The sequence below is a fragment of the Myripristis murdjan genome, chromosome 8 (assembly GCF_902150065.1).
Source record: "Myripristis murdjan chromosome 8, fMyrMur1.1, whole genome shotgun sequence".
Classification (NCBI taxonomy): domain Eukaryota; kingdom Metazoa; phylum Chordata; class Actinopteri; order Holocentriformes; family Holocentridae; genus Myripristis; species Myripristis murdjan.
This window is the reverse complement of record NC_043987.1, coordinates 31632656-31751227: the sequence shown is the minus strand read 5'-3', so window position 1 is coordinate 31751227 and position 118572 is coordinate 31632656. Positions and strand designations below refer to the sequence as shown.

General features: G+C 42.4%; 6 protein-coding genes and 2 pseudogenes across 8 annotated transcripts; 2 read left to right on the top strand and 6 right to left on the bottom strand.

Annotated features, from left to right (window-relative positions):
* Positions 1–17137: 17137 nt before the first annotated feature.
* Positions 17138–31644, top strand: LOC115363834 (zinc finger protein 316). Of its 2 annotated transcripts, none has more exons than XM_030058158.1 (3): positions 17138–17422; positions 19023–19903; positions 29384–31644. In XM_030058158.1, the coding sequence occupies exons 2-3, from the start codon at positions 19418–19420 to the stop codon at positions 30548–30550; spliced, it is 1653 nt and encodes a 550-aa protein (XP_029914018.1). In that variant the 5' UTR covers positions 17138–17422; positions 19023–19417; the 3' UTR covers positions 30551–31644. The 2 variants fall into 2 exon arrangements, with proteins under 2 accessions (XP_029914018.1, XP_029914020.1); XM_030058160.1 differs by lacking the exon at positions 17138–17422 and adding an exon at positions 17883–18192.
* Positions 19010–57098, bottom strand: LOC115363835 (keratin, type I cytoskeletal 13-like). 2 transcript variants are annotated; one of them, XM_030058161.1, is made up of 13 exons: positions 56604–57098; positions 56312–56394; positions 55537–55693; positions 55118–55279; positions 54892–55017; positions 54637–54711; positions 54083–54231; positions 42205–42209; positions 39828–39956; positions 38004–38165; positions 36549–36674; positions 35333–35408; positions 19010–19030 (listed from the first exon to the last, which is right to left on the bottom strand). In XM_030058161.1, exons 1-12 carry the CDS (start codon positions 57045–57047, stop codon positions 35380–35382), a joined length of 1647 nt encoding a protein of 548 aa, XP_029914021.1. In that variant the 5' UTR covers positions 57048–57098; the 3' UTR covers positions 19010–19030; positions 35333–35379. The 2 variants fall into 2 exon arrangements, with proteins under 2 accessions (XP_029914021.1, XP_029914022.1); XM_030058162.1 differs by lacking the exons at positions 19010–19030; positions 35333–35408; positions 36549–36674; ... (1 more) ...; positions 39828–39956; positions 42205–42209 and adding an exon at positions 53126–53381 and having other exon boundaries at positions 56604–57097.
* Positions 57099–74190: 17092 nt separating this feature from the next.
* On the bottom strand, positions 74191–77361 carry LOC115363845 (keratin, type I cytoskeletal 13-like; annotated as a pseudogene).
* A 3544-nt stretch (positions 77362–80905) lies between these two features.
* LOC115363844 (keratin, type I cytoskeletal 13-like) lies at positions 80906–84412 on the top strand. Its single transcript, XM_030058168.1, has 6 exons — positions 80906–81319; positions 82102–82184; positions 83066–83222; positions 83418–83579; positions 83841–83966; positions 84188–84412. Exons 1-6 carry the CDS (start codon positions 80906–80908, stop codon positions 84410–84412), a joined length of 1167 nt encoding a protein of 388 aa, XP_029914028.1.
* A 4203-nt stretch (positions 84413–88615) lies between these two features.
* LOC115363841 (keratin, type I cytoskeletal 13-like) lies at positions 88616–92460 on the bottom strand. Its single transcript, XM_030058166.1, has 7 exons — positions 92047–92460; positions 91236–91318; positions 90199–90355; positions 89842–90003; positions 89437–89562; positions 89001–89221; positions 88616–88738 (listed from the first exon to the last, which is right to left on the bottom strand). Exons 1-7 carry the CDS (start codon positions 92458–92460, stop codon positions 88654–88656), a joined length of 1248 nt encoding a protein of 415 aa, XP_029914026.1. The 3' UTR covers positions 88616–88653.
* A 5395-nt stretch (positions 92461–97855) lies between these two features.
* On the bottom strand, positions 97856–100697 carry LOC115363843 (keratin, type I cytoskeletal 13-like). The gene is made up of 7 exons (XM_030058167.1): positions 100284–100697; positions 100027–100109; positions 99459–99615; positions 99102–99263; positions 98595–98720; positions 98259–98479; positions 97856–97995 (listed from the first exon to the last, which is right to left on the bottom strand). The coding sequence occupies exons 1-7, from the start codon at positions 100695–100697 to the stop codon at positions 97950–97952; spliced, it is 1209 nt and encodes a 402-aa protein (XP_029914027.1). The 3' UTR covers positions 97856–97949.
* A 3177-nt stretch (positions 100698–103874) lies between these two features.
* Positions 103875–106639, bottom strand: LOC115363839 (keratin, type I cytoskeletal 50 kDa-like; annotated as a pseudogene).
* Positions 106640–111592: 4953 nt separating this feature from the next.
* On the bottom strand, positions 111593–116180 carry LOC115363694 (keratin, type I cytoskeletal 13-like). The gene is made up of 8 exons (XM_030057972.1): positions 115767–116180; positions 114568–114650; positions 114037–114193; positions 113680–113841; positions 113450–113575; positions 113118–113338; positions 112781–112855; positions 111593–111653 (listed from the first exon to the last, which is right to left on the bottom strand). Exons 1-8 carry the CDS (start codon positions 116178–116180, stop codon positions 111593–111595), a joined length of 1299 nt encoding a protein of 432 aa, XP_029913832.1.
* Positions 116181–118572: the final 2392 nt, after the last annotated feature.

Here is a 118572-nt window from a genome sequence, read left to right as displayed (position 1 = left end):
TTTTTTACCTTTTGGCTGGTTATTTTGTGTTATTGGTTGGGCTATAAGTTGGCTATGGCTAACATTAGGGATAGTCTGCAGAGGATGAATGCAAGTCAAGTAAGAATCGCCTCGCTTTGCTGGGGGGAACAAAGTATGCATCTTGGACACGCTTGGCTAAATCCACATAATCCGTGATGCTAAAATTTGAATTGATTTCATGTCGCTTTCCTTTTTGGAAGACAGCGCGGCAGACATTTAAAAGTGAAAGACCGAATATTTCGTCATCAGAACTGGCCGGTGGTACGTCAGCTGTGTGGTGGTCGTGATGGCTCGGTTTGACTCGAGTGGGTCTTTCAGCGTTTTGTGGAATGAGCACAAAATGACGAACACGTTTTGTTGACGGCAATGAGAGTGTACGCGCTCGTGATGCGCACATGCGAGGTTTCAGCGCCATCTAGTGTCTCACTGGGGCAGCTCAGCCAGAGCTGACCGACACACATCGCCCGGCTCCTACTGGGCGTTTCATCTTACAACACAGAGATTATAATCCACCGCCATAAAAGAATTAAATGACAGTAGTTTGAGGTGCACATCATTTTCATGTTTGTCGTTTAAGACAAGTAAAGCGACTGTAGTCAAGGTTAAGATTAGGTTTAGGCAACTGAAACTTTGGCTCGGGTCAGCTTAAGGTTTTGGCTCTGGTTCAGTAAAGTCAAACTTTCCTCCCAGTAGAAAACTGGTTTGATCTCCATGCCCTCACTCTCCACCACACTGGTTTATTTGCAAAACTACTTTCTGTTTCTAGTCCTGGTTTAGGAGCGTATCAATGTTCCCTCAGCACAGTGTTCCCTAACCGTAACCTGACCTCTAACCCAAACTATACACAAGGCGGAGGCGATATCGGGCTTAAATTGGAGGGGAATTCATTTCTTAGGGATTGAGGGAACATTGGGCCGACTCCCTTGTGCTCCTCTGTGTAATCCTCTCATGATGAGGGGAAGAGAGTACATCTGGCATTTAAGACACTGTGCTCATTTCACGAAATTTCATGGGAATTTCATGAGTCTGGTTTGATTCGGTAGGTGGGGGGGGGGGGGTTTCTGTGAGAACAGCTAGACCAGGACAGGATGGAGGAAAAAAAAAAACGTCCTCGTCCATTAGCGAATCCCCTCGGCACCGACCCTTGGCTCGAGCCGAATCAAAAGCAGACAAAACCTCAGACAAAATTTCAGTTTTTGGATCGAGCGGCCGCTGAGATGCACCGCTCCGCTGGCTGGCGAGGATCCATGTTTCCGATTCCTGTAGTTTCATGTAATCGCTCGCTCCATCGCCCCTGTCAGAGGACTCAGCCGGTTTCTGTTTTTCGCTGACCTTCACAGCGTCGGCGTCCCTGGGGTCTCCGAGACCAGAAGAACCGAAGTCAGAGGAGGCGGGATCAAGGACGGCGAAAATGACATTGCACTCTGTCTGCTCTGACTGGTGGCAAGACAAGACAAGAAGTGGAGCAATATTACCCCGCCTATATACCTGTTTGTAGGGTTTTTTTTGTTTGTTTGTTTGTTTGCTTGTTGTTTTTTTTCCTGGATGTTTTTTTTTTGTTTTTGCCTTTCCAACATGTTGAGCAGAACCGAGGTAGCACCCTCCCTCCAGTTGTTGTTCACGTGGGTAACACTTCCTCATGACTGAATCGCTGTCAGACGTATGAAGGGAGGGGCCGCTCTGTTACAATAATCAGTGCTGATTGGAGGGTGGGGTGTGTGTTAGGGGTATTTCGGATGTTTTTTTTTTTTTGGGAGGGGGGGGGGGGTTTACACATGAGAACTGGGATGAGGCTTTGATGCAGACAAGCAAACGCTTCGCGACTCGTTGGCAAAATGCGTCGTACTGTTGTTTTACATGTGGAGCAGAGCGATTGAACAGACTGTTGGGGGTCACGCTTGACTACCTGCAGAAATATGGGCTGTCAGAGTCTGGACTCTGGATGTTTTATGTTTGTTTATTTGTTTGTTTGTTTGTTTGTTTGTTTGAAAGGGCCTATTTCACCCGGGCTCCGTTTTGTTATTGTAGCGTCTTCCATGATATTTCGATTGTGCCCTGTCTCTCTTTTTATAGATTTAGCTTGTTGCAAGACTACAAAAGCATGGACTCTGTAGCAAGCTAGCAAGCAATACTCAATGTGTGTGTGTGTGTGTGTGTGTGTGTGGGTATGTGGGTGGGTGGGTGTGTCTGTGATTCTTTATCATAGCCGCAATAATGTCACCAAATACAGGGGCAGGAGACGTTTCCCAAGGTGTTATGTTGGAAAGCTTGTTGTTCCGCATACCAGTAGCACCAGAGAATAAGGTGAAACCAGTTAAAGTAATATATGGAAGTTTCTTGAAGATTATGGGAACAGAGGCAGCACTGTTCAAGGAGCTGGGGGGGGTAGTTTGTCTGGAAAAGCTTTGGGGAGCCTCCGGTGGTCTGGCTGCACATGTGGCCGCAATTCTGATCATCCTGACCTGTTTAACTTTTTTTTTTTTTTTTTTTTTTTTTTAGGAAGTTAAACAGATCAGTTTTTTTTCCCCCCCCAGATTTTTTACACCCATGATATCACAGTTTGAATGGCTATGAGGCCTTAACATGTCAAAGTGTGGGAGAGTGTGCGCTGTCAGTCACAGTATCCCACCTCAGATGGATAAAACTTTTTTTTTTTTTTTTTTTTTTTTTCAAATTCAGAGAGTCTGAATCGGAAGAAATAGGTGCCCAAATTTCACTGTTGGATTTTTTGTTGTTGTTGTTGTTTCAGTTCCTTCAGTGCTTGGGAATGACCCTACCGTCTGTCTTGGAGGAATTCTGGGTAATGGAGTACCTATGAGTTTAATATCACACAGCACTGAACAAACTCGAAGTGTAGTACTGAGCCAAACAGTGAGTTTGAACGACGTGTGGAGCGGAGGAGGAGGAGGAGGCGTTTTGAAGTTCGAGCACCTGCTTGATGTGTGTGGATCCCTGTAACAGCGTTGGCCTTTAATGAAGAGAATCAATTTTTGTGTGTGTGTGTGTGTGTGTGTGCGTGTATGTTTTTCATTTAATTTTATTATTATTATTATTTTTATTATTATTATTATGACTTGTTTTTGTGCAGATCTGATGGTCTGGTTTCCCAAAAGAACCTGGAGGTGAGGTTGATCTTTGTGTCATGTGAACATACAGTTCGTGGACCTTTTTAAAGGCTCTGTCCACCCAAAAAAAGTGTTCGCCAAAACGAGCTTTGTTTGTTTTGGAAATGAAAAATAAAAAAGAAATGCTGACTTTTTTTCCCCGCGGTTGACAGCCATGTTTTTTAGCCGGACCCCCGTTGGCAGGAGGAAGGCCTGGAAACTTGAATGTCACTTACTGACTTACTGACTATTTTCAGAATGGGCCCACTGGAGCCTCCTGGTGGTGGTCACTAAGCATTGCGAGGGACGGGGTCCGGCAGGCACAGCTTTTGGGAGACCAGGCCACTTTGTTCAGATTATTATTATTACTATTTTTATCATGTGTGCTGCCTTTTCTTTGAGCTAACTCAACATTTCAGTCCTCTCACCTGGTCTGGGTCTCTCTCACCTTCTCATTTCCTCTCTGTTTTGTTTTCCAGATGCACATAGTGTTTCGATAAAGCAGCAATGCAAAAGCAGCATCTTGAGGTAATGTGCGTCTGTAGTTTTGCCTGCAGCAAAAAACGGGAATTTACAACCAGTGGAGAGGAAATAAAGCCCTTTCCTCCTAAACATCCATGTACAGGAGACAGTTTTAGTTCATATGCATCCAGTTGAAGGTAATAATATAATACAGAAAGAGTTACTGCACCACACAGAGTTAAATGCCTTGCCTGAGGGCATGTTGGCAGTCATTTCCTGTCACTTGTCGTAATTTGTCACTGCAGAATTGCCTCAAGATGTTTCTTGTGAATAACACGCTTTGCGCTTTACCTCCTTTTTCCCTCACATTTCGCTCTCCACCTCCTCAGACGAGTAGATTTCTCCAAGCTAGAAAGCAGAGGGAGACATGAAATGCCAAATGAAATGAAAGCTATGCCTTTTTTTTTTCCTTGTCAAAGTTCACTCGTCCTCTTGTTTAGATTTTGTTCCCCCATTGGTTTGTAATGGAGATTGCAGTGTTTCCTTTTTTTTCTTTTTTTTCTTTTTCTTTTTCTTTTTTTTTTTTTGCACGTTTTGAGCCTGATCACATCCCTGAGAGCAGTCGGCCCGTCAGCAGCAGATCGCTTTCTGTCTCGCTCTCATTTCGTCCTGAAGGGAAACTGAACGTCTGATAGAGGAATCCGTCGTTTCCTCTGCTGTATGCCGAAACCCTAACACTTCTAAAATATGATGTCCTCTGGTTAACCAAACAGACTGATAAACTGATAAACTTGTCCCATATTTTGTCTACTTTCCTGTCTTTCTGCTTTAAAATCCCCTTTAACGTGCGGAAAACTCGCTCCTGTTGGACCGTTTCAGTGCCACGGTGCTTTGGAACTGATGTCAGTGCTCTATCGGTAAAGTTCACTCAGTTTAGTCCTTAATATGAAATATTATTTGGAATGAATTCATATGCAGACGTTGGCATCGTAGAAATCCCAGCAATTACAAGCGAACAGAGCCGGTTATTTGAAAGCCATTCTTATGAATTATGAGTTATTGGCTCAAAAACTCAGCAGCCGTCACGGTAACGGTGGATTGAACCTTGTGAAACCCTCAGCTGTGTTATGTTTATGTTCACTGGGACATTTGATCAATGAAACCATCAGCGACTGTCAGTATTGATAAGGACGGAGGGACGTCTGTGACGGCTGATGGGCTGATCGGCTTTGACTGTGACAAGAAACCAATCAGATTGTCCCGAAATCGTGAGCCGGTTCTCTAAACCACCGAGCTGCAGACTGACCGAGGCTGCGTCACGTGGGCAGAGTTTCTGTCTCTTTCACGAAGAAAGTCATGCGGATAAATTACAAGACTTGACAGCCTCAAACCCTAAAGCCCCTTAAAGTTTTCTCCTCACCTTTCTGTGAAAGAGTGAAGGGGCAGAATACCGTTTCGGTGTAAAATTAAGTAAAATCTTGGAGATTAGAGTTTAAAAAATTTTGTCAAAGTTTTGAGAATAATCTCAAATATTAACAGTTTGACGATAAAGTCAGAATTTTAAGATAAAAGTCAAAGTAACCCTCCCTTTCAAAGGATCTGATGTGCTGTAATGTTTTGTTGTCGGTGTTGCCAAGCTCGCACGGCCTCACCTTTAAAAATCTACATTTAATTCATACCTGTGTGTGTGACCGTGACGGGCACCGCCGGGTTTAATTTGATAAGCGGCACTGTCAGCGTGCCGGCGGCCGGCGGCGTGGCGCTCAGATCTGAGGCTGGTGATCGCGGCGTGCTCCTCTGACTTCACCGTCGCAGCTGCTGCAGGCCTGGGAGCTGAGAGCCGCATTAAAGGGATCAGAGACACTCGATCACAGCGGAGGTTTGCCGCTTCGGCAGTGCAAAATCAATACAAACTCTTTGATTTTCACTTTTAATTGAATTTACACTTTGTTTGCTGTTCAGCTTCATTCTGCAGTTCCCTCCAGTAACTACTTAGAGGAATGTAAGCTCAAACCAAATCAGTTTTTAATGTGTTTCTATGGAGATCATGGACTTTATCGGCACACTCTCTTTAGTTTGTCATTATGATCAGTTCCTGTTTTTTTCTTTTTTTAATTTTTTCATGCCAGTAGAGCTCAGCAGATGAAGTGCTCTCTGTGGCCGCTGCAGCTCAGGCGATGAGAAAACCCCAGCCGAGGCGCAGCAGCAGCAGCAGCTCTTTTGAAACATGTTGAACTGTTTCCCACCTTGCAAACCTCCGGCTGCTGCTGACTCAGCTGTTCGGAGGTTTTTGGTGGATGTCCCGGCCCTGATTAAGTGCAGGCCCTTCTTGACATCGAGCACACGCCCTCCTCCTCCTCCTCCTCCTCCTCCCCCTCCCCCCTCCTCTGTGCACACGTTAGCACAGGACCGGTGTGGGGCTAACCTTGAGCAAACATCGCCCCGTAGTTGCCGCTGTCTGTATTTTTGCCATTTAGACTCCAAACTGGACGTCTGTACTCCTTTGCTGTTTTTTTTTTTCCTTCTCCCAATTCCCCAAAGGTGACTTGTGCTCTGTCTGCAATATTGGCTTTATCTTTCATGGCATTTTGGCTGCAGGGATGGAGGAGCTGAGGGAGGGATTGGATAACAGATAGCACTTATTATTGTCCTGTTGACCTTTACATATATATACATCGGATGCTCCTGTGGGTGTGGGATGCTCCAGCGTGCAATGTCAGCTGTTTCCATCGTGTTTCATAAAAGTCCTGGAACTTTTTCAAGGGCACCAGAAACTTCTAGCCAGTGATCCTTTTTCCTTTTTTTTTTTTTTTTTTTTTCCCCCCGACTTCCTTGAACAAAAGTTTTGTCTCTGAGCAATACTATCCAAATCTCTGCTTACCTGCTGGAGCTGTATTTGCTGTGTAGTATAATGTCGGTTCATTGAACAGCTTGGAAAAGGAGAAAGCCTCGGGGAGCGCAGGAGCCTGGCCTGTTTCATTTTGCGTAACTCTTTTTTTTACATAAAGGGTTCAGCGAGGACGCAGCAGGGCTGTATGGACAGCAGCAGATGAAGGTTCAGAGGCGCACACGCTTGGCTTTGGTTCACAAATGCACACCTACACTCAGCTCTGCAGAAACACCGAGTCGGAGCTGCTGCACTGTAGATATTTCTGTCAGACCACCGCCGGAGACGTGCAGGCTCAGTTACGGAATAAAAAGTCTGGGTGGGTTTGGCTTGGCCCATCATGCACCTGGGCATCCTTGGGGTAGACTGACTTATCTCACCAGAGTCTGATTTGTGTAACTGGTGACGTTCCACGTGCTTTGGGCCTCTGAACGCTGCCCTCTAGAGGAACTAACTAAAACCTGCAGTGTAGGAGGCTTTGCTCTGCCTAACATCTGAATTACCCAACCGCTTTTCTGCAAATGCCAAGTGTGAACACTTCTTTTTTTTTTTTTTTTTTTTTAAACACAAGTACTGTAGTGACTTTTTCTTTCACTCTGGTTTATTGCACTTTCCAGCCTTCTGTTAACTCTACCAGTCCACACATACCTCAGTTTTCTTGTAAAGTGTTTCAGGCGTGTTTTTCTTTTTCTCTCTCCACAAAATGGTTATTCTGTTCCACACAGACCTCGTTACCTCGGTAGATGTAAGGTATCGATACTGACTACATTACATGTAAAGTGTTATCCTGTTTTTTGTTGTTTTATCGTTAGAAAACAGATCTAGGCTTATATAAATGAAGCATCAAAGCCCAAAGGTAGCCTGATGTTACTGCTGTCGGGAAAAAAAAAAAAACAACAACATCTGCAAAAGTACAGTTTTTCAGGATTGAAAAAGGAATGCTTTTATTTTCTCGCTGAGTTTTTTTTTTTTTTTTTTTTAATTGTATAAGGTGGTATAACAGGGTTCAGCAATCTGAGGGTCAACAAAACTCACTCGACACATAAATGACCATGTGAGCTTTCATTTCCAAGACTGCAGTGAAGGTGGTTTCTCGGCGGCAGAGATTAAGCACTTAGGGCTATTGTCAGAGAAAAACCTCACACCTCTACAGGCAAAGTCACTCTTTTACTCTTTTCCCAAGGACGATACACTAACCAGGTGTTGACAAGATTAATGGGCATCTTTGGATTGACAGACCTTTGCAATGCCCTGAAAGAATGGATGATGACAAAAAAAGAGAATAAAGTATACTATTGGGATTATGAAGTTCTCCTCTGGCAATAGCAGCATTTTGTTAACAGGTCAAAAAGTCCTCCAGTTCTTGTTTACAAAGCCATAAAGCAGAGAAATGCATCTGGTTGAAAACATAAAAAAAAAAAAAAACATCTGGAACAAGTGTTGGATTAGTGTGCCATTATTACTGTATATCACTGTGGACAAAAAAAAAAAAAAAAAAAAAAAAAAGAGAGAGAGACTGTGGAAATTGTAATGGCATCGAAAACAAATCTAGTCACCGCTATCTGGATTATTATATGCTGACATTTTTTTTTTTTAACTTTTACTGTATGCAACAACAGAATTAAACACGGATTAATTAAAGGATGAAAGGGAATTCTGACTGAACTTTTAATTTACAGTTTTATTACAATTATCACTGAGCCAAAGCCACTTTGTAATTCTTACAAAGGAAATGAGAAGGTCCAGCGGGTGGGGAGTTTTTTTTTGTTCCAAGCACAGTGCAGGAAAGTGAGTTTGGAAAGCCAGAAATCTCAGCATGAGGCCAAATGATCGTTCAGTCACTGGTATTGATCAGTAGTCTTATTTATTGCTCGTCGAACAGGGTCATTTTACACTCTTGTGCATTCATCGTGATATTTTTAGTGTGTTGTCACTGTGTTGAACTTACCAGATGCATTTCTCTCCACACACATTTATTTTAAAAAAATAAAATAAAATAAAAAAAAATAGGACGTTCAAGATGGCAGTCAGCCATTGGTTGCAGGCGTTGAACTTGTGCGTTCAGTCAGGCGTCGTGCAGCAGCGTGCGTAAATATCACAGAGCACATTGCGATTCTTGTGATTTTTATTTGTTGGCAATTTCACGAAAAGTGGTTGTGTGGTTCCCCGTTTTGAGGAAATGTTAGTCCAAGCCTCTTTTTCAGAACTGCACAGGCTGGAGAAGGGAAATACAGGAGCCACCAGGAGTGTGTTGGCGGGGGCTTTCTACGTTTCAAAGGGAGCCAATAATAAGAGAAAGCCCTCCTGCTCCAGGTTTGTGGAGGGTTTGTGAACCTTCATGCCGAGGTTCCTCAGGGAACCTTCCCGGGTCCCTTTATGGTTGCAGTCTGAAGAACCCAGAAAGGTTCGTCAAAGCCTGAGAATATTACTGTCATGCAAAAGTGGGGATGAGGGGGATAAAAGGGACGTTTCACTGTTTTCAAAAGTTTGTTTTCTGTCTTTTTTTTTTTTTTTAATTAGTTTAAGTTTACTTTGAGAATCTGAACCATGTTTTTGTCACGGGGAAGTCCCGTTCAAATCCAGAACATCTTTTTATTTGTACTGCGTTTGCAACAGTTCGATCTGACTTGTCGTAGTTCATCTCAGTGTTTGGATTTAACGCAGTTCCTTGATGAAACACCAAGACAAACTTGCCTGAACTGAAAATTTAAGTGTGTGTTAAGGTCAAAGGTCAGGACTGTCTCCTCATGCAGCCGGTCCGTTCAGGAAACCAGAGAGCAAATTTCACACAGCCACATCTACCTGCCTGCCTGCCTGCCTGCGGGAGGTCAGTCAATGTGAACACTTCAAAAACTGACATGACCTTTGACCTTTTTATAACCAGTGTCATTTTGGAGTGAATATTCGCCAACTGGTCACATCTGAAAAGTTGCCAACATACTAAATATTCACTCCTCTCTGTTCCCGCAACTAAGACTGAGTAGTTTGGTCCCAGCTAGACTGTACTGGAGCCAGCAGGACAGTGATGGGACTCTGGGTGATAAGAGGAGCACCGTCTGAATGTTATTATGCCAAGTTACAGCTCTGTCTGCCATGATGATATGATGATGTAGGTGATTGATGATGATGTTTTTCTTACCTGTTTTAGTCGATGAGACCAGGTACTTTTTAGTGTTAAAAGTAAAATAAAACCAATAAATGTTGACAACGACCCGGCTGCCCCCTGCTGTTTTCTTGTAGCACACACATTTTAAACAATGTTTTTTTTAAAAAAAACAAACAAAAAAAAACACCCAACATCAAGTAGCACCTGCCACATTAGGCATACTAGGGTACTGTATGGAGAAAAAAAAAAAAAAAAAAAAATTTTGTTCAAATATATGAGGAAAAAAACCTTTGAAAAATATTCAAATTTAACTTCCTCATGCTTTTCTAAAGGCTCCACATGTGCTGCCCCCTGCTGGCCATGTCTCAGGCCTGCAGCTGATCCCCTCAGCAAATTCTACTTTGACATGGGATTCAGGAACGAGGAAATCCTGCTGGTTTTATCCCAGAATCACAAGATTGTTTTCTTCTGAATCGGCCCAAGTCACAGCAACGTCTCTTCAGAGTCCAAACTGGATTTGAGAGTAGAAGAAAAACTAGTTTTCCCCAGTTTTTTTCTTTTAAATTTGACTTTATAATCTCAGAATTTTCAACTTCTGTCACATAAATTTGTGTTTTTTCTCATAAATTCACAGCTCTATTTTTTTCCCACCCTTCAGTGGCCCTAGCATGCCATCATAATGCCCCAGTGAAATTATAAATACCATAATAAAGAATAAATTAAAGCGTGGACGCACACAACTAATTACCGTATAGCAGGGATGGGAATCGACATGGACTGCCCGGTATGAGACCAGCTACAACACTTCAATATGATATGTATTGGGATTCAGTATTTCAGTGTTATGCAACGGCCATGTCTCTTTAAAATAATGCTCTCATCCAACTAAACTCCATTCTTTTTGTTTTGTTTTGTTGTGGATTATAGATGTTCTTAACTTATCAAGAATATTTGTAATCCCTTCATTTCAAAGTGGATGAGTCAAACAAACGATGAAGGCTTCACAGACGGGACGCCGTGCTGATCTTTCAACCACTGACTGAATTAAATGAATTAAAAGGATCACTTGAACAAGCGTGATCCGGTTGATTCAAGAGATCCAAAATGAGTCGAGCTCTTCTTCTTCACCATCTGAAATGTGACTCCTGCCTTGACAAAATAGTTGCTGGTGTGAAAATACAAGTCATGGTTGAGCACTGGAGGCAGGGGCACCGCCAGGGATTTTGGGCCCCATGAAAAGAAATCTTATTGGGCCCTTGTATAGCCGGCCAATAGGCAAACCTTTTTATTTCAGGCCTTTCGAGGGCCCCCTCCCACATTGTGGCCCTGGGTAATCAGTCCCGCTTTTCCCCCCACTACGACGCCCCTGACTGGAGGCAGGAATCGCTTTATCATTTTAGTTATTCATCAAGTCAAAATCAAGTCTTACCCTTCTTCATTTATATCATAAAATTAATACTGTTTCGTGTGTGTGTGTGTGTGTGTGAGAATCTGGTCCATGGTGATAATCGCTGCAGCCCTATTTAACTCCCTTAAGCCCTTTATGCCAAAACGTGATACTTTGCAGGTGTAATTGCACATTTCTTAAAAAAATATTTTGCCATGAACATCAGGTAGCGTGTTTTTCCAGGATGGGTGGAGTGTGTAGAGTTTTGGAGGGAAGCCCTGCAGCTGTCGAGAGTCCCAGCCTGGAAAAAGGTGAAGTAACTCGGTCCTGTATTATGTAATATTGTCTTCATGACTTTATTCATTTATGTTTTTGCTTCCTGCCTCAGAAGCGGCTCAGTCTCACACGCAAACACACACCCGAGGCAGCAGTCTGGCCTCTGCAAGCAGCAGAAAACGTCCTCATGACTCCCCACGAGCTGCAGGGGGCGCTGCTCTGTCACTAACCCTGACCTTTGACCTCTGTGTGCCAAGAGGTCTTTTATGACCTTTACAGCACACTGAGGCTTAAAGTAACTAATAACATTAGTCACGTTACTGTAACTGAGTCAGTTTTTTGAGTTCTTGTACTTTTTGACTATTTTTCAAAGTTTTAAAATTAAAGTATTTGTCCTTTTTTTATATTAGCAAAAGAATAAAACAAAATTCAGCATACAGGAGATAGTAAACAAATAGAACAATAACAAAATTCATTATACAAGGAGTGACACGTAGGAACAAAAAAAGATAAGAGCCAAGAGTTATCAAATTATCAAAAATATTATAAATCACATAGACCTTATGTGCTTTAATAGCCTTTGTGGTAGAATTACAATTACAATTCACATTTGGCAGATAATTTTATCCAAAGCAACTTACATATGACATTTTTATACACCAACAAGCAAAGATCAATTCAGGAGAAAACAATGGCATCAAGTGCTGTTTTATTTAGACAGTAGTTTGACATAATGCTCATCATTCTTCAGAAAAATAACAAAACCAGGATTTATTATTGCTAAATTTAAATTTATGAATGAAGACTTTTGCCAAAAATATTATCAGATGAAAAAAAAAGTCAGGTTTTCATGGGTTATTGATGAAACCAAACACCACATTTTCCCAACATAACATAACATTTTCAAAAAATAAGATCAGAGATGAATCTGCAAATGTATTGCCAGAATGTCGTGGCATAAGAGCAGAGCCAGAATATGTAGGTGTTTCTGGATATTCATCACAGAAAGAGCAGTTTGTGTTTTGAATTTCTGCGTGTAGTGATTTACGGGGTGGTATTTATGAATAATTTAAAACGAAACCTCCTTAACTTCATTCACAATTCTGTATTCATGAGGAAGCATCCAGACTTTTTTTTTTTTTTTTTCCAGTAAAAACTATTGCAAATTCCCCTAGTAGCTACTGGGAAATTGTATGTAGATAAGAATTCCTCCTAATTAATCAATAACCCCTCATTAAACAACTCAGCAGCAAAATCTGATTCTGAACCCGTCTCTCAATAATTGTCCTTTTCCTGCACTGTGTTTTTGCTGCAGTATAGATAGATAGATATTTAACTAGATAGATGGATAGATTTACTTTATTGATCCCAAACTGGGAAATCCTCATGTGCCAGCAGCAGGTTGACCAGATGTTGCACAGGAAGAAATATATATTTTTAGAAAAATTAAACACAAGTAACAAAATAAGTGAAGTGGATTGATACAAAAATAAGAACAAAGAAAAGACAAACTTTTGCATACCCCATAAGAGTAAAAAAATATATACATATGCTAAAATATGTCTATATATAGACTGTTTGCCTTTGAAACTTTGTGTAGACATTATGTATGATGAAATATATCTGTAAAATATCTATAGAATATGTATATGGGTCATTTCATGGAAATTCAACAAGTGCCTCCTGACCCCCTCAGAATCGGCTGATTTTTTTTCCTACAATATATTTTGCACATTCAGTGAAGCCATGCAAAATTTTACATTCAAACCATGAATATTTTCTGAGTTACAGCTCCTCAAAGTTCATACGTGTAGATCAGGAGATCTGTTCAAAACTGCAACCAAGTCAGTTTTACATCCATCCTCAGTGTCACACTCCTAAACCAAAATCTGTTTTTTCTTCAACACGTTTTGTTCTTTAACCAAGTTTGAGCATCAATATCTTGGGAAAAATTAAAGTTTCAGCAGCAGAACTGCACCAGTTTAATGTCTGTGACTCAGGGGAACAGGAACAAGTGTTGGCATCCTGGGGGTGTCGTATGTTTTCTGATAATTCATCAGAGAAAACTGAACAAGTGCATTTTGGGAAAACTTTCTCGGGTCACGTCAGCGTGTGGGACAGGCGGCTGTTAAAACCAGCCCTGTGTTCCAATACTCATACTACCATACTATTTGGTAGGGGGGGAAAAGAATTAGCATGCATATTTCATACTAAACTACATACGTTGTAAGGACAGCTGCAGTACATACTAAAAGTAAAAAATGTAAGTATGCGATTTGGAACGCAGGGCAGCTCTGGCAGGTGAAAGCTCTGAGTTTCAGCCACATTTTGAGACTAGGCTCATGTTCCAGCCAGGATTCCTTCTGTGTCTAATTTATTTCCTAAAACAGGCGAACTTTGACTCATGAAATGTAAAATTGTAGATTCTATTAACTTTTGAAAGGAGTTACAACCGTAATAATGTTCAGTGAGAACCTGGTGTGTAAAGTTTTGACTCTGGAAAATATGAAAACATGAACATGAAAACAGCTCCCTGTCAGCTTCACATGCTCATGATGTGATGCACACTGTAGTAATTATTAATTAGTTATTATTCTTCTCTAATTAATTATTATATTACATATATAATGTAAGTACATTATACATGCATGCAACATGTACCTGTGTTGTTTGCAAGTTATTAGTAGTGTAGTGTAGTTTGCAATCACATATGGTGATATGAACCTTGAAAGTTTTCCCAAAATGCACTTTTTCCAGTTTTCTCTGATGAATTATCAGAAAAAAAAACAACAAAAAAACCAAAAAAACATCTGACATATGCAGGATGCCAAGGCTTCTTCTTGTTCCCCTGTGTCACAGACATTAAACTGCTCCAGTTTCGCTGTTGAAACTTTAATTTTTCCCAAAATACTGATGCTCAAAGTTGGTTACAGAAGAAATCGTGTTGAAGAAAAAACAGATTTTGTGTTTAGGAGTGTGACACTGAGGATGGATGTGAAACTGATTGTTTTGAACAGAACTCAAGTTCATTTTTCAGCCCTGAAAATTTCATGTGGCTATCCCAATTAGGAATAAAGATACGAGGCTGAAAAAAATGTTAGAAAAAATGACATGAATAAAAACATGTATGCACTTTGAGGATCTAACTCAAAAAATATTCATGGTTTGAATATAAAATTGTGCATGGCTTCACTGAATATGCAAAATATATTGTAGGGGGGAAAAACAGCCAATTATAAAGGGGTCAGGTGGGATTTTTTTCCCCCTGAATTGGTTGATTTTATATGAAATGACCCATATATAAAATAAATGTATGCCCATAATGAATCATTTTAATTTCCATGTGTCAGTCCCTTATTCCTGATGACTTGGATCAGCCTTATTACACTTTAACTCGGCTTGACTCGATTTTATTTGCATTTAAAAGCTTTCACTGGGACTTCCACCTGGCTCGCCAGATTGCAGACCTTTCCGGCAACATTTCCCATCATTCACTGCAGCACACCACGCGTACGCTGTAACATCAGCTGACATAAACAAAGGCAGCTGTCAGGCATAACGGAAAAACAGCCAGAGAGGTTGGTTCCTGTGTGAAATATGAATGGCGGTTCGCTGAGAAACTCTCCTCCGAGGGCCGTAAACTCCTCCGTGTTCAGTAGTAAAACTGTAACATAACTCAGCCGCTCCAACGAGCCCGGTCTGAGCGAGGCCCTGAGATCACTGAAAAGCAGTCAGATCTCATATTTGTATAAATGTGTGTGGATGTGGTTGTGATGCATTGGTTACGAGCATGCATGTGCCCTGTTTGGGTGAGTGTGTGTATCAATATCTATATCTACCTAGCTGTCTGTCTCCATATACACTCAGTGTCCACTTTATCAGCTCCACCTGCACAATCTAATCCAGTCCAATCCAGCTGTTGTGCCCTAAAGTTTCCACTCCTGCTGCCTATAATGCTCAGGTTCTCTTGTTGTCACGGTAACAGAGGTGTTCACTCACTTCTGTGTTTGGCATTGAGCTCATAGTTAGTGCTGCACTTTACTGACAGCTGTTTCCACTATTCTGTCCCTCCGCATGTAAATAAATACAGAGGACAAAAAATCAGAAACACCTCTCACTATAATGTAGTCCAGTAGCAGACCTCTGCAAACTACAACGTCAGTAACAAACAGAGAATTAAAGTGACACATTCTGCACAACGTCAACACAAACTGAACATGATAAACTTTGTTAAAAGGTGGGATTTATGGCAGAGCTGCTGAGCTGAACTGCATTAGACTGGACAGCTGGAGCTGAGGAAGTGACACTGAGTGTATCTCTCTCTCTCTCTCTTTATAAATATATATTTTAAAAAATATATATATATACAGAGAGAGAGCTATATAGCAATATCTAGATACATGTTTGTACTGTATTTACACATATACAGATAGATAGACAAAAAAGTCTTCAAAAAAGATCTTCAAAAGTCATCTTCAGTGGTTTAGTTTTGCCACCAGGTCTTTTCTCAGCAACTTTTTTGGCAACTCGACCCACAAAACTGCACATTAAGTGGCACCCTTTCACCCCGAGGTCTCGCTCTGCTGCCTGTTTCTGGTCATGTTTCCCACCTAAATACTCTTTAACACTGCCTTGTGTTTTGTACTGGGCTGTATGATCATAATAATAACAAGTGTTATGATAAACTTGCAGATGGTTTTAACTGTTAGTGCCATTTCTCTTACAGTCTAAGTAGCAGCAGCCACAGTATCGACAGCAGACTTGCACTGCAGCTGGTGACGGATGTCAAAAGCTGCATAATTGCTGTTTCACAGCTGACTGCACTGCCCCATTATCCTCAAACACGCCTATTCTCAGCCGTTATAGCCTAATTATCCTTAATTAATATGGTAGACTAGATATTTATTGTCTGCAGCTGAAGCTTTAAGTCAAGGATGATCAAAGTGTGAGAATGAGACTCTGGGTGGTGTTATAGTTTATTAACTAGTTCTCACTAATAGCCTTTAATGATAGACGAGAATTATAGATAGATAGATAGACAGACAGACATACATAGATGCCATTATATAGCCACAAGTGACTGATAAATTCAAATTATTTGTAGTACTGTTAATATTACAAACAATCAAGCGATATATTGAGTAACAATTATTGTATTATGCAGAAGCAGTGGTGGTAATTTATTTTTCCTTTTGGACAGATAGATACATAGACCTATAGCTTTTGTACATTTTATTTTCCTATCACTTCTATTGCTACTAATCATAAATAATGAGTATTATATTAGTATAGGCTACATGTTATTTGTTAGTTGTTATTATAAACAGTATTTTAAAGAGATTAATGATGATATTGTTTATATTCTAACACTGATTGTTGACGCCGCTCCTCCCGCTGCCACTCATGATAAAAGTAGATGATATATTAATATTGTTGTTATTATTAGCAGCTCTGTGACTGAGCTCCAGCAGGCTTTATGATAATAAACCGCTAAATTGCCACTTGACCGCAGTGCCCCGATGCCTCTCGCGTACATAATGACGCTCGGGCTCAGCGGGGGCGCGTGCTCTTTGACAATAAACACAGCCGCCGCTGATTTATTCTAACACCGGGCGCGTGTGAGGAATAAAAAAAAGAAACGCACCGAGAGGGGAAGGGGGGGCAGGAGGAGGAGGAGGAGGAGGAGGGGGGGGGGGGGGGGGGGGGGGGGTGATGTGATGCTACTACAACAATGTGACGAGCGCGTGCCTGCTCACTCAAGCAATGAATGCAACCCGATTCGATGATGCGCGCGCACCCGCCGCGCACACCGTCATTCGAAACCTGCCTGCCCACCTTCCGAGCGAGCCCGCCGAGCGAGCGAGCGAGCGAGCGCACGAGCGACCGACGGAAGTACCACAGCACGGGCAGGCAGGAACACCGAGGGGAGAGAGAGAGAGGAGAAAGGAGGGACGGAGGGAAGGAAGGAAGGAGGGAGGACGAAGCGGAATTAGTCAGTGATAGAGGGGAGGAGAGGAGGAGAGAGAGAGAGAGGGAGCGAGGAGGGGAAGAAGGGGAGAGAGAGAGGCGGCACGGTTGTTCTCCCGAGGTGGACGTGGCGGGTCCGGAGTTGGAAGTCACGGGCAGCTGAACTGTGGCAGCGGCGGCACCGAGGCAGCCATGAACCGGGAGAACCGCAGGTAACCGTCCGTGCTCTTAATTCAACCAGCTCGCTCGGCATACATGTTTTAATTTTCGCTCTTCTCCGCTGTCGCTTCACTCGGTTTCCTGCTTCTTTTTTTCCTCCAATTTCACCTCCTTTTTCTCTGACGGGCTGACTGAGAGTGAGCCGCCGCCGCCGCCGCACAGATTTCACAATTTGACACACTTTCTTTTGTCTGGGAGCCTCCTGTCAAAGCCCCCGCTGTGCCCAGCCAGCGTGCAAAATGCAAAAAAAAAAGTGAAGACAGAAGAGGCAGTGAACGCCACTCTCTGCCTCTTCTCTCTCTCTCTTCTCTCTCTCTCTCTCTTCTATCTTCTCCGCTCACTCTCACTTTCTTCTCCTCGCCGTGCACGCTGCTCGGCGCTAGCTGTGCGTTAGCTTCCGTGCTAGTTTAGCTAGCAAGCAGCAAAACGACGTTAGTGTGATAAACAAGATGGCCACTGGCTAGCCCAGCTAGCTCAGACATGGCACCTTGCCCTGTCTTTGTATACCAGAAAAGCGGGTGTAAATGCACATTTCCATGTCTGTCATCTCCGCTTTTCACTTTCGGCTCCAGATTCGCCGACACTAAAACTTCCCCGTGCATAATGCGAGCATCGGCTGTTATTCTTAAAAGGACAAGAGCCATCCTCTAACCCTATTTCAGCAGAAAAAAAATCACCGCCAGATTCTTGCAGTCAACTCGTAGTGAGTGCATGGTTTGCGTGGCGAGTTGAAGAGGCTACCTGGCTAGCTTCGAGTCGACAGGTAGGCACAGGGACTAACTTTGCACTTGCAGTGAGTTTTATGACGAGCGGCTGCTGCTTTTGTGATGCTTAACTTAACTTCGGCCTGCGCTTCATTTCAAAGTGCTCTTGTTGCAGGCAGAGTTGTAGTGCTTTGACGTTCCGCCTGCCAAGTGTGATACCAGCCTTCCTGCAAAACTTTTCGGTGTGTGCAGGCCACTGAACACCGCGGCAGCGAAATGGCAGTTTTCAAACTTGCATCAGTGAACTGCAGCGTGGATGCTTTTTTTTGTTTTGTTTTGTTTTTGTTTTTAGTTGCACCGCCTGTTGAGTTGATTTTGCTTTAAAAGCACAATCAAGCCTACAACATGTTGGAATAAGCATGGAATGTTTTTTTTTTAAGATCATGAATAAGCCTGCATCATATTCATCCCATTTTTTTTTGCAGTCATTTAGAAAATCCTTTACTTTTGGATGTATTATCCCACAGTTTTTGGCCTCATATCAACCAGCTTGTACATACACTCTGAAGCCCAAGTACTGTTACTGTGCCAGATTTGGTCTTGATTTTTTTTTTTTTTTAATGAAGAATTGATTTAACACCTGAGATAAAAGCTGACGGCGTGGTGCTATTACATTGTAACTACATCCGTAATAAAACGTAACTGGAGCTCCATGTCCCGGTGCTTACACATTTGTAATGTCATTTAGCTTCCTCACAGCATCAAATTTGTAAATCAGTAATAGAATACTTGCTGTGATTTAATTTTCTCTTTCCTCCCACTCCTCCTTTCATCTGTCCATTGATTTCTCTCTCTCTCTCTCTCTCTGTCTCTGTCTCTCCCCCTCCAGGCTGGTCACAGTCAGGTGTGGGTGGTGACACCGGCAGGACGTACCAGGGACCCGTAGTGTCTTGCTGTGTGACCTTGGAGGGGCCCCTCAGGTCTGCCAACAGCCCTCCACCCCCCCGCCCCCCTCCTCTCAGGACAGGTTGGTTCCTCTAACAGATACAGAGGAGGGAGCAGGAGGGAGGAACTGAGGAGTTGGAGGAGGAGGAGAAGGTGAACTCCCGTAACCAGAGCAGTAGATTAGGGAAGAGAGGGAGTTGAAAGTGGAAGTTGGAGGGAGAGAACAGCGTGAGGAGAGGGGGGAGTGGTAGACTGCTGAGACCTGAATAACTTGGGCACTACAGCGAGGCAGAATTAGATAAGCAGGAGGAGTAGGAGTGAAGAGACTTTTAACTCACCATGACAGAGTTGGAGACTGAGTGTCTGAGCCTCGGGCTGACGCACTCCATGCCGTCCGAGTGCGGCTCCCCTCCCACGCCTCTGGACCCCTCCCTGCAGGTCGACTGTGCCCCGGGGCCTGCCGGCGGCGCCCGCACGCCCACGCTGGCCCTCCTCTCCTCCGACTGCCCCACGCCCACCCTCAGCTCCCTGGCCGCGGAGATCGCCGAGCCGCTGGTCATGCTGCCGTGCGTCAAGAGCGAGCCGGAGGACTGCGATCTGGAGCCGATTCGCACGGTGGACCTGTCGGAGATCCAGCCGCTGTCCACCGCCGAGCTGGGCCAGGACCAGATCAAGATGGAGATCAGCGGCCTGGACTACATCAAGTCCGAGCACCACTGTCACCAAGGCAACCACCACCTCGGCCCGTTCCACCACACGGACGTCACGGAGCTGGACTACAAGTCCCACTACGAGCCCAGCCTGGTGTTTGACTACATCTCCCAGGTAAACTTGTGCAGTGTGGAGTTTTGGTTAGATTCTGAGAGAAGGTCTGCTGATCGATAAGTCAGTGACAGGAACTGGACTTTTTTTTTTTTTTTTTTTTTGCAGAAATTAAAGTTATCAGTGTTTTGATTTTTGTTTTGTTTTTCATTTTTGCCCTGCCTCCAAGGAGGTGGCGGTCTCTGCATCACCGTGTTGGTTGGGCGCTCAGTGAGGTTCAGTGCAGCAGACCCCAAAATCTGTGTGGTGGATCGCCATGAATTTTGGTGGCAACATTCATGTCACGTAGAAGATGAAAGAAAGATGATAAGTTTGGTGACCCCATGACATCCCTATAACGCCACCAGCAGGCCCAACAGGGCATCTGCATTCAAAGTAACAAAATCATATTTCTTTTTTTCAAACAAGGCCTTTTTATAATGTCCAAAAGAGAATAAAGAAAAGATGAAAAAAAAAGATGCATTAATAAACAGCACGTCTGCCGTGTAGAGCATTTATAAAGCTCATCACAAACTTGCAGTTTCTAATGTACATGAACGATTGGTTAGCTGTGTAATAAGTCCCAGGACAACCAAATCTTTGTTATGTACATGCAAAAACTGTAATAACTTTGTTAGAACAGTTTTAATTTAATTTTAAAGAAAGAAAATAAGTTTTGGGATTGATATCTGCATGTCAGGCTTTTAAATCACTGGGAAGGATCAGGAAAGTATCACCCGGGTTATGAAAACTTCCTCAAGGTAATCCTCAATGAACTTCCTGTGGTTACACTCGGACAAAAGTTTCTGCAAAGTTATTCTGCTTCTTGGAGTGCAGGTAACTTGTCGTTTTAGTTTTTCTAGTGGTGGCCCAGTGACGAGTGTGTGTCATTGCCAGTCTTGAAATTAAGAATTGATCAACCAAGAATTAATTCTGATAATTGATTAGTTGCTATAGTCATGCATCAAATAAAATTCTGATTATTTATTTATTTATTTTTTTTTCATTCATTTTTTGCTGGTTACAGCTTAGTAGATCTGCTTATTTTATTTATTTATTTAGTTAGTTATTTTAAAAAAAAAAAAAAAAAATTATTTAATTAATTTTTGTTGGCTCTATTTGTTCATCACTGTGTTCGCTATTCCCAGAGGGTCTTACCCCCAAATCTATTTGGTGGATTGCCATGAAATTTGGTGACAACATTCATTCATGAAACTTGTCAACTTTGAGCCCATGACTTTTCCTCTCGCATCATTAGCATGTCCAGCAGGGCATCTGTGTTTTTTTCTTTTTTTCCTGGTTTCTGGTCAGACCAAATAAGCAACTTTAAGCAATTTGTGCTCTACTAACATTTATGAAATTTTATAGACCATATGACTTATCGATTGAAGTTACTGAATAGTGATAAGAATAGTATTAAGAAAAGGTGAGAGCCCTGCAGCTGTTAGGAGGTTCATTTCCGTTGTAGGGCCGTTGGGCAAAGCACTGAGGAGCCCCTCCATTGGAACAAGTACACGTTCAGTATTTATGTCACTGACAGAAACCAGCAGAAACACATACCTGACTTCTGTGCTTTAATATTGGCTGCTCTAAAATAATCCCTGTTTTCTCCTCTCTGCTGGTTGGAAACCTGCCAGTTCCAGATTGTCCTGAGCCGACTGTAATTCCATAATTACGCCTCACACTTGTCATCCTGTAATTGCATGACCAGCAGCGCGTCTTTCCTCCAAGATGGTTATATGTAGTCGCATTTTTCTGCTTTCGTGTCAGGCCAGAGGACAGGCAGACACTTAACACGGATCTGCCAGCCGGTGAAACCTGTCGGTACAGCCGGTGCACGGGCTTTTAGGCGAAGTGGGTGAGGTGGTATTACTTACGGGGTAATTACCAGTGTGTTTGTTCTGATGCTCCTCTGAGAAACCAGCGCGTGTTCCCGTTTGACCAGAGGAGTCTTAGTGTAGCAGCACTCCTGGATACTGGGATTGAACCTGAGACAGTCCAGTAACGGGACAGTCCAGAGCTGGTCCCGACCGCCTTGGGGTCCTAGCTCCTTAAGGGCCCCTCCTACCTGAGCCGTGGAAACCATTTCCATTTGCATACCATCACACCTGTCACCCCAGTAAGCCCACTACAACCCCCCTCCTTTAAACCTGTTTGCTCCATCTGTCAGTCAAAGTACAAGTAGACCAGTACACAACAGTGTGAGGTACAAACAAACATCATGTATTGAATAGAATATTTTTATAGTATTTTATAGTATCTTGTAGCTTTGTTGTCTGGTAATTAGTCCAGTCCTCACAATATTAGATGCGTTATAGAGTGCAAACATAAGCCTATAAGCTATGGCTGCAGCTTTTTCTCAAACTAGTAAGATAAAACCTTTACAGCTGTGTGATTAGCTCCAGCACTACAACGTAAGCATAAGCCCATAGGCTATGGCTGCAGCTTTGTCCTAAAATAGTAAAATAAATGTATTCAGCTCCGTGATTAACCGTGGTTCCCATGAGAGGCGCGCTGTGTGCTTTTATTCTGGTGTCGCTGCAAGGCTCTGGAGGCTGCGCGCACCGTTCAGGAAAACCACCAGAATTTCCAGAATCACCCGTCCGAAGTCATTCTTACAACTTTTCAGCCATTCAAAAGCCTTTAGTTCATGCATGGGCATCTTATAAATATCTAATTAATGCGCATTGTTAATAATAAAAGTACACTCATTGTTATGGCCCAGTAAATATAAGATAGTGTGGCTAAGGCCAGTGTAAGAGGCTAGTGCTCTCTTGTCGTTTATTGCAGAGCCTATAGGCATACCTATTTTTTTCTTGCCTCTTCTGTTCTGTGAGCCTCTTCTCTTTTCATGTCCAGACAAATACTTTTTTTTTTTTTTTTTGTCAGACATTGTAAGAGTCTCTGACTGACCCTTTGATGAGTGACAATGCACACACACACTGTCACTGACACACACACACCGGCTCAAGCCCAGCGACCGGTCACTGCCAGTCGGAGGAAATACACAAAGTGACACGTGCAAAACTTCTGTCATAGTTGTTAATCTACCCATGTCAAAAAAAACAAACAAAAAACAAAAAAAACGTTTGTTCATCGTTACACTAATATTGTTTGCGTGAAGCAGCCAATTCGAGACAGTCATGTTGATTTTTAAAAAAAATAAAACGTGTGTGGGCCTCTGGTAGAGACATCTCAACTCAACACGCTGGAGCGATCAACAGGGCTCTGCATGAGGCAGTGCTTTGTGCAAACGAAAACAAAATCCAGAAAAGGAGCTGGTAACAAGTGAGCAGAGCAGATGCTGTGTAATGGAAAAGCGGCTCTCCTGACATTACGATGTGTACGTTTCTTCAAAAGCTGCAAGCGTTGCATTGCTTTCTTGAAAATATATTCAAGATTGTCAGTTAAACCAAGTTTTAAAAAAGCCCCTTTTTTATCTCTTCATCTCTTCTTGTCTGTACAGAATGGTCATTAACCAGAACTAGTGGAAAGGAGTTGAGTGGGTTGTTTTTGCTTCATTTACACATAAATCACGATCTTTGCACCATTTAATAAGCTCACCAATCTGGAGAAAACATGCACACTCACTCTCTGTGTCACTTTGCTGCAGCAGGCCGACCAATACCATATCACCGGCGTATTTATACAACTGGCAGGTAGAGTTCCTTATCTGCATTTCATTAGTATACAAAGAAAATAAAACCGATGAAAGCACACAACCTTGTGGTTCACCTGAATTCAGAACAGCTTTGTCAGAAGCGAGGCCACGGCGGGTCACTCTCTGCGGTCTGTCAGTCCAGCCTGACGTGCGAGAGGAAATTCCTCCCTCAGCAAATATGAAGACATCCGAGTTTGTCATGGAGATGCTTGAGATTTAAAACCAGATGACAAGTATAGATTAAGTGCAATGTTTGCCCTTGGCTCGTCGCTGTGCCTCAAAGCACAGCGGATAAATGCTGCCACAGGACGGAGTGAGTGTGAGCAGCTGCTTTGAGAAATATGGTGCCGAAAAAAAAAAGTGAAAATACATCTTCAGGTGCAGAGGTGCAACAAAATTATTTTCTGCAACCAAGACAGAAGATTGGTATTAGTAATCTTGACAGTGTCAGTAAAAAAAATCCAGATTATTATTTTATTAACATGCAGCTGCATCAGTGGGCATAAACAGAACGGCCACGTCCAGATAAATGCGCTGAACAGCTTCTATCACAGTTTATTATTTCTGTGTAAAGTTGGAAGGAAAGAAGTAAATCATATCATGACGGTCAGCTGGAATCAGGGATCCGATGGGATAAATCTGATTTATCCATAATATGTTACATGTTGTCATGTACATATTGATAAAACACAGTAAAAACAAAACAGGAGGAGAAAAACTGGCGTTTGTGCAGCCGAGGTTATAAAAACACATGACATTAATGAAAAGCATCCTGCCTCAAAGCAGATTACTTGCAGTGTTTCTGCGCCGTCTTCTCCAGCAGCAGCGATGTCAGCGTGCTGGAAATGAGATTTTCTCTTTTGTCGGGCAGCATCAGGTCAGAGGAGTGGAGGGGGATAAACGGAAAACCTCTTAAGTTAACAAATCACATTTTCAAAGGCCTCAGAAATAAAATGAAGTTTTTTCTTCTCTGTCAGATTCTGAGCAATTACAGGCTTTTGTTGCCTCTTGCGGGGCAGATGTCTGTAAATGATGATACTGACCGTTTTCCCCCTCCAGCAGCAGGGCTCCTCTGTTATTCCTCCAAGAAGATGCTGCAGACTCACCTGAAACTAAATGGATTGTTTTGATAGATACTGTGATCACATTTCAGTGGGAGTGATGATTTTTTTACATGCGTTTAATTTACTTGTTCAGCCCTAGTTTGGATGGATTATTTCTTTGTGTTTCGTTGTTATATTAACGCCTTACTAATGTTCAACTGGAGAAGACAAATGAAATGTTTCAATTTTGCCACGGGAGCTGAAATCATGGTTTAAGATTCTATTTTTAATCATGTAAGCCTTGTTGAATACCCGTTTTTTTTTTTTTTTTTGTTCTGGGATGATACTGATCATCCTGCTTTGCATGCCTCTCCTCAGTGTTTGTAAGGGAACGGTTTCAAGCGTATCCTGACAAATTACCAGCTCCTGCTGTGCTAGTGTATTTTCCAGATCCTAAGATCATTAGCTGACGGCTGCAAATCCTTTTAAAGACGCACCTACTTACCGACTGCGGCTCTTCTCAGTGGCAGAAATCCACGGCAGAGATCTGCATGTCGCCGCTGCCAGCCTGCTGCTCACAGAGTCTCTGCAGGGAAACACCGGAGCATCTCACATAATGCTTTACGCTGTTTTCTGTGCAAAATGAGCTCGTTCCAGTTGCATTCCAAATAGCTTGCTTATTTAGTCATTTATTTATTAACAACCTAACCAGGTTAGAAAAACGCACATTGTTCAAGTGTGACCTGTCAAAGAGGTGACAGCAGCACAAAAGACGCATACGTGAAAAATAATACATGAAATACATGTAAAATTCTGACTACTGCCAAGATAAGTAGAATAAGTAGAAGTTCAGATTCAGTAAAAGCCTAAAGTCAGTTTACAGACTCAAAGGGTTTTACAGACACAAGTTTACAACAAACAAAACAAGACAGCAAGGCCTGACTTAAGCTCACATAGCGGGCAATAAAAAACTCTTGAAGAGCCAAAGAGAGTGGGGACTCACCTGTTGCTTAAAAAAAAAAAAAAAAAAAAAAAAAAAAAATCCAGTTTGAATGACTTTGTAGAAACGAATTAGCTCAAACCCGCCGTCGCCCTGTCAGGCTTTTATTCTGTGCTCCGTTTTGAATTTGAATAATTACAGTTCAAACATTTATTTTTTCATCGTGTTGATGCAAGCACTCAGATTTCGAGCAAACAGTGACCACCCTGCGAGGTTCAATACAGCTGAAATTTCAAATCACGTGACCTCTTGTGGCCTCCTTTCTTTCCGGTCACACATTGACAGCCGTCTGCAGTCAGACAGTGATTTTTGCGATTGATTATTGTTTTATTGGCTTACAGACACGTTGTGCGGTGACATCTGCGACGAGCGGGCTCATTCTGTCTCTGGCTGGTTGGATTAAAATCGCTGCTTTCTGATGGCAAAACTGAATGCAACAGGTGGATATGTGTGTGTGTGTGTGTGTGTCTGTGTGTCTGTGTTTGTTGTAGGTAATATAACGCCAAGCCCTGCTGCCTCAGAGTAAAACTGATTATTCTCGTGTCCAAGAAAAAGAGATTTGGCCTTTACTGTAAGGCCCACCAGATTTCATCCAAATAGAAAATTTTATAAATAATTACTCCCGAATACAGGAAATTGGTTGACTTACTTCACAACCCTTTGAAGTCCTGCCACCAGCTTATTAAGTATGAGTGTACATCTAATAAGTTATACTAGTACCTTTTTCAGTAGTTACACATTGTTAAACATCCAGTGAAAAGGCTGCAGGGTTTTTGGTAGAACAAACAGACGCACATCCACCTGTTGCCCTCGTCTTTGTTGGGTGTTTTCCACACCAAACCTCTGTAGATCCAGTTAGCCTCTCAGTCGTTCTCGGTGTACGGAGATGGAAAATCAGTCCGGCTGTTGCAGATGTCGATTCAGTTCAGTTTTATTTGCACAGCGTCAAGTCTTAACAGAAGTTACCTCAAGGCGCTTTTCAGAGACCCGGTAGATATTGGCCATTCTCGTGAACCAAAATCTCTTTTACCCTGTTTAAACAGGGTATCCGCGGGGTCTTGAAAAGTATTAAAAGGTGATAAATCAATTTTGGGAAAATTAAGACCCTTATAAAGCATTAAAAAGTCTTATCACGACTTTATAAAGTCTTAAATTTTGAAAGTATTTTTTTCTGAATTAGCTGTCCAAGAGTTTGATTCCCAAAAACATCGTAAAAGTGTGTGAATTTATTCATTTTAATTAAAAAAACAAAGATGAACAGGTACATAAAAAAACTAGGCTATTGTGGGTGCATTCGTAAATTGTTTGATAATTAATTTACATTTTTGAAACAAATAATAATTTAGCATCTACTCCTTCAAGATAATTTATTAATTTACAACTCATAAACATACACTAACACTACATACAACATATCTCCTCTGTGCTACAAAAGATCCGTGGTAAAAAGTACTCCGTTGTTGTGTGGTGAGGTATTAAAAATTATTGAAAGGGTCTTAAAAAGGTATTTAAACTAACTTCAAGATTCCTGCATATACCTTGTTTTAAAAAAAACGTTTAACATGGTAAACAACCTCGAGCAGAACCCGGCGCTGAGCGGGTGGCCATCTGCGTCCACCAGGATATCCCTGTACATCGTGTCGGCAGAGCTGCAGGTGAACCAAGCAGACTGACAACATCCAGTCTAATCTCATCTAACCCCGAAACACCGGTCACAGAGATGCTCGATCCTGACTGTGTTCTGTTCTTTGGCGAAGGCGTGATTGTTTCGATTGACTGGAAAGACGGCGAAAACAACACCAAGTTAGATTGCATGAACCACGTGACTTAAAAACCTCCGGTAGATGTCCACCAGGTTGGCGAATTTATCGTAAAACCGCAAAGCTACAAAAGAAAACACACTCGCAGACGTGGCGAAGAGAGCGTGAGGCACGCTCAGAAAAGATGAGGAGGGTTAAGGAAAGGAAAGACGAGGAGGTGCAGTCGATTAGATTCTGCCTCCAGATTCTTGATAAAGTATTTAATTTGCATAGAGTGACACATTTCTGAAGTTCCAGGTTATTTTGAAGCAAGTCCCGGTTTAAAGGGCCACACAACCTCTCTTACCCATCTCGGGTTTTTACCTCTTGGAACTTAAAATGAAAGTATTTTTCATGTAGCGCTTCTTCTCCTTGAGATGCAGGACACCAGATGAGCCTTGCAGACAAAGCAGGACGACCAGCATGAGCATTAAGGCCTTAAGGAAGCGGCGATGGGTGAGAGCTCAGTGACGCACGGTGGACTATCTAAAGATGTCAGACACTGCTGAAGCGTGCGTGGATATCGCCAAGATAGGTGGAAATGTCGCTGCCGTAGAGATGATTTCTGCTGGGAAGGAAACGCTCTATTTCTCTAAATATCCTTTTGTTTCATGTGGCCTCAGTTAAAATGCCTGTAATCTAATATAAAACCTCAGATCCCATAATTTAAGTCTGAAACGTGGAAGCATTCAGATTTAATATTGATGCAGAAAATTTGAGCTTTGCAGATGGATATTGGTATTCTGACACTAGTTCTTTAGTTTTTCCGGGAGAGCTTTCCTCCCACTGTGAGGGTTCAGGTCAGGAAGTGTCATTTTGTTTTCTGTCAGCTGTGGGCCTGTAAAGCCCTTTGAGACTCTAAATGTGATTTTAAAGTCTGTAAATAAACTGGAACTTGAACTATTCTGATACTGGGTTCATCGGGTGTGGCAGCCACTTTGGCAGTTTAACCAACATGAAAGTCACGGCATGTGAAAAGCTGATTAAAGTTCGTGTGAATGCTACCAACTGGTTTCAGACTCTCCGGATACGGGTCTACTTCTCTCACCTTTTTTTATGTCGTGAAATGCTTTAATGTTGCAGGTGGAGCTGCAATAACTCACGCTTGTCTTGGAGAACATTAAAAAAAAATGTGTCAACCTCTTGACAACTGAAGTAGCAAGAATCTCAGTTTGATCTGGTTATTTTTTTCTGCAAAAACTGTCATGGCGGCCGGTTCACGCCTTTTGTGTGTTTCTTGTTCAGCACGCCTTGTGCTTTGGCACTCGCACAGAGCGAAGCCATGCCAGGCACTGAACATAAATTTTGCTAAATTGTCAGCATAGGCAGGGAACTAAATACTGGACACAGGTGTTTCATCTTGCTATATTTTTTTTTAAAGATATAATTTAACCCCCTCAGACCAGCAGAGCCACAGCCTCACCTCATAATGTAACTTACTTGATGCAGCCAGCGTAACTTTTCCAAGTTTCTCAGGCCTTTAGTCTGATAGTCTGAGTAAAATTCGTTTTTCTTGACTATATCAGTTGCCCAAAAGTGTGAAATATATCTATCCTCTAATTAAATCAAATCACTGTGTTGCCGGATGACAGAGGATGTTAATTTGCTGCAGAGAAGCTACAAAATGGATATGAAATGCCTTGCTCAACAGTATTTTGACAGTAGTTGTGTAGGGAGGGGTTCTCTCCCTGTTCATTTTCAGGATAATGTGGGAACAGATCACCGTTGTTATTGTTTTGTTTTCCTCTCATATTACACGAATAAAACTCAGCTAATTAAACAGAAGTGTGTATCTTAATTATAATTTTGTGTAATTATATTGTGTATTATGTATTTATCTGGTTGGATGGATTAATTGATTAGTTGAGTGCTTGTACCTTTTGACTTTCCCAGCCTTCATACTGGGAGGATGCAAAGTTCAGACTGGCCACAGAGGGGCGCTGTGATGTCAAGTGAAAGCAAAGGACTCATTTATTTTCCCCTGCATGTTTGTCCTTTCAGGTGTCAGACACTCTGGAGTACATCAAGTCGGACCACCACGTGGACCTGCAGTGCTACTACACCACAGAGCTGGGCCTGCTGAAGACGGAGTACCCCGAACCGAACCTCATGTCCAGCCACCTGCATCGCTCCGACCTGCACCACAACGGCCTGGAGTCCATCCACATGGCCGAGCTGCGCACCGAGCTCAACAAGCTCAGACCCGACCCCATGCTGATGGACGGCATGGGCAAGCTGGACCCTGAGTTCGGGGGCGGCGGGGGTCTGTACGAGCTGCAGCCGGCCGAGGACGGGAAGCCCGGGGTGACGGCGGTGGGGGGGCAGGGCGGCGGCGGTACCGGAGGCGGCGGCGGAGCTGGGACGGTCATTACTACCAAGACCCAGAACCCCACGGTGAGGAAGCCCCGCAACATGCAGGGGGAGAAGCCCTTCTCCTGCACGCAGTGCGGGAAGAACTTCAGCACGCTGGGAAACCTGAAGACCCACCAGCGCATACACACTGGGGAACGGCCCTACACCTGCTCGCAGTGCGGCAAGAGTTTCGGCCAGGCTGGGAACCTGAAGCGGCACCAGCTCATCCACACCGGCCAGAAGCCGTACGTGTGCGCCCACTGCCCCAAGGGCTTCACGAAGGCCGACGACCTGCGCTCCCACCAGCGCCTGCACACGGGCGAGCGCCCCTTCTGCTGCGTGACCTGCGGGAAGAGCTTCAGCCAATCGAAGGAGCTCAAAGCCCACCAGCTCAGCCACACGGGCGAGAGGCCCTACTGCTGCCAGCACTGCGGCAAGAGCTTCACCAAGGAGATGAGCTATCGCAACCACCTGCAGATCCACACGGGCGAAAAACCCTTCAGCTGCTCGCAATGCGGCAAGACTTTCAGCAACTCCGGCGTCCTCAAAACCCACGAGAAGATTCACACGGGCGAGCGGCCGTTCGGCTGCACGCAATGCGGCAAGAGTTTCGGCCGCCTCGGGCACCTAAAGGCCCACCAGCAGATCCACACGGGGGAGCGGCCCTTCGCCTGCCCCAACTGTGGAAAGACTTTCAGCCAGTCAGGCCACCTCAAAGCACACGAGCAGATCCACAAACGAGAGCGAGCGGACACGGGGAGCACCAGCAGCAACGGCAGCAGCAGCAGCTGCACCATGGGCAGTGACAGTAGCTAAAAAAAACAAAAACAAACAAACAAAAGCAACTCAGTACCCTTTAACCTCTTGGAAAAAAGTATTATTCCTCTTTTTTATAAATACTATATATAAATATATGTTTTTTTCCTTATGACTTTTTTCTTACATTTTTTCATACCTTTTGTGCTCTTTTTTGCATTATGTACGTGGGAAGGGTCAACTCTGACTGATTTGCTCTTATGCAAGTGTCTGTGTGTGTGTATGTACATGTTATGTACTGTGTGTCTGTGGGGTGGGTGTGGTTACTGAGGGTCTTGTAGATAATCTTTATAACTGGTCTCTCTGGTCTGTCTGTACTATAGTGAGTGTAGAGGTGCACCGATACCAATTTTCTGCAGGACCAAGTACGAGTACTTATTTTCTAAGTACTCGCTGATAAAGAGCACCAATATTTTGATGACCAAGTTTGAGTATGTAATTTTTTTAGTACTTACCCGTACAGGGCACCAGCCTTTGGCTACCCGGATGTGAGTTCTAATAGCAATTAAAAGTACTCCGTTATGAGTACTTTGTGATACTGAACACCTGTCTTTTGCCAACCAGGTATGAGTACTTGAATACTTGCCACTACAGAGTGCGAGTCCTTCCCAAACGTGGACACTTGCAATTCACTCTGCTGTTACACTGACCAGTTGCAAACGTGATAACATCATTTTTTTAATATTTGCCATTTTGAAAACTTATATCAACCTATGCAGTTTCAGTCGTGCTGCAGACGAGCGTGAGAAAGTATTCTTTAAACAGGCTGCAACTTTAAAAAGCAAACAAAAAAAAAAAGAAAAGTGATAACATTCCTTTGTTTTGTAGCAGAATTAATGAAATCATTCCAGCATCATCAGGTAGCGTTGTGCTAACACTCAGTTCTCAGTGGGCCTCACCCACATCAGGCACTTCAGCCGGGTATCGGTGCACCGCTAACTGAGTGCCATTCCCCGACCCCGACCCGACCCCGACCCGACCCCGACCCCCAGTCCAGCTCCACCCTCCCCGTCCAGCGATCGCTCACTGTGTACAAATCTTCTATTGATAACATGTAATTCCTAAAAAAGAAAGCAAGCAAAAAAAAAAAAAAACAGAACAAAAAACAAGCAAGAGAAAACAAACAAAAAAAATAAAAATAAAAATAAAACAGCATCATGTACTGGAAAAAGAATTATTAAAGAAACTAATGGCATTCCCTGTTTTTGTTGTTTTCCTGTTGACTCGTCTCATGGAAACGGACTCGGATTTACTGAAGGAGATGATAAGGGTTCATTCAGGGGTGTCTTTTCTCTCGGTTGTAGCTCTGTGGTCGGGTGAGGGATCCACCGAGACCGAGACCGGCCTTCCCATCAAATCTAACCCGAGACTTCTGTCACGTGTCTTTTCCACCTGTACTGGTTCTCTCCGCTCTCACATGTCAAAGCAAAAGTACCAAAATGTTTTTTTAACAGGAAGTTAGCGATTGTTCTTGAAGATTAGGAGCCCCGTTCTGAAATGGAAAATGTACCTGAAGCAAATGAAACCACAAGAGGGAATCTACCTTTTCTCTGTGACGCTGACACGGTGTGTAGTGAAGCTAAAGTGGAGAAAAGCTCAAAAAAAAAAAAAAAAAAAAAATTTGAGGCGAAAAGACACTTGACGCAACCGGGAAAATAACTTTTCTTGTATCATATTTCTTGTTTAACCACCCCTCCCCCCCCAAAAAAAATAACATTCACTTTTGTCTTTTTTTTTTTTATTATTTTATTTTATTTTATTTTTTAAACCACCAGACAAGTAAGAGGTTGGTTGGCACAACGATGGAGAGGTTCCCAACCGAGATGACAAGAATGAGAAGTGACAAGAGTTTTCCCCTCAGAAATCTACCATCGTCTTGGTTTCACTGCATGATTGTGACTTTAAAGTTAGAAGAAAGGGAAGATGAAAGTGTGTGGCTTGATGAAGAGAAAGGCTTTTCATCAGGAGAAGGAATGTTTTTTTTTTTTTTTAAAGTAAGATGATGGGTTGAGATTTGACTCCAGCCATGGTCAGACAGACGTGCGATTGGTCGGATCATCTCTGCGAGGCCGTCCGATTGGTTCAGCTCTCGATAGATGTCTCCTCGATGACCTTTTTCACCACCGTGGTCGTGGTGGTGGTGGTGGAGCTGCCGCCGCCGCCTATCACGGTGCTTGAGGAGCCCGAGAAGCTGGGGGAGGAAGGACGGAGAGACACTTCAGAGCTCAGATCATATGTCATCCACAAGGCAGGAAATAATTGGATTTATTTTTGTCCCCTAACCACAGTGGCTGGTAAACCCCCAAATTCAGCAACCAGATTTTAGAGCAGAACAGGAGCTGCTTATGTGCCAAAGCTGTAACCAGGTGAAACAAAGCAAACTCATCAATGTGGATTATACTGATTTCTGAGACTACTACTGAATTTTGTGTTGCTCATTATGTAGAAGATGAAAGGTGAAGTTTATTGATGGTTACGTAGGCCATGCACAAATACTAAACATACAGTTCTAGTTGTGTGTGATGCTGTGGGTAAAAAGCATCAAGTGGCATGCGGATCAAGCAAAACCTCCAAAACGGTCAGAAAACGAACTTTTACTTCATAGCCCTCTTTTGTTTTTGGTTTACCAACCGGATTACAGTTCATGAACTCTAAATTTGAAAAAAAAAAAAAAAAGCTTTGGACATCCACACATGAAAAAAAAAAAAAATTCTTGTTAACTTAAATCTGATTTTAGTCATTTTGATCTGTAGATGAGCTCACATTGATCAGTGAGAAATGATTTCATGCGGTCTTTGAAGTTGCTCGCGCTGTGCGGCAGTAACCTCGCATCCCAAGTAGGACGACTTAATTAGGAACAGAGGAGCCGACGGATCCTCCCACTGATGTCAGTGTGTTTTGAAGATTTGGGTCGAGCACGGCCTCAACACGGCCGGGGTTTGTGCTTCCTCTCCCGCCGCGGCGCCCCCGTTATGAAAATATATGCACTTCTGCTGCTGCTGCAGGGCATTTCAGTTTAAACAAAATGCCAGTTAAGGCCTTTGCTTGCAGACGAGCTCTTTTAGAGGAAGATGAGATGAGATGATGTCCGATTCAAAACGTGATATGAGGTCCAATTTAATCACGACAGTGTGATCAACAAAATTTGAACGACTGAGGAAAATATTTCTCAGCCGCAAACCTTTCTAGCCAAGGCGCTTGCTTTTGTAGAATGTAAACTATTTTATTAAAGTTGTCAAAGGGCAGATGATGTAATTTGGATGCAGAGCTTGTGAAAAAGCCGTGTAAAATGTGGCCGATACCACAATTCACTTTTTCTGCCACAGGATGTGTATTGTCACATTTTTGCATCAGGATATATTGAATTGATAGATCAACATGTGTCTGTTTATTGGAGACAGAGAAAAAATCAATTCACTTAAATACTGGGATTTTTTTTTAATTATTTTTTTAATTGATTGTTTTTTATTTTTATTACTGGAAACTATCCAAAAAAGGGCTACATTTTGGTGAGAGAAACTGGGATATCTATTTCCAGAAGGGTCCCTTGACCTCTGACCTCTGACCTCTCCCCTTTGCCCACCTTCTGCTAATCCCATGCAGTTTAAAATGGTGTGTTTGTGCAGACTGGGGCCTAAACAGTCTTGGATTCAATGAGCCACATTTGATTCCTGTGTGATGATGTTTGCCCCCATAGCAGCCATTTCATTTTATATGTCGCTGTATAAAATGACCTGTGGTGACCTCTAGGAGAATCACAGCCTCATCAGACTTTATAGCTACAAACTAGAGGAGGATTCAGAAAACAAAAATTGGGAGTTGGGGGTACACATCATTATACACCAGCCCTGCTGTTTATACTGCAAAAACTCAAAATCTTACCAAGATTATTTGTCTTATTTCAAGTCAAAAATGTCTTATTACTCGTCAAAATATCTCATTGCACTTAAAATAAGACATGATCACCTCAGAAGTAACTTGTTTCTAGCTAATTTTCACTTATTTCAAGTGAATTTCCACTTTTTCCACTGGCAAATTTTGCCAATTTACTTCTGAGGTGATCATGTCTAGTGTAATGAGATATTTTGACTAGAAATAAGACATTTTTTACTTGAAATAAGACAATCTTGGTAAGATTTTGCGTTTTTGCAGTGTATAGGCAGAATCAGCTGTTTTCTTGATTTCAAACAGGGCTATCTAGCATTTTCTGTTGAAACCTTCATGGAGGTGATATCAGTCTCCCACCTGCTGCTCGCCTCTCCGTCCAGCAGCCTCCTGTACTCGGCGATCTCCATCTCCAGCCTGGTCTTGATGTCCAGCAGCATCTGGTACTCCTGGCCCTGCCGCTCCAGGTCGGCCCTCAGCTGCACCAGCTGATCCTCCATGCCGCTCACCTGCAGGGTCGGGCACACAGTTTGTCGCTGAGCTGCTGCTTTTTGGCAGCACAATATGGTTTCCAACTCTGAACGCACTGATCTTAATTAATGCAGCACGTCAACGTAAAGTGCCATGTATTTATCATTATCATTATGCAGACTGATGATTACATCGCTGTAATGCCACCAGTCTGCATGCTGATCAAATCTCTAACCAATCAATAATAATAATAATAATAATAATAATAAAGCTCTTAATATCTGTCTACTGCAGCAGCTCTAAGTGGAAACAGGAGGCTGTGGTTGAGCCGCTCCCAGTTTTGTTTTCTATGTGTATCTGTGTGTGTGTGACTCTCTCTTCCTCTTCAGCATCTTCATCACTCAGCAGCAGCGTCGGCCCGGCTCACCTGCATCTGGTAGGCGTTGAGCTGCATGGCATAGCGGTTCTGCACGTCAGCCAGGGAAGCTTCCAGAGAGGCTTTCTGCAGGGAGACAGACGGGCCGGTCAGAGGGAAACCACAACGTGCAGCAGCTCTGACGCTCACAGTCAAGTGGGAGAGATACATGTTTAACAGAAATGTGGCCGAGTTCTCGACCTGTGAGTCTGGTGAAATTGGCACTGCTTATGATTTTACCTGTTGAAAGAAAGTGTGGAGGAGGATCGGACATTACAGCTAAAAATCACTGAAATAGTCTCAGAAATAACCCTGAAGCACTAGCACTGATATTTTTTCCATTTAAAATACATATATAGACAATATAGTAAAAGCCACTAACATGGTTTTATGGAGAAAAGGCAAATCTTATATCTTCTGGAAAGGAGCTGCCTTGTAACTCGAGCACATTTATTGAAATATTGACTAATGTGCACTGTCCCTGATAGCCAAAATAAACAAATAAATAAATAAAAATATTCCTTGTTGCCTAATGTCACTTAACGTATGTGTTAGTGAAAGTGAAACTTTATGATTTTTATGTCTAAAATTGCATTTACAGGTAAACTGACCAGGCAAATTAAAAATAAATAAATAAATAAATACAAATTGAATATTACATCTTGAAATATTTTCAAATCATATTATGTCAGTAAGTATTTATTGTGCTCATATGGCCACTTTTAATCAGTGAAAAAAAAAAAAAAGTATTTTTATAGCAATGTACTCTGAAATTTAAAATGTTCTCCTTGCACTATTTTAATACGGGATTAAAATCTGCAAAACCCCAGCAAAATGCTGATTCAGCTGTGTGATCAGCTTGAGCCGGGGCGTGGTCGACATTGTGGATCAAGTTCCGCACACATCTATGCAGACATATGCCAAAGCATTAAAAATGGCACACTAAAATCATTTATTCATATGAACTGCTGCAAAATAATCAATATTGTTTAAGTAATTGTGTTTAAAAAAAAAACAAAAAACTGGGCATTGCCTAATGGATGTACAGACACACCTCAACAAGCCTTTTAAGCCCGCTCTTTGTTTCTAACCTGCTTGTAATGTAAATTATTAATAAAGTGAGAATTCTCCAGTGAGTGGACCTGCAGACGTGCTGCTGGAGGATCTGAGGCCTGCAGCTCAGCGATCATCAGCTCTATGAATTATTGTTGGAGACGGAGGCTTTACCATGCTCAGCTGGGACTGCAGCTCGATCTCCAGCGCCTGCAGCTGACTCTTGGTGTCCTTCACCTCCGTGGTCGTGGTTTGCAGGGTCATCTCGCTGGTCGCCACTTCCTTGGTGAGGGCCTCGCTCTGGGAGGAGGAGAGGAGCGGTGAGGCAGAGACGCAGAGGAGAGGAGGCAAAAAGGAAAGAAAAAGAGATAAGAGGAGAAGAAATGAAGGAGAGGATATAGTCCAGTCATTTTATGAAAAAACCTAGGACAAATTGCTCAACTGATTTTGTATCCTCAGTTTGTCCTGAGTGAGGGAAAAAAAGTCCCAAGAAATCCCATTGGTGGAAAGTTTTGAAAATCACCTATATAAGACCACATATTGCCAAAAAATACCCTTTTTAACACACAGGGGAAAGGGGTTCAAAATTTTACTTTCAGATATCACTATAATAATTCACAAGTTGATTACACACACAAAGACAAGAAAAAAAGTCAATTACAAGTTCTTTGAATTATTCTGTTTACACATGCATATCACACATTATCTGATTTGATATGCGCTAATAAGGAATATGAGGAATAAATGCCAGAAGAGATATTTAAACAGTGAATTAAAAGGTTACTATATAACAGTGAATTAAAAGGTTACTATATATTTAGTAACCTTTTAATTCACTGTTATATAGTAACCTTTTAATTCAAGGTTACTACATATATAGTAACCTTTTAATTCACTGTTATATAGTAACCTTTTAATTCACTGTTTAAATGTCTCTTCTGGCATTTATTCCTTATATTCCGTATTAGCGCATATCAAATCAGATAATGTGTGATATGCATGTGTAAACAGAATAATTCAAAGAACTTGTAATTTTCTTGTCTTTGTGTGTGTAATCAACTTGTGAATTTTTATAGTGATATCTAAAAGTCAAATTTTGAACCCCTTTCCCCTGTGTGTTAAAAACAGTGTTTTTTGTTAATATGTGGTCATACATAGGTGATTTTCCAAACTTTCCATTAATGGGACTTTTTTCCCCTCACTCAGGACAAACTGAGGATACAAAATCAGTTGAGTTTGCTTCTCTTGCAATTTGTCCTAGGTTGACCCCAATTTTGGCCTAAAATTACTGGACTATTGTAGGTTTTATTTTTCTGTCATATTCATCCTGATGACCACTGTGATGTGGCATGAAGCTGCTGCCACAGAAATCTGCATAAACAAACTCTAATAATCCATATTTATGTTTAATTAAATGTGTGTTTTGCCACTCTCTGATCCAAACTGTGGTTCATTAAAGCCTTTCCATGTCCTTCATTTAAACTCTGTGACTGGCAGCTCTAGGAAGTGATGTGTTTTATATTTGTGGTGTTTATGTTTTTTTTTTTGAATGACTTGACTGAAGATAAAGAAAAGAGAAACTCAGACTCCCATCAACAGAAAATCAGGACATCGCGTCACGCTCCTCACCTTGTCCTGGAACCAGACCTCCAGCTCTTTGCGGTTCTTGGTGGCGAGAGTCTCGTAGTGGTCCCTCATCTCCTCCATGACCCTGCTGAGGTCCACCTGAGGAGCAGCGTCCACCTCCACGTTCACCTGGCCGGTCATCTGGCTGCGTGTGGACAGCAGGTCCTGCAGGGGGAAGGACACTGCGGTGAGCCCGGCGGGCCAAAATGCACATGACAGCGTTCGAACCATTGCTACCTGCTTATGTGTCCTTGAGCAAGGCACTGAACTCCTACCTGTTTTGCATTTTATAATGGCTGTAATTGCTTAATGCACCATAGACAGTCTGGTTGGGGTAGTAGGTCTGTCACTGAGCGAGACCCCCTCCCTGACCAGTGTGGCGATTCATGTTTTTTATCCCATGGTCTACTCTTTTCTGATTGGCCGTTCTTTGCCTCCACGTCGCTCCTTAAAACGGTTTAACACACACCTTCTCTTGGATTATCCCTTAGGTGTTGCAGCCCATTAAAGTAACGATCAGTTTAGTGGATTTTTCTCGGCATTAAAGTAAACTATAAAGCCATTTGTATCATATATGATACACATTTTCAATTCCGTTTTTCATTTTCAGTTTAATCAATACTTGACCAAAATACTGTTGTATACCTTTGGACACTTCCCCTGTTCACCCTGGACCATACCATTGGCACTTCAAGTACATATCATACATCATACACCAGAAAGGTCGTGGAATAACGTATTTTTTGATTTTATATATATATATATATATATATATATATATATATACACTACTCACAAAAATTTAGGGATATTCAGCTTTCGGGTGAAATTTCAGGATGAACCTAAAATGCATTCTAACCTTTACAGGTGAACTTAATGTGACCTTCTGTAAACTTTTGAATGCACATGTCCAACTGTTCAGTGTTTCAGTACTTTTTGCACAAGTTGCTGTTCTCTAACAAGGAGTTTAACGGCAAAATTCACATCAGGTGTTTGATGCTCCAGCTCATCGAGGTCGTATCATTAGGGAACGGCTGCTGGAGACTGGGGTACCTCAAATGGAGTGGCCTGCACTTTCTCCAGACCTGAATCCCATAGAAAACCTATGGGATCAGCTGAGTCGCCGTGTAGAGGCTCGGAGCTCTGTACCCCAGAACCTCAATGTCCTGAGGGCCGCCCTTCAAGAAGAGTGGGATGCCATGCCTCAGCAGACAATAAGTCGACTTGTGAACAGCATGAGACGTCGTTGTCAAGCTGTAATTGATGCTCAAGGGCACATGACAAGTTATTGACACTGACATTTTTTGTTGTGGTATATCCACCACTGTTGTTGGCTTTTGTTTCAAGAAATTGTTTGAGATGAGGAAATCACCAGTGTATGCTTCTACTTAAATGCCCTACTTTCATGATATAATATCACTGTAGTGTGAACATTTTCCATTTTCCATAAATTTCACTCAAAAGCCAAATATCCCTAACTTTTTTGTGAGTAGTGTATATATATGTTTTGTTATAGGACTAAATAAAGGGTTCAGTTTCAAAAAATTGGAATTTTCTGCCAAATCTTTCATAGTTCAGGCTTTATAGGGTTAAGACAAACTGCTTTTAAATCAGCGTCTTGAAGCTCGGACAGTTTTGGTGTGTTTGCTCTTCTTTTGTTTTGTTTTTAGGATCCGTCCGCCGTGTAAATGCCTGTCAGTCATCATTTCTCCCCTTTTGGGAATAATTAAGTTTGCGTAGTTAAGTTTAGCACATTAAAACGCTCTCCCTGCCCTCTCTGCTCCAGCATTGACTGCTGAAGTCCCGCTAAGCAAGGCACCGACTGACCTCCTCGTGGTTCTTCTTCAGGTAGGCCAGCTCCTCCCTCAGGCTGTCCAGCTGCATCTCCAGGTCCGTCTTGGCCATGGCCAGATCCGACATCAGAGCTTTGAGCCCGGCGATGTCGGCCTCCACCGACTGACGCATGCCCAGCTCGTTCTCGTACCTGCAGACAGGTGAGGGGGCGGGACGGGTGTGTGAGGGTCACTGACCTTTCACATCGTTGTCAGTAAATTACTATTTTTCTGGCGTATAAATGTTTGTATAAAGGCTTTAGGATTCTGTATCCAGGAGTCTGGATTTGGGTGGATCTACTTTTTTATGTATCACCTCCTGCATTTTTCTAATCAGCCACCAGAGGGAGTGATGCTCCTGCTGGACTGACACACTGACTGTAACACCCCTAAGAGAAATAGTCACAGTTTTCTCTCTCTCTCTCTCTCTCTCTCTCTCTCTCTCTCTCTCTCTCTCTCTATCTATCTATCTATCTGTCTTTCTGTCTATATTTATAAATGTTTTCCTGTGATTTATGACTGTACTTTTACATATGAACCTTGCTGTATAATGTTTGTCAGTTTCTTTTTTCATGACCTTTGTCATGTCATGTTATTTCATGAGCCAGGGTGCTTATTACATTATTAATTACAATCACACACACACACACACACACACACATGCACGCACGCACGCACACAAAAAATAATGAAATATTTACTTGCTCCACATGCTCATCTACATCAATCTGTTTTTCCCTTCAGACAGCATTGAACTATATGCATGCTGTGTGTGTGTGTGTGTGTGTGTGTGTGTGTGTGTGTGTGTGTGTGTGTGTGTGTGTGTGTATTGAGGTGTTGCCTGTTCTATTCTGTTCTGTCTGTTCTGTCTGAAAAGGTTAAAATTTGGTGATGACGTAGAACATTCTAGAAAGAAACAAAGAAACAAAGAAGTAAAAACAAAGATAAAAAAAAATAAAGAAAGAAGACGAAAAGAAGAAGAAGAAGACATTGCACTAATAAAAATCGCCGTGACGAGCTGCTTACTTGACTCTGAAGTCGTCCTGGGCCAACTTGACGTTGTCGATGCTGAGCATGACCGTTCCCCTGGCGACGATGGCGTCTCTGATCTAAACATGCAGAACACATTCATTTTCATTCCTTTCCTTTCCTTCATTTAAAACTCTGAACAGCAGTGACTCTCACTTAAATCAAATCGAGGTGATGCCAGGTCACCTCTATCATGACTGAGGCTTAATCTGTTAATTGTGATCTCTTCAGTTTAGGAGCGGCACCGCAGCACACCACACCCTTTCATTACCTTTTTTTTGGGGATTCAGCCTGACCTTCAAATCTTCAGCGTGTCAGAAATTCCTGGTTTCATATCTGACGAAACCAGGAATTTCCCTACTTTCCCTGCTTTGTCTCCCCCTCTTGAGGATTAACCGAATTATCTGATGTTTCATTTCATCAGATGAAGTGAAGCTGCCAACAGATAAGCACCTGGTATAGCTACAGGGTTCCAGTTCCTGCAACTTATGTAATTAAATTATAAGTATTAGAGGCATTTGGCTCATCCATAGTCTAAGGATAGCATCCCTAACCAACGTGATACTGTCACTTGCTTTTGTGTAACCTGACTCCACGGTCCAGATGAATAAAATACAATTAATAACTGGAACAAGCTTGAAATTCTCACATCAGCAACATTATAAGGTGTGATCAGTGGGGGAAATGCATAGTAGTAAAGACCACGGGACCCGCCCTCCTCCAGAAAGGGAGTGTAGGCCATGGATCCGCGCCTCCTGGAGGTGATGGGAATTTATTGTCGCTCTGAAGGAAATTTCTGAAGGGCGGTCTGGCTACTGATGCCATGACAGTCTGTGAAACCACCGGCCATTCCCTACAAAATCTGCAACTAAGGTTAAAATGGGGGCGACTGTACCGTCAGACCCAGCACAACACAAGGGAAACCTCTGGCTCTGACAATGCAAACCATTTCCCACCCATCCTGCCCCACCTCCTCACCTTGTCCTGCAGCTCTGCGATGGTCACAAAGAAGGCACTGTAGTCCCTGGCGGCCGGGCCGGCCCTATTCTCCACGAACTGCCTGATCTTCAGCTCCAGCTCGGCGTTGGCCTTCTCCAGCGCCGCCACCTTGGCCAGGTAGGCAGCCAGGCGGTCGTTCAGGTTCTGCATGGTGAACTTCTCGTTGCCGATAATGCTATCGTCCACCGCTCCACCGCCGCCGAAGCCTCCAGCGCCACCGAAGCCTCCACCGAAGCCAGCGCCAGCGCCACCGAAGCTTCTCATGGTACTTAAGCCTCCGAAGCCTTCACCACCACCACCAAAGACTCCAGCGCCACCAGCGCCAGCACCACCGAAAGCTGCACCAGCACTGTAGCCACCGCCACCGCCACCGTAGCTGTAACCACTTGAAGATCCATAGAGGGGCCTGGAAATTTGAACATTCCCCCTGCCTCCATGCACACTACCGGAGCGACGGCCCACTAAGGAGGTCCTCAGGGAGCCTCCGGACATCTGCACCATAGTTGCCATGATGATAAGTGAGAGGAAGAAGAGGAGGAGGTGGTTTTCTGTCTGTCTGCTCTGGCCGGAGAGGAGAGGCAAGAGTGAGGTGTGAGGGATCGTCTCCTCCTCTTATAGGAGCTCAGGTGGGCTGACCTGGAGGACAGGTGGAGGGGAGGGTGTGGCTGTGGTGAAGTGAGGTAAGGTTCACTTACTTCAACCCCCTCTGGCCGTGGTGATATAACACCTCAATCATTCCATACATGTATCCCATCACTGCTTGCTTTGCATTTTTACCATCGCACAAAGAGTTCATGGTTTAACGAGCACGGCGTCCTCTGGCAAAGAGTGAGCATTTCTCACCTGCCGGAGCATCCACGCTGAGCTGCGAGCTGTGGGAAAGTGCCCATGGCAGTGCAAGGGCATCAGCACAGTTTTTTTTGTGTCGCCGTGGAAACCTGGGGCCATGCCACTCTGCAAGTTGGCATGTAAACATGACATGAGGTAAACAGCTTGAGCCAAACCCTTAACCCTGTTTTGTAAGGCTGGAGAGCTTTGATATATGCTTTTTTTTTTTTTTTTCTTTTCATTGATGGGGCGTCAGTCAAGCTGGCAAAGAACACAAGATTTATTCTTCACAGCCAGTTTGATCTCTTTTAAAAAAATAAAGTTTAAGACTTGATTGATAGCTGGAGAGAACGCTGCAGAGGAGAAGTTTTCACATGCTTTCACATGTCAGGCCCTTCTCTCCCTCAGGTCCTTAAAGACGATTAAATGCCTGCTTGAGTTACTCTTGAGAGCCCAAGAGTCTGCATACAGCAGTACAGGAGAGTGAGTGTGTGTGTGTGTGTGTGTGTGTGCATGCATGCATGGGTACATATATGTACCTATAAGTCTTACCATGCCTCAGTTGACATGGGGCCTGCAGGTAGAAGTGACAGGTTGACCCAACTTGGATTGAACTTTTATTTGCTGCAGTGAATGAAAATCTTATTGCGTCTTCTGAATGCATAACCTGCAACGTGTGCAAGTGAAGACATGAGGAACGACAGCACAGCTCGCACTGAGGCATCAGCAGCAAAGACATTGGGGGGAATTGAGCTTTCTCCACGCAGAGCAGTGGCTCTCGTTTGTGAAAGCTTTCATATCAAACATTGTCGTGAACTAAGTCCTATCATTATCCTGTGTGTGAGCGCAACAGATATCATTTCCATCTTTTTTGTGTTTGTTTTCATCTTCCTCGATAAAATGGAACCAGGATCGAGGGCGACTTGTCGACTGGTTACACTCCGTCTCCATCTGTGGTCTCACGTCGCCTCCACTCTAACCGATTTCCGTCAGTTTTCCCCAACGAATCACAAGAACCCGACGTATCCGCCTGGATCTCACGCCGTTTTTACCTCAACACTCGTGTGAAGCGATGCCTGCATGCTGGTTGTGTCGGGTTTTTAGGAGTGGAGCGCAGCAAAGTTAAAATCACAATGTCGGGCGATATTGAGAAGACGGGTCGTCTGTGGAAAATCGATTTGTTTATCAAGGTGGTCTTTTATCACCCATTTTCTCGTGTTCGCTCACAAACTGTCTCTCTGTCAGTCTCTGGCACAGTTTGATGATGTCAGTGTTTGTCCTGCTGATCGGCCCAGTTGGTTTTTCAACCGATAAATCACAGATAAAATCGCTCAAAACTTTTTTTTTTTTTTTAAATGAGCGTGTGATTCACAGGTATGGAACCAGGCTGGAGCATGCATGCTGTTTTCCGGACTCACCTTCATACAGATTAACAACACAATCGCAGGCCTCCACTGTTGGCCGGTGCTGAACCCGGGGCTTAAGGACACACTGAGTGATGTTTGCATTACTCACTCACTTTCTCCACCCAGGTTTGCCAATTGTCTTGAGAATTCAACTAGGCGCCTCTGTAACCTCTAGGGTGGTGCCACACCTCTATTAAAAAAAAAAAGCAGCCTTAAGCTGACCAAATTATCTGCCAATTTTAGTCAATAATGAGGTTTTATTTTTAATTTTCTCTTGACAGGAGGAATGTTAACTTTTCCTACTGAGGTCGCGTTTAGGATTGGTACTTACACCCAATCTCTGTGTTTATGAGTTAATCCAAGCCAGAGTTGTGATTTTTAAAAATCATTTTCATTTCAAAGTCATTGCACGGTGTTGCAGTGGTTTATTTTTATTTTATTTATTTATCCTTTATTTTATCAGGAAGGTCCCATTGAGACACAGTAGCTGGGTTTCCATCCAAATATATCAAAATTTTTGAGCGCATTTTGTCAGAATGCGCAAAAGAAAATGCGAATTTATGCCTGTTTCCATTAGTCTTGTTTTGCGATTATTGAGAGGAGAGTGCGCCGTGAGATGATGCTATAAGATAGCGTCTGTGTGTCGACTGAACAACAACAAACACTCAGCTGACACTCAACAGCTGATCAGGGACAGATTCCTGCTGAACTTGTCGGCTCTTGGGAGAAGTCTGCTTACTGTTTTGGCAGCGCTAACTTCGTACCGAACCATCCTAAATAAGGAATAAGAGACTAATAATAATAATAATAACAATAACTAATGATAAGACTGTAGCGTAGAAGTGTGACGTGGTATCCGGTCCAGTCATCGTTTATTCGCAAAACCTGTTTCCACAGCAAAAAAGTCGCATTTTCTTTTATCGATACGCTGAGAAATTCACCCCCTCCAAGCGTAAAAACTTTTTTGCGAATTTTCGGCCGTTTTTCGAATTTCTGGCGTTTCCCTCCCAGTTTTTTTTTGTTTTTGTTTTTTTTCTGCAATTTCTGAAAATGCGAATAAAAATAGGTGGATGGAAACCCAGCTACTGACATTGTTCTGTGAGGACAGTATTTAACAGACTTTTAAAAATATGAATTGTACGTAGGGAATCTAAGTTAAGAAGGCTTTGCAGCTCATTCCAGGCATGGAAGGCAGATTTCCCCAACTCTGTCTGTGGAGAAGGAGTTTGAAGGGGAAGCTTATTTGAAGAACGAGTATTATATGTTTGATGGCGGATGGATAACAGGCTGCATATGTAATGGGGTAATTTGAACATTAAGGCTTTAGCTGTAAAAATTAAAAGATGTATTCTCCTTCTCAGATACAGTGACGTCCATTCAGGCTTCTCATACAACACACAGTGATGGGTCCTAGCAGAAGCACCAGTTACAAAGCGTAACGCTGAGTGGAAAGCAACATCTAGCTTCTTCAACAGAGATGAAGCTGCATGCATATATACTACATCACCATAGTTAGCACCTTCGCCTCACAGCAAGAAGGTCCTGGGTTTGATTCCCGGCCGGCTGTGTGGAGTTTGCATGTTCTCTCCTGTGTCTGTGTGGGTTTCCGCTGGGAGCTCTGGTTTCCTCCCACAGTCCAGAGACATGCAGCTCAGGTGAACTGGACACACTGAACCGCCCTGGGTGTGAATGTGCTCGTCTGTCCTGTGATGAACCGGCGACCTGTCCAGGGTGTTTCCTCCCCCCCTGCCTTCCACCCAGTGAGCACTGGGACAGGCTCCAGTGACCCCCTGATAAGTAGTCTGGAAAACGAATGAATGATTTACATTATTGTTATTTAAATTCCAAACTAGAGAAAAATCATTACCTCAAGTTGAGCGTTCAGTCTCTGGAAATTCAGAGGACGCCTTCGTGTTTTAGTTTGGAGCGTCTGTTCACTCGTTCCTGGAGAAATCAAACCTGTGGCACTGATTTAATTTGTTTTTTTGGAAACTCCAACTGAACTGAAACTTCAAATGACGCTTCAATTACAAATTCTGCCAAACTGGCAAAAGAAAAAGAAGTAAAATGAATGGATCGCCGTGACGTCAGCCTGAGTGAAATGCTTCGAAATGATTCAGTCACAATTCTTCCAAAAAACAAAACAAAACAAAACAAACAAACAAAAAAACTTAATGACTTAATGTGGTGATTTAACAGCATACTGCAAGGCTGTGACTCCATTGTTTGTGTTTTTTATGTAGAAAAACAATGTTTATGGCTGCTTTCACTCTTGTAGCTTGTTTTGCTCGTTTGTTCTGATTTAGGGGCTAAAATCATACAATTTTTAATGAAGTTTGTCCTTTGGTTTGTTGTAGCGTTCACACGGCAACGTTCGACAGTGGTCCACAAACGCCACGTGTGAGCAAACTGTTTTTTCATTGGCCAGAGATCTTACCGGAGGGATTCGTCTCAGGGCTCTTTGTTTTCCCGAAGAGACGTTTGTCATGACAGCAGTACACAAACACAAAAAAAAAACACACGCCTCGATGGCAAAGTGGTTAGTGTCTTTTGTGAATTTCCTTCGGGATGAATAAAGTATCTATCTATCTATCTATCTATCTATCTATCTACACATCAGTACCTTTGGAGATTGGAGAATGCTCTATAGGGGAAACACTCCCGGTTTTAGTATCAAAAGCAACATGTACAAGCACTCCTTTGTCCCTTCAGCCATTTCTCTCTTGAACTCCGGACGGGAGAGGAGTCGTACCTGATTGATTGATTGTTTCATTGATTTATTGATTATTATTCGATTGTCTGACTGATTTTGTATGATTATGTTATTTATACAGAAATCGCTGTTTGCACTGATGTTGTGCCAGTATACACTGTATTCTCTTAAACTTTTTATGTTTTTATGTTCTCTATGTCGTGTATGTTTTAAATGTTGCTCACTGCTTGGTGCAACAACAACCGCCCTGCGGGGACACAAATAAATTTGAACTTGAACTTGAACTTGAACTTTAAAACTGCTCCAAATGAGCCAGGTGGGAAAGCACCACAGGGTCATTTGTGCTAAATTTGTGCTAAAAGTGCTTCATTCAAACTTCAATCCAAAAGTTGTTCCTAAATTGAATCACCAGCTGGTGAACTGTGAAGATGAAGAGTCTGTATCTGTGCCCTGACATATGAAGGACCACCGCTCTGGGGATGAAAGCCGTGGGATTATGCAACAGCAGGGATTATCCTGTGGCTCTGACAGCCAGCTGCAGGCCTGGGAGGGGCAGAAAATTAATGTGGAGAGGTGCGGCAGGAGAGAAGGGGGCACCACACTAAAACTTTGTCACCTAAGAATTTCCCTCTGATTTAAACTGTACTGCCTGTAAGGTGTGCGTTTATGTGTGTGTGTGTGTGTGTGTGTGTGTGTGTGAGAGAGAGAGAGAGAGAGAGAGAGAGAGAGAGAGAGGCTCCCTCGGGCTTCTTCTGCCATTCCTGAGTTGATAACACCTCTCCTCTTTTTCTCACCTCTTCTTAAAAATCAGCCAGTCTGGTCTGATGAGTGACTTATGGGAGAACTGGAATGAGCCTCAGGGTTTACCCAGGCCGCTCCAGGGTCTTTGGACCCGGTGCCGTTCTTGGGACCCCAAGTCATTTTGCTGCATGTTCTTCTATCCTGTAACAGTATCTGAGGACTTGATAAACATCGCACCCAAAGTAAGGAAATCTGTGTTTGGTAGATTATTTCTTTGTTGTAACAATGCTGCTTGGCAATAAATCTCATACCGCTGGAAAGCCTCTTTAATGCCCTTTTAAATGGAGCCATATGGTTTGTGCCCATGAAAAAATCTGCCAAATCTTCTCTGCCAGTGCCAAACAGCTGATTCTGCCAGTGACTCCCGTTTGGTGTTTGGTTGACTGGATGATTGAAGTTTGAAGACACAAGACATATTGGCAATTTAACAATTTATTCATTTAACAAACAGGAGCCTCAGTCTCAGTGGCAGGCCGTTCCATCCTCTCCAATCCCAAAATCTGGAGGTCGTCTCTGATAAACCTGCTCTGTGGGGGTGAGCGCTGTCATCTTGGAGGATAGAGTTCGGTCCCAGACTGTGGAGGTGCCAATCGGGCACCTGACTGGCAGCACCTGGGGGGTACCTGAAGCTCAAAACAAGAGTCAGTAGCAACAGCAGAATCAGTTGTTTGGCATTGGCAGAGAAGATTTGGCACATTTTTCATGGGCACAACCCACATCCTCAACTCTGCTGCTCATTCCTCAAAGTCATGTTCCTTACAGATGTGGCTCCATTTAAAAGGGAAATAAACAGACTTTCCAACGGTATGAGATTCATTGCCAAGCAGCATTGTTACAACAAAGAAATAATCTACCAAACACAAATTTCCTTACTTTTTGTGCTGTGTTTATTTGACTTGGTCGGACGTGTGTGAGGGTCCTTGTATCAAGAGGCTGTGCGTCCACAGACTGACAGGTAAAAATGTGTTGTAGCTTTTTGTAGCTGCATATGAAAACATTTTTTTAACATTAACATTTCCTCTTCAATCAACTAGGTGGGTGCGGAAAAACTGTGTGTGTGTGTCTACTTCAATACCATCTGTATATTTCATGTACTTCAATACCATCTTTATTGTATATATTTAGTCTTTATTGTCTTTATTGTGTATAATTCTGCATCTTTTCTATTCTATTTAACTTTATTTTATGTTTCTATTGATGCTGCTGTAACATAAGAACTTGCTAGTTTGGGATCAATAAAGTAAATCTATCTATCTATCTATCTATCTATCTATCTATCTATCTATCTATCAGATAGATAGATAGATAGATAGATAGATAGATTCTATCTATCTATCTATCTATCTATCTATCTATCTATCTCTTACAGTGGCAGTCTGCTCGTGTCCTGGCTGTTTGTCCACAGACTCAGAGGCTGGTGATGTTTCTGCATTAGGGATAAGATACTCCCAAAGTGCTGTACTGTATCTGCGGTTATTGACTGTCATCATGTTTGTGTGTGTGAGAGTGTGTGAGAGACTGCCACAGGCTTCCATTGCCATTCCTGAGCAGGTAGCGTCTTTCCTCCGGGGCTGTGACATTTTTTTTTTAACTATCTGTTCTTAAAAATCAGCCAGTGCAGTTTGATGAGTGAGTTATGGGAGAACTGGAAAAGGCCTCGGGGTTTACCCAGGCGGCCCCAGGATCTTTGGACCTGACCCAGTAAACCTGACGTTTCTGCTGCTTGTTATTCTCTATAAGGGCAGTCGCTCGATTTCCCCTCTGGGATCAATAAAGCATTTCTAATCCTGATTATGATGATATAAAATACAGAATAAAAGACTAGAAATCCTCATTGATGCAGGCTAAGAACCCCCGAGGAGCCGTGCGTTCGCTCAGCTGTGACGCCGCCTGCTGAGTCAATGCCAGCGTCCTCCAACCTGACAGCTTCAATAAAAACAGATGTCAGAGGCTGTCAAACCAGTAGGCAAATGAGGAGCCGGATTTATCAGGGAAAGCAACAGAAGAAATAGACATGAAAAATAAAGTATGGGTCTTTTCCACAGCAGCCGTTCAGACATGAAATAGCAGAGCAAACTACAGAACCTCAATCAATGACACTGATTGAGGTGCACTGAATGTGCATTGATTCTAGATAGTTTTTCTGCTTTTTAATTGTTATTTGTTTATTTGTTTTATTGGGATGTCTTCTGTTCCCACCTATTTTTGTATGACCTCTGTCTTGACTTTGTCTGTTTCTTGTCTATTTTGTTTCTTGTGTGTAACACCAAGGACCATGCTGGAAATAAGTTTTGTACTTTTGCATGTCATCCGATGGATTGCTGTTTTATTCGTCTTAATCCATAAATAAATCTATCTATCTATCTATCTATGATTAAGGTTCTGCTCCATTTAAGCGAAGTCAGGCCGGGCTCAGATTACGGGACTTTTGGGCCTATTTAACACCGATTAGCTCCTCCTGCCAATCGGAGGAGGATTCTGATCTGATCTTGGCCGGGTTTACAGCTCCAGTCTGTTACGATCGGTAGAAATGACCCAAATGCAGAATTTGTGGGTGATTGAGGTGGTGAGGAGGGGAGTCCTGGCTGGTGAAGGCTGATGATGGAGGGTTAGGGTTTGCAGCAGGCGAGACAGGCTGAGTGGAGGGAGGTGGAGGTGGAGAGGTAGACTGAGGGCAGCAAATGATCCTGGACTCAAGGAAACTAGAGTTAAAAGTAATTAGACGAGGAGTGACTGAAGAACTGGGGCAGACATAATAATGTTTTGGAGATGAGCTGATGGACTGGAGGTGTGTCTGCTGATCAGCAACCAGGGAGCTGACTGAGCCACAACACAGACAGACAGACAGAGAGAGAGAGACAGGAAACACAGGCGAATGACAAAAAAAAAAAAAAAAAAAAAAAAAAAAAACAGGGAGGCATGAGGGACAAACAGCAGACCATGACACAATCTCAAAATCCCTGACATTCCTGTCCTTTCATGAGATTCTGAAGTTAGCAGCCTCTCGTGCTCGAGTGCAGGGAGCAAAGACAGAATCCATTCAGATTTTGCTCACGGCAGCCCAGAGGGTCAAATCAGTACCTCACTAATTTTATAGTAGTTTATAGTTTATACAATAGTAGTAGTTTTTTATTCCGAGTAAGTAAAACAAAAAAAAAAAAAAAAAAGAAAGAAAAGAAAAGAAAAGTAATCACACAGTAATGGACAGACATAAAATAAATAAGCATAAAAATGAAAACAGCACATAATGATTTAATTTTACCTATCCGGAAGGGAGTGGGAAGAAGTAAAACGTATCTAGTCCCACCCCTCGTCCATAAGTCAATTACATATGATTATCATTAGGCTTCCTTTTCCACCTGAACCATACCTTAATTCATTATTTGGACTAGTTCTGCTATTATATGCTAATTACCAATCATATTTATCGTTATATGCAAATAACATGTTATAAACCATGGCCAGAAATTATATCAATTATTTACTGTCACATTAATTAATCATAATAATCCTAATATTTTTCATCTTTATCTTGGAGTTATACATAATCAGTTATTAATACACATACATAATAAGTATGATAAGGTCCAGAGGGAAATCAACTGTGTACCTTCTACTTATGCAGTGAATCTGTTTTTATTTACGTCTGTTGAATATCTGTGTATAGTAAAATGAAGAATGTTGACTATCTATTTATGATAAAATGATGAATGTTGGTGAAAACCCCTGGGCTCTGGTGTGGGGGGTTAGGGTGAAGCGGCCTGGGTTATGCAACCACAGGATCACTGGTGCATGGAAAAAGTGCAAATAATACAACCATCGACTTTATTATCCACCGACTGTATGGCTTCAACATGTGTACAGGCACGATATGCACTGTATTTATAAGTTAAATTGTATTGCAAGTGGCCTTTGGCACATGTATGCAGAGTGATATCTCTTCTGCCGTGAAAATCTTTTAACCCTCCTGTTATGTCAATTTGACCCCATTCTATGTTTAACGTCTCTAAATAAATGATTAACATCATTTTTTGCTTCATATTTAATGAGTTTTCCTAATGTAATAGGTACTACCGGGTAAACATGAGATTCACATGATGATATGTTTTCAATGTCCTGTACACACTTTGTAACACATCGGTTTTAAAATAATAAAAATCTGCACTTAGAAATAATATAAAGCCATTAAAACACCATAAATTAACATTTCTTTCCAATTTTAGGTCAATCAGTGAGATTTTATGGTGATTTGCATATTTTTCCATAGTGGCGTAATAGGAATACTGGATGTTTAAGTGGGTGTGGGGGAGGGGTTATGTTTTATTTAAAGGGCTATTTAGGTCGTCAACAAAGAAACATAAAGTATCTGACACATAAACTTTGGTAACAATTTTAGTTATAATAATTTTGTGGAGGTTCAAACTGCTGGGGCCAAATTGAGCCCAAACATAAAAGATGTTAGTAAATTGGAACATAACAGGAGGTTTAATAAAAACTTGGTCACAAAAAAAAAAAAAAAAAATTCCTGACAGCTCCTAAACTCATCAGGACTGAAAACATGTTTGATATTTTTGATTTACAATCTCCATAATTATGTCACTACGATCACAGCGAGACCACAGCAGCCACAACAAGCTGTTTAACGGGTGAGCTGGACGGCCGAGATGGAGGAAAGGCTTTAAAATATGAATTTAAAAAAAAAAAAAAAAAACTACCCTACATAATGTGTCTTTCAGGACAAATTATAACTGTAAGGACCAACAGAGGAGCTGCTCCTGTTTGAGCAGAGAGAGACAGGGAGAGGTGGTGTATCGCTCCCTCTGGCCCTGCAGTGTGTGATGCACCATTATTTTGAAATCCTGTAGTGTGTGCATGTTCGAGACTGAGCAGGAGAACGTGTGTGTGTGTGTGTGTGTGTGTGTGTGTGTGTGAAGCTGCTCCTGATGTGCCTGATGCAACCCGACTGCAAAACTGGTCAGGATTTTAAAATTGATCATCTGATCGAGGCGTTGGACCTGAAAGCCTCATTAGTACCACCTCAGTTTGCCTGCTATTTCATGTCAAAACACCCAAAGCAGAGTGAAATGGAATAGAAAACAGCAGAGTAGACTCAAACCCAGCAGAATAGAATAGAATAGAATAGAATAGAATAGAATAGAATAGTAACTGTTGATTCTGGTTATTTCTTGTCTGCAGTTTCAAAAGGAATAGATGTTCACCAGCAGAGGGTGCTGTTGTCATGCATTGGGCCTGGGTGATTTTTTTTTGTTAAGGGAAATATGTATTTTATTCACCTGCATGGGGTTTGTCTTTTCTCATAGGTTAATGCCTTGTTTTATTAGTTTGCCTCAGTGCTTATCACTCTGCAAATACAAAACCCAAACAGATTTCGTTCATTCATTCATTCATTCATTCATTCATCTTCTAAACCGTTTATCCTCACAAGGGTCGCGGCCAAACAGATTTCCTTGCAGGTAAATCGATCACACTTATGACACCACAGATGTTTTAGAGACTCGTTTTATTCTTTGGATTGGTTTGAATTTGGGATTTGCCAGTAAACTGAACGTGGCTTGTTGATGAGTGAATCTGCGAGAGGATCACTGTCGGCTTCCCGCTGTCGGAGTCGGACTCGTCTCAGTATCTGCTCTGGTAAGCAGAGGCGGATGAGGACGAGGAGGTGGAGACCACCTTCCCATCGACCACCTCTTCGACCACCGTCACCACCCTCTTGGTTGTAGTGGAGGAGGAGGAGGAGGAGGAAGTGGAGACACTGTTGACCAATCAGAAAACAAAGATCAGACAGGCGGCCGAGTGTTTACAGAGGTCAAGATGATTGTGATGTTTCCACGTTGTCAGCTACAGTTTGCATGCATGTTCAATATTATGATGCATTTAGACTTTAACCCCGTACAAAACTCACTATCTATTTTCAAGTCTCTTCTCAAAAGCCACCTCTTTTCTCTGGCTTTTAACACTGTGTGAGTTGCTGATTTTATTTGTTCTTACATATACTGTCTTATGTGATTTCTGTATTACACTGTATTTTATGTTTTTATGTATTTTAGGTTTTTATGTTACTGCACAGCACTTTGGGCCTCTGTGGCTATTTTAAAGCGCTTTATAAATAAAGTTGGATCGGATTGGATTGGGAAACAAACCCCATTTTATTTTTCACATCTTTGCAGGGTTCTTATCTTTGTCATTCTTATTATCAAGCCTGAGACTCTTTCGTATTGTAAATGCACTTTAAATGACACTCACTTTGATCCTCAGACAATTCAGATGACGTTAACTTGCCCTTCTCTGCTGCCATCTGCTGGACAATTTAATTATGTGTTCCTGAAGTAAATGCATCGTTTTGTGTGTGTGTGTGTCATGACTTTTTGGTGGATCAGAATGAGCCGCGGTGATCATCTTGCTGTCTTCAGGCCAAAGATTTCACCTCAGACACAGTTGAGCTGTAAGCCTCACCTGCTGCTCGCCTCTCCGTCCAGCAGCCTCCTGTACTCGGCGATCTCCAGCTCCAGCCTGGTCTTGATGTCCAGCAGCATCTGGTACTCGTGGCCCTGCCGCTCCAGGTCGGCCCTCAGCTGCACCAGCTGCTCCTCCAGGCTGGTCACCTGAGGGAGAAACAGAAAAGAGAGCAGGAAGAAGAGGAGGAAGGAGGAAGAAGTGCCAAGATTAGGATGACAGAAGGGATGGAAGAAGAAGGGAAAGAATCAGGGGAAGGAAAAGGAAGTCCATGAATGGGAGGAGAGGATGACAGGAGTAAGAATAAGAAGACGGAAAGAAAAAGGAGGGAAAGATGAAGACAGAGAGGGGTTGCAGAGTGAGGAAAAGGAAGAGGAAGAAGAGGTGGAACAGGTTTTACGATTTCAGATTTCATCAGGATTACAGGGCAGGGACAAGGGTCTTACAAGGTCGGACGAAACGCTTTAACACTGACTGACCGTTGAAATGAAGATGATTCAAATATTCAGGGATTACACCTGTGCACCTGTACACCTGAACACCCGCCTGCTCACCTGCATCTGGTAGCCTGACAGCTGCATGGCATAGCGGTTCTGCGTCTCAGCCAGCGTGCCTTCCAGAGATGCTTTCTGCACACACGGGAGGAAAGGAAGTACAGACGCATTTCATTTGAGTGTAGAAGCTGTTACCGTGGACCCTACTTAAATAGAAAGCCAGGCGGCAACATTACATCTGAAGAGTGTGTGTATGCAACAATCAGCAGTGGAAAAAACAAAACAAAACAAAACATTGAACCCGGTAACACTCACCATGCCCAACATGGACTGGAGCTCGATCTCTAGAGACTGCAATGTGCGTTTGACCTCGTTCACCTCTGTCCTGGACGTCTGCAGGGTGACTGTCTGCGTGACCACTTCCTTGTTCAGTGCCTCGGACTACTCAGGATAAACACACACACACACACACGTCAAAATCAGTATTTGAGTGATCCTGTGTTGCTAAACCCCTTGTGATGGCCCCTGGCCTGTTACCCACCTGAGTCTGGAACCAGTGGTCCAGGTCTTTCTGGTTCTTGGCGGCGACGGACTCGTAGTGCTCCCGGATCTCAGCGATGACCTTGGTGAGGTCTTGCTGAGGAACGGCGTCCACCTCCACATGGACCTGCCCGCTCATCTGGGCCCGCATGGCGACCAGCTCCTACAGCAGCACGCGAAAAGGAGAAAAGGAGTTTTGTTTTTCTTGGTCGGGACACTGATCACCTGATGCTTAGAAACTACTAGTCGCAGTCGTACCTGTAGGGAATTAAGAGTCTCCAATCCATCTGACTTTACTTTGGATAATGCTAATGATAATGCTAACTCAACACGGTATATGCCAAAGTGTTACCATTACGGTTTTCTCCAAGCTAAGTGTGGGGATGATGTGTAAGCTGTGGGCGGTGGTGTGATACAGACCTCCTGGTGGTTCTTCTTGAGGAAGACCAGCTCCTCCTTCAGGCCCTCGATCTGCATGGTCAGGTCCGACTTGGCCAGGTTCAGCTCGTCCAGGACTCTCCTCAGCCCGGCGATGTCGGCCTCCACCGACTGACGCATGGCCAGCTCGTTCTCGTACCTGCAGTCGAGTTGGGATTTAGTTTGGCTCGGGTGGTTCATGAGAGATTTGCAGAACAAAACTTTTTTTCTGTCCCATTATTCAATACGATTTGTAATTATACAAAGAAGAAAAAAGTTGTTGCAGATGCCACTCCCCAGACTATCCCTGTTACATAACTCATTCAAAACCACAGAACAGGAGATGACAGACACACTGGATGACGTTTCCACGACAAATACAGAATTATGCATGATGATCCAACGAAAGTGGTTTCTTCTTATTGCATGAATAGTTTCAGATGCCTTCCAAATGAAAGAAGTGTGTTGAATGGCACAAAGTAAACTAGATAATGTAGCTTTGTAAACATTAATATGTGACTTAACTTATTGGTTGAAGAAATGCTATGCATATGTTTGCAGAACAAAGAGACAGAACAAAGTGGTAGATGCTTAAATCCTTGCACACTAAACATGATGTGCATGAATGACTTGAACCTCTATACATCATAGTTATTATTATTTCATGCATTTTAAAGAGAAAAAAGCAGACATATATTTATTTCGACATGTATTTATTCAGTTGACCCTAGCCCTAAGCCATATTATGTTTTGGTGACATGAGAATATTTGAACTCACTTCATCCTGAAGTCCTCTGCAGCCAGCCTGGCGTTGTCGATGCTCAGATGGATGGAGCCGTTCACACGGAGAGCATCCTGAATCTGGAGACAGAGAGAGCAAGTGTTCAAAGTGTTTGAGCCTCACATGTGGTTTGTCTTTCCATGTCACAAACATTTGATCATTTGAGATAAGCTCTACCTCGCTCCTCAAGTCTGCATTCCCCTTTTTTTTCTCTGCCTAGCACTTCCCTGACATGTTCACCTCTGGGTGACGGGAATGCTGTGTGAGCCACATGCAGCAGGAGCGTTACCTTGGCTGTGATGTCAGAGATGGTGACGAAGAAGGCGGTGTAGTCCCTGGTGGCCGGGCCGACCCTGCTCTCCACGAACTGCCTGATCTTCAGCTCCAGCTCGGCGTTGGCCTTCTCCAGGGCGCGGACCTTGGCCAGGTAGGAGGCCAGGCGGTCGTTCAGGTTCTGCATGGTGAACTTCTCGTTGCCGATGACGCTGTCTTCGCCCCCGGACATGCTGTAGTTCATGGAGAAGTTTCCTCCAGCACCAAAGGCACCGCCGCCGCTCGCAGCACCAAAGCCGTAAGCCCGGGAGATGCGTGCCCCGGAGCCTCCTGCTTCGCCATACACACTGCCGGCCTTCGCATATCGCAGCCCGGCGCCACCAACAGACAAACGAGAGCCTCCTGACACGGAGCTACTCACCGATCTCCTGGTGGAGGACTGGTAGGACATGGTGGACATGATGGAGTGATGCTTTCTTTCAGCTGCGCCTGCAGGTGACAGAGAGAAGTGAGGAGCCGAGGGACTGACTTCGTTTTTAAACCATCTGAAGTCAAAGAGCTGTCAATCACTCAGCGAATACCACAATGCAGAATCAGGCAGGGTGCCAAGCTGTTTGGACTGCAAGAGAAACCACCTACAAACACACAGAGTTACCTTGTTTATCCGGGGTGTGGCGGTGTGCAGTCTAGGAGGAATGTGACCTTCACTCTACCCAGTTTCGTGACAGAGATGACATTTAAAACATGTATTCAAGGAAAGTCCTGCAGAGCCTTCAGGCCTTGTGTGATCTTTGGATTGCAATTACCCAGCATTCAATTCTATAAGGACAGCAGTCTCAACATGTGGAGAAGTGATAGCCAACATTTACTTTCACAGTCCGAAGCCTGAGTTCACTCAGTCAGACAGTCACAGAGAGCTTGCACAGTATTGCATTTCATTGTGCAGTGAATCATCTCTGAAATACCTGCATCTAAATCATAATTAGATGTTTATTCCAAGAGCAAATTTTGCAGTTTTAACCGATGCAGCTAAAATTAAGTGCATGTGTCAAGGGTTCAAAGGTAAGGGAACTCATTCAGCACTAATATGACTGTTTTGACACACATTCAGAAACACATGCTTAAACATTTAGTGTGTTGGTTGGATGCTATCCGTACATCCGAGTCTGAAAGAGGGTTTATCAAAAAGGTAAATCACAATACTTCATAACTCAGAGCATAAATTAAACTAGACTGAGCAGGGATTTCTGCTCCTCTGACCTAAAAATGTGACCCACATGAACGATGCAAATCCATGAAGTTTGTAACAGAGGTGATGTAAGGAAATCTGATTTATACACCCTTTTCCTGCGACCTAACTTGGCCTTGACGGTTGTGACTTGACAGGTTGGTGTGATTAAAGAAATACACACACACACACACACACACACACACAGCGCTCAGTTCTGCTCAGTTTGATTTACTGGAATACACTCGTGTTCTAGTTTATACGTGACAGTCATATACAGTGAATATTAATGCAGCAGAGTATAAAAAGATAGATGCTCATTTCATGGGTTTAATGGAAAAAAATATATTGAGATGTCATAAAAACTTTTTAGGTAGCTATGAATTGTAACTCTGTGTGTGTGTGTGTGTGTGTGTGTGTGTGTGTGTGTGTGTGTGGTCTCCTTTCTGTTTATTTTCCTGTTTTTCTGTCTCGTGCCTGCTCAGATTTCTGGAGGCATGAACGGCTCCTGGTCTCGGAGAGGACAGACGATAACTTGAACATCCTTCAGTCGCCGCAGCAGCCGCAGTGTGAGTGTTTTTGTTTCTCTGCAGGGGGCGTCGCTACGGAAGGGGGGTGGTTATGGTTCGGTCTGTCTAACCACCAGTTCAGACGGGCAGCAGCCTGGTGCCCTCGCCGGCCACTTTCATCTTCAGCTGAAAAAATCAATAACAATAAGCAGACGCTGGCACACAAAATAAATGTTGTTTATAGGTGGGTGTATTATCTTATATAACAATAAAAGTAGACAAGGCTCAGGTGTGTGTGTAACATTTAAAACATACTGTTGATGGTGTATAGTGTTTAAAATCCCACCTAAACCACACTCGTTAATTTTAAAAGTTGAAAGGTTCTGGCTCAAGCGGCCCCCCGTGTGATGTGTGAGGAGGCGGCTGAAAAGTGAAGTTTTGTGCAGCATTTAGTTGCAGCAGCTGTCAAGTCGAGTCGAGTCAAGATTCTTTCTTTGTATCCCCTGGGAGAAATTTGGTTTGGATGCAGGGTGCTGCTGCATGGACAATAAACACAGCCGCAAGACAGTAAATACACATGAGACAGTGAATACACATGAGAAAAAAAACAGTGCAATAGAAAAACTGTGCAAGGGCAATATACACAAAAAAAAAAAAACATACAGGAGCAATGTGCAAAAACGTTGGCTCATCCTGAGCTGTGCAAACTTGCAGTCAGTTTTTATTTCAGTATTTTCCTCATGACAGTGCACAGTGTGTATACACCGCTGCCTGCTACTGAAAGCATGTAAAAGAACAGAATTATGTATAAAATATGAACAGATAATGTGAGCTTCATACCTGAGCTCTGCCATGTGCAGTGGCTAACTCTGGGATTGTAGCACAGTCAGGACTTTTTTTTTTTTTTTTTTTAACAGTTTTGGACAGAGCTGCAGGTCTTTACTGTCCTGTAACCGTTTTGACCAGGTGACCTTACCTGCAGACTGAATCTCAGCTGTTTCTGTGGTATAAACATAACAGGTCGGACATCATGAAAATGACTCCATGGCTTAGAGCAAGTCAGTGCCTGCAGAACGATTTTAATAGCTTTGTTTACCGCTCTCACGCCATGCTGCAGGTTTTGCAAATTGAAGGGCTCATTCCAAAAAATGCTATAAATACGTTGCTACCAGAAAAATCACAGCTAGAGTCACATGGAAAAACAAATCTTTACACGACTGCTAACTTTTAAAGAAATCCATAGTTTGCTTTTCTCTCATGAGAGCAGGTGTTTGAAGTGGTGAGACCAAAACTCAAAACTGAATCCAGATATTTATTGCACGGCGGAGGCCTGGCCCGACCTGGACCTCCTGCTTTAATGCAGTCAGTGGCATTTGCTCCCAGTATCAGTTTTATTTTCTTGTACTAAATAATAAATGGTTGCCTATTTAAAACTTCTACTAAAACAGCTACCTTTGGCCCCCATTCATTAATTCCTGGCATGACGGTGAAAGTATCTCAGTGAGCAGCTCTCCCCGTTCCAAGCTTCGTCGAATCACACGCCCCGTTTAAAGCGCCGCGTCTTTCATCGACAAATCTCCTGCAAGCCGTTCACGCCCTGGACAATAAACAATCTCCCCGGAGCGAAGAATGTGGCTTTGACATCAAACGCCATGCCAGCCCTTCAGTGAAAGGGCCAATTAAACGACTGTTGGAGCCATCATGTGTTTGTGTTAAAACCCATAAATTCACAAACCAGTTTCTACGCCCTAACCTGACTTCTTCTTTTTTTTTTTTTTTTTTTTTTTTTTTTTAATATTTTTTCCACTGATCATTGGCTCTGTGAGAGTGCTACCGTTTGTTTTGCTTTGTTTTGTTTTGCTTGTTACAATGGCAGCAGTGTTGCAGAGCGATCTTATTCATGGCTCGCCTTGGCACCTGTCAGCACTCCTCCACCTCCGCAGGCCGAGCAGGTCTTTCTACAAACATCAGCAGCACCCGGGTCAAGTGGTAACTTAAGGTTAAGTTCCTTTCAGCTTTTTTTTTTTTTCTGGCTTGCCGGGGGTGACAGGTGCAAAGACAGCTGATGAATGAATGTGAATGAGTTCTATTATGAGATGAAATGCCGATCATCTGACAGAAAGTGACATCTGCACTCATGAGGTGATAAGATAACAATATATTAAAAATTAAAAACACATTTAAACATCAGAGAGTAGGTTGGTAGCCTAAGCGGTTAAAAAGGCAACTCTCTTACAGTATAAACTGGAGTTCCATTAATTCCGTCTTTCTCATTATTATTTTTTTCACAGGGTCTGCAGTGGAGGAGGTACACTATTCTCACTGCATTTAAAACAAAACAAAACAAAACAAAACTCTGGGTAGTGTAAGTTCATTATGTTCTGAGTAAATTCCCGTAGATTTTTCTTTTTAAGGACAAAATTAAACGCCGAAACTGTCAAAAAGGTAAAACAATTGTTTTTTTTTTTTTATTTTGTCCTTAAAAAGAAAAATCTACAGGAAAACAAAACTCTAGTTCCTTTTCATGAAATGCTGTATGCTTTAGATCAGGCTGCATGTTTTTGTCCAAATCCGACCCGAACCTGCGATTCTGCTTGTCCTCCATCGCTAGGTGACATTTACCACCTGCAATAGCCTACGTGTTGCCTTCAGCGTCGTCATGTAAACTCCAGCACCGTACAGGAAGTTGCCCAGAACACTATTATTTTATTTCACTAAAATAACGCGACTTGATTGAACCCAACATAATTTCTACATTTTTCTCCAAATCAGGTCCTGATGGGTATCCACACTCTGCTATGCAGGTTTTTGTGAGCACACGTCATTTCTACACCCGACCCAGGAAGTTAACACAGAAATAAAGCCCGCAGACGAGGTTCAGAGACAAAGTCGTGTGTGGAGCAGCATGACCTACCGTATTTCACCAATTAACTTGGACCCCGGGCGTTTAAAAGAACCAGGCGGCTATTCGCTGGAGGCCTTTATTTATTTTTGCACAGACCTGCACCAGGCCATTATCGTGATGACAGTTACTGTCCAACATATTTACAGTCGGTCGATTTAAGATTACTGTACACCTTTTTTTCTAACGTTAGCTAGCGCTCTTATTTTGACAGAAAACAAAAGTTATTGTGTGGCTAACTGTTTACTGCTGCAAAAATAAGGTGAGTAGCCTTATTTTGGGTTACCTCATTATGATGCAAATAATCGCCCCGGCGGTTATTCGGGTCGGCGTTTAATATGCAAAATGGGTGCAGACCCCAGGCGTTTATAAGAACCTGGCGGCTATTTGCGGCCAGGCGATTAATTGGTGAAATACGGTAAGTGACTTTGAACTTGGTTTGGTTGCCGGTTCCGACATTTCAGACACAGTTTTCCACCTCATAGTGTCTGCAGTTGACTTAGAGTCAGCCACAGGATGCATCCAGCAGCAGGAGTGTGCAGAGGTGAGAATAAAATTTCCCTGCTGCTGGGAGATAACAGGGGAGAATGAAACTTGTTCAAGCTAACAGGCAGCAGGAACCAGGCACACAGATAACAGCCACGTAAAACTGATGTAGAAAAGGAAAACTGAGAATATGAAAGTCACTGAACCATGAACCAGACGGAGAGCCGCGGCCACTCCTGCCAGCTGAGATCAAGACGATGGAGCTACGGCGATCACACGGGCCGACTGCAGAGCGGAAAATCTCCGTGTCCAACAAACCTCAGTGTCTGTCGGGACGTTTGGCCTCAGCAGCAGGACTCCATGGATCCGTCCTGTGAGGCTGCTGATCCCACGCAGTCCCTCACGAGGCCGGTGAGACCCTCAGCAGCGTGACGTGAACACCAGAGCCGACCGAAACGCTGTCTCTGACCAGGTGCAGCCCCTCGAGGCCACAGTCGACTCGCCTTTACATCGTGTTTTACACACTCACAACAGGAAGCACTCGACACCTCTTACAGGATGAGGCCATGACAGGTCCAAGCACCCCCAACCCCACTATTCAGCTCTCAAATAGAAAATCTCTTTATGCTCATTGGACGAGTACAACAAAATTAAATGCAATCCTTAAAGTGCAAGAAAAAAAAAAATGAAATAAATCATTTAGCAGCTTCTAAAAGCTTCCACACACAAAACATTAACACTCTTGAGGTATTGCACGATTCATATCAGTATCACATGTGAATATTTATAAGAAGTTTTTGCTGTGTTCAGTGTGTTTATGGCTCAGGCATAAAAACTGATCTTTAATCTGTTAGTCGGTGCTCTCGCTGTCCTGAAGCGTCTGCACAAGGCCAAGAGTTCAAAGAGAGAGAGAGAGAGAGAGAGAGTCTTTCCTGAGACAGCGGGACATGTGCAGATCCTCCAGGGAGGGGAGGGGGCAGCCGACTGTCTTTTGGGCCGTGGTGACAAACGTCTGGAGCCCCCTCCCGTTTTTGTGTGAGATGGTTGTTCCCGAGCGCTCTCAGGAAGTGCAGCTCTCGAGGTGCAACCAGATCAGGTACAGGCTCAAAAGCAGGTGTTCACCCAGAGGGCATTGTGGGTCAGTTCATTCAGGGCATCACAGCGAATGAAACGAAATCAACAGACATGGCAGATGATGAGGCATGTTATTACAAATGTGACTAAACTGTTTTGATGATAGTCAGGGACACCAGAGGAGACAAAGGTTTTGAGAAAGCGATTTTACATTGATCATCTGTCTCCAGTTTTAGTTGCTCTTTCATTGTTTCCTGATTGTTTTTCGTCTTTGCCTGTACCTTATCTTTACAGCGAGTGTGTTACACTCATGGAGGAAGAGAGGTGCTCTTTACAAAAAGCTTCTTATGTCCACAGGAGGTGGAAGCTGAGTTTACCCCAAAGGTGATGCACGTTGTCTGCCTCTGTCTCGCTCCGACCCTCCTCCACCCGCCTCACTGATGTTTCACTTTCACTCAAAATCGATTAACATTCAACATCAAAAGTTAGTGCACAGGTATCGTCTCTGGAGGCTTCCAGCAGCAGGACAGTGGCTTCAGATGATCCCCGTCGGCTGCTCTGTCCTGGGCTGCCTCTTTGGGTTGGGGTGGAGAAGGATGTTCACAGCATCAAAATCCGCAGGTAATGACACATCTGGATTCTCTCACGGTGAGGACGAGGGCGAGCAGCTCCGCCTTATTCATCTCCTGACTTCTTCCTAATTTTTAACCAGCAACAGCCAGCGACCATTATGGTGGCGTGGGACTGCAGGATTTTTGTGACCCACACTGAACCGTCACCAAGACTATTTTTTTGTCATTTCTGCTTTATTTGACAGTCACAGTTGAGATAGACAGAAAGGCAGGGAGAGAGAGGGGGGATGACGTGCAGCAAAGGACCTGAGGTCGGATTCGAACCCCAGTCACTGCGATTGAGATTGGGCCCTGATACATGATACGCGCTTTCCCTTCCTTTTCCACATAGTGGAAAGGGAAACACAAATCAAGCAAATAGACAAACAAACAAACAAACAAACAAAAATAATGACAAACAACAGCAATGACAACATCATATTACAATGAAAACGATAGTAAATGTAGAGAGCAACTAAGCAATATGGATCGATTGTGGGAAAAGGGAAGGGGGGGTGGGTGAATGAAAGTGAGAAAAGGAGAGAGAGAGGAGGGGGAGAGAGGGAGGGGGAGAAAGAAAAAGTGAGAGCGTTAATAATAATAATAATAATAATAATAATAATAATAATGATAATAGTAACAATACAACAATATATAGTAATAATGATAATAGTCTTGTTTGATAGTACACTGTGGCGGCGGTAGCGGCAGAGGCAGCCCCAATAACAGCAAAAATGGGTTAAAGAATTAGATATTTATATTAATTTATATCAATTTATATCTATTTGAGTTTATATCAATTAAAGTAAATTAATATGGCTATGGGGGGTGGAGCCAAACACACAGAGCCCAAGGAGGGGAGGATGATACACGCTCTTTACCGGTGAGCCTCCGGGGCGCCCCCAGGCCTGTTCTCCCTAACAAACCCACAGTGACTCCCCACAGGCCGAGCAGCTCATCTGACAGGACCGAGGCTCTGATCTGCTGCAGCAGCCGAACACTGAGGGACCAGGTGAGTCCACAAGGCTGGACCCGGTCTGACACCACATGGTTTCACCTTAACTGGGAACCATTAACACATCGAGGTGTGTTGTTCCTGGTGGGCCAGTGCCTTTTCTCTCAGGAACTCCCCTCGCAGGCCGCCTGCATCACCGACATTAGTGCTGAGGCAGGTGTGAGATATCGAGTGTATCGCTCCGAACGCTGAACCCTGTGGAACAGGTTGCGCACATTCCCGGCCAAATTGTCATTTCCCAAATTGCAGGTCTAGCTGTCAGTCAAATCGCGCAGCCGCTGCCAATGTACATATTACTGAACATATTACTGTGACTACAATATTCAAATCTCCTTCTCTGGTAAAAGCACTTTCAGCAGCGGTCTCGGTTGATGAACCACGATAACCTCCTCCTTGGCAGCCTCCTCAGCTCAGCCGTGACTCACCAGCTTATCTGCCTGGCCTGTTTTACTTCTGTTCTGCAGAACTGAGCTCTTATCAGCTGAGAACACCGACACGCCTGCTTCTCATCTGAGGGTCTGGATCTTATCTTTAGCTGGAACAACATCTTGTCTCTAGTTTTGTTAACACTGAAAATACCAGACTCCAAGGAACTGTATCAGCGCACATCATCAAGCTTAGATTTGATAAGCTGACTGATAAATAGTCATCGTCTTGGTAACGCAAAACACCGCGATGTGATTTTAGGGCTTTACCCATGACCTTTATGCTGTTTGTCAGAACAGGTATTGACTCCCAGTCAGGTCGACGTCCCAGTCCCAAAAAAACATCAGCACCAACGCAAACTCCTGCTGCCTGTATGAGCACATCTGAACAAACTTAACCCTTCTATTATGTTTGGGGCCAATTTGACCCCATTCAGTGTTTAACGTCTCTAAATAAACAACTAACATCATTTTTTGCTTCATATTTAATGAGTTTTCCTAATGTAATGGGTACTACCGGGTAAATATGAAATTCATATGATATGTTTTCAATGTCCTGTACACACTTTGTAACGCATCGGTTATAAATAACAAAAATCTGTACTTAGAAATAATATAAATTAAAACACCAAAAAATTTAGGTCAATCAGTGAGATTTATTGGTGATTTGCATATTTTTCCATAGTGGCGTAATAGGAATACTGGATTTATAAGTGGGGGGGTGGGTGAGGGGTTATGTTTTATTTAAAGGGATATTTAGGTCATCAACAAAGAAACATAAAGTACCTGACACATAAACTTTGGTAACAATTTTAGTTATAATAATTTTGTGGAGGTTTAAACTACTGGGGCCAAATTGAGCTCAAACATAAAAGATGTTAGTAAATCTGAACATAACAGGAGGGTTAAGACATTTTCTGTATTATTTTATTTTAGTTTAGTTATTTTTGTAAGTTCACAATATTGTTTCTGTTTTACTGTTATTCTAAAGTATAATGTTTTAATTTTTATTTCAGTTAACAATTTTTTTTTTTTTTCAGACCTAAATTTAGTTTTTAGTTTAGTTTTCATTAACTTCAATAACCTCGGTATGAACTTGAGGTTCATAGCTTTGAAGCAAGTGGTTCTTAGACATTGTCATGAGCTTGTTCACATAATAACCACATTCTGTTGATTTATGAGGCATCGAGCCATGAAGCTGCACGGTGTGTCGTTTCGAACCCTCAGGCTCTTGGGCGCTCTCCAGCTTCAGGTTTCACTCAACAAACCAAATGTCACTGTAACTAATGTCCCACAAACGAACAGCACCAACGGAAAAATCTCCCCACAGAGGGTGAAGGAACTCGCTTACATTACGAGAACACCAGGATGGACTTTGAAACAACTAAACTCAATAATGAGGCAGTTTTCAAAGTGGCCAGATCGTTGGTGCCCAAAGTGCAAAATTTTTAAATGTGGAATGCGGGAACAATCTGGGAAATCATGGCCGCTTACGTGAAACATCGCCAAGCTGCAGAGACAAAGAGGCACAACGTTAGCCACGCCGCAGCTCAGCGGCAGCAGGTGAACGATCGGACGGCTGCAAACCGTTGACCACAAAAATTAGTGCCGAATTAATTCAACATCCTTGTGACTCAGTCCCAACAAAAGACTGTATTCACTGAGCCGCAGAGCGCCGATGCTTACAACAACGTAAACATGCAAGAGCCGCATTCAAGGCGGCACGACGCGGCTGCTGTCTCTCTGCAGCCACCGAGAAAAACATGCAGTCACATCTGTTTGATTCTGGTTTGTTCAAGGATTCAAGGATTCAAGGATTCAAGGATTCATGGAACTTTATTGTCCGTGTTAGTGGTACGAAATTAGCACTCAGGTCCTGGTATAAGCCTAAATAAATAAATAAAGCAAGGTTAAAAAAAAGAAGTGTAAATATAAAAAACTAAGATATATAAGTATAAACAGTATATATGAATATAAACACTATGAATAAGTATAAAGAGTATGTATCACTATAAACAGTATATATGAACAAATATAAACAGCCTATATAAATATAAATATAAACATAAACAGTATATGTATGTAATAAATATAAACAGCTTATATAAAAATAAAGTATAAAAAGTATATATATAATAAATATAAAGAAATACATAAACAGCCTATATAAATATAAACAGTATATATATAATATAAACAGTGTATATGAATAGAAAGTGGACCAAGTGACAGAACCCGACGCCTGGTACTGGGATTCAGGAGCTGTTAGATTGTTACACACTGTGGACCAAATGTGACTCAGCTTGGGCAGTCACCGTATCAGATGTTCACTCGATGATTATCATGGCCAGAAGAATTCACAAACAAACAAACAATGCTATCAAATGCATCTTTAACGTTGTTTATTTTGTGTTTTGTCTCTTTTTTGTCAACTGAATTACACTCAAGCTACATATAAGTGTAGGAGGATGGAGAGAGTTGGCTCTGTGTTATTGACGTTGTGAACATGATATCAGTATTTCATTTTTCATATATCGTCTATACTATTATCACAACTTCAGATGGTTTTAGGTTTGGTGAGAGCCAAAGACTGTGGATCGAAGGTGCGAACACCAAACCTGTTCCCTCGTGACGTCTTCAGACTCCCGGTAAGCAGTGCTGCTTATTGTTTATTGTTTATTGTTTATTTGGATCCACATCAGCTGTTACAACACAGCAGCTACTCTCGCTGGGGTCCACATTGAAGACATACTGTATACACATGTTTTTGCATAAGTACATTTACATTACCCAACCACAGAACAAGGCAGAACAAATAACTAAATATCACAGATTCTTCACTCCATTTTAGGTACGCAATATTCATATTTTGCCCACTGGTTATGCCATTTCATCCCCCTCTGTTTGCTGTGTGACTATAAATAGCAGCCAGACCTGGGTGGGCTGTTTGTTTTGGGCCACTTGAGCGTCAGCCGGTTTGGGCCTGTTTGGCCTCAGCCTTGCATGTATGCATACATCTGCTGCATTAAATGATGCCTTTGCAATATGAGCAATGCATGACACACCATGCTGCATTATGAGCTCTTTTTTTTTTTTTTTTTTTTTTTTTTTTACCGCTCTTGACTTGGCCTCACAATGTAGCTATTAAATCCTCGTCACACCCGTAATCACCGTGGAGAATGCTCTGTGTGGTATGGTTGGTATCATGAAGTAAAAGTGTAAACGTTTCTCTTTTGTTCTTCATGGACGCTGATGACAGATATATTGCTGCTCTGTAATGTTCACTGTCAGGCCAGCCTGTTCTCATAGAAAGCGATAAATGGCATGAAACTGCTTTTCCTGTCTGACACCTCCAGGGAGTTTACCTCTTAAAGTTTACCAGCAAATTTTAAAAATGTTTTACCCAGCAACTACATAATTACAGAAGAAAAATAATCTCCTATTCCATTTTTCAGCTGCTGTGCAAACTTCCCATCCCTGGACCGGTTGCAGATGTTACAATATTCACACTGCAGATGGAAGTATGCATGATTTAAACCGCAATGTTGTCTCATCCCATCAGTAATAAGCCACTTGGAGTCACAGGGTTTTTCTTCACGGTGCACATTTATTTACATTTATTTACATTTACGAGCTCCATTATGCAGGAGGGAAGCAGACCTGCATGCAGCTTGTATTTGAATGCTCAAATCAGACCGTGTAACTTTGCACCAATGCAGCTTTTGTTATCTAGTGTGCTCTTGGAGGGAGGATGAGACACAACGAAGGACCAAAAGAAAAACAAGGAGGTGCATGAATTTAGTCCAAAAAAAAAAAAAAAAAAAGTGCAGGAAGGCTATGCAGATATGGGCAGCTGAACATTGAGGAGTTATCAAATAAAGTGAAATTGATATGAGCAGCAATTTGAAATGTGAGTGTGTGAATGCAGCCTCCTCTACGTGGGTGAGGTTGAATGTAGTTAACAGATTTCCAGCAGCTTTCCGGATGCCTGCGTCTGAAGTAAGACAGACACACACACAGACAGACAGTTGTCAGGTGGCTGTAATGAAAGCAGGAGTGATTTTGCTCCAGTTTCTTTAGAAGTCTGTGGCTGCATCACTCCATCTTCACCGGCCCGTCCAGGTGCAGAGGCGAGGAGCCCCTGGGCTTTCCTCCGGCGCACAGGCATGGAGCCGAGGCCCCACGGGAACGTCAAGGTACAAAAATCACAAAAAAAAAGTCAGGAGAATGCCAACCGGTTTCGATTCACAATGGTTCACGGTGGTTCTCAAACTTTTTTCCAATAATTTACCCCCTTTGAAATAGTTTTTCAGCAAAAGGTGCAAAAATAAATAATAATAATAATAATAAAAAAAAAGGTAAAAAAAAAAAAAAAAAATCCTGTAAAAGAGGTCCAACCCAACCCAGGTTTTCTTGATTTTTGACTTGTCTTTGCGGACATAGTGAACAAACACACATTTAAACCACAAACACACACATCCGACACCTTCAGGAAACCCCAGTATAAAATGTGGTTTATCAAACTTGCATTTACATTTTTTTATTGGTCTCATTATAGCATAGGCTGCTTATATAAGGAATTATGCATGACTGATATGCATTCTCCCATGTGAGAACCACTGCCTTAACTCATAAAGGCATTTTAACCACATCCCTGGCTGTGAGGGTGCCCAGGGGCTCCTAGCATCGACCTACAGTTCACTACTTCACAACTTTATTTTTTCCTTTTGGTCCTTCAAGGTATTTATCCAGTCATGCCTGGATACACCGCACCCTCTCCAGCCTATTATCATACAATATTAGGCTGTTTAACTCAAAATTCATAGCAGAAACAGTAACTTTAACTGGTCATTTAGGGGCAAATGTTCATGGGGAAGAAACTTCACAGCAGCAGAGCCTTCTTATTATGTTGGGAGCTAGACTAGTGAAAGCAAGTGCAGAACACAAGAGGCAAGGAGACAGAACTGAGGTTAAAAAGTGTTTATTCCAGGGAATGGAGAGATGGAGTGAGGAGACGGAGCTGAGCTGGGCTGAGGGAGGCCGGGGCGTCAAGCTGAGCAGAGCTGAGAGGAGGGCAAAGCGGGATCCAGGGAAGACGAGGACAAGGCAAGACGGGGCAGCCGGGAGCAGGCGGGACTGCAGGGACGACAAACAAAGATGAGGATATGGGAGCAGGGCTCCAAACGGGGCTGCAATCTTGCATCTTTTGCAACATCCTGCAAAATCAGGAATGGCTTGAAGCGCAGCAGAAACTACGATCTGTCAGCTGAGTGCACGCAGTCGACTGATTACAGAAGAGTTGCTGCCGGCAGGTGTTGACCTGAGTCTAGCACACCTGTCTTCACTCACACACACACACACACACACACAGCCTGAGAGACAGGTTAGACAGGAGCTGAGACAGACACTGTAATAGATACCAGTCAACCATGAATGTCAGTCTAGCCGGTGCACACACTATCACACACACTATCACACACACTATCCGGGTGGAAATTAAAGAAAGAAACCAGTTTCTGCGAGACTGGTTTGTTGTTCAACTTACCCATTAAAGTGATGAGATCAGGTAACATAGCATAGATACCAAAATATCATTCACAGGTTCCCAGGAGATCTAAGGCAAACAAATTGGCAAGCAAATGCTGAGCAACAGTACGAGCCATGCTAACACATTAGTATATCACTGGGTGATATCAGACAGTTGGCACTACCTGCAGAAAATGAGAATTTGTTGTTTATTTTATGGATAAAAGTGCTGGTCCACCTCCACATCACACCTGCAGGAGCTTCTCTGAGCTCCATCCTAAATCCAGTGGCATTAATGTGGAGTTGGTCGTTTGCAGCAGAACAGCTTCCACTCTTCTGGGAGGCTTTCTGCCAGATGTTGGAGTGTCTGTGGGAGTTTCTGCCAGATGTTGGAGTGTCTGTGGGAGTTTCTGCCCATTCAATCAGAAGAGCCTTTGTGAGCTCAGACTCTGATGTTGGACCAGAGGGCCCGGCTCCCAGTCTCCATTCTAGTTGATCCCAAAGGTGTTGGATGGGGTTGAGGTCGGGGCTCTGTGTGGGCCGCTCAAGTTCTTCCACACCAAACTCAGCCGGCCACGCCTTTATGGAGCTGCTCTGTGCACTGGGCTCAGTCATGCTGGGACAGGAAAGGGCCTTCCCGACCCCTTTAAAAGCATGTAGTGTGCAGCGTGTTCTCTCCTCCTTTTCTAACTGCATGGAAAAGATGCCAGCTAACACAGTTACTGTTTGGAAAAAGAAGCTCAGTCACTTTTACTGCCAGGACATTTGACATGAGACACTTTGGACTTTTACTGCAGGAGGTTTTTTACTGCACTACTTCTACTTCTACTGCAGTCACATACCAGCAGAGGAACAGTACTTCTACTTCTACTGCAGTCACATACCAGCAGAGGAACAGTACTTCTACTTGTACTGCAGTCTGATACCAGCAGAGGAACAGTACTTCTACTTCTACTGCAGTCACATACCAGCAGAGGAACAGTACTTCTACTTCTACTGCAGTCACATACCAGCAGAGGAACAGTACTTCTAGAGGAGTAGCAGGTTCTTGTTCTCTTTCCACTGCTGCTATTTCTTTGTCTTTAGCTGAGTGGCCACCTGAACTGTGTTTTTCCGGGAAGTGGCCAAGGCATGAAGAGTGTGAGTGTCAGGAGCTTTTATCAACACACTTGAGGGCGCACTTGGCACAAAAAAAAAAAAAAAAAAAAAAAAAAAAAAAATGGTTCCAGCTCCCCACACAGCAGTTACTGGTGTTTATGACCCAGTTATGATGTAAAGAGGACACATTTTCTAAATGAACATGTGACTTTGTCCAGACGTTATCCAGTCTGAGCATTGAAACAACAGGGTCAGCCACAGTCATTAAGAAATATATGAATAAACAGCACATGAAGATGTAAATAAATATGCAAATAATTAGATCACACCCAGTTGATATTGGTCGTACTGCCCATTAATGGATGCTACAATAAACCAATGTAACATTTGCATACACAGCAATATTTCCATGCAGGCCATCCCTCCTGATGAAGTGCGGGAGGGGAAGTGGTGTTAGCAAAAATGCTCAATAAGTGTGGATTAGGTTGAGATTTTTTTTTCTTTTTTTGAAGTGGGACTGTGATCCACGCTCACTCATGCACACACACACACACACACACAGACACACACGCTGCTGACCACAGGCGTGGGCGCTGAGACGAAGCCGGTGTACTGGGCGCATGAACACATGTTTATTCACATGAAAAAAAAAAAAAAGGTCCTAAAATAAACCCGGCTGAATGTCACTGATTTCACTGACCAGCCAGCCAGTGCTCATAGGTCCACTTCAAAAAATATTTCCAAAAGGTAGCTTGTGTACTTGAAAGCAGAGCATGTTAGGTTGGGAAAACCTCCAACGGGTCTTAATCAAGATGGAAATTATCTATTCAGAATCTTGAGAACCATTTACAAAAGGGTGGAAAACAACTAAACACCCAAATCTAACAAAATGGAAAATTATGATTAAAGAAGTTGAACTTATGGAAAAAAAATAACCCACAAAGTAAGGAATATGGAAGATGTGTTTGAGAAAAGGTGGATTTTGGATGACTGTAAGTTATAACCACATCATCAAAAGGAATCAGAAGGTCAATATTATTTTATAATATATTTTTTATATATTTAATATTGTCACGCTATTGACACTCCCTGCAAGTGGTGTGTACTGTAAACTGTGTATATGCATGGGTAGACCTACTGTGTGTATTTTGATGGGTATGTATACATGGATGCATGCGTATATATGAATTGAAGGCACAAAATATCAGCAGTATCCAATGAATTCGTCACATCTTTCATCATCTTTTGTGGCTGTTTTTTTTTTTTTTTTTTTGGTATTGGATTTTGAGCAATTTTGTTTTGTTTTTCTGTTTTGTATTGTTTGTAATATTTAGAGTCTGCTGTGGCTGCTGGTTAGAAACGTCCGGCAGTTTTCTGTCCTGGCTGAGCCCACTATCGCAGCAAAACCCCTGAACACTTGCACGCTGGCATTTACAGTCACAGAAAATATTCACACACATGTGGCCTTCATTTAAACTCACAGAGAGGATTTATAAACACACAAGTGGACATGTGAATGAATGGAACCGAAGGTGCAAACTTGAAAAAAAAAAACAAAATCCACAGATTATTTTAGTACTTGTCTTTTTTTGAGTACAAAATAAAGTGCAATTGTGTGTAAATGCAAACATCCAACCAATATCTCAGGTCTTTTTTTTTTTTTTGCAATAATAATTTTGAAGATATGTCTGGCAGATCAAGGTAGAGAATTGAAGGACGACAATTGGAATGATTTTATTCTGCTATCCTTGATGACCAATCAGGTGTAACTGTATTTTATTAGATGGTTATTGAAATAAACTTAACAGTGAAATGTATGACCAAAGTAGTTGAATTTGTACGATCCTCCGCTCTACACCATAGTGTGTCATTCTCTCCATGCTCTGCTCCTTTATTATTTTCACACAGATTGTGAAAAGTCATTGATGCGTGCTACATACAGTGAAAGCTCTCTCACAGATGGTAAATTATTTAGTTCCTGTGGATCTTTTGCTTCCTCTAGTGCTGAACATGACATGCTGCATGCTGCAAAGACTGATGATGAGGTTGGGAATCAAACTGTAGTTCTCTCTTACGACAGAAGAGGGCACTCTTCACCAGTGGTAAAGAAAACCACAAGGTTTATTAAAAAAAAGAAAATCTCCAGCTCAACTCACTCTGCTGGTCTCAAACTGGGGTTGCATGTGTGTTTTTGCATGTTGTGCTGTTTAAACCTGCAGTCAGCCTTGAAATATTATTATTATTGTTATTATTAGTTTTTAAATTAAAAAAAGTGATCATGAGTTGTGATACTTCCCAGTTGCTTCCAAAATAAAGGACTGTGTTTCAAGAATTTTCCTCAGTGAAGCAGTAAAGTGTTATCATGTTGAACACCTGTTTTTTGTTTGTCTTTCTCTCTTTTTTATTACACACCTCAAACTCGTCTGGCTGGGTCATTTGACTGTCAGCTATATGAAAACACCAGTGAAACACAGAACCCTTGTAGGACTGCATTTTACTGAGCAATCTCCATTTAACCTTGGTAGAAAACATTTGTCTAGTAAAAGTAAGTTAAAGTTTGTTTATTTCCTTACAGTTAAAATGATCACACTTATGACACCACAGATGTTTTTGAGACTCATTTTATTGTTTGGATGGTTAAAATTCACCAGTAAATGAAATGTGGCTCATTGATGAGTGAATCTATGAGATGATGACGTCTTCCTTCCTGCTCTGGAGTCTGGCACATCTCACTGTGTGGAAGCGGAGACCACCTTCCCATCAACCAACTCCTGGACTATCACCACCCTCTTGGTTGTAGTGGTTGTGGAGACACTGTTGACCAATCAGAAAACAAAGATCAGACAGGCAGGTGGCCATCTTGTAATTCAGCAAAAAAAAAAAAAAAGAAAAAGAAAAAGAAAAAAACAATCAGCAAACTTTAAAGCTTTGCTAACATTTTTTGATATTTTAAATTCTACAGTTTTCAATAATATGATGCACTTAGACTTTAACAGAGACAAACCAGTATAGTATTTAAAGTCAAAGTGCCAATCCTCCAATGAGGCAGAGCTTCCAAAACCACCACCTTTAAATGAAAGTATAATCCACTTTACCTGGCAATCTCTCCGTCCAGCAGCCTTCTGTATTCGGCGATCTCCAGCTCCAGCCTGGTCTTGATATCCAGCAGGTCGGCGTACATCTGCTTCTGGTGCTGCAGGTCGGCCCTCAGCTGGGCCAGCTGCTCCTCCAGGCCGAGCACCTGTCCCTGGTAGGCCGCCAGCATGTTGCCGTACCTGCTCTTGGTTTCTGCCAGAGTTCCCTCCAGAGATGCTTTCTGTTGGGAAAACAGAAGAAAGACTCAAACTGTGCGATTTCTTAAAGGACCGATCAGTCAAATTGTAATGTAGTGAGAAATTGTTTTGGGCTCCAGAGATGCTTTGTGCATGGAAAGTGATGACAAATGCACATTTACCATGAATTTACTGTGACTTTTCATATAAACCCTTAGAATATGGGTGCAGAAAAACAAAATTCTGATTCTCCGAAGACACAAGCGGGACTTTAAGTTGATACTGAAGCCATGTGTATAATTTTCCACATAAAATTTACATACCATGCTGAGTTGGGCCTGCAGCTCGATCTCCAGGCTCTGCAGGGTTTGTCTGACTGTGGTGATCTCAGACTTGGACAACTGGAGGGTCTCGGTGCTCAGAGCCACTTCCTTATTCAGTTCACTGCTCTGTGGATTGAAGCAAACCACAAGTCATTATCATGATCATACCAGTCAGCAGGGTGGGACGCTTTTCACCAATGAACAAAGTGTCAGGTCAATACCTTAGCCTGGAACCAGGCCTCCAGGTCTCTGCGGTTCTTGGCGGCGACGCTCTCGTAGTGCTCTCTGATTCCAGCCATGACAGCAGACAGATCCTCCTGAGGAGCAGCGTCCACCTCCACATTCACCTTCAGTCCCACCTGGGCGCGCAGAGCCAGCAGGTCCTGCAGGAGCATCAGCACACATCAACACATCAGCACCAATCAACAGCCTCTCCATCATGGCTGACTGTCCTCTCTAAACCAGGAACTGAAAATGTGCCATCAACACAGGTTGCAGTTTCCTTTATCTACTTATTTGTGGTGCTATCGTTTGTGGAAATGAGCTATAGTCTTAATCATCTTGTCTAAGCTGCTGATTCAGGTGTGAGAGGTGATTTAACCTCCTCGTGGTTCTTCTTCATGAGGAAGAGGTCCTCCTTCAGCCCCTCGACCTGCATCTCCAGGTCGGACTTGGCCAGGGTGAGCTGGTCCCTCACACCCTTCAGCATGGCGATGTCGGCATCCACGGACTGACGCATGGCCAGCTCGTGATCATGCCTGCAAATATATAAAGACAGCAGGCCTTGACATAAAAAAAAAACAAAAACAAAACTACAAAACATAGCATTTTATTACTCAGTTGAATCTATGCTCCTATGGTAGAATCATATTAATACTAGAGTTTCTTAAGATACATTAACATTAAACTTTATTGATGCCTAGAGGTGAAATATAGATGTTGCTTGAGCAAAATAAGTGGATTCACACCGACCTGTCTCTGAAGTCATCTGCAGCCAGCTTAGCATTGTCAATGGCCAGGTGGATTGCTGCGTTGTTACGAGCACCATCATACATCTGAGGGGAGAATAAAGGAGAAAATATGTTTGAAAAACCAGCAATCTGACTGGACAGGACATTTCATTAGATGTGAAATTGGCCAATAACGAAAGAACGATATGAGTGTAAATAGCTGAAATGCTCATATAAATGTTAGAAATCAGACAAATTGTACCACTTCCCAATTGATGAACAACTGAAAAAACAATGGAGAGTGACATTGGGCCATATTTCAAGGTACAACAACATATTTGATCACCCGTTAACTAACGCTAGACAACAACTAACGTTAGTTTTCAACCACTATTAAGCTAACATTGCCATGTCCTAGTGTAAGATGATATGATAGGAATGTCGATAAATTTTGATATCAATGAACCCCTTAGACTCAGTTTTTCTGTTAGCTAAAGTCAAGTGATCAAATGTGTTGTTTTACTTTTAATCACAGCCCGATGTCCCTCCAGATCCATTGTTTTCTCAGTTACTGATCAGTTAGGATGCGGTAGAACCATAAAGTACTGATCCCTTATGTTTATTAGATATGCAACCGGAACACAACAGTACAGTATTATCTTTTTGATCACAGCGTTTGAGCTTCCTATCCAGAGTGTGATTCAGATGAAGATGACCGCTGTGTGAATATGGTCTAAATGGTCTAAAGCTAATGTATTTCCTTTGAGCTTGACTTGGTTTTCCTCGACTGCATTTAGTTTTGGTCAGCAGTAGTACTGCTAAACTTTATGATATTAATGTTCTTCTTTGGCTCTGCCCACTGATGTTCAGCTCAACTAATGAAAATATTTCTCCTTCCAGATCTGCTTTGCCTCTGAAAAATGTAAGCTTAAAATACTGTTTGGCACTGTTTTCTTCTCAGTTGTGGAAACCAGCATGTGCGTGTGTCTCCCGGCTCTTACCTGTTCCTCCAACAACTCGATTCTCAACTTGAATTCAGTGTGGTCGTGCATCTCAGGAGCTGCTCTGCTGTCCAGGAACTGCCTGATCTTCAGCTCCAGTTCAGCATTGGCCTTCTCCAGGTTGCGGACCTTCTCCAGGTAGGAGGCCAGGCGGTCGTTCAGGTTCTGCATGGTGGCCCTCTTGTTGTCAGACACATTGATGGCGTCGGCCAGGCTGAAACCTGCTGCGTTGCCACCGGCGGCGGCAGATGAGAAGCTGGCAGAGGATTGGGAGATGCGGACTCCAGATCCCCCTGCTCCACCGTAAACACTGCCGGCTCTCATGGCGCTGATGCGGCGAGAAGAAGGCACCATCATGACGGAGCTCCTCATGGGGGAGGCAGAGGACATGTAACTGCTGCGGCTGGAGAAGGTGGCCATCACTGAAGCTTGGGCTGGTCGGCTGGTGCTGCTGCTCTGGACAGAGAAAACAGGGCTGAGTGAAGACCTGCTGGGACAGAAGGTCCTTTTATACTTTGAAATGAGGGGAGGGGTTCCTGAGCAAGGATGCCGAGCAGGGCAGAGCAAGTTTCTGTTCAACAGATCAGGTCTACGAGGTAATGCAAATGTAACACACATTGTTTGGTGAGTTTTACTTTAGAAATGTAAAACACACTAAATTATCTCCACTCTATCCATTCTTGGTCTATCAGATTAGACTCATGGGTTTCTCCCATGTGCCTCCTGGCAATGTGGAGGGCTGTGGCAGGACAGCTACAGGTTTTAGAGCATGCGTCTTTGCCTGATCAACTGGTCCTATTAAAGTTTCAGTCCACATTCATCGCCTGAAGCCCAACATCAACACACCCTCATGAAACAACTACATTCACAGGCAACTGCTCAAGGGTGATTACTGCAGCAGGCTCCACACAAACACTTTAACACACATTATGGCCCTGCTCACACTTGGTTTGACATGTGTGTCATGTGATCTGATAACGCAGCACGTCCAGGTGTGAATGGGGTTCAGTGAGATGACCTGATCACTTTAATCACGTTCAGAGGTGGTCAGCGTTGCATTTTACCACATGGCATTTGGATTATGAACCCTAATGCATCCACATGCCCCAATAGTGTCAGAATACCAACCCGCCACTTTGTAGAGGGAAGGCATATTTGATGGAGCCAGCTGTTGGCTATGAAAGTAAAAATTGAAGTTTTTGTGGTTAGATGGGGGGTGTCTTTGTCAGGTAATCCTAAAAAGAGAGTTTAGGCACAACTGCTTTGTTTATGGGCCAGAGGTAGGGCCCATTTTGGGATGGTCTGAAGGCCTATTGCAAATATGATCACAAGTCACTAAGGACACATTTGAGATGCAAGACAACAGCAGGTGTGAAAGGTGATCTGTCTCAGTCGTCCACGTGTGATCGAATCAGCTGACAGAGGCTTCGAAAGTCTGAACGGAGCCCATGTTGACTGACACATGTCACTGGCTGCTGGTGTGAAGTGACCAACAGAGAACTTGAAGCAGTTGCAAGTGTTAGTTCACACATGCCTCACCTCATCATAACAGCAGCATTTGGAGTACATTGTTATGTATATTTTGTATGAAAATGTTTGTTATATGATGTGAGTTTGTTGTTTTAATGTTTTCCTGGCCAGGGCCTACAGATGCAAATTAGCTAATTCTGGCTGAGCTGCTGTCCACACTTGACAACATTTCTGCTTTGTCGCTGCATATGTTAGTGTTTTTCATTTGCATCTTTTTACATTGAATTTGTGTTTGATAATGTGCATTAATTATACTAGGTTTTTACATCATTTTACATCATAATTGTATTCATTTTCGCAACAAAGAGGTTATGAACCAACAGTCAGCTGAAAAAGAGGAGCACTGAATACACTTGGTTCACCTCAGTGGACTGTAATGGTAAGAAGTGGATTGTTGACTGCGGCAGCAGCAGTTGTGGTGGATTGTGTTTGTATGTCCTCTTGTGTATGTAGCGGTGTATATCCATCGTATGGAGAGTGACCTTACTGCCCTCCTTGTTCTGTCTCTCATTGACCTCCAAAGTTGCTTACAATAATAAGAACAATCAGAAAAATATACCACACCACAAGAGCAATGGCAAAATCAACCTCTGCTATGGCGATGTGAAAACTGGGCATAGTGTTAGTTCAGGCAGGCCACAAAGAGAGCCATACCACCAGATTTAGGTTTTCTTTGACTAAACTGGTCCTGACGGAAATGCAAATAAACCACATGAGAAACAGCCCTTAAACATGTCTGACCACTATGCTAGTTAGTTCCTGCCTGATGCATTAAGCTTCAAAGGGAGGGTGTGGTCAGAAAACAGGTTCAGCAGTGTAATGAGGAGGCTGCTGAGACCCTGTGAGCCTCTAATGGATGCACTGACTGGGAGGCGTTTGTATGTTGAACCAGAAGAGGCTTTCATCACTGACTGACTATATCCTCCTCTGTGAAGATGATTATCTCAACTAAAAATCACCAGTCTGTTCCCATAGTAAATGCTGTATAATCAAGAATCAGAAAAATAAACTCTGTGAGAAGAAGCTGACCTTTACCGTGTAACAGGACTGAAGAATAAACCAAAAGATACAACAAGGAGCAAAGCCAAGGGTTCCTGGGAAGGCATTAAGTGACCTTAATGGTTACAGTAATTAGTTACAGCATTTCTAATTTATACTGAACTGGCAATGATTGAAGTAATCAAGAATTTGAAAAGGGGATTCAGTGGCATCACTCTCCATTGGATGGACAAACCTGGCACCAACCTCTGCTGTGAAAATTTAGCCTTGATTGATGAAGATTATAGATTTATTTTCAGCAACAAATCAGAAACATGGACAGTACTCGTGTTTCCAAATGACATATATATATATATATATATATATATATATTAACTTTGATTCCTCAGTACTTTATCTCTTCTCCCATGCCTCCCTTTCTTATTCCTGTTTACTGTTTTTCACTGCATTCGCAATATTACCCACCTATCCTTTTCCCAATATCTGGTCAGTTACTTAAGTGGTTGTGCCATACCTCTCTATTTTTAGGATAACCCAACATAGAGATCATCATCTCACCACGGAAATAAAATAAAGAAAAAAAAAAAAAAAAAATGAAACACACATACTTAAATCAAATTTTAACTTCATGTCAACAGTCCAAACTATCAAATGGCCCTTCCTTCTACACAGCGACAGGGTGGTATTCTGATGCTGCTGGATGTAGTTGGACTCACTGGTGTTCAAGCTACAAATGTCATGCCACTCAATGTGTCCCTGACTACTTCTGAATGTGGTTTGAATGATCAGATCACAGTATGTCCCCAAGATACATTGATCTTCCTTTACATCTGTCCTTTAAACATGTCCTGTTAAACATGTACCATGCAAAACTGTATTAAAATGAAGACCATTTTGTCAGTGGAGCCTGAGTCATAACCTCAATCTACCCTTAGTTTTGCCATGTAAACCATCTTGATGTTCAGGCTTCACCCTGTGAATGTGGACTGACAGCAGGACTTGTTGATCAGGTAAACAAGAATGCTCTAAAACCTGCAGCTGACCAAACCCAACCCAACACACTGCCAGGGGGAAGAGGGGTCAAAGGCTTGCGAATGATTTGCTACACCAGGAATGGGGAAAATGGTCATAATAGAGTGTGTTTTACAATCACAAACCCATTGGACCTGCTGGACCTCACCTGTAGAGCGGAAACTTGTTCTGCCCTGGGCTCAGTGGCTACCACCTCGAGGATGTTTGCCATCCCAAGCTCTCCTCCCCCTTCCTCATTTCAAAGTATAAAAGGACCTTCTGTCACTGCAAGTCTTCACTCAGCCCTGTTTTCTCTGTCCAGAGCAGCAGCACCAGCTGACCAGCCCAAGCTTCAGTGATGGCCACCTTCTCCAGCCGCAGCAGCTACGTGTCCACTGCCTCCCCCATGAGGAGCTCCGTCATGATGGCACCTTCTTCTCGCCGCATCGGCGCCATGAGAGCCGGCAGCGTTTATGGTGGAGCAGGAGGATCTGGAGTCCGCATCTCCCAATCCTCTGCCAGCTTCTCCTCCGCTGCTGCTGGTGGCAATGCAGCAGGTTTCAGCCTGGCTGATGCCATCGATGACAACAAGAAGGCCACCATGCAGAACCTGAACGACCGTCTGGCCTCCTACCTGGAGAAGGTCCGCAACCTGGAGAAGGCCAACGCTGAGCTGGAGCTGAAGATCAGGCAGTTCCTGGACAGCAGAACAGCTCCTGCGATGCACGACCACACCAGCTTCAGTGTCAGAATCAAGGACGTTCAGGGTCTGGTAAGAGCACAGCTGAATCCTCAACCAGTAGACACACACATGTTGGTTTCCAAAACTGAGAGGAAAATCATCAACAACAGGTTGGGAACATGCAAAACAGTATTTGCACAAGAGAGCAAGTAGACTAACATTGCTACTAGGTCCAATAACCCTGTAGACGGAAATAATCTCATTGTTGCCCTGCCTACTGTGATCTTGGTGCAAAGGCAACATTTACACTTTGCCACATGGATAATTGTAATCAGATACAAAACATGTGTTCATGGGTGTGTGTGAGCTGGAATATCATTAGCACAAAAGCTTTTGTGATTTGCACCTTGAGACTCGGCAGATAGGGGCCACAAGTGATGTGCAGTGCACCACTTGTCATGTGAATGCTCCACATGTGTGTTTTATGTCATCTGTGAAAAAAAAGGAAACCTGGTCTACATGTCAGGCTGTACATTTTATCGCAGACTAATCACCATGCATTTGCATAAAAACACAGTTCATCAACAAGTTGTGTATGAAGCCTGTGGTGTTTCTCTTCCAGAGCCACACCTGAGCCTGAAGAGAGTTACCTAAATGAGAAGGAGTTAGTGATGATTTTACTTACTGAAGCTACTGAAATGTTCATCTGTAAAACACCAGATCAAGTTTCAGATATTTCAAATGATGTGACAAACAAATTTTCAGACGTATTTACCCCTGTCCAAAGTCCCAGTTCAAAGTCTTGTTATATTGATACTGGCAGTCAGGCAGCATGTTGTTCATTCAGTGTTTTTTACTTTATTTCCCCACAGATCTTCCTGGCTGCTCGTGACAACGCAGCCCTCGTCCTGGCTATTGACAATGCTCAGCTGGCTGCAGATGACTTCAAAGCCAAGTGAGTGTGAATCTGTATTTTCAGTCGCTCATTTGTGGGCAAACTGCCTGTGTTTTCACTCCAGGATAAATAAAATTTCACCTTTATTTATCTTGAAAAAACAATTTAGAGTAAAAGTCTAGTGTGAATAACAATTTAATTTGAATCATTTAGTCTTAGGAACTTTTTATTCATTCACTGTTCGATGCTGGCAATTCATCATGGTGTTTAGAGCATCAGCATCATCTGAAGCTACAAGTCAATATAACTTGCTGTCATCAGCATAACAGTGACAGCTCACTCCATCATCGGAAATAATTTTTCCATGTGGCAGCATATACAGAAAAAACTGTAAGGGGCCCAGAATAGAACCCTGTGGAATGCCAAAAAGAAATCAGTTTTCAGTGGTTAGTCTCTGGGCATGTTCGTCCACACTGTTCTTGTTGACTTAAAAATGATGTTCAATTATAATAGTGAAATAGTTTGGAGGAGCAACAAACCAAAAGTGTGTTTCTACATTATTTATTGGCTGCTTTAATACTATTTCACATTTTCATAAAGTTTTTCTTTGTTGGACTATATGTCTTTTGCTGTTTGCTGTTTTCACTCTAGGGTCAGTAAAGTGTCATCTTTATTTATCTTAAGAAACTAAATCAGAGTAAAATTCGAGTGTGAATATAAACTGTTTAGAGAAATACATGTTTCAGAGTCACTGAAAAAATTGTTGTTTCTGTTTGAGAGGTCAGGCATTTCCTAAAATACAATAAGTTATTGTAGGAGCTTCTTGATAAAAACAGTCTCACCCCCTGCTGTCGAGAGTCTTTGATAATGCTTTTTTTTTCATTTTGACATTTTTTTCCCCATGGATGGCTGTCTTAGTGTGTTTTTTAATATATTTGCAGGTATGAGCACGAGCTGTCCATGCGCCAGTCTGTGGAGGCTGACATCGCCGGGCTGAAGAGCGTCCTGGGTGAGCTCAACCTGTCCAGGTCTGACCTGGAGGCCCAGATCGAGGGGCTGAGGCAGGAGCTTATCTACATGAAGAAGAACCATGAGGAAGTAAGTCAAGATGGTGGAAGTCAAATTTTCTGAATTTAGTCTAAAACTCCATGGAAATGGCAGAAATTTTCCCAAAATGTAGTAACTTTAGCTTTACACCAAATCATACATGCACACTTATTTCTAGTCATACAACAGAGATTCAGTTCCTGTTGATTGGTGCTGATGTGTTGATGTGTGCTGATGCTCCTGCAGGACCTGCTGGCTCTGCGCGCCCAGGTGGGACTGAAGGTGAATGTGGAGGTGGACGCTGCTCCTCAGGAGGATCTGTCTGCTGTCATGGCTGGAATCAGAGAGCACTACGAGAGCGTCGCCGCCAAGAACCGCAGAGACCTGGAGGCCTGGTTCCAGGCTAAGGTAGGTTTCGCTGTCCTGTTCTTCAACTGCTGTCTTCTCCAGCAGAAACTTCATGGTTGTCATAACTATTTTAAGGTTTCTTTAGCCTTTAGAACTCTGCCACTTTAATAGCCTGTTAAAAAAAAGTAGGTAATTTGATGTTGGGATGGCGACTTTTAGTATTTTGCACAAAATCTAGCTTTTTGAAACTCGGACCAGGCATTTTGTTTAGTGTACTGCTGACTGGTATGATCATGACTTGTGGTTTGCTTCAATCCACAGAGCAGCGAGCTGAATAAGGAAGTGGCTCTGAGCACCGAGACCCTCCAGTTGTCCAAGTCTGAGATCACCACAGTCAGACAAACCTTGCAGAGCCTGGAGATCGAGCTGCAGGCCCAACTCAGCATGGTATGTAAATTTTATGTGGAAAATTATACACATGGCTTCAGTATCAACTTTAAGTCCCACTTGTGTCTTCGGACAATCTGAATTTTGCTTTTCTGCACCCATATTTTAAGGGCTTATATAAAAAGTCACAGAAAATTTATGGTAAATATACTTTCACTTTCCATGCACAAAGTCATTTAAGAAGTCGCACAGTTTGAGTCTTCCTCTTGCTTTCCCAACAGAAAGCATCTCTGGAGGGAACTCTGGCAGAAACCAAGAGCAGGTACGGCAACATGCTGGCGGCCTACCAGGGACAGGTGCTCGGCCTGGAGGAGCAGCTGGCCCAGTTGAGGGCTGACCTGGAGCACCAGAAGCAGATGTATGCTGACCTGCTGGATATCAAGACCAGGCTGGAGCTGGAGATCGCCGAATACAGAAGGCTGCTGGACGGAGAGATTGCCAGGTAAAGTGGATTATACTTTCATTTAAAGGTGGTGGTTTTGGACGCTCTGCCTCATTGGAGGGTTGGCACTTTGACTTTAAATACTATACTGGTTTGTCTGTGTTAAAGTCTAAGTGCATCATATTATTGAACACTCTACAATTAAAAATATCAAAAAAATGTTAAAGTTTGCTGATTGTTTTTTTTTTTCACTGAACTAAAAGATGGCCACCTGCCTGTCTGATCTTTGTTTTCTGATTTGTCAACAGTGTCTCCACAACCACTACAACCAAGAGGGTGGTGATAGTCCAGGAGATGGTTGATGGGAAGGTGGTCGCCTCTTCCACACAGTGAGATGTGCCAGACTCCAGAGCAGGAAGGATAAAGTAAAATCATTGTGTAGATTCACTACTCAATAAGCCACATTTCATTTACTGGCAAATTATACCTTCCGGAAAATAAAACAAATCTCTAAAACATCTGTGATGTCAAATGTGTGATCATTTTAATTGCAAGGAAATATACAAACCATTACTTTAAATTTACCACAATCATCTCACCATAAATACCATATAAAATACTGGAGGGTGAAAGGTAGAAAGAGACAGGAGAGAGATAAGGGGGGAACAAAGGTCTGGGTCCAAAATGCAGTTACATGGTAGGAGTCATGAAGTGAGGAGGTGAGCAGTGGTGTGCACATCAACAAGGAGGTGGGGCCGAATGAGAAGCAGCATCAGAGAGTTGAGTCCACACACTACAAACTACAAGAAGACATTTCAATATATAAGGATTCTCATCAGGTCAAATTATAAGGAGTCATGAAATGAAGCCTATTTGCAGGTTTACATCTAATCATCTCTTTTTTAATGATTTCATTTTTGTAATGAGAAGTTATTTTATAAAGAATAGAAACATCATATTGCTTTTTATTTCTGTGTCTCTACAACATCACCAAGACCAAGACCATCATGCAGGCTTGCCTCAGCGAATGAGGCAAACCTGCCATCTAAATCCTGTAAACTTAGTTAAGTTTGCACTGATGGGTGGCCTTTGATGTTCAATAAAAATGACGTCCAGCAGTGTTTCTATGTTTCACTTGTTTTTTATGGAACTGACAGTCAAAAATGTATGTTCCTTTGTCGAGAATTATCTCCCCTACTAAAAGAAACAAAATGACATACCATCTGCGGAAAAGCTTTGAATCCAACTTATATTTGTATTAAAAAAAAATAGGTTCAAAAATGATTTGGGCTTGTGTGTCTGGTATAGTGCAGATGCAGGGAGTGGCTGAGGAGATGTTCCCACTTTCTTTGGACAGTCCCTTACAGATATTCAACAGAAAGTCAATTGACATACAAGTTTAATACCAGCAAGAGTTCAACAGAATATCAGTAAGGCATAGGCCTAAATGATATTTCAACAACACACTGACATATCTACTGACATTCTGTTGTATGAGGTTGCTGAATTTTAACAAACAGCAGAGTTGACATTATTGCTGTTATTATGAAACCCGCCAGAGTTCTGGGCAAACTATGTCTACAGCAGGGCTACTCAACCTGCCACATGCGGCCCATGCGCCATTTTTATGCGGCCCGCCGCTGTCATGTAATAAAAATATTATTATTCTTTCTAATTATTGACTTTCAGTTTGTGGGCAATTCATTTCAATCACTAACCACAAGAGGGCAATAATGCATAGTCTGTTGCGCTGATGTCATGAATGTCGTGATGTACAAGCCCACGGTTGGGGTAGTGTCGGGAAGCGGAGTGTCAGGTGGAGGGAGGCAGTGTGTACGGAGGCCCCGTGTCGGGAGGCGGTGTGTGGTTTATATAGTCACTTTGTAAGACCAGAGGAAAGTGTGGAGCTAGCTGAGAACATAAGACACCTACACACAGTACAGGGACCAACCAGACTACCAACATCTGATGTATGCATGAACTGAAGATGAACCTGCATATATTTAGAAATTTTAAGATGTATAAACCCATGCATTTCTCAGATTCTGTGCATCTGCCAGACAAATTCTAGTAGACACAACTCAGGTTGATTTTATGGGCTAAATTATAAAGTATAAACTACATTGCAGAGTTGTACTATATACATAAGTAAAACTGCTCCTTTTGAGCAACTTAATGTCATTTTCGGTATACTCTTATTTTGTTGGCTTTTCACCATTTGCTAAAACAGGCTTGACACAAGAAGTAACCCTAACTGCAACCCTGTAGATGTATTTTGCCCAGAACTCTGGTGGGTTTCATAATTACAGCCATGTCAAGTTGGCCAACATGTTTGTTAAAATTCAGCAAATACATACAACAGAATGTCAGTAGATATATCAATATGTTACTAACATACTGCATGTGCGTATGGTATACCAGCTGCACAGTGGCTCAGAGGAAAGCGCTCCAGAGAGTCATCAACAGCGCCCAAAAGACCGTCGGCTGCATTCTCCCCACACTGGAAGATCTACACAGTCCCTGTTGTCTTAAAAAAATCTCAGGACATTATAAAGGACAAAAAAACAAAACAACAAAAAAACAACATTGTTTCAATCATACATACTTTCTCACAGATCTGGTATATAAAGCTTTTTTGAGGCCTTGCTCACAGTTCATTCTGTGGCAGCACGATGGCTAAGCAATATAATGCACGTGAGGCCATAACAGTGATCAGGAGGAGACAAGCCAGGTTGACAGTGAAGAGGCTTTAGAGGAGGAAGTGTCTGAGGTTGAAGATGACACAGAATACAACCCAGAGGAGGAAGACAAATCCACTGATGAGGAAGAAGACCCAGCTGAAGTTGTGGTCACCTTTTGGTTCAAAAATGGGAATTTTTCCTGGACATCCCCACCTGAGAGGAGCAGTCGCCTTCCATGTGAAAATGTCATCAGGATGACACCAGGGCCAACGCGATATGCCATATCCCGGGTGGATGACATAAAGTCCTGTTTCCAACTTTTCCTCACAGACTCCATTGAAACCATTGTCATGAACATGACAAACATGGAGGGGCGAAGGGTTTATGGAGATGCTTGGAAGGAAATAGACCAACCGTAGACAGATATTGAAGCCTACATGGGTGTGTTGATTTTGTGTGGTGTCTACAGATCCCAGAATGAATCTGCATCCAGCTTATAGGATGGAGAATGTGGTCAGGCGATTTTTCACACAACAATGTCTCTGCAGACCTTTCATGTCCTGTCATGTGTGATTCGAGTTGTTAATGTGTATATTCAGTCTAAGGTTCAGACATCACTTTTATAATATAGTTAAGTTTTCCTGTGTATATTTGGGCTTTTGTCTTTACTAAAAAATCATACCAGTCAGTTTTGACTGGGAACACAAAAGATGTTATTTTGTGCCACTATTTAGAAAATTGAAACGGTTTCAAAACAGCATCCCTGGTAAACACTGAAATGAAATACTCATTGATCTGAGTATTATATCTATATAATGTTTTTATTCCCTAAAAACGTTGTATGACCTCAGGTAAATTAGGCCTACAGCACATACATAGCAAAGTTCAAACTTGTAATTTTCACAAGAACTGAAGTTGATAAAAAGATCTAACACAACATTAGGTCATAAAATATGTATCATTGTGGATTTATAATCAAATACAATGTTCCCGGTCACATGTGACCGGGAACAAACACAACAGGAGGGTCAAATACAAATATGTCAACTTATATTTAAATAGAAATAGAAGTCTGGCCACCCATCAGTGCAAACTTAACTAAGTTTACAGGATTTAGATGACAGGTTTGCCTCATTTGCTGAGGCAAGCCTGCATGATGGCCTTGGTCTTGGTGATGTTGTAGAGACAGAGAAATAAAAAGCAATATTATGTTTCTATTCTTTATAAAATTTCTTCTCATTACAGAGAGATTGTTAAAAAAGAGATGACTAGATGTAAACCTGCAAATATGCTTCATTTCATGACTCCTTATGATTTGACCTGATGAGAGTCCTTATAGATTGAAATGTCTTCTTGAAGTTTGTAGTGTGTGGACTCTTTCTACCATCAACCCTCCAGTATTTTATATGGCAACCATGGTGAGATGGTTGTGGTTAATTTAAAATCATAGTTTGGATATTTCCTTGCAGTTAAAATGATCACACATTTGACACCACAGATGTTTTAGAGATTTGTTTTATTTTTCGGAAGGTATAATTTGCCAGTAAATGAAATGTGGCTTATTGAGGAGTGAATCTGCACGATGAATTTACTTTATCCTTCCTGCTCTGGAGTCTGGCACATCTCACTGTGTGGAAGAGGAGACCACATTCCCATCAACCAACTCTTGGACTATCACCACCCTCTTGGTTGTAGTGGTTGTGGAGACACTGTTGGCCAATCAGAAAACAAAGATTAGACAGGCAGTCACATAAATCAGAATAACTGGGAACCCATCAACCAAGTGCATCATAGACTCTGCAGACCCTGCAGAGCCTGGAGATCAAGCCTGTCGCTCGATCTCTTTTGTATTTTTGTTGTGTCATATTTTGTTGGTAAATCAGAATGAGCCACACTGAGGATCAGGTTGTCCTCCAATGAGGCAGAGCTTCCAAAACCACCACCTTTAAATGAAAGTACAATCCACTTTACCTGGCAATCTCTCCATCCAGCAGCCTTCTGTATTCGGCGATCTCCAGCTCCAGCCTGGTCTTGATATCCAGCAGGTCGGCGTACATCTGCCTCTGCTGCTGCAGGTCGGCCCTCAGCTGGGCCAGCTGCTCCTCCAGGCCGAGCACCTGTCCCTGGTAGGCCGCCAGCATGTTGCCGTACCTGCTCTTGGTTTCTGCCAGAGTTCCCTCCAGAGACGCTTTCTGTTGGGAAAACAGGAGAAAGACTCAAACTGTGCGACTTCTTAAAGTTAAAGTTAAAGTTAAAGAATATTTACCATGAATTTACTGTTACTTATCATGTAAGCCCTTAAAATATGGGTGCAGAAAAACAAAATTCAGATTGTCCGAAGACACAAGTGACACTTCAAGTTGATACTGAAGCCATGTGTATAATCTTCCACATAAAATTTACATACCATGCTGAGTTGGGCCTGCAGCTCGATCTCCAGGCTCAGCAGGGTTTGTCTGACTGTGGTGATCTCAGACTTGGACAACTGGAGGGTCTCGGTGCTCAGAGCCACTTCCTTATTCAGCTCGGTACTCTGTGGATTGAAGCAAACCACAAGTCATGATCATACCAGTCAGCAGTACAGTAAACAAAATGCCTGGTCCCAAATTCAAAAAGCTATATTTTGTTCAATATACTAAAAGTTGCCTTCCCACAATCAAATTACCTACTTTTTTTAACATGCTATTAAAACCACTGATCTTCCTTTGAGTAGCAGAGTTCTAAAGGCTAAAGAAACCTTAAAATAGTTATGACAACCATGAAGTTTCTGCTGGAGAAGACAGCAGCTGAAGAACAGGACAGCGAAACCTACCTTAGCCTGGAACCAGGCCTCCAGGTCTCTGCGGTTCTTGGCGGCGACGCTCTCGTAGTGCTCTCTGATTCCAGCCATGACAGCAGATAGATCCTCCTGAGGAGCAGCGTCCACCTCCACATTCACCTTCAGTCCCACCTGGGTGCGCAGAGCCAGCAGGTCCTGCAGGAGCATCAGCACACATCAACACATCAGCACCAATCAACAGGAACTGAACCTCTGCTGTATGACTAGAAATAAGTGTGCATGTATGATTTGGTGTAAAGCTAAAGTTGCTACATTTTGGGAAAATTTCTCTCATTTCTATGGAGTTTTAGTCTAAATTCAGAAAATTTGACTTCCACCATCTTGACTTACTTCCTCATGGTTCTTCTTCATGTAGATAAGCTCTTGTCTCAGCCCCTCGATCTGGGCCTCCAGGTCAGACCTGGACAGGTTGAGCTCACCCAGGACGCTCTTCAGCCCGGCGATGTCAGCCTCCACAGACTGGCGCATGTCCAGCTCATGCTCATACCTGCAAATATATTAAAAAATACACTCAGACAGACATCCATGGTAAAAAAAAAAAAAAAAATGTCAACCTGAAAAAAGCAGAAAGAGTCTTGACAGCAAGAGGTGAGACTGTTTTCATCAAGGAACTCCTAGAGTAACTTATTGTATTTTAGGAAATACCTGATCTCTCAAACAGAAACAACAATTTTCTCAGTGACTCTGAAACATGTATTTCTCTAAACAGTTTATATTCACGCTAGAATTTTACTCTGATTTAGTTTCTTAAGATAAATAAAGATGACACTTTACTGACCCTGGAGTGAAAACAGCAAATAGCAAAAGACATATAGTCCAACAAAGAAAAACTTTATGTAAATGTGAAATAGGATTAAAGCAGCCAATAAATAATGTAGAAACACACTTTTGGTTTTCTGCTCCTCTAAACTATTTCACTATTATAATTGAACATCATTTTTAAGTCAACAGGAACAGTGTGGACGAACATGCCCAGAGACTAACCACTGAAAACTGATCTCTTTTTGGCATTCCACAGGGTTCTATTCTGGGCCCCTTACAGTTTTTTCTGTATATGCTGCCACATGGAAAAATTATTTCCGATGATGGAGTGAGCTGTCACTGTTATGCTGATGACAGCAAGTTATATTGACTTGTAGCTGCAGATGATGCTGATGCTCTAAACACCATGATGAATTGCCAGCATCGAACAGTGAATGAATAAAAAGTTCCTAAGACTTAATGATTCAAACTAAATAGTTATTCACACTAGACTTTTACTCTAAATAAGTTTTTTCAAGATAAAGATGAAACTTTATTCATCCAGGAGTGAAAACACAGGCAGTTTGCCCACAAATGAGCGACTGAAAATACAGATTCACACTCACTTGACTTTGAAGTCATCTGCAGCCAGCTGAGCATTGTCAATAGCCAGGACGAGGGCTGCGTTGTCACGAGCAGCCAGGAAGATCTGTGGGGGAATGAAGTAAAAAACACTGAATGAACAACACACTGCCTGACTGCCAGTACCAATATAATAAGACTTTGGACAACAGGGGTAAATATTTCTGAAAATTTGTTTGTTGCATCATTTGAAATATCTGAAACTTGATTTGGTGTTTTACTGCTGAACATTTCAGGCGTTTCACTCAGTTAAATCATCACTAAGCCCTTCTCATTAAAGTAACTCTCTTCAGGCTCAGGTGTGGCTCTGCAAGAGAAACACCACAGGCTTCATACACAACTTGTTGTTGAACTGTGTTTTTATGCAAATGCATGATGACTAGTCTGCGATAAAATGTACATCCTGACATGTAGACCAGGTTTCCTTTTTGTCACAGATGACATAAAACACTAATCTGGAGCATTCACATGAGAAGTGGTGCACTGCACATGACTTGTGGCCCCTATCTGCTGAGTCGCAAGGTGCAAATCGCAAAAGATCTTGTGCTAATGATATTCCAGCTCAAACACACCCATGAACACATTTTGCATTTGATTACAATTATCCATGTGGCAAAGTGTAAATGTTGCCTTTGCACCAAGACCATTATTGGACCTAGTAGCAATGTTAGTCTACTTGCTCTCCTGTGCAAATACTGTTTTGCATGTTCCCGACTTGTTGTTGATGACTTTCCTCTCAGTTTTGGAAACCAAAATGTGTGTGTCTACTGGTTGAGAATTCTGCTGTGCTCTTACCAGACCCTGAACGTCCTTGATTCTGACACTGAAGCTGGTGTGGTCGTGCATCGCAGGAGCTGTTCTGCTGTCCAGGAACTGCCTAATCTTCAGCTCCAGCTCAGCATTGGCCTTCTCCAGGTTGCGGACCTTCTCCAGGTAGGAGGCCAGACGGTCATTCAGATTTTGCATGGTGGCCTTCTTGTTGTCATCGATGGCATCGGCCAGGTTGAAACCTGCTGCATTGCCACCGGCGGCAGCGGAGGAGAAGCTGGCAGAGGATTGGGAGATGCGGACTCCAGATCCTCCTGCTCCACCGTAAACGCTGCCGGCTCTCATGGCGCCGATGCGGCGAGAAGAAGGTGCCATCATGACGGAGCTCCTCATGGGGGAGGCAGTGGACACGTAGCTGCTGCGGCTGGAGAAGGTGGCCATCACTGAGGCTTGGGCTGGTCAGCTGGTGCTGCTGCTCTGGACAGAGAAAACAGGGCTGAGTGAAGACTTGCTGTGACAGAAGGTCCTTTTATACTTTGAAATGAGGAAGGGGGAGGAGAGTTTGGAATGGCAAACATCCTCGAGGGGGTAGCTACTGAGCCCAGGGCAGAACAAGTTTCCACTCAACAGGTGAGGTCCAGCAGGTCCAATGAGTTTGTGAATATAAAACACACTCCATTATGACCACTTTCCCCATTGTTGGTGTAGCAAATCATTCGCAAGCCTTTGACCCCTCTTCCCCCTGGCAGTGTGTTGGGTTGGGTTTGGTCAGCTGCAGGTTTTAGAGCATTCTTGTTTACCTGATCAACAAGTCCTGCTGTCAGTCCACATTCACAGGGTGAAGCCGAACATCAAGATGGTTTACATGGAAAAACTAAGGGTAGATTGAGGTAATGACTCAGGCTCCACTGACAAAAGGGTCTTCAGTTTAATACAGTTTTTCATGGTACATGTTTGACAGGACATGTTAAAAGGATAGATGTAAAGGAAGATCAATGCATTTTGGAGACACACTGTGATCCGTTCATTCAAACCACATTCAGAGGTGGTCAGGGACACATTGGGTGGCATGACATTTGTAGCTTGAACACCAATGAGTCAATCTACATCCAGCAGCATCAGAATACCACCTTGTCACTGTGTAGAAGGAAGGACCATTTGATAGTTTGGACTGTTGACATGAAATGAAAATTTGAATGAAGTGTGTTTGTGTGTGTGTGTGTGTGTGTGTGTGTGTGTGTTTCATTTTATTTATTTATTTATTTTTGCGGTGAGATGATGATGTCTCTGTTGGGTTATTCTAAAAATAGAGTAAAGTAATGGTCCAGATATTGTGAAAAGGATAGGTGGGTAATATTGTGAATGAAGTGAAAATACAGTAAACAGGAGTAAGAAAGGGAAGAATGGGAGAGGAGATAAAGTATTGAAGAATCAAAGTTTTAAAAAATATATAATTAATTTGGAAACACGTATGCTTTCTATATTGGACAATGTTTCTGATTTGTTGCTGAAAATAAATCTATAATCTTCATCAATCAAGGCTAAATTTGTCAAAAGTTGTCACCATTCATAAACCACAGAACTGATCATTGGCTTTGAAAAGCAAACATTTCACTGGGGAAAATTTTCCCTGGCGGAGGGAGTTTTTCACTCTGCCCAATTTCAAGTCATCAAAACACAACAGTGCTGCTGCTTTTAGGAAAAATTAATATGAAGGACTTTATTATGGTGATGCAATAGTGGTGTGATGAAAGTTTGACCCAAAGTTTCTGAAAGTTTATTTTCATATCAGAGTGGAATGAATGGAAACCAAGGCTGAAGGAAAAGGAGGAAAAATTATATGGCAGCTCTAAAATAACACTGTTCTCTTTGGGAAAAGATTAGCAAAAATGTGCAGTATATAAAATTAGAAGACATTACACTAACCATGCAGAATTACTGTTATGGTCCTTTAATTCTTTTAGTAGATTAATCAAATAGAGTAATCCAACACATGAGAGAAAGTGATTGGCCAAGAGAACTGTGTTTAGATGAATGTGGAATGCCGCTCAGACTGGATTGTGATATCAGCAACAGCGATCAACGGCACAGAGGCAGGCTGTGTGTTTAGGTACATGAAGCATGGTATAAAACTGTTAACATCAAAGCCAAAACACCATTTAAATATATGGAAAAGTACACCCACTTCCTATTTAGTGACCTACCCAGCTTCTTAATAGTAACATCAACTACCACTACAGCACTGTGTTGAGTTATTGTTTGCATGTAATTTTCATAGCAGAGGTTGTTGCCAAGTGTGTCCATCACATGGAATGTGATGCTACTGAATCCCCTTTTCGAATTCTTGATTACCTCAACAGTTGCCAGTCCAGTATAAATTAGAAATATGTAATAAATGTGCCATCAGAGGGGATGAGACAATCAACCTGCAATGTGAAAAATGCAAATAAACCACACCAGAAACAGCCTTCAACCATGTCACATATCACTATGCTATTCAGTACCTGCCTGAGGAACAAAGCCACAAAGGGAGGGCGTGGTCAGAAAACAGGTTCAGCAGTGGAATGAGGAGGCTACCGAGTAGGGTTGGGTATCGGTTGGGTTTTATCCGATACCGGTGCCTACTCGGTATTTTTTGAAACGGTTCTGGTGCTTAAACGGTTCTCGAACCGGTACTTAAAAAAATGAAAATGCACGCACAAGGGAGTACTTTTTATTACGGATCTTTTGTAGCACAGAGGAGATATGTTGCTCAAACACTCGGTATGTAGTCTTAGTGTATGTTTATGAGTTGTAGAACATAATAAATTATCTTGAAGGAGTAGATGTTTACCAGTAAGCTTGACTCCAGTAATTTAACAATATGTTAAATTATTATTTGTTTTAAAAATGTAATTTACTTATCAAACAGACCTTACAATTCAACTACCAGTGAATGAGCAGGAGTATGCCTGTGATAACATAGATTGAATATGAAAAATAAGCCGAAGTGATACCACTTCTCTGAATAGACAAGCTAAGCCAGTGTGCTGCTGTTAACCAGTGAAAATAGAGTGGAGTGGCAACTCTTCACTTTGTTACACAATCCATGTCAGTGTGCTGCTGTAGCCTGGAAATTTTCTTTGCCTTTTGGACTTGTATGGTGCTGGTGCAGTTCTTTCTTCTTCTTCTTCTCCTTCTTCTTCTTCTTCTTCTTCTTCTTCTTCTTATTATTTGGCTAATTCTGCGATTCAGTGTTGGCAGAAATTATAAGGCCCTAGTTAGCATCCCTGTCACTATCGGCTCTGATCAACAAGTGTGCTGAGCAGCGGCGCTGACGTCACGTTCAACAACCGCAAGTTGACGCCACAACACCAGCGGCCGGCACCAAAATTTTCGTTCTTATTCGGTCTCGTTACTACCGTTTATGTTGGAACCGGTGCCCTATTGGCACCGCGTTTTGGTACCCAACCCTACTACCCAGACCCTGTGGGCCTCTTATTGCCTCACTGTGTATATATGGATGCAGTCTTGATCGTATCCTAATATGTGAATCTTATCTCAACATATTCACCAGTCTGTTCTCACAGCAAATGCTGGATAACCAAGAATGTGAAAAATAAACTCTGTGAGAAGAAGCTGACCTTTACCATGTAACGGGACTGAAGGTAAAATAAACCAAAATATAACAAGGAACAAAGCCAAGGGTTCCTGGAAAGGCATTAAGACACACTATAGTTATATATAGTCACTTTGTAAGACCAGAGGAAAGTGTGGAGCTAGCTGAGAACATAAGTAGCCTACACACAGTACAGGGACCAACCTGACTACCAACATCTGGCTTCCGATATGGAGATTCATCCACATGGATTTTGAAAGGGCTAAGGGTAGAGTAAATCCTAACAAAGCTCCAGGGCCTCATGTGTAAAACTTTGCTCAGATTTCATCCTGACGTATGCATGAACTGAAGATGAACCTCCATATATTTAGAAATTTTAAGATGCATAAAACCATGCATTTGTCAGATTCTGCACACCTGCCAGACAAATTCCAGTAGACATAACTCAGGTTGATTTTATGGACTAAATTATAGAGTATAAAACTACATTTCAGAGTTGTACTATACATACATAAAATTGCTCCGTTTGAACAACTTAATGAGTGTCATTTTGTGTATATTCTTATTTTCTTGGCTTTTCACCATTAATGTATTTTTCCCAGAACTCTGGTGGACTTCATAATAACAGCAATAATGTTCACTTGGCCGACATGTTTGATGAAATTCAGCAAACTCATACAACAGAATGTCAGTAGATATGTCAATGTGTTGTTGAAATATCATTTAGGCCTATGCCTTATTGATATTCTGCTGAACTCTTGCTGGTATTAAACTTGTATGTCAATTGACTTTCTGTTGAATATCTGTAAGGGACTGTCCAAAGAAAGTGAGACCATCTCCTTAGCCACTTACTGCATCTATACTATGCCAGACAAACTTACAAGCCGAAATCATTTTTGAATCTATTTTTTTTAAACCCTCCTGTTCTGGTGTTCTGGTCAAATCTGACCTATTTACAAGTTTTCTCTCCAAAAAATGCAGTTAATTTCACCTGTTTGTCATAAGGTTCCATGACTTTGTTCACACATGGCATTACACATTAAATTTTGTGTGTTTTAATGAACTTGTATACACCTGTGGTGTTTCCAGTCAAAAATGACTGATCATTAGAAATGAATGGGTAAGACTACAATTAATGTGTGTGAACACGCGCCCACAAACACACACTCACACACACACACACACACACACACACACACACACACACACACACACACCTTATACCCCTTTCTGGCTTCCATGGCAACCCCCACGGGAACCTAACACAGGAACTGCCCACATGTCAGTAGATATGTCAATGTGTTGTTGAAATATCATTTAGGCCTATGCCTTATTGATATTCTGCTGAACTCTTGCTGGTATTAAACTTGTATGTCAATTGACTTTCTGTTGAATATCTGTAAGGGACTGTCCAAAGAAATTGAGACCATCTCCTCAGCCACTCCCTGCATCTGTACTACACCAGCCACACTTACAAGCCCAAATAATTTTTGTATCTATTTTGTTTTTCAATACAAATATAAGTCTGATTCTAAGCTTTTCCGCAGATGATATGTCATTTTGTTTCTATTAGGAGGAGAGATAATTCTCCACAAAGGAACATACATTTTTGACATCCATAAAAAACAAGTGAAACATAGAAACATTGCCGGACTTAATTATTATTGAACACCCATCAGTGCAAACTTAACTAAGTTCACAGGATTTAGACAACAGGTTTGCGTCATTCGCTGAGGCAAGCCTGCATGATGGTCTTGGTCTTGGTGATGTTGTAGAGACACAGAAACGAAAACCAATAGCCTATTATGTTTCTATTCTTTATAAAATTTCTTCTCATTACAGTCAGAAGTTCAGTGGTTACTAAGACTGAAAAGACATTCTCAAAGTGAAGATTTGCATTGTGAACTGAAGCTTGAAATCATTAAAACAAAGATGATCAGATGTAAACCTGCAAATATGCTTCATTTCATGACTCCTTATAATTTGACCTGATGAGAATCCTTATAGATTAAAATGTCTTCTTGTAGTTTGTAGTGTGTGGACTCTTTCTACCATCAACCCTCCAGTATTTTATATGGCAACCATGGTGAGATGGTTGTGGTAAATTTAAAGTAATTGTTTGGACATTTCCTTGTAGGTAAAATGATCACACATTTGACATCACAGATGTTTTAGACATTTGCTTTATTTTTCGGAAGGTATAATTTGCCAGTAAAAGTAAATGTGGCTTATTGAGTAGTGAATCTACACAATGATTTTACTTTATCCATCCTGCTCTGGAGTCTGGCACATCTCACTGTGTGGAAGAGGAGACCACATTCCCATCAACCACCTATTGGACTATCACCACCGTCTTGGTTGTAGTGGTTGTGGAGACACTGTTGACCAATCAGAAAACAAAGATCAGACAGGCAGTCACATAATTCAAAATAATTGGGAACCCATCCACCAAATGTGTCATAGACTCTGCAGACCCTGAAGGGCCTGGAGATCAAGCCTGGAGCTCAATCTCTTTTTTTATTTTTGTTGTGTCATATTTTGTTGGTAAATCAGAATGAGCCACACAGAGAATTAGGCTCACCTCCAATGAGGCAGAGCTTCCAAAACCACCACCTTTAAATGAAAGTACAATCCACTTTACCTGGCAATCTCTCCGTCCAGCAGCCTTCTGTATTCGGCGATCTCCAGCTCCAGCCTGGTCTTGATATCCAGCAGGTCAGCGTACATCTGCTTCTGGTGCTCCAGGTCGGCCCTCAGCTGGGCCAGCTGCTCCTCCAGGCCAAGCACCTGTCCCTGGTAGGCCGCCAGCATGTTGCCGTACCTGCTCTTGGTTTCTGCTAGAGTTCCCTCCAGTGACGCTTTCTGTTGGGAAAACAGGAGGAAGACTCAAACTGTGTGACTTCTTAAGCGTGCAAACCGTAAAAATTTAGTCTTGAAGTGAGAAACTGTTTTGGGTTTAAAATTTTTTGTGTCTCACCATGCTGAGTTGGGACTGCAGCTCGATCTGCAGGCTCAGCAGGGTTTGTTTGACTGTGGTGATCTCAGACTTGGACAACTGGAGGGTCTCGGTGCTCAGCGTCACTTCCTTGTTCAGCTCGCTGCTCTGTGGATTGAAGCAAACCGTAAGTCATTATAATCATTATAACAGTCAGCAGCACAGTAAACAAAATGTCTGGTCTGTCCCTAAATGTAGCTATTTGAATAAACTGATGAATGGTTACCCTCCAAAGTGACAGGTATGGTGGAAAAACTTCCTGGTCTCAATCTCAACTTTAAAAGCTTGATTTTGGAATATGTGAAAACTTGCCACGTTCACACCTTCATTGCATCTGAACAAATCACATACTGTGTATAACATGCCATTAACTGATCTTCATTTGCGTAGCAGTGTTTATAAGGCTTAAGAAATCTGACATAGTAGTATATACCATGAATTTGCTGCTGAGAGAGGCGACATTTTAAAAAACGACATCATGTAACTCACCTTAGCCTGGAACCAGGCCTCCAGGTCTCTGCGGTTCTTGGCGGCGACGCTCTCGTAGTGCTCTCTGATTCCAGCCATGACAGCAGACAGATCCTCCTGAGGAGCAGCGTCCACCTCCACATTCACCTTCAGTCCCACCTGGGTGCGCAGAGCCAGCAGGTCCTGCAGGAGCATCAGCACACATCAACACATCAGCACAAATCAACAGGAACTGAACCTCTGTTGTATGACTAGAAATAAGTGTGCATGTATGATTTAGTGTAAAGCTAAATTTACTGCATTTTTGAAAAATTTCTCTCATTTCCATGGAGTTTTAGACTAAATTCAGAAAATTTGACTTCCACCATCTTGACTTACTTCCTCATGGTTCTTCTTCATGTAGATAAGCTCCTGCCTCAGCCCCTCGATCTGGGCCTCCAAGTCGGACCTGGACAGGTTGAGCTCACCCAGGACGCTCTTCAGCCCGGCGATGTCAGCCTCCACAGACTGGCGCATGGACAGCTCATGCTCATACCTACAAATATATTAAAAAACACACTCAGACAGCCATCCATGGAAAAAAAAATGTCAACCTGAAAAAAAGCCTAATAAAAGAGTCTCAATAGCAAGAGGTGAGACTGTTTTCATCAAGGAGCTCCTAGATGGAATGAAAACACAACAATTTTCTCAATTACACTGAAACATGTGTTTCTCTGAAAAGTTTATATCATACCACAATTTATATCATATCACAATTTTACTCTTAAGTAGTTTCTCAAGATTAATAAAGATGAAGAGTGACAACAGCAAATAGCAAAAGACACAGAATCCAACACATTAAAACCTTTATGCAAATTTGCAAAAAGACTTAAAGCAGACAATAAAAACTGTACAAACCAATTTTTGCTGCTCCTCCAAACTTTTTCACTATTATCATTATACTCACTTGACTTTGAAGTCATCTGCAGCCAGCTGAGCATTGTCAATAGCCAGGACGAGGGCTGCGTTGTCACGAGCAGCCAGGAAGATCTGTGGGGAATAAAGTAAAACACACTGAATGAACAACCTGCTCTCTGACTTCAGTATGTTAAGTCATCTTTAACAGCACTAACTTCTCATTATGATTAACTCGTTTCAGGCTCTGCAAGAGAGGTACTACAGGCTTCCAACACAACCTGTCATTGAAGTCTGCTGTTCTCTTACCAGACCCTGAACGTCCTTGATTCTGACACTGAAGCTGGTGTGGTCGTGCATCGCAGGAGCTGTTCTGCTGTCCAGGAACTGCTTGATCTTCAGCTCCAGCTCAGCGTTGGCCTTCTCCAGGTTGCGGACCTTCTCCAGGTAGGAGGCCAGACGGTCGTTCAGGTTCTGCATGGTGGCCTTCTTGTTGTCATCGATGGCATCGGCCAGGCTGAAACCTGCTGCATTGCCACCAGCGGCGGCGGAGGAGAAGCTGGCAGAGGATTGGGAGATGCGGACTCCAGATCCTCCTGCTCCACCGTAAACGCTGCCGGCTCTCATGGAGCCCATGAGGCGAGAAGAAGGTGCCATCATGACGGAGCTCCTCATGGGGGAGGCAGTGGACACGTAGCTGCTGCGGCTGGAGAAGGTGGCCATCACTGAGGCTTGGGCTGGTCGGCTGGTGCTGCTACTCTGGACAGAGAAAACAGGGCTGAGTGAAGACTTGCTGTGACAGAAGGTCCTTTTATACTGAAATGAGGAAGGAAGAGCACAGCTTGGAATGGCAAACATCCTCAAGGGAATAGCCACTGAGCCCAGGGCAGAACAAGTTTCTGCTCAACAAGTGAGGTCTAGCAGGTCCAATGGGTTTGTGATTGTAAAACACATTCCGTTATGACCACTTTCCCCATTCTTGGTCTAGCAAATCATTTGCAAGACCTTGACCCCTCTGCCCCCAGCAGTGTGTTGGGTTGGGAAAGTCAGCTGCAGGTTTTAGAGCATTCTTTTTTACCTGATCAATGGGTCCTGTTGTCAGTCCACATTCACAGCCTGAAGCCTGAACATCAAGACATCCTCATGCCACGGAGCTGCAACCTGCTCAAGTGATTACTGAAGCAAGCTCCATGTTAACACTTTACCATAGACCTTCACCCTGTTCACACCTGGTTTTAATGGTTCATATGGCAAAAGTGAAAGTTGAGGCTGATGATGAAAACCATGTGGACCTTCAATTTTTTTGTTTATTCCAAGGGTCCTAACTTTAAAGCAGTTTTTTATGGTACATCTTTATAATTTGTTTTAGGTGATCCAATCTCAAGTCCATAGCACAAAGGACAGGCGTGGGGTCGCCCTGGTGGCTCACCTGGCAAAAGCATGTACCACTTGACAAGGTTGAGTCCTGACCACATCGTCCTGGGTTTGAATCCAATGGATTGATGATACTATTGCTAACAGAGAACTGTGTTTAGATGAATTTGGACTGGGTTGTGATATCAGCAACAGCACAGGGGCAGGTTGTGTGTGTGTGTGTGTGTGTGTAAATAAAACATGAGGCAAAGAGCCATTTAAATATTTAGAGGAGTATGCCCACTTCCTCCTTAGTGACCTACCCAGCTCCGTAATTGTAAACTGACCTCATCAACTACCACTACACCACTGTGGACCCTCATACATACATGTAATCTATCCCAAAAATTTGGTCAGCTGATGTCAGGAGAGTCAGCTGATCATATGGAGAGTGATGCAGCTGAATCCCCCTTTCTAATTCTCAGTTACTTCAATAGTTGCCAGTTCAGTATAAATTAGAAATACATAATGTGGCTGCAGAGGGGATGAGACAATCAACCTCTGCTACTGCAATGTGAAAAATGCAAATAAACCACAACAGAAACAGCCCTTAAACCCGATCACTATGCTATTTAGTAGCTGCCTGAGGAACAAAGCCAGAAAGGGAGAGTGTGGTCAGAGAACAGGTTTTGCGGTGGAACGAGGAGGCCGCTGAGACCCTGTGGGCCACTTATGGATGCACTGACTGGGAGGTGACATACCAGTCAAGAGGAGGCCATATTCTTTTCTCTGAAGATGTGGATGGATTTTTAAATGAATGAATTCATTTATTTATTTATTTTAGGTCAGAATAAATAGGTGGATAACACTCTGGTGTCTGTTATAAAACAAAACTGACTGAGCAAAATGACACAGTGACCCTGAGTGCAGTGGCTCAAAATGACTCTCAACTGCTGAAAAAAAAAAAAAAAAAAAAAAAAAAAAAAAAACCTTTAAGGACTTTAAAATTCCTAGTAAAAAAAAAAAAAAAATCACTGTGGAACATGCCAAGGCTGTCCCCTCATCCCACTCCTCTTTGCCATTGCTATTGAGCCTCTAGCTATTATTATTAGACAACATCACTCTCTCAAACCAATTCATCTTGGAGATGTCATTTGGTGATGTTTCTGGGTATACAATTAATTGGCAAAAAGTGAATTCATGCCCCTTGGTGATAATCTTGAGGCAGAATTCTTGCATAATTTACCTTTCAAAATTACAGATAATCTGAAGTATCTTGGAGTAATTTTGCCAAAAGACCCTAAATTTTACCCTAGATTTTATGGACTAAATTATAGAGTATAAAACTACATTTCAGAGTTGTACTATATACATACATAAAATTGCTCCATTTGAGCAACTTAATGAGTGTCATTTTGTGTATATTCTTATTTTGTTTGCTTTTCACCATTGATGTATTTTGCCCATAACAGCAATAATGTTCACTTGGCCGACATGTTTGATAAAATTCAGCAAACTCATACAACAGAATGTCAGTAGATATGTCAATATGTTGTTGAAATCTCATTTAGGCCTTATTGATATTCTGCTGAACTCTTGCTGGTATTAAACATGTATGTCAATTGACTTTCTGTTGAATATCTGTAAGGGATTGTCCAAAGAAATTGAGACCATCTCCTCAGCCACTCCCTGCATCTGTACTATACCAGACACACTTACAAGCCCAAATAATTTTTGTATCTATTTTGTTTTTCAATACAAATATAAGTCTGATTCTAAGCTTTTCCGCAGATGGTATGTCATTTTGTTTCTATTAGGAGGAGAGATAATTCTCCACAAAGGAACATACATTTTTGACATCCATAAAAAACAAGTGAAACATAGAAACATTGCCAGACTTAATTATTATTGAACACCAAAGGCCACCCATCAGTGCAAACTTAACTAAGTTCACAGGATTTAGATGACAGGTTTGCCTCATTCGCTGAGGCAAGCCTGCATGATGGTCTTGGTCTTGGTGATGTTGTAGAGACACAGAAACGAAAACCAATAGCCTATTATGTTTCTATTCTTTATAAAATTTCTTCTCATTACAGTCAGAAGTTCAGTGGTTACTAAGACTGAAAAGACATTCTCAAAGTGAAGATTTGCATTGTGAACTGAAGCTTGAAATCATTAAAACAAAGATGATCAGATGTAAACCTGCAAATATGCTTCATTTCATGACTCCTTACAGTTTGACCCGATGAGAATCCTTATAGATTAAAATGTCTTCTTGTAGTTTGTAGTGTGTGGACTCTTTCTACCATCAACCCTCCAGAATTTTATATGGCAACCATGGTGAGATGGTTGTGGTAAATTTAAAGTAATTGTTTGGACATTTCCTTGTAGGCAAAATGATCACACATTTGACATCACAGATGTTTTAGAGATTTGCTTTATTTTTTCGGAAGGTATAATTTGCCAGTAAATGAAATGTGGCTTATTGAGTAGTGAATGTACACGATGAATTCACTTTATCCTTCCTGCTCTGTAGTCTGGCACATCTCACTGTGTTGAAGAGGAGACCACATTCCCATCAACCACCTCTTTGACTATCGCCACCGTCTTGGTTGTGGTGGTTGTGGAGACACTGTTGACCAATCAGAAAACAAAGATCAGACAGGCAGTCACATAAGTCAAAATAACTGTGAATCCATCCACCAAGTGCGTCATAGACTCTGCAGACCCTGCAGAGCCTGGAGATCAAGCCTGCAGCTCAATCTCTTTTTTATTTTTGTTGTGTCATATTTTGTTGATAAATCAGAATGAGCCACACTGAGGATCAGGTTTTCCTCCAATGAGGCAGAGCTTCCAAAACCACCACCTTTAAATGAAAGTACAATCCACTTTACCTAGCAATCTCTCCATCCAGCAGCCTTCTGTATTCGGCGATCTCCAGCTCCAGCCTGGTCTTGATATCCAGCAGGTCAGCGTACATCTGCTTCTGGTGCTCCAGGTCGGCCCTCAGCTGGGCCAGCTGCTCCTCCAGGCCGAGCACCTGTCCCTGGTAGGCCGCCAGCATGTTGCCGTACCTGCTCTTGGTTTCTGCCAGAGTTCCCTCCAGTGACGCTTTCTGTTGGGAAAACAGGAGGAAGACTCAAACTGTGTGACTTCTTAAGCGTGCAAACCGTAAAAATTTAGTCTTGAAGTGAGAAACTGTTTTGGGTTTAAAATTTTTTGTGTCTCACCATGCTGAGTTGGGACTGCAGCTCGATCTGCAGGCTCAGCAGGGTTTGTTTGACTGTGGTGATCTCAGACTTGGACAACTGGAGGGTCTCGGTGCTCAGAGTCACTTCCTTGTTCAGCTCGCTGCTCTGTGGATTGAAGCAAAGTCATTATAATCATTATAACAGTCAGCAGCACAGTAAACAAAATGTCTGGTCAGTCCCTAAATGTAGCTATTTGAATAAACTGATGAATGGTTACACTCCAAAGTGACAGCTATGGTGGACAATCTTCCTGGTCTCAATCTCAACTTTAAAAGCTCGATTTTGGAATATATGAAAACATGCCACGTTCACACCTTCATTGCATCTGAACAAATCACATACTGTGTATAACATGCCATTAACTGATCTTCATTTGCGTAGCAGTGTTTGTAAGGCTTAAGAAATCTGAAATAGTAGTATATACCATGAATTTGCTGCTGAGAAAGGCGACATTTTAAAAAACGGCATGATGTAACTCACCTTAGCCTGGAACCAGGCCTCCAGGTCTCTGCGGTTCTTGGCGGCAACGCTCTCGTAGTGCTCTCTGATTCCAGCCATGACAGCAGACAGATCCTCCTGAGGAGCAGCGTCCACCTCCACATTCACCTTCAGTCCCACCTGGGTGCGCAGAGCCAGCAGGTCCTGCAGGAGCATCAGCACACATCAACACATCAGCACCAATCAACAGGAACTGAACCTCTGTTGTATGACTAGAAATAAGTGTGCATGTATGATTTAGTGTAAAGCTAAAGTTACTACATTTTGGGAAAATTTCTCTCATTTCTATTGAGTTTTAGTCTAAATTCAGAAAATTTGACTTCCACCATCTTGACTTACTTCCTCATGGTTCTTCTTCATGTAGATAAGCTCCTGTCTCAGCCCCTCGATCTGGGCCTCCAGGTCGGACCTGGACAGGTTGAGCTCACCCAGGACGCTCTTCAGCCCGGCGATGTCAGCCTCCACAGACTGGCGCATGTCCAGCTCATGCTCATACCTGCAAATATATTAAAAGACACACTCAGAAAGACATGCATGGTAAAAAAAAATGTCAACCTGAGAAAAAGCCCAATAAAAGAGTCTCAACAGCAAGAGGTGAGACTGTTTTCATCAAGGAGCTCCTAGATGGAATGAAAACACAACAATTTTCTCAATTACACTGAAACATGTGTTTCTCTGAAAAGTTTATATTCATACCACAATTTTACTCTTAAGTAGTTTCTCAAGATTAATAAAGACGAAGAGTGACAACAGGAAATAGCAAAAGACACAGAATCCAACAGATAAAAACCTTTATGTAAATTTGCAAAAAGACTTAAAGCAGACAATAAAAACTGTAGAAACCAATTTTTGCTGCTCCTCCAAACCTTTTCACTATTATCATCATACTCACTTGACTTTGAAGTCATCTGCAGCCAGCTGAGCATTGTCAATAGCCAGGACGAGGGCTGCGTTGTCACGAGCAGCCAGGAAGATCTGTGGGGAATAAAGTAAAACACACTGAATGAACAACCTGCTCTCTGACTTCAGTATGTTAAGTCATCTTTAACAGCACTAACTTCTCATTATGATTAACTCGTTTCAGGCTCTGCAAGAGAGGCACTACAGGCTTCCAACACAACCTGTCACTGAAGTCTGCTGTTCTCTTACCAGACCCTGAACGTCCTTGATTCTGACACTGAAGCTGGTGTGGTCGTGCATCGCAGGAGCTATTCTGCTGTCCAGGAACTGCCTGATCTTCAGCTCCAGCTCAGCGTTGGCCTTCTCCAGGTTGTGGACCTTCTCCAGGTAGGAGGCCAGACGGTCGTTCAGGTTCTGCATGGTGGCCTTCTTGTTGTCATCGATGGCATCGGCCAGGCTGAAACCTGCTGCACTGCCACCAGCAGCGGCAGAGGAGAAGCTGGCAGAGGCTTGGGAGATGCGGACTCCAGATCCTCCTGCTCCACCGTAAACGCTGCCGGCTCTCATGGAGCCCATGAGGCGAGAAGAAGGTGCCATCATGATGGAGCTCCTCATGGGGGAGGCAGTGGACATGTAGCTGCTGCGGCTGGAGAAGGTGGCCATCACTGAAGCTTGAGCTAGTCGGCTGGTGCTGCTACTCTGGACAGAGAAAACAGGGCTGAGTGAAGACTTGCTGTGACAGAAGGTCCTTTTATACTTTTAAATGAGGAAGGAGGAGGACAGCTTGGAATGGCAAATATCCTCAAGGGAATAGCCACTGAGCCCAGGGCAGAACAAGTTTCTGCTCAACAGGTGAGGTCTAGCAGGTCCAATGGGTTTGTGATTGTAAAACACATTCTGTTATGACCACTTTCCCCATTCTTGGTCCAGCAAATCATTTGCAAGACCTTGACCCCTCTGCCCCCAGCAGTGTGTTGGGTTGGGAACGTCAGCTGCAGGTTTTAGAGCATTCTTCTTTACCTGATCAATGGATCCTGTTGTCAGTCCACATTCACAGCCTGAAGCCTGAACATCAAGACATCCTCATGCCACGGAGCTGCAACCTGCTCAAGTAATTACTGAAGCAAGCTCCATGTTAACACTTTACCATAGACCTTCACCCTGTTCACACCTGGTTTTAATGGTTCATATGGCAAAAGTGAAAGTTGAGGCTGATGATGAAAACCATGTGGACCTTCAATTTTTTTGTTTATTCCAAGGGTCCTAACTTTAAAGCAGTTTTTTATGGTACATCTTTATAATTTGTTTTAGGTGATCCAATCTCAAGTCCATAGCACAAAGGACAGGCGTGGGGTCGCCCTGGTGGCTCACCTGGCAAAAGCATGTACCACTTGACAAGGTTGAGTCCTGACCACATCATCCTGGGTTTGAATCCAATGGATTGATGATACTATTGCTAACAGAGAACCGAGTTTAGATGAATTTGGACTGGGTTGTGATATCAGCAACAACACAGGGGCAGGTTGTGTGTGTGTGTGTGTGTGTGTGTGTGTGTGTGTGTGTGTGTGTGTGTGTGTAAATAAAACATGAGGCAAAGAGCCATTTAAATATTTAGAGGAGTATGCCCACTTCCTCCTTAGTGACCTACCCAGCTCCGTAATTGTAAACTGACCTCATCAACTACCACTACACCACTGTGGACCCTCATACATACATGTAATCTATCCCAAAAATTTGGTCAGCTGATGTCAGGAGAGTCAGCTGATCATATGGAGAATGATGCAGCTGAATCCCCCTTTCTAATTCTCAGTTACTTCAATAGTTGCCAGTTCAGTATAAATTAGAAATACATAATGTGGCTGCAGAGGGGATGAGACAATCAACCTCTGCTACTGCAATGTGAAAAATGCAAATAAACCACAACAGAAACAGCCCTTAAACCCGATCACTATGCTATTTAGTACTTGCCTGAGGAACAAAGCCAGAAAGGGAGAGTGTGGTCAGAGAAAAGGTTTTGCGGTGGAACGAGGAGGCCGCTGAGACCCTGTGGGCCTCTTATGGATGCACTGACTGGGAGGTGACATACCAGTCAAGAGGAGGCCATATTCTTTTCTCTGAAGATGTGGATGGATTTTTAAATGAATGAATTCATTTATTTATTTATTTTAGGTCAGAATAAATAGGTGGATAACACTCTGGTGTCTGTTATAAAACAAAACTGACTGAGCAAAATGACACAGTGACCCTGAGTGCAGTGGCTCAAAATGACTCTCAACTGCTGAAAAAAAAAAAAAAAAAAAAAAAAAAAAACAACCTTTAAGGACTTTAAAATAACTAGTAAAAAAAAAAAAAAAAATCACTGTGGAACATGCCAAGGCTGTCCCCTCATCCCACTCCTCTTTGCCATTGCTATTGAGCCTCTAGCTATTATTATTAGACAACATCACTCTCTCAAACCAATTCATCTTGGAGATGTCATTTGGTGATGTTTCTGGGTATACAATTAATTGGCAAAAAGTGAATTCATGCCCCTTGGTGATAATCTTGAGGCAGAATTCTTGCATAATTTACCTTTCAAAATTACAGATAATCTGAAGTATCTTGGAGTAATTTTGCCAAAAGACCCTAAATTAATTTTCAAATTAAATTTGCATGATAAGGTGGACAGCTTGAAAGGAGATATTGGCAAGTGGCGTACTTTCCCTCTTTCTATGTTGGCCCGTATAAATGCTATGGTATATTCACTTTGAAAGACCTATAAGTCGACAAACGGTTTGCCTCATTTACCCAGTTGAAAGACAAGTTCTCTCCTCCATCAACAAATTTTTTAGATACCTACATGTCAGGAATTATGCTCATCAAAACATATCCAATCTCTCCTGGAGGAAAGTAAGGTTTATAGACTTTTGCTTGGCCCTCCTGATAAAAAAAAAATATATATATATATCTTATTTCAGATTTTGTAATGGTATTTTTGGATAAAGTGAACTGCTCCACTCATTATTTAAAGACTGCTTGGGAAAAGGAGCTGGGGTCACAAATCAATGATAATGTTTGGGAGGAGAGCCTCAGCAGGATTCAGCACTGTTCTATTAATGCCAGACATCAGTTAATTCAGTTTAAGGTTTTGCACAGTCTTCATCATTCAAAAATTAAGTTACATAGAATCTACCCTCTGTTTCTTCTTTATGTGATCGGTGCAAGTCTCCTGATGGCTCTCCAGGCCACCTTTTCTGGACATGTCCACGGCTGTATGATTTTTAGTGTAAAATATTTAAATGGTTTTCTGAAATGTATCACTGTGTGTTTAAATCTGACTCAGAGGTGGCGCTGTTTGGTTACTCTCTGTCTTTAATGACTTATAGCTTCCCTGTCCAGAAAACCATTATGTATGGAATGATAATAGTGGAGAAACTGATATTAGGACTCTGGAAATCAGAAATGGTACCCCTTTTCAGGACATGTCTAACGGAACTCACCTCTGTGCTCCATATGGAGAAAGTACGATATGATATGATGAAGAGTTTCAAGAAATTCCGCCAGACGTGGCAGCCATTTCTGGACCACTTAGTTAAGTTAAAGGGGGACCTCGGGGAGTAACAGGACCCGCACCTGACCACCCACCTCCTTTTTGTTTGGTTAAATTCAGTCTACTTGTGGTACAGCTTTGTATTTCATTGTCTTAATTTATATGCCCTATTATGTTTTATTTTGTTTTTGTTTTATTTACCCCTTTTTGTTGCTTGTTTGTTTGTTTGTTCTGTTTTGTCTGCTTTCTTACTCTTAGTTTTTTGTTTTATTTATTCTCTTTGTATATCACAACACTATTTTGGGGGAAAATAAGCCTTAATAAAAATAAATCAAAACACTGACAGAGTGTCACTGCTACTGGTAGAGACAGAGAAATGCCAGCAGTGGCACCACATGGACAGCACATTGCTTGGATAATTGGAGAAACTCTATATCTGGTATTTGCCAGCATGTGAGAGTGCAGCTGAATTAATTTGAAGTGGTCATGGTAAGTGCTTGACTTAAAATTCAAAGCCTAACATAAAAAGCATAAATGCCCATAAAAGCCCTCCTACATACACACCACGGTCAGACAAACACATTTTTCATGTCATTTTAGTTATTTCCAAATTGTAATATTGACACTGGGAAACTGGTGTCCAGATCCTGGAGGGTGACAGGGCACTGAAACAATTAATATTTCATGTGATGCTGCTTGAGCTCAGATTTTCAACAAAATTCCACCCATTTAGCCCTCCTGTGTTTGGCCATGTGTTCATTCAGTGGCCGTTTCATTTCCCCAGTGTGAGCTTCAGGTCTGTACATTGGACTCATTGGACTGTGTGCTGCTGCATTTATGTTTGGGTGTAGGGCCCTCCGCTCTTTTGTCAACTCAAACCAAGTCAGTCAACACGAGATGAACAACAAAGAATGTAAATAAGACTTGCTGAAAAAAGAAGTTTCATTGTTGATTTTAGGGACTGTTGTTGTGTTGTGGACCATACTTCCTGTATTTCAAAAATTTGTTCATTATATATTTGCTGATTGATATATTTTGGACATGTAAAAGGGCAGAGAACATAAAACAAGCTGAGAGAGAGAGAGAGAGAGAGAGAGAGAGAGAGAGAGAGAGAGAGAGAGAGAGAAAGTGAAATAGTTTCCAACATTAACAGCTCAGTGTAAAAGAAACTGTCAAAACACCCACATATTTAAAAGGAATGGGAAAATTTTTCTTCAGTAAAGTCTTATGGTGTTGAACCACAGTTAATTTTGTTTTCATTACACACCATCTATCTGACTTATTCACCAGGCACTTCTGGCCTTTTGGGTACAAATTTTGACAGAGCTAATACAGGCTTGTCTGATTGGACCTCATTATTATCTCTCACACTGTTTCTGTTGAAACATACTGCTGTATCAAGCTCTGTGTTACTGACTCCATTTGACTGTCAGTTAAATGAAAACACCAGAGAAACAGAAACACTGTCAGACTGCATTTTTATTGAAGAATCTCAGTTTGGCCAACAAAAGACTGACAAGTGCAAACTCAAAGTAAGTTTACAGGATTTAGATGTGTGATGGCTTGGTCTTGGTGGTGATGCTTCAGAGACAGTAAAAACTAAATTATAATGAATTATACTGACTCTTTAAAAAAAAAAAAAAAAAAAAAAATCATTTTTTTGGTTAATTAAGTTTATTCTCTTCACAATCTGAAGTGGATGGACTTAAATTGCCAATGATGTTAATGAGACATCTTCAAACTGAAGACTTTATTTCCAAAATGAAATAGTAACTGTTAAAAAGGAACATTTTTCTTATACCTCCTATTTTTCACATTCTGTAGTTCTTATAATTTCTTATCTGGCCCAGCTCCCCCTTGATGTGCACACCGCTGCTCTCCTCCTCAATTCAAGATTTAGTCATAAAATTTAATCTAAATACATTTGGGAATATCCTCACAGTTAAAATGATCACACATATGACACAACAGATGTTTTACAGACTCGTTTTATTGTTTGAAAGGTTAAGACTTGCCAGTAAATGAAACTGATGAGTGAATCGACACGATGAAGACTTTCTCCTTCCTGCTCTGGAGTCTGGTACGTCTCACTTCCCATCAACCACCTGTTCAACCACCATCATCACCTTCTTGGTTGTAGTGGAGACACTGTTGACCAATCAGAAAACAAAGATCAGACATGCAGCCAAGTGTTTACTGAAGTCAAAATATTTGTGACTCCAGCTTGAAAAAACTTCATTTGAGGGGTTCAGGGGTCTTGAAAAAATTCAGCACAAACCTTAACTTGAGGCAAATCAGAGCTATCTCTGAGGACAAATCCTTTATATGAGTCAAAAAACACTTTCAACAAGTTTGATAAATTTGCTGAAGATCAGGATCTTTGAAGTTTTGTTTCCAGTTTTAGATATTTTAATTTCTATAATTTTCAACAATATGATGCACTTAGTCTTTAAGCATATACAAAACAAACCACATTTTATTTTTCACATTGACATCTTATGTTTGTAATTCTTATTATCAAGCCTGAAACTTTTGTATAGTAAATGAACTTTGACTTTAAATAACATGATAAAAATGCACATAGTGCTCAGGGGGACTGATCACACTCTCTTTGATGGTCAAAAAATTCATATTATGCCAACTTGACATTCTCTGCTGCCATCTGCTGGACAATCTATCTATCTATCTATCTATCTATCTATCTATCTATCTATCTATCTATCTATCTATTAAGGAAATGCATCATAGTTCTTATAATGTTTTATTCTTATTGTGGCATGACTTTCAGTGGATAAGAAAGAGCTGCAGTGGATTATTACTCTGATTAACAACACTGGTGGTTAATGGTGTCTCCTACCATGTAACTGGAACATCCTGGGTTGGACCAAGACCTTTGTTCCCCTCTTGTGTCTTTCTTGCCTCCTTCTACCATTGACCCTCCAGTGAGGCAGAGCTTCCAAAACTACCTCTTTTAAATGAAAACACAATCCACTTTACCTAGCAATCTCTCCGTCCAGCAGCCTTCTGTATTTTATACTACTCCATTATTTTATATGGTATTTGTGGTGAGATGATTATGATAAATTTAAAGTAATGGTTTGTATATTTCCTTGCAGTTAAAATGATCACACATTTGACATCACAGATGTTTTAGAGATTTGCTTTATTTTTCGGAAGGTATAATTTGCCAGGAAATGAAATGTGGCTTATTGAGTAGTGAATCTACACAATGATTTTACTTTATCCTTCCTGCTCCGGAGTCTGGCACATCTCACTGTGTGGAGACCACATTCCCATCAACCACCTCTTGGACTATCACCACCCTCTTGGTTGTAGTGGTTGTGGAGACACTGTTGACCAATCAGAAAAAAAAGATCAGACAGGCAGTCACATAAGTCAAAATAACTGTGAATCCATCCACCAAGTGTGTCATAGACTCTGCAGACCCTGCAGAGCCTGGAGATCAAGCCTGCAGCTCAATCTCTGTTTTATTTTTGTTGTGTTATATTTTGTTGGTAAATCAGAATGAGCCACACAGAGAATGAGGTTCGCCTCCAATGAGGCAGAGCTTCCAAAACTAGCACCTTTAAATAAAAGCACAATCCACTTTACCTGGCAATCTCTCCGTCCAGCAGCCTTCTGTATTCGGCGATCTCCAGCTCCAGCCTGGTCTTGATATCCAGCAGGTCAGCGTACATCTGCCTCTGCTGCTGCAGGTCGGCCCTCAGCTGGGCCAGCTGCTCCTCCAGGCCGAGCACCTGTCCCTGGTAGGCTGCCAGCATGTTGCCGTACCTGCTCTTGGTTTCTGCCAGAGTTCCCTCCAGCGACGCTTTCTGTTGGGAAAAGAGGAAGACTGAACTGTGCGACTTCTTAAGCGAGCAAACTGTAAAAATTTAGTCTTGGAGTCAGAAATTGTTTTGGGTTAAAAGTTTTTTGTGCCTCACCATGCTGAGTTGGGCCTGCAGCTCGATCTCCAGGCTCTGCAGGGTTTGTCTGACTGTGGTGATCTCAGACTTGGACAACTGGAGGGTCTCGGTGCTCAGAGCCACTTCCTTATTCAGCTCGCTGCTCTGTGGATTGAAGCAAACCACAAGTCATTTACATGATCATACCAGTCAGCAGGGTGGGACTCTTTTCATCAATGAACAAAGTTTCAGGTCAATCCCAAACTTACCTTAGCCTGGAACCAGGCCTCCAGGTCTCTGCGGTTCTTGGCGGCGACGCTCTCGTAGTGCTCTCTGATTCCAGCCATGACAGCAGACAGATCCTCCTGAGGAGCAGCGTCCACCTCCACATTCACCTTCAGTCCCACCTGGGCGCGCAGAGCCAGCAGGTCCTGCAGGAGCATCAGCACACGTCAACACATCAGCACAAATCAACAGGAACTGAACCTCTGTTGTATGATTAGAAATAAGTGTGCATGTATGATTTAGTGTAAAGCTAAAGATACTACATTTTGGGAAAATTTCTCTCATTTCCATGGAGTTTTAGACTAAATTCAGAAAATTTGACCTCCACCATCTTGACTTACTTCCTCATGGTTCTTCTTCATGTAGATAAGCTCCTGCCTCAGCCCCTCGATCTGGGCCTCCAGGTCGGACCTGGACAGGATTAGCTCACTCAGGACACTCTTCAGCCCGGCGATGTCAGCCTCCACAGACTGGCGCATGGCCAGCTCGTGCTCATACCTGCAAATATATTAAAAGACACACTCAGCTTACTGACAGAACATATTTTGTCAGCCTCGGTAATGATGTTTCAGACAAGCATGACATTCTTTTTGGCATTATTTGTGATCATAGAGTGAACTTGCATTATTATGCTGATGACATGCAGTCATATTCGTATGTAGCGCCAGATTATGCTGATGTCCTAAAGCCCTTTATGAATTCCCTTACCAGCATTGTACAGTGGATGAGTAAAAGGTTCCTAAAACTAAATGCTTCAAACTAAATTATTATTCACACAAGACTTTTCCTCTGAATATGAAACTTTATTGATCCTAAAAAACACGGACAGTTTGCCCACAAATTAGCAACTGAAAATACAAGTTCATACTCACTTGACTTTGAAGTCATCTGCAGCCAGCTTAGCGTTGTCAATAGCCAGGACGAGGGCTGCGTTGTCACGAGCAGCCAGGAAGATCTGTGGGGGAATAAAGGAAAAAAAAAAAAAAAACACTCAATGAACAACCTGCTTTCTGACTGGCAGGGGTTTATTAAATGTGAAATCACCCAGTTATAATACAGGACATGATTTTGAAAAGCAGAGGTAACACCTCTGAAGATGGGCCTGATTTGTTTTTTTTTTTTTTGTTGTTGTTTTTTTTTTTTTTTTTTTTTTTGCATCATTTTAAGTTTGATCTGGTGTTTTACTGCTGAACATTTCAGGATCTTCAGTATGTTAAGTCATCTTTAACATCAGTAACTTCTCATTAAGATCAACTTATTAACTCTTTTCAGGCTCTGCAAGAGAAGCACTACAGGCTTCCAGCACAACCTGTTGTTGAAGTCAATGTGTTTTTAAGCAAATGCACTGTGACTAGTCTGAGATAAAATGTACAGCCTGACATGCAGACCAGGTTTGCTTTTTTCTCAGGTTACATAAGACAAGAAGTGGTACACTTGGCCTCTGATATAACCTGTTTACTGAGAAATTATTGCAGGAGAGTGTGCAGTGTTTTGCTCAGTGACACTTCAGCAGACCGACCTGCCACTCCACCACATTCCTACAGCATTTGAAATCAATGTGTTTTGTAATACAATTATACACTGCCAATGGCAAAGAAGCAGCGTGAAACAGAGCAATGGTCTGAAATGTGCAGCATCAATGTGGTGTCTAGTGTCTGTAAGATTCAAAAGCCCAGTGTTCATACACCCACAAGGTCCTAATGCCCTCATGTTTAGAGATGTTGGCCATTTTTTGTTGAAAAGAAAATGTCTTTTGTTGTAGACTATAATTTTTTGTCAATAGTTCTTAGAGACAGAAATAAGCTTGTTGAGTTGAATCTCAGAGGCTGGAGCCAAAGAAAGTTTTCAGGGTGCAAGTTAGCTTGTTTTGCAAAGATAAAGTCTTGTTAAAAAATAATAGCGCTGACTTATTTTTTTCATTCACATATTAAAGATCTTGACAAGTCAGTGGGCCAGCTGACTAGTTTCCCTAGATAGCTAATATGGGTACTTTATTGTTAACTTAGTTTGTCTCAGTTTTGGAAACCACCATGTGTGTGTCTACTGGTTGAGGATTCAGCTGTGCTCTTACCTGACCCTGAACATCCTTGATTCTGACACTGAAGCTGGTGTGGTCGTGCATCGCAGGAGCTGTTCTACTGTCCAGGAACTGCCTGATCTTCAGCTCCAGCTCAGCGTTGGCCTTCTCCAGGTTGCGGACCTTCTCCAGGTAGGAGGCCAGACGGTCGTTCAGGTTCTGCATGGTGGCCTTCTTGTTGTCATCGATGGCATCGGCCAGGCTGAAACCTGCTGCATTGCCACCAGCGGCGGCGGAGGAGAAGCTGGCAGAGGATTGGGAGATGCGGACTCCAGATCCTCCTGCTCCACCGTAAACGCTGCCGGCTCTCATGGTGCCCATGAGGCGAGAAGAAGGTGCCATCATGATGGAGCTCCTCATGGGGGAGGCAGTGGACACGTAGCTGCTGCGGCTGGAGAAGGTGGCCATCACTGAAGCTTGGGCTGGTCGGCTGGTGCTGCTGCTGCTCTGGACAGAGAAAACAGGGCTGAGTGAAGACCTGCTGTGACAGAAGGTCCTTTTATACTTTGAAATGAGGAAGGGGGAGGACAGCTTGGAATGGCAAACATCCTCGAGGAGGTAGCGACTGAGCCCAGGGCAGAACAAGTTTCTGCTAAACAGGTGAGGTCTAGCAGGTCTGGTGGGTTTGTGAATGTTAAACACACAAGTTAAGACCACTTTCTCCTTTCTCGTTGCTGGTCCATCAGATTAGGCTCAGGGGTATGACCTCTGCCCCTAAGGGCAATGGGAGGGTACAGCTGCAGCTGTTAGGAGAAGCCTCTTCACCTGATGAACCTGTCAGCAGTGCAGTCAGTTCACATTCACAGCCTGAGGCTGAAACATCCAGACGCCCTCATACCTCTGTGCACTGAGGTCGACTGAAGACACTTCTGTAATGCAGAGGACAGTCATGTTTTTGTGCTGTTTTCCACAAGGCTTAAAAATCTACATCATATGAAGTTTCATTCAAAAATGAATCCGAAAAAAATTACATGGCTAAAATGAAAGAAAAGCCTGTTATGATATTGCTATTAAAGCTGTGTGAATTTGAATTTGACTTTTTTTCTGCACAAGCAGACCTGAACCATGGAGCCTAAACACGTGGTTAGAGGTAGTTTCTTAATTTCAAGTCCAATAAACCTTTAAAACATACTGCTGATCTGTGTGTTTGTGGGTTTGTTTGTGTGTGTGTGTGTGTGTGTGTGTTTAAGTGTATGAGACTGATTGGCTTTCATCTCTGCTCTCTTTTACACCACATACTAGTTCTGGCAAGTCTCAAACAAACCTCTTAGTAAATGCACACACATACACACACACACACACACACACACACACACACACACACACACACACACACACATACACACACACACACACACACATACACACACACACACACACACACACACACACACATACACACACACACACACACACACATGCTGTACTCAAAAAAAGTTGCAAGACAGCTGAGGTATTAAAGAAGTTTTACTTGTTCTTCAGATAAACATAACAAGAATATTAACATTACAGCAAGGGGTGGAATTTCCTTAACATTATTGTCACACTTTCACAGTACATCAAAATTATAATCCTGTAATCCATTTTAATCATGTTACTCAAAGAATCATTTTGTTGAAATGAATTCAATGCTTTAATGCTCAGGTTTGTCCTACTGAAGAAACATGTTGTCGCGTTGTGGCTGCTTATGAATGCATTTAGAGTGTCTCATCTCTTTATATGAGAATAAAAATTGTATTTTCCAAGGTTTATTGCTTTTGGCGTACTTGTAGTTTACTGTTTCTCTCCTTACCTAGAAGATTTGAAAGAAAAGAAGAACTGCTCTGGCACAGTAAATGATTTTAATGTGTCTGGGCAAATGATTATGGATGTTAATGGGAAAATGAATGGCAGATTCCTCAGGTATTAGCATGCTTGTCATTTGCTCCTTCTAATCAAAGGAAAAGTGGATATCAAAGTGGTTTGATGAAAACCAAGTGATAAATAAACTCCAAACACGTCTCTGCTGTCGTACTTTATTAATACATAGAGGAACAAGTAAGTCTTCAAATTAGGTTTAAAACAGTACTTGAGGTTTTCAATGGACAGTGAAATATGTTTTGAAATGCATCAACTAGTATGATGACATTAACTTCTCTCAATTCATACCTAAAAAAAATTACAGGTTTTTCTGTTCTAGTTCAATTTGTGAGAAATGCGATCAGGCCTTTTGGGGCCTCAGGGCCTGTTTTAGGTTAAGTGTCAGGTCAGCTCTGCTTCATTCAAAAGCAATTTGAACAGCCCTAATTGTTGGCTATTGTGAACTCACTGACGAGACAAAAGTGAAATAAAAAAAAATTAACCAGACCTCCATGGATTATTTACCTGTCATTTCTAATGTCTGCACCAGTCAGTGCACGATGTAAAACATTTCACAAATGTTGTAGAGCATTTATACAAGGCATGCGACAAGGCTGGTTTTATTTTTTTTTACTTCTTTTTGTGATGCACAATGATTTGTGTAAAGTATTTGGGGAAATTATTGAAGCTATTTGACCCCATAATAGACGGTGATTAACTCTGAGGTAAGCAAATATCTAGATGGAGTCATTCATGTGTTGTGGATTTGCAATTGTAAGACTCCAAAACAGATGATGAGTTCAGTTGTGCCTGCTGCAGTTGCTTTAGCATTTTGTTGATTGACACATTTTACAAACTACTTTTATGACACTAATGTGATTGCACTGCCTCATACAGGCATTTAAGGAGTGAACTGCAATCTGATCCAGTGAAACAGCTTGAAAATGCCATTGTTTCAGCA

Coding starts and splice junctions, on each gene's coding strand:
- LOC115363834 (XM_030058158.1), top strand. CDS start 19,418: ATGACAGAGTTGGAGACTGAGTGTCTGAGCCTCGGGCTGACGCACTCC. Junction 19,904..29,383: donor TGTTTGACTACATCTCCCAG/GTAAACTTGTGC, acceptor TTGTCCTTTCAG/GTGTCAGACACTCTGGAGTA.
- LOC115363843 (XM_030058167.1), bottom strand. CDS start 100,697: ATGGCCACCTTCTCCAGCCGCAGCAGCTACGTGTCCACTGCCTCCCCC. Junction 99,616..100,026: donor GCAGATGACTTCAAAGTCAA/GTGAGTATAATG, acceptor ATATATTTGTAG/GTATGAGCATGAGCTGTCCA. Junction 98,721..99,101: donor AGGCCTGGTTCCAGGCTAAG/GTGAGTTACATG, acceptor TTCAATCCACAG/AGCAGCGAGCTGAACAAGGA.
- LOC115363835 (XM_030058161.1), bottom strand. CDS start 57,047: ATGTCCACCATGTCCTACCAGTCCTCCACCAGGAGATCGGTGAGTAGC. Junction 55,280..55,536: donor TCAAGAAGAACCACCAGGAG/GTCTGTATCACA, acceptor GTGCTGCTGTAG/GAGCTGGTCGCCATGCGGGC. Junction 54,232..54,636: donor TGTCAGGCTACCAGATGCAG/GTGAGCAGGCGG, acceptor TTTCTCCCTCAG/GTGACCAGCCTGGAGGAGCA.
- LOC115363844 (XM_030058168.1), top strand. CDS start 80,906: ATGGCCACCTTCTCCAGCCGCAGCAGCTACGTGTCCACTGCCTCCCCC. Junction 82,185..83,065: donor GCAGATGACTTCAAAGCCAA/GTGAGTGTGAAT, acceptor ATATATTTGCAG/GTATGAGCACGAGCTGTCCA. Junction 83,967..84,187: donor TGCAGGCCCAACTCAGCATG/GTATGTAAATTT, acceptor CTTTCCCAACAG/AAAGCATCTCTGGAGGGAAC.
- LOC115363694 (XM_030057972.1), bottom strand. CDS start 116,180: ATGGCCACCTTCTCCAGCCGCAGCAGCTACGTGTCCACTGCCTCCCCC. Junction 113,576..113,679: donor AGGCCTGGTTCCAGGCTAAG/GTAAGTTTGGGA, acceptor TTCAATCCACAG/AGCAGCGAGCTGAATAAGGA. Junction 112,856..113,117: donor CTGGACGGAGAGATTGCCAG/GTAAAGTGGATT, acceptor ATTGGTCAACAG/TGTCTCCACAACCACTACAA.
- LOC115363841 (XM_030058166.1), bottom strand. CDS start 92,460: ATGGCCACCTTCTCCAGCCGCAGCAGCTACGTGTCCACTGCCTCCCCC. Junction 90,004..90,198: donor TGAAGAAGAACCATGAGGAA/GTAAGTCAAGAT, acceptor ATGCTCCTGCAG/GACCTGCTGGCTCTGCGCAC. Junction 88,739..89,000: donor CTGGATGGAGAGATTGCCAG/GTAAAGTGGATT, acceptor ATTGGCCAACAG/TGTCTCCACAACCACTACAA.